At 46.3% G+C, this 144179-nt stretch overlaps 2 protein-coding genes across 3 annotated transcripts; one reads left to right on the forward strand and one right to left on the reverse strand.

Moving 5' to 3' along the window:
* Nucleotides 1–4942: 4942 nt before the first annotated feature.
* Nucleotides 4943–7150, forward strand: INAFM2 (InaF motif containing 2). Its single transcript, XM_074998839.1, has one exon. The coding sequence runs from the start codon at nt 5323–5325 to the stop codon at nt 5773–5775; it is 453 nt and encodes a 150-aa protein (XP_074854940.1). The 5' UTR covers nt 4943–5322; the 3' UTR covers nt 5776–7150.
* A 6583-nt stretch (nt 7151–13733) lies between these two features.
* On the reverse strand, nt 13734–106793 carry CCDC9B (coiled-coil domain containing 9B). Of its 2 annotated transcripts, XM_074996977.1 has the most exons (13): nt 106601–106793; nt 92294–92407; nt 88015–88119; nt 85928–86086; nt 74367–74519; nt 61631–61705; nt 51751–51935; nt 49246–49307; nt 48587–48640; nt 46951–47056; nt 35417–35474; nt 34309–35105; nt 13734–17384 (listed from the first exon to the last, which is right to left on the reverse strand). In XM_074996977.1, exons 1-12 carry the CDS (start codon nt 106610–106612, stop codon nt 34326–34328), a joined length of 1863 nt encoding a protein of 620 aa, XP_074853078.1. In that variant the 5' UTR covers nt 106613–106793; the 3' UTR covers nt 13734–17384; nt 34309–34325. The 2 variants fall into 2 exon arrangements, with proteins under 2 accessions (XP_074853078.1, XP_074853079.1); XM_074996978.1 differs by lacking the exon at nt 61631–61705.
* Between the last annotated feature and the right edge of the window lie 37386 nt (nt 106794–144179).

The following is a 144179-nucleotide window of genomic DNA, read 5'->3' on the forward strand; positions in this document are numbered from 1 at the left end:
TGACTGTTATATCTTTATATATTTTGCATGTGTTCAAGAAGAAGAATCCTGTTAATTTTTTGCACCTCTCAGATCACAGTAAAAATGCTTATTGTTTGCCAAATGGAAAAAGAAAAAAGTAATTTCCCAGTTTATAAAATGCTGCTCCTAATGATGCAAAAATGAAATTTAAAAGCAGGTACAATCTAAAATATGGCTTAATATTGTTATTTCAGTGTAACATTAGGTTGGCCTGGACTGATCTTGAGCGTACTGTTCTCATTTACACTATGATTTTTTTTGTTGTCTTTTCTAGCAGAGAGGCTGAGGTTGAACTAAAGTGAAATCTGCCATCTGGTATTTAAATTTTGTCAGTGCTGCATCTTACTACAGCTGTCTTTGACCTAAAGTACTGGTGGCTCATAGGCAGAAGGTTGATGTCCCTTGCCTTTTCTGGGACTCACTATTTGACTTGTTCAAATCACTGTTATTTCTACTGCATGGATGAAGGATCTGGGTCCAGAACTTTGCAAATCTATAAAGATACCCACTTAAAATATTCTGCTTTTGGGAAGATGGGAGCAAATTATGCTGCCAACAGGCAGACTGTTTAGAAGCTGCACCACAATCAGAACCGGGTTGACAGCTTCAGGTGCCTCCCAGATGAATTAATAGTCCCCTTTGAGGAAGAGTCTACTGGATGCCTTAACACAGATATTTTACTACCCTTTTAAGAAGAGTCTACCCCTGGACATGGGAGATTTCCCTTTTAAAATGTGTTTCTTTGCCCGCTTGCCTATCTAGGATTTGTAAGAAGGGAAGGAAAAGTCAGAGTAGAGTGTGGCTTGATAGGCAAATGAGCATGCAAATTATTAGCCAACCTGGAAGTCAAAACAAATCAACTTTTGCCAAGAATTTTGGGGAAAAAACATTAAGCATTTTCAAAACTTTTAAGTCCTTTGAGTGAAAAAGATAAGTATTTTACATCCTAAACTCTCAAATTATTTTTCCGTAATGGTAATCTTATCTGGGTGCTATTTTCTTCATGACCTGGTAGAGCATCACTTATTTCCCGAGTTCCCTTTATACCAGTGGTTCTCAATCTGTGATCCACAGACCCCTGGGAATCTGCAGACTACGTCTAAGGGGTCTGTGAAAGGTGGTTGTTATCACAGAACAGTGGTTTTCAACCTGTGGTCTGAGGACGCGTGGATGCCCACAGACTCAGATTTCAAAGGGTTCGCTACCGGTCTGCAAATGGAAGAGGCTGAGAAGCACTGTTCTATATACCATTTCACATCATTTTCATCACTTCCCTACATGCAGTATCTGTAGTCATTGTGTTTACAGCGAAAAAACACATGTGAAGGAGGTGAGATTTCAGGGGTGAGTCACCCTTAATTCCTTAGAAAATGCCTCCAGACAAAAACTCTGAGATTAGGCAAATCTTTGAGGCAGCTTTACTTAAAGCAATCTAAGCCCTCAGCTGTCTTTAGAGGACCTTATGCAACTGAGTTTGACTTTACATGAGTTTAAATGGTGACAGGTTGATCCAAAGTCTGTTGAAGTGGATGGAAAGACTCACTAAGGAGGATGCTGTTGCACGGAAGATAGAGCGTTGACTGGTCTTGCATGAAGAATGGGTTTTATTTCTGGGTCTGTCATTGGCTTGCTGGGTGACCTGGAGCAAGTCACTTCCCCTCTCTGTGCATCAGTTTGCTCGTATGAAACAGAGATTATCAGAGTGATCTCCTTAAGAGATCTTTGGGATCTAGTAATAACAAGCTTCACATTAGAATTTTATTTGGGATGAGCCCTAAGTGCTAAAATTGTCTCACGAAATTCTCACCACAGCCAGGTCAGCTAGGATTTTCTCTAGCATTTGCTAGGATTGCAAACTAGGCTACACATCCACTAGCACTGAGGCATTAGAAAGGTTCCCATCCCCTGGCACAGAAATCCCTGTGGTCAGAGGCTGCAAGTTATGCGCTCTAGTAATATTCAGAACCTGGGGGCCTGATTCCACCAATGGTCAGGGCAGGTTCAGGTCACCTGCTGTCCCCAGGCAACTTAAAAGGACCTGGGGTGACCAGCTGCTGCCAATACTACCAGCAGCGTAGCTGAGCTAAGGCTGTTGTTTCCTGTCTACCCTTGCTCCACACCACTGCTGGAAGTGGCTGGCGCATCCTTGTGGCCCCTGTGGCAATGTGTCTTTGTGATGTCCCCACCCCAAGCACTACTGGCAGGGAATTGCAGCCGATAGCAGCTGTGGCGTGGTGCCCATGGGCAGTGGAGCATGGAGGCACACCCCTCACCCGTTGCCCTGCCTAGGAGCCACTGCTAGAGCGGTATGAGGGTTGCTTTGGGGAGTCACTCAAGGTAAGCCCTGCACCCCAGCCACTCCCACACCCCACCCAAATTTTCTTACATAACCTGTACCTCTCCCTCTCAGAGGCATAGATGTGTGTTGGAAGAGGCACAATTTCAGATTGGAGGAGGGGCAATCTGTGCATGCTGTGATGGGTGGGGGAAGAGTGAGAGAATGGGGGACAATCTGAGGACAGTAGCTTCAGCAGTATTCCCATCTGCCCTCCTTCCCACACACATGACCTCTTTCTAGGGGTTACTCGGGCACTGGAAAACTCCAGGTTTTTGGCAGTAAATTTAGCAATTAGCTGACAAGAGCACTGTATCTAATTCCTGTATAAAAGACAGAAAATTAAATATTAGCCCCACTCAGCTCTACTACTAACGTATTGTAAAATCTTGTGACAAAGCACTTCAGGGACACCGGTTAGCCTTAAAATGTTAATATATATTCTTACTTTGTTAATAAATCTGTGGATGTGGAGAGGAGGATGCATGTGTGAGAGAGACAGATACTTTTAGGACTCTTGGTTTCTGTCTCAGCTCTGGAAGGGGATTGGGGTCTAGTAGGTTACAGCAGTGGGCAGATACACTTAAGCTCTATGTAAGAAAATCAGATTGGCCATACCGGGTTAGAAGCAAAGGTCCATCTAGCCCAGTATCCTATCTGTCAACAGTAGCCAGGTGCCCCTGTGGGAATGAATGGAACAGATAGTCATCAGTTGACCCATGCCCTGTTGCCCATTGCCTGATTCTGGCAAACAGAAGATGGAGACGCCGTCCCTGCCCATTCTGGCTAGTAGCCATTGATGGACCTATCCTCCTTGAACACATTTTGTTCTTATTGGAACCTCGTTATCATATGGGCCTTTCCACCATCTCCTGGCAAAGTGTTCCATCGGTTGATTGTGAAGAAAGAATTTGTTTTGTTTTAAATCTGCTGCCTATAAATCTCATTGGGTGAGCTTCTTGTGTTACGTTAGTGAAAAAATAAATAACATTTCCACAGTATTAGTAATTTTCTAGACCTCTAACATCCTTCACTCATTTATTTTCTAAACTGGAAAGTCCCAGTCTCATTAAGCTCTCATCACATGGAAGCTTTTCCTTACCCCTGATCGTTTTCCTTACCCCTTTTTCCTTATCCCTGATCAATTGCCTAGGGAGGTTGTGGAATCTCCATCTCTGGAGATAGTTAAGAACAGGTTAGATAAATGTCTATCAGCGATGGTCTAGACAGTTCTTGGTCCTGCCATGAGGGCAGGGGGCTGGACTCAGTTACCTCTCACAGTCCCTTCAAGTCCTCTCATTCTATGATTCTATGATTTTTGTACCTTTTCCAAATCCATTATATTTTTTCAGATGAGGTAACCAGATCTGCATGCAGTATTAAAGGTGTGGGCATAACATGACTTTATAATGAGGCAATATGATATTTTCTGTCTTTCTCTCTATTCCTTTCCTAATGATTCCTGATGCTCTGAAAATATAACAGATTGCCACTGCATACTGAGCAGATATTTTCAGGGAGCTATCCACAGTTATTCCAAGATCTCTTTCTTGAGTAGTAACAGCTATTTTAGATACCATTTTTGTACATGTAGTTGGGATTGTATTTTTCCATGTGCATTTCTTTGCATTTATCAGCACTGAGTTCCATCTGCTCTTATGTTGCCTAATCACTCCATTTTGTGAGATCCCTTTAGTTTTGACTTAACTATTTTAAGTCATTTTATATCATCTCCAAATGTTGCCACCTCCTTGTTTACCCCTTTTTTAATCACCTTTCAGAAAAGTTTAACGGCTCTGGTCCAAATGCAGATCCCAATAGCATACTGCTATTATTTCCTACTCTTTCCGGGTTATCCTTTATGTGGAGTCCCAACAATGTTTTCACCATGATCTAATGGGTCTCTAGTTATTTGAATGACAACCCTTTTATTATTTTAATCACCCCGCCTCTTTCTGTTTTTAAACAAATGCCTTACTCTAAAAGCAAAGCTGGAAGAGCTGCCCCTGCACCTAGAGCATGCGCTTTAAGCAGACCTCAGGCATGAAATCCAGGAATTCAAACTTTTATGGGGCGGGAGCTAATGTCCCCTCTAATCCCCCATAAACGGCACTCGTGTGTGGGCCAGGGGACTCAAACCCTTCTGAGTACCACCGAAAGTACACAGAGCTGCTGCAAGTGCCTTTGGGAGATATTTCTCTCCTTTCTCAGGTGCTGAGCAGCTGTGGCCAGCTTCTCCCTCCCCCACCTTCACTTTCCCCATGGTGTTAGAGCCCCCGCACTGCCCTTTGGGGGCGCAAGGATGGGGAAGTTGGGGGAGGGCGCTTGTTACGAATGTGACACTGCCCCACGGTTGAGCCGGCGCGCTGGAGAGCAGGGCACGTCCCGCTAGCGGCTCTAGTCCTGTTCAGGCGCCAGCCCCGCCCGTGGCCAGGCAGCCGCAGGGAGCGCAGCCACGTGGGGAGCTCCGCGCGCCGCTCCGCCTCTGGGCGAGGCTTGGACTGCTGCAGAGAGGGCTCTGGCCGCTAACAGTTCAATCCTCATTGGTCAGATTCGTGACCGAGCGGGCGGGTCGAGACAATGGCCTGCTCTGTCCGGTGCTCGCCGGTGACTGACCGCAAGGGCATTGCCCTTTTAAGGATAGTCCTTGTCTCCCTGTTGCCCCTTTAAGAGCCGTTCGCCGCTGCTTCTCCCCCACCCGCGCGTGTTCCGCGCTGCGAAGCGACCACCGGCGCTGCTGCGAAACACCTGGAGCGCGCGGGCAGCCCGGCGGAGACGGCGCCTCCTGCTTGTGGGGCCCCACACCCCGCGGGGCGGCGGTAGCCGCAGCAACAGCAGCAGGGCCGTTGGCGGCGCTTCCCCGGCAGCCGTGCCCGGGCCCCGGGCATGTCCTGAGCGGCGCGGCGCGGCGCGGAGCCCCCACCACGGAGGGGGCGGTGGAGCAGCGGGCCAAGGGCCGGGCCCCCATGAAGGAGAAGGAGCCGCCGGCGGCGGAGCGGGGCAAGCCCGCCACGTACACCGGGGACAAGAAGGCGCGGATGGCGGCCAAGACCAACAAGAAGTGGGTGCGCCTGGCCACCGTGTTGGCCTACGTGCTCTCCGTCTCGCTGGCCGCCATCGTGCTCGCCGTCTACTACAGCCTCATCTGGCAGCCGGTGCGGGGCGGCGCCCCGTCCCACACCCAGTCCCCGTCGTCGGGGCCCAGTTCCAGCAGCGCCGCCGCCGGCCGGACCACGCCGGGGTCCCGCACGGAGCCGCACTGGGGAGCCGGCCCCACGGAGCTGCCGACGCGGCCGGGCTCCGGCCCGGGGGCGGCGGGGACTGAGCGCGCTGCCACCTCGCCAGCGCCGCCGCCGGGGAGCGAGCCCGGCGCAGCCCCCGAGCCCCCAGTGCTGCAGCGGGCGCATGGGAGCCACTGATCGCCGGGAAGCGGGGGCCGATCCCGGGCACGGCGCGGCACAGGAAACCCCACCCGGACAAGGGCACGGCGGCGCCCCCAGCCAGCTCCTGCCCTCCACCCGCCCTGACTCGGCTTCGCCGCCGCCCGGGTACAACGCTGGACCGCGGACCTCGCTCCGGGTCGGCTCCTTGCGGACACGCAGCCCCATGCCCTGTCTTCGGTTTGCGCTGGCCGCGGGCAGGGCGATTCGTACTGTACCATTAGTTTTAATACGGTGTAAACGGTACTGGGAAGCCACAGAAAGTGGAACTCAGGTATGTCAGCGTAGCTGAAATGTACCCAGATGCGTTTTGTTTATATCCGTGTGTATGGATTTGTAGATATATACACTCCGAAGTTAACTGTATAGCGGTAAATATATATACACACTATGTAAACTACACAATGAGCACACCCTGAGTTGTTCTAAAGGGCTATTGCAGGATACCAGGCTTAAAGGTTGCAGTGGTCCTGCTGGCTAAAGGATGCCTAAAGCCATACTGACCCCATCAGAAGAGCGCATGTGAAACGTAGCTTTGCTAAGTTTAGTCTTCAGTAAAAACAGGTCCATTGTTATACTGGCTTTTTAGACTGGGGAGGAAAAGAATGTAGTATGTTCCTTTTACTTGCTATGCTCATCCAGGGTGATTCTAGAAGGTTGTCTTCTGATTAGTATTTCCAGAGCTATGGTTTTGGGCCTCCTTGAATGCTTCAGTAGGGCTGGTTTAGATTAGGGGACAAGGTGCTTTTCTTTTTCATTCCAGCTATGATACTTTACTTGAAAACCCTATTTTAACACAAATGTAGTCACAAGTTAATATATCTAAAACTATTTTTGATCTTGTAAAAACCATGAATTGTTCAGCATTGTCCGCATTTGTGTTAAATGGAATTTTCAATCAAAGTTTCCTAGTTTGTTGGGGTTTTTTTTTGTTGTTTAATAGCTCCTTTCTCCTTAATATAGTCATGGCTTAGGTAGCTTCAGCTCTCAAGGCAAACATGAGTGGTAGGCCATGGAAAGAAAACCCTTATACCAATAGAAGCTCAGCTAGTATTTTTAGTACTTCCTTGAAAAGAATTCCCGGTTTCTATAATTTGTCCCATCACCAAGGTACGCTTTTCCCTTTTGATTTTTCCGTTGATGCTCTGTTTTATTTATGCCACTCTGTTACTTGTGAAATAATATTGGTGTCTAAATTTTTCACCACTTACAGGATCAGCTGAGAGCAGAATGAATTCAGAAGCTGTGTTCTGTTGTTTTTTTGGAAAAATAGCTTTGTTTACTAATGAACAAACTTATTTAAAACATGTGAAAAGTAAATTGACTTGTTTACTATATTAAAATATTTTTTGCATACAAAAGTCTGTCTAGTATGGCATTTTGTTTTTGGGGGGGGGCGGAATTGGGAAGAACGTAATTGAAAGTACCTACGTGGGACTTCGGGTGGGGTTGATGAAAGTGCTCCAAATAGTGGAGATGAACTCCTTGTATCTATCCAGTGAGAGAGATGTAGCAGGTTCTCAAATGGAAACTTCTAAGGAAGCTGAAATGCTGTGCAAGTGGATGCCCCAGGGCTTGTTTTCTTTCTGGCTTGTAGATGACTAGTCCTATAGGCCAGTAATTCCAGCTCAGCCTTTTCTCTTATCTAAGGTAGCATCAGATAGCAGAACTTTCAAAGGTGAATCGTTGTAATCTAGTGACCAGGCAAGTTGAGTAGACTCTTCTTAGATCACTCTTTGTATGTCAGTAACTCTTTGTATAATTTCTCAAAATGGCCCCAGTGCCTAAATTTAGCAAATACAGATTGAACCTCTCTTGGCTGGCAACATCCATGCTCCAGCATGACTTTTATTTCGCCTGATGCCTACTTAACGTGTGTGGCCAACTTTCTTGTCAACCCCTAAAGCTTGTTTACTGCCACCAGTCCTGGCTTTCAGTGTACTGTGCTGCTCTTTGGCTCTAATTTACCCCTAAATGTCTTGTAAGAGCTCAGTAAGCAGTGGAAGTGTTGATAGCCACTATTGACTTCCTGTGGTCCAGCACCAGTCAGGTCCTGAGGATGCCGGCCTAGAGAGTTTCAATCTGTAGCAGAGAAACTTGATTTTAGTAATTCCTGGATTAACATACTGTAAATTGAAATCAGATTGCTCGTTAGCCTTTTGAGAATGCATACCAGTAGGTGTATGATATTTTATAGTCAGCTCATCACCTTGCAAACAAAGTAATTTGGCAAAATGATCTGTTGGCCTGTGAAGCAACTAAGCCCTTGTGCATCTGCCCCTGAACTGAAATTTTAGCACCTAAGTTTCATAATATAAACATGCTCTGATACGACTGTAACTCAGCCACGTAAGCTGTACCATTGTTCAAAAGTTCTGTCTGCTTAAAGAAAAAGTTAGGTTTTTGCCTAAATCTGTACACTTTAGACTGTCTTTTAATCTTGTCAAACTCTTTTGAAACGTGAGTTATTTGAGGCATACAACAATAGGACTTACTGATGGAGATTGACTTTCCTTGTGGGGGTCAGGGAAAATTGGTGCAAAAGCATATTGTTTTAGTTTACCTCTGTGGAGTGGAAGAAGGGAGACAGAGAGCTTGTGCCTTGAATCCCACTTGAGAGAAGTTAGTGAGTATATTAGAATTTGCAGGAGAGGAGACCAGGCACAGAGGTTAAATTTGCCTATGATTGGTTAAGCATCTGGGAATAGAGTTCTGTATCTGCAGATTAGTGCTATCTCAATATGTCTGATCCTGTGAATGGACAAGTAAACTAGTAGAGACGCTTCCAGTTTTGTATAAGATTGGGGGGGTTACGGAGTGGCAGAAGGTCTGGCAGGAGCATTTTCACCCATAGTCAAGAGAAACAGTTGCGAGGTGCAGCTTTTTAGTTCATGGGTTGCACAGTTTGGCTATTTTATTTTGCTTGACCACTTTAATCCATAACTGGCCATGAGAGTTGTCTGTTATCCATTTATAGTGGGCAAACTCAGATGTATGTTCCAAATCCTAGGGAAGGGAGATGCTTATTCTTCCCAGTGGTGGTTCTTGCTAACCAGGGTAGCATTTCCTAGAAATTACTGCTGTCCCTAGGGTTGGAAAATAATGATGGGTTGAAATGCCTGTGTGCTAGTTTGATCTGGAATTTGTCTTTGGTGGTCTAAGCAGGGTGGCTGTGGTAGAGAAACAGCCTCATTCTTTGTTGTCTATTGGAGTGTAGACTGTCTGTGCATTTGGCATTAGAAGCAAGCCAGTAAAGAAAGGCTGGTGCTAAGAAATCTATTTTATTTTTAAAAAGAGAGAGAAATCCAGAGGCAAAAAACAAAGTCTAGATGGACAATCTAGTCCATCAGATCAGAACTTTATTGTAGGGAGTGCCAGGCTGCTGCTCTGATTAGGAAATTGTAGTGGAGGTCTCGTGAAACAAAATGTTTCGGAGACGTGTACGATTAGTAGTACTCTTTAAAAACAATTCCTCTCTGAAAGTTGATCACTCCGAAGTGAAGTAGGCCATTTCAATCAAATCATTTTCCTTTCCTTTGTGGCCCCTTTGCAATCTGTCCTGTTACTGTGGAGAGATGCTTTTTACTCAGTGTTGACAAAATAAAGCTCTTCATCTGTTTAGAGGTGTTCGCATGAAAGTGTCTGGGGAGTGTATAGTGTGGTGGAATTTGCCATGTTGAGCCCTATTAGCGCTCTGAGATTGACCCATTCCTGACAATTGAGCTCCCCTGAACAGGTGCTGAATATGGTTAAACTGCTATCTTAATAAACAGGACAAAGCCATTTTCAGTATCTTTGCATGAAGTATGACTGCAATTTATTTTTGTAGAAAGAGTTTGTTCCAATGATGTCCTCCTTGCTGATGGAATAAGACTGAGGCAAAACAGACACATTTATTTCTGAAGCTGTTACAAATGGTTATTGGAGCATTCCATTAACTTTACTATGCTATCAAATGTACAAAAAGGAAAATGTGGCATCTGAAATTTCCAAAGCAGTTGCTCAGATTCAGCTTAGTCATAGAGGATTTCCAAGAGGGTGGTCATGATTGTCAGGGTAATTTTAGTGGCTTTAATAAATTCATTGGGCTCTTCAAAAAAAAAAAAAAAAAAAAAAAAAAAAAGGTCTGAAGCAACTTAAAAATCTGTTTCCTTTGAACAGGAGTAAGGATTCCAGATATTAGATTATAAAACTGTGATGCAATGTTTGTTTGTTTTTTCCTCTGGGACATTGCAATGTCAGCCAAGCAGGGATGAGCAAGTTCGTAAGCCTGTCTGTGCTCTTAATACTTTTGGTATCAGTGAATTAAAGAAACAGAGTATTTCTGATTAGATGCACATAAGAATGATGAAAACAACTGAAATGACTTGTCGTCTTTGGTTTCTATATGCAAGCTAGCATTGTCGTAGAAATCCATAAAATTCTCATAGGAAATGGGCTGACTGCACAAAGTGCAGTAGCTGGATTGATGATCAATTTACAGCTGCATTGTGCAGTCTTTGGGATGAGTTATCTGTATGTAGAATCTATTTTAATTTCTTAACTGCATAGCATGTGCAATAGCTTGTTCAATTTGACAGATTTTTTTTAATCCGTACTACACTGCAGAATGGTGTAATCTGCACAGCTCTGACTGGCTCATTATAATGCATTTCATCCTTTCTCTCTCCATCCCTTACAAAGAATGGGGAAAAAATGTTGTGCAAATCAGACAGAAGAATGCTGGTTAAAGGAACTCTAGCAATTCGGATTTGGCCTCAGACTTGTTTATGTTTGTGGGGGGACGTTATGATAAATCCTAAATTCCTGAGAAATAGTTTCTTCCAAGTCTTTTTTTACAATATCAGTGGAATCAGTTTCTTTAAATAGACATTTATGTGCATTATTTCTAGCCCAGCCATCTTCAAAATGGTTTAATAATCAAATATAGCATTCCTAATAGTAATTGTTCCAAATAGCTTTTCACCTTTCTCTTTTTTGTAAACTGTGGCGGTTGTAAGAATGGAACTGCTGCACCTGCTCCTGACAAATCCTATTGTGACTTTAACTTACTAAGTACACAAGTGTTGGCTGTTAATTCAATATTGCAGTGTTAAAAACAGCTCATGAGAGGAAACTGTTTTCTGTGATAAGAGTTACAGCCTATAGTTTGATTAGTTTTTTGTTTCCTCTCAAATGAGAAGATCCTAGATATTTCTAATGTGTTGCGTCACTTGAGAACAAGATGGCTGCAGTGGAGGGGTCATGTCCAAGGTGCAAAAGTAGATATGCTTATTCAGAAAGTACCTAGAGCTGAAGAAAGTGTAACATGAGGTCAGTTATGAATGAAGTTGGAAGATGCAATTTTGAGGCATTTAAAAAGCCTAAATCCTTCCATACTGACTCGTGCTGCAGAGTGAAGACATGCAAGGGACCATTAAAGGTGAAAAGCCATTATGTGTGCTACCATGGCTACAGCATAGCCATCTGACTCAGCTATTGCTGGTGGTAACCAATGACCCTGCAGTACTATTCAGCTGTCCAGATTCAAGCTATATTTTAGTCTTCCTCTTGTCTTAAGAACCTGTCAACTTTGTTCTGGATCAAAGAATGTTTTCTTGTATGGAACTGAGAGAAGAGGTTTTTCTAGTATATCAGGTTAAATCTGATACTGATGGATGCATTTTGAGATAGTTACTGCTGAGGAAGATTAAACAAATTCTCGTTGATCTCTAAATTGCAATTCCAGACTGTTAATGCTTTTTTTCTTTTTAGGGACAACATCAGACTACATTGCTTTAGCCCTGAATTCTGATGGTATTGTGTTTTATGGACTAGAGCTTTAATCCTTTAGCAGTCACCTGTTACTACTGTCACGATTTTCTTCCACGGAAAGAAATGGTGCTACCAAGACACAACTCTGTCAATGCCTGACATGGCCTACAGCCTGATGAGCTGTATCAACAGCAGCTGGAAAAATTAGTCGGCATGGGCTTGTTAAGATTCAGAAGAGTGTACCAGCCTTAACAGAAGATTCTCATGTCAGGCTGCTGCTACACTACCATTCTCCCATCAGAAGGGCCATGGTAATGAGGCATTAACATGCATATTCAGCACCTCATTAGTATAATAGCAGCCATTCAAGGAGACTTTTTGACATTCCCTTACCCCAGTCTAGTTCTGTGGGAGTAAGGGAATGTCAAAGCGGGGTGCTTATTTTGAAGCCGCCCCATCTTCACTGTCAATCTGTAATTCGAAGGCTGTTTGTGTGGCTGTCATTATGCTAATGAGGCACTGAATATGCACCTTAGCACCTCATTAGCCTGCTTCAAATTGCCTCCTTACCATAGCACCTCTGATGGGAGAATGGGAGTGTAGCAGCAGCCGCCTCAGAATATGTAATCTGGTGGGTAGAGCATTTTCCTGAGAGATAACGCCCCAGTTCAAATCCCTCTCTCCAGCAAGTAGGGAGAGAGCTTGAGTCGGGTGTCTCCTGCATTCTGCATGACTATCCTAACCACTAGGCTAAAAGTCGTGGGCTGTGGTAGCTGCTGCATCTCACCTATGGGAACTAGATTCAGTGGGTAGGGTCTGGGGACTCAGTCTGGTATTGGGTGTTGTAGGTGAGTTAGGTGCCTATTCCCGTTGGGTGCAGCAGAGTGGGGGTTAGGGTTTTGAAGTCTGAGGGGGGTCCTGGATCTGGCATTTAGGTACCTAAAGTGTCGTGGGCACCCACCTAACTCCTTTTGTGAATTTAAGCTTTCAAGATGTTAATGATGGGTTTGTGTGCAACAACTAGATGAAGGGAGATATCTCCATAGGTAAACTGTTTAACCACACATTGTTATGCAACGTGTTAATGAAGACTATTGGCATTTTAAACAGTACAGTGTTCCATACTTAGCAGTAGCGCTGTCTGTAATTAGCTCTACACAGCTTCCCCCCCTGTATAACTAAAAACACTGTTGAAATTTAATGTTTTTTTTTCACTGAACATTTTAGTTTCAGGCTTGTAAATCAATTGCAGCCAAATTATCCAGGGCAGACAACTGGTGTGGAAAATCGGTAATGCTGCTTTTATTATGAAATGCTTTCCATTTTACATAATACTCAGCAATGTGTCTGGGGCATTGTTCTAACAGACTAAGCCATGCAGTATCCCTCTGAAATAGATATTTTAATTATAGCTGGGGTACTGATCTTCAGCTGCTGTCTAGCATTCTCATTTCCTTCCTTTGCACTAACATACCTGAAGGGGTTTAAACAACCACCTGCCCATTCCATCTGAGCTGTGGAGGGGAGTGCATGTCTTCCTCTGTTAGCAATGGTGAAACAGCTACCCTAAGGCCATGTCTACACTACAGCATAAAGTTGATTTTAAGGGAGTTAGGTCGATTTTTATAATGTACATATCTTGGTTTCAAATAGTAGGTCGATTCTGAGCGGTCCTAGGTTGGCTTTTCTGTTCCAGCTTTTTCATGAGGAATAATGCCATATTGAATATACAAGATCAACGTAATGCAAGTGTAGACACAAAGTTATTTAATTTGATTTTTATTGGCATCTAGAAGTATCCCACAGTGCCCCACTGTCTGTTCTGACTAGCACTTTTACCTCCACTGCTCTCCAGGCAAGCAGAAACTAGGAAGCAGGAATTGGCCCCAGCTCTTTGGTTGCCCTCTGCACCACACAGCTGCTGGGTCAAAATGAAATGAATCAAAGTAACACTATCAAAATAAAGCATTTCAACAATACCAAAAACCGACATTTCAATAGCTACAAATTGGAACTTCTCAGGTGTTTATTTCTGCATTATTTATTTTTCAGAACTGGCCCTTGTAACAGCATGTGCCAGCAGTAGGTCGTAGAAAAGTGGAGTGAAAATGCATTTGGCAGTTTTTCAGCAGGAGCGGGGAGTGAGGGCAATGCACTCTAGGATGATGTCAGACACCCACCACTTGTGGTGCATTCTCTTCCCCCCCCCCCCCCGCCCCTCAGAACACTGACACAGAAACCCAGAATGCAGTAGGTGTGCAGAAACTGTGGGATAGGTACCCACAATGTACTGCTCACACAGTCAAACTTTAGCAAAAGTAATGAGGACACACTGTCAACTTCCTAAATGTGTGTGGACACTCACCATTGACTTTATAAAATCAAAAGGTATAAAGTTAACTTTAATAAATTTGACTTAGCCTTAGTTTTCTTCGTTAGCGGGTAGCTGAGGCAAGACTTGAGTCCACCGAAGCCTGTGAGATGCTCGTTTTAACTACAATACTACTTCGTGAGGCTGGTACTAAATCTTGAAAATGGGGAGCAACTGTTAACAAGCTGTTCTCTTTGTAGCACGACTACTCCTTCTGAAAGAGTCTCTGCTGTTTTCTGTCCAACTGGAAGTCCCAAAGTGCAATGTGAAAGGATCACTTGTGGTCACCCAGTTTTGAGAGGAAACACAAATACCTCTGAACAGATAGCTTTGAGTGAATGACTGCCCTTCGCGGGCTGCCATTATTTGTTACCATCCTTGCAAACAGAAAGAAAGGGGCTTTGTCATCAGCCTGACAAGGATCTAGTTGTGTTTACCAAGTAGGTATTAGGCTGTATAATCCCTGCAAACTTCCCATTGGACAGGTTAGCCAAGTCCACGTGATGGAGTGTGGTGGTTTGTAATATTTTTGTTTTCATATAGGGCCTTGACTTTTACAGGATGGTGCAGGATGTAACTTGTGGACATGGGCCAAATTCTTAATATTGACTTGAAGTGAAGGTGATGAGTCTGCATGATATTAGTATTGCTACTGAGAGTAGCCTGGGCTTGGGAAAACTAACGTAGAGGGCAAGAAATAAAATTCTTATCCAGCTCTACTCCTGCTTGTAGTAGAGAAGCCTAAGGTTCAGACTCCTTTTCAAAGGCCTTTCCAACCCTCCACAAGTGGAGGAAATATTGACAAATGGAACTTTCTTTTCCCTCTCACGACTTTTTATTTGACAAGAAAATAATCCCCACACTTCAATTTTTCAATCACATCAACCTTCCCCCATATATAACCATGGTACAGAATAAATAAATAGTAGTCCTGGTTCTCTAATAGTCAGAACAAACTGTTTTCAAACTGAATGAACAGCCTGTTCTTAATTAAGGAAACTGAACATTAATAGCAGGGGCCATTTTATACAGTACCTTCCGTAAAGTCTATTGTATTTCTTATTATAGCTTATCTTGAGAGAATAAGGAAATAAAGAAGCAGTTTTTCCTGATGCTGAATTAACCTTGCAAAAATGTATCACAGTTGAAACTGAACTTATCTCTTTAGCTGTAGAACTGGGGGTATGTGGCTGTGAAACCTTTGTGCGTGGTGCAAAAATTCTGACCTGGAGAAACAGCCCTTAAGAAGGGACTATTTTAGCTGTGAACTTTCTTGGGAATAAAACTAAAATTACCATTTCCTTTTTTACATAGGCTACCAAACAATGAAGCTGTTTACTTTAAAATTCCAATCTTGTTAGGAGTGAGGTCAGAATATTAAATACAAATGAGTTTGTAACTAATTAAGGGTCCCCTGGTTCAGCTGCTCTTCCAACCCAGTATCTTACGGGATTTGGAAATTCAGCCTTTAATGAGCTGGAAGAACCTCCAGGAACTGAAGCAGTTTTATAACCAATTTCCTCTGTAAGTTTAGCTCTAGACAGCAGGAAAATTGTTTCTAATAACACACCAGAATCCTGTTTTATCTTTTGCTCTGTCTCTTGCCAACAGCTTCAGGGTGGGCTAATGACCTGTCACAAATTTGGGACACAGAAGAGATTGCCTAACTGTCCTTTCTAGTGAAATCTAGCTGGGGTGCATTGGCTCTGAATTATTAGGAAAACCAGGATGTGTCTCTGTGCAAATGTTAAGTTCATTAAAAGTGTTCCAGTGCCTTTTTACCAGCCTCATCAGTAAATCAGTCTACCATTTTGGGTAACAACTTTTCTTGCAGAGAATCCAAATACAGCCCCAGGTCTGTGTGCACACATCTACATGCACGTTCATGTCCCCTTTCGGGGGGAGAGGATGCAACTGCTTCACCTCTCGGCCTGGTTTGAAAATGCCTTCTAAGTATCAGCATAAAACTGCATAATGTTAAGTCTCAACCCCTCATCTTATCTTTTCTTTATTTGTCTGACATTTTGGAGCCAAGTCCTTGATGTAAATGAGCGTGTTCTCAATGAAACTGTTCGGATTTACACTAATAGAGAATTAATCAACTCCTCCTTATGCAAAGTGTTGTCTTTTGAGGCTAAAACAAAATAAATTAATGTAGCAGGTTCCTGGGGAGTCTCTACCTTCTTATGCAAGCAGAAGGGTTTGAAAAATTAAGAAAGCACAAGTGTGGTTGGAGCTCGGAAGTCTTTCCACAAATATCCTCCTATGTACCAGCAAGTTCTTGGGTGGCTGGGGGAAAGAGAGGGGGATTACCATGTGACTGTCCCTCCTAACTCTGCCAAGTGCATGTGCCTGTAGGTGCCATTTGTTCATTTGACCAAGCATGCATGTATTGTGAGCGGATTTTGAGAAGCAGACCTGGCATTTTGCCAGGATCCCTTAAAGTTGAACTCATGCCTGTTCAATCCAGCATCTTACTCAGGCAATCTGTCTCCACAGAGTTAATGTGCTCTCCACCCCCACCCCACCCCCATTTGTGCCTGCTGAATCCAAACAGAGGGAATGGTAACCTCCTTAATACATTTCTGAGCCTTTCAATGGTAGCCTGTTGTTGCCCACCAAAGCTTATGCTCCAAAACATCTGTTAGTTTATAGGGTCCTACAGGACTTCTTGTTGTTTTTGAAGATACAGACTAACTTGGCTACCCCTCTGATACATGAACCACAGTGTAACTTCTTAACACGCTGCCAGATCAGGGCCCTGTTGTCTATAAAATGACAGTATGTCCTTGCACTCTTGCCAGGTCTTCAGCCACTTTGAAGCACTAGTATAATTAGCCTTTCCCAATGCTCTCTAACTTTTCATCCACCTACAAAACTACTCCTAAACATTCCCACCCCTAAAACCTATCTTCTCTGTCACCCTTAAGAGGAGACAGGTCTCCTGCCTTAATACCTACTAATTTGTCAGTTGCCCATTAACTACAAAGCTACAAGATAAGCTACTTCCCTTTAGCACTTCTATCACCCTTTCTTGGAGAGTGCAGTATCCTACCAAACCTTAAGCAGGAGTGGGGAGCTGAAAACCAAATCCCAAGTTGAAATAGAACTGGCTATTAAAATAAAGTGCATACAGTATACAAGTCATGGCTTGCCACACATTCACAAAGTAAGAAAAATTAGAGATGAAAGTGACTGTTTCTTCTTTCTGATGATTTGGTTTGTAGGTTTCTCTGTCATTTGACATAGAGGCAGGTACTGAGAGGTGATGCCAAAATTGTGAGTAGTCAGTTTCAGGGAGGTGAATGGCTACGGACCAGTGAGATCTAGTTTGTGATGACTGTTGATACTGGATGAATGGTGAAGGCTGGGTGCCCAAAGCTGATGCCATACAAGATCTAAGAGTGAGGAGAAAATTGAGCTCATCTTCCTTTCTCATCAACTTCCCCTTAGCATTCTGGTCCTGGAAAATAATAATTAAAAAAAGCCAGAATTATCAGCCTGTAGGGACTGCTGAGCATCAAATTAAAATGTCACTGAGTGCTAACGTGCTCTTCCTCTATCGACAGGGTGTCCACAGGATTCCACCATAATTAGGCTGGGAAGGATTAGAGATTATTAAGAAATGTCAGCTTCATCACACATATATAAAAGCCAATGAAAAAAATATTTCTATCAATGATAATAAAAATCTACAAATAGGCAAAGTGTAAAAACGTCTGCTTGAGAGCCTACTGTAGTATGATTTAAGGGTGTTTATTTTGTATAGTTTGACATGATGTTGAAAATTTGTAGCTTAATGGTTAAAAAGTTTTAGCTATTTGAATTTGTCTGTTCTCATTAAACACATATTGGCTGACCTCTGCATAATTTTCCACGACTGTGAAAATTGAAATAGATACACATAGAAAAGATGTTTAAAAATAAACATATTTTGTGTTGAAATTGTATCTAAAAATATCGAGGCTTAGCTTCAAGAGCTATTGGGAGCAGCAGCAGACGGTTAGGTGTGGGATAAATGTTTAAATAACACACCAAGACTGAACCCTCCTTTTTCTACCTTTTTTGTCTTGGTCAGCAAGCAGTAAAAATATTCAATACAGGGACTATGTTTTTGTATGTACTTGTACAGCACTTAATACTGTGGGGATTGGAGTCTCTGGGCACTACTGTAACATAAATAGTAAATAATACATTTGATCCTGTTGGATTCATGAGGGTGTTAAAGCAACAAGTGTAGATGAAGAGGACTATACTAGATGGAGAATGGCATTTCCCATATACAAGACCTTCTGCCCTGTGGCAGCTTCCAGACCTAGATACATTGATTTTTAACAAGGAAAGGCAGTTTTTCTATTCCTTTGTTTTCAGGCATCCATGTTTTCAGTCCACAGACGTACATTATGCACAAGATGGGGGAGTGGGGGCAGGCAGGAACAAAAGGAGAGAGAGAAAAAGGAGACAGGCATGAAGTGTCATGAACAAAGGAGAGAGATATAGGCTGGACCTTTCTAGTCTGGCACTCTCTTGTCCGGCGTCATCTGTAATTGGGCATGATTTTTGTTAGCTTGATGACCATTTATCATGGGTGTGGCCACGTTTCCCGTGGTCCCATAAAGTTTGTTTCCAGCCACAAGTGCTGGCTCTCGGTGTTCTGTGATGTTATTTAGCTGTAATTTACCCTTAAATGTCTTCTAAGAGCCCAGTGAAAGTGTTGGTAATGCGCTAGACAATATTGACCTCCTATGGTCTGGCAAATTCTCTCGTTTGGCACTAGTCAGATCCTGAAGGTGCCAGACAAGGGAGGTTCAACCTGTAATAACCTTTGGACAAAAAAAGGAAAGGGACTCAGAAACATATAAGAACATACTGATGGCCATTTGTTGAGAGGTGACGTGTCAGTGATTTGTAATAATGCCTTAGATACTGAAATAAACAGTAAATTAATTGGCATTTTCAAAACCGTTCTCGGCAAGACCTGTTGCTGTTCCCATATTTACATTCAGTGAGTCAGGTTGGTGTCTCCCTTGCTGTGTCTTACAGTGGCAATGCCACTTTAAACAATGCAGCAGTGTGCTTCCCAGCATGGGGCCAAGCATAAAGGTGGAGAACTTGGATCTTTTTGGAAAGGGATGGAAATCAGAGATTTTCAGAGTTGTGTTTGAGATAATGTAAGTTCTAGCTCTCACTCTTTATATTCTGTAGTAATTTAACAGGTGTGTGCATGCAATCCGTGAGTTAAAAAAACAAAAAACAGCCTCTTTGAAAGACGCTTGACTTTTTTCAGTGCTTTCAAAAACCTCTCTAATTCAGAACTCTCTCGTCCAGCAAACTCCATAATCTGGTGTGATGTTGTTAGCCAGATGACCACTTATCCTTGGTGTGGCCAAGTTTCATGTGGTCCCATAAAGTTTGTTTACAGCCACCAGTCCAGGCTCTGTTTTCTGTGGTGTTATTTAGCTGTAATTTACTCATAAATGTCTGCTAAGAGCCCAGTAAGCAATGGAGGTGTCGGTAATGTGGTAGAAACTGTTGACCTCCCGTTGTCCAGCAAATTCGCTCATCTGGCACCAGTCAGGTCCTGAAGGTGCCAGGTGAGAGAGGTTCAACCTGTGCTATCTGAATTTTCTCTTCCATTCTGCAGCATCAGCCTTTCAAAATGGCCATATTTCGCCTCTGTTAATCACTCTTTTTTTACTAAAACACTGACTTTTTAAACATTGTTTATTCCTCTTTTTAATGTGATGCAGTGGTTAGTAGAGCCCTGCAAATCTGCGGCTATCTGTGGACCACGTTTGTGGATCATGAATTGGATGCAGATACACATATATTTTCACAAAACTCTAGCAAAGAAGGCGAAGTGATGCAGTGATTAGAATCATTCTGTTTCCACCATCTTTAAAATGTGGATCATGTTACTGGCCTCCTTTGTAAAGGGTTTTGAGATCTAGAGGTGAAAAGCAGTATATGAGAGCTGGGCTATTCTTATATTACAGTGCATCTCATCGTGCCAACATCTGGCTGGTAGATGCAGCAGGTCCTATACTGTCACATACTTCTCCTGGCAGTTACTCTCTTTGGTGTGAGCATAGGCTCAGAAAGGAGAAGTGGCTGTGGGCTGTCTCTCTTTTTCTAGGAAATGCGAGTATCAGAGGTGCTAAATCTGACAAATCTCTGCATTAGTCTAATGTGACTCTTGATAGTGGATTATATTTGGATTTATGGCTGTCAATAGCACCAATGCACCTCAGATTTTCCAACCCATTTGAGTTTGGTTTAGTGTTGAGAATCACAGAGGCTTTTGGTCATGGGAAGCTCTGACAGCCATGCCAGTAAGAGATGGACTCAGGACCACATGTTTGATTATGATAAAAACTCTTACATTTGTCATAGGTAGTTTCTGGTTAAGCACGCAAAGCTGGCTGGGCTCCTTTTGAGCTGGGAGTGAAAACAAGAGTACGTGCTATTACCCTAGTCACAGTTAGATCGTTTTCTCCCTTGAGCTGAGGTCAGGGCTTATCCTCTTTTTTTGATCAGGTTGGAGACTTATTGATCCACCCATGGCAATAGTTGGACCCACAATAGTTGGTGATAGTTGAATCTCTGGGTGAAAATTTTGTTCTGAAAATGAACCATGCAGCTGATAAGTGAAACGTCACATCATGCAAAACTCGGAATCAATGTCTAAGAAGTGTAGGTTAGATACTCTTGCGCTCTGATTTCCTCCCTTCGATGGACTTTTACAAACTTTAACGACAGGTAAAGGAGGAATCTAAGGTAATGTAACTTACAAACCAGAGAGTCAGAAAAAGGTGTAAGTTAATGTACAATTGTGACTTTTTATACCTTCTGGCGGGCTTGATTGATTTAAATCAAGTTAAATCATGGATCTAAATCAGGGTTTAAACCACAAAAACCATTGATTTAAATCAAGTTACCAAAAAAGCTAATACAGACTGTGCTTAGATTGCACATAATTTTGGAGTAAGCCCCGTTGGACTCCCGGGCACGTCTGGTTTTTGAGAAAACAACTATAAAATGGGGTTCTCTTGGAAAAGCTGAGTTATGCTGCAGTAAAATAAGGAATAGACTTATGGCATCACTACTGAGGTCTGTGGCCACAGTGTTTCAAAATAAGGGGCATGTATTATGTAATATAAAATGACACTCAGTGGCAACTCTAAATTTCTCTTACTGCAGCTTTCTGTTTTGTATACTTGACTGATAGATTCTAAATGTGGTTAGCTAATCCTTATGGCTTGTTTAAGTAGTTCAGCTAAACTTATTTTCTAGCAATATCCAACAGAGGGAACAGCTTTGGAATTTACTTGTCAAATCACACTTGTACTAAAAGGCATAGAGAGAGTTTTGAAAAATGATGCATTGCAAAGTGAATTGAGTTACTAACCAGTTGATCCACATAGCCATATACACATCTTCATCCACGTCATTTGCTCCCAATAAACAGTTTCCCTTATAGTATTTCATTCTTGCAGTTAGGCCCTGCATGATCATCTTGCACTGCTTACACTTGACATGTTTTCCTTTTATATCCAGGAAATGAATTCCTTCAAAATAGTCCCAGATAGAGTCTCTCATGCCCAGAGGCCATGACAGTTTTCGTGTACCAAAAGTGTGGAGGAATATAGGAAGCTGCGTATGTGCTGAATAATGTCTTCCTTTTTTCTTTCTAGTGCGCTCCATTGTTCCTTTCTGTGCTGTCTCCATCCTTTCCTATATACTGTCTTAAAGACAGAGAGATAATGTCCTAACTAACTCCTTGGGTGGGCTTGGCCAAGGTCCACCACCACAAAAGCACAGAACAGAAGCAATCCTTTCCAACTTGTGTCTTCCTTTGTACGTTACTTCTCAGTCTGCTGAGAAACAGAAATTGAAAGCCCAGAGTTTCCAAGAAGCAAGAGCTTGTAATCAGACTGGACAGACTAGAGTCAATAATTCATTTTTCTGAGAGTGTAAGCATGTAGCATGTTTGTGATGAGATTTATTTGCAACTGTTGTTTTTAGATGAAAAATTTATTACTGATTATTTTAAAAATTCTAATTTAAAAAAAATTTTTTTTAAATCATTTATTTTTATCCACCCTGCCTTCTGGCTCTTTGGGCTCTAAGTTACATTTAAGACACTTAAGATGGCATAAGGTGGTCCAGTATCCTTATGCATTGCCTTTGAATGTAGTCCCATGTCTGTCACTATTAATGTAGTCACTCATATACATTTTTTCACTATAGTTTGCATTCATAAGTCACCATGGTGCATCAAGAAGCAATGGGGGCAGATTTTCAGAAGTGCTGAAGATACACAGGAGCACAAGTCACCTGTGCTCCTAAATCTGTTAGGTACTTTTGAAAACCTCCCCTTAAGTGACTTGTCCAGCTCTGTAGTTGATTGTTGGACTACCTAATTCTGCGGGAGCACTAAATTCTCCTACTCTGCTGTGTAGTACACTAGGGTGTACTTCTGGGATCTGTAGAACTCTGTAATACGTTGCATGATAGTGCAGATGAATTTAAGACTTGGGTGGCATTATCAGGGCCTAGCCCTGTAGTCGGCGTTAAAGGAGGAAGGGAGGACAGCCCTCATGCAGGTTGTCTGGAAAATGGGAAGATGACTGGAAAGCCCAGGAGAGGTATGCAGTGGGCTCTGCTCAGAACCAGTTACATATACCTGAACTTTTCACTCGTCTGAGGGGTAATGGACAGTTATCTCCTTTATTTCCTATGGGTCCACAAAAAACTGAAACCTTCTTTCTGCCAATGATTGTGACATTATTGAGAAGTGTCAGTTTCTGTACACATTGCTTGGTACTGTACCCTTTAGCACTGATTTGCATCAGAAAAGTGACCTCCTATGTCCTCTTCAATCCTGCAACATAAAGGCTACGTCTACACTAGCACACTACGTCGAAGTAGCCTATTTCAACATAAGAACATCGAAATAGGCTACTTTGACGCGTATCGTCTACACTTCGTCCAGGGCTGGTGCCATCAACGTTCAGTGTCGAAGTAGTGACGGAGAACGTCGAAAGGAGCCACCCTGGGAGGAAATGCGGAGCATCCACACACACAAGCACTCCCCATCGAAATAAGGGGCCAGCAAAGCCCCAAGCCACTCCCTTAAAGGGCCCCTCCCAGACACACTCGGCCTGCACAGCATGAGATCCACAGAGCTGACAACCGGTAGCAGACCCTATGCATGCAGCACAGACCCCCAGCTGCAGCAGCAGCCAGAAGCTCTGGGCCAAGGGCTGCTGCACATGGCGACCACAGAGCCCCACAGGGGGTGGACAGAGCATCTCTCAACCCCTCAGCTGATGGCCACCATGGTGGACCCCGCTATTTCGATGTAGCGGGACGCAGATCATCTACACACGCCCTACTTCGATGTTGAACGTCGAAGTAGGGCGCTATTCCCGTCTTCGGATAGGAATAGCGATTTCAATATCTCGCCGCCTAACGTCAATTTCAACATCGAAATAGTTCACAGCACATGTAGACGCAACGGGTGCTATTTCCATGTTGTGCCAGCTACTTCGAAGTAGCCGGCTAGTGTAGATGCACCCGAAGGGTCTTGGTTGCACAGCTCCTGTTGACGTCACTCAGACCTGCAAGGTAGGATCTCTACTGCTGCTTTGGAAACTCCCCTCCCAGCTGCATTTACTCTAAAGTGCTGAGCTTTATTTTTTCAAGAGAATTGAAGGAAAACTTCTGTGCATTTTTTGGGCATCATTTGTGTCTTGGGGGCTCCTCAGGGGATTCCAGGCCAGCACTTCAGGTAAATATTTTTTGCTCCCTAAAGCAGAGGATGAAACCCCTCTGCAGCCTCTCCCACTGGGCCAGCAGTATGGTTTGAAGGTGGGTGAACTTTTTTGTACTACCTGGAGCAGTGACAGACATTAGTAATGGTCATTGTGAAATCCCAGTGCCTAGCTTTGTGTCTGAATGTGAGTGCCTGAATGGAGCTGGTGTTCTGTGGTGATGTACAGATAACTAATACTATGGGAGCTTGTATGTGGCTGTTAAAAGTTAATGCCACTCCAACAAAGGGCATGTTAAGGGACAGATGGAAGTCCCATCCAGAGTTTCTACTGTCACAACGCTGTTAGTGCCTAGGGTCTGGTTGGTGGAATGGGACATCCATTCAATGGCACAGCGTTTTTCAGAAAGAAGCTTATCTTTCAGGGAACTTCCTTGCAGCTTTAGATATTCAGTGATCTTATTATGCCAACTCTGCACACCTCTTCTGGGCTAAGCTTCACGTCACAGCCACCATCTTGCTCAATGGACTGGCTGGGGCTCCTTTCAGAGACAATCAATCGCATTCCTTGGACAGCATCACTGAAGCTGGCAGGACTAGAAGTAGGTGGGAACAAGATTTTCTATTTGCTTGGAATTCTGAGAGTTTAAAATGGAATAGAAACAAATCATTTCAAAACTTTCTGTGAAATTAAATTCTGAAGAATTCCTTTGGGGTAAACTGGAATGATTCATTTCAATGCAATCAAAATATTATGTTCTGATTTTTGACTTTTAAAAATTTTATATTGGCTATATTAAAAACATTTACATGAAGTCTTTTCAAAGGAGAAAAATCAAAATGCTCCACTCCTAAAACGATGAACTCTTCCACTTGGACCTGATTGGAAAGCTCCGTTCAATTATTTTTTACCTAACTGAAATTCTGTCCATATATTTGCAACATGCTTTGCCTTTGAATAATCAGCATTTTCTGACAGAAACAGTACACCATTGGCCATTTTCTGACTTGGTCAAGACAGGACCTGCCTCTTCCACTTGTGAGCACAATACCTTCTGCAGTGTTCCCAATCAGAGGGGTGAGAGACTGGTGCTAAAAAGAATTTGAGCCTCTAATATAGCAATTTAGAGAACCGTCGTTTAGTTTATGGGGTTACGCCCTACACCATTTGTCCTCTTTAATGCTGATCATACCCCATGCTGTCTTCCCTCGTACACTGGTTACCTTCTCGCCTTATTACTGCACTCCTCTGCTTCCTTTACATTGTAGGATTCTCCCTGACTCATGCCCCTTTAGCAGCGTTCCTCTGACTTCTGTGTCCATGTGTGGAAGGAATTTTGTTTTGTGCACCAATATGGAGATACGTGACACACCACCTCCATATTGGTGCATGTAACAAAATTAATTCTGCAAAGTTAGATGCGGATTGGGGCTCAGGGTTAGAGGTGGTGAGGGCTCTGGTTGTGGGTGCAGGCTCTGTGGAGGAGGCTTCAGAGTGGGGCCAATGGGTTTGGAGTGCAGGAGTGGGCCCAGCGTGGGAGGTTGGGGAGGCAAGCCTGGATGAGAGGATGCTCAGAGGTGGAGTTGGGGGTGTGGGAGGAAACTAAGGTGGTGGAGCAGGCTCAGGGCTGGGGTTCTGGGTTGGAGTGCTGGGTCTGGGAGGGAATTATGGGGTTGGGGGCTCAGGGGTGTGGGGTCTGGTGGGGAGTTAGGGACTTAGGCTGGGGCCGGGGGTTGGGGTGCTTACCTGGGACAGCCCCTGATTGGTGGCAGAGGCTAGGCACCATGCAGGGACAGAACTTTCCAGCACTTGTGGTGACATCTCCAGCCAGAGGAGGGAGGGATGGGGGCAGGAAGGACAGTGTGCAAAGCTGCATCCCCTCCACACCAGGAACAGCTGGCCCAGAACACAAGGGCTTTGTGGGCTGTGGCCAAGAGCCCTGGGCTGCAGCCCCTAAAGTCCCTTTCTTAATCTAGTCCTGGTGCTGGGACTGGAGGAGCACATCTCTCCCCTGGCTGTGGCAGCTCCCTGCTGCTGCCGCCGCAGGACCATATCTCCCCGCAGGCTGCCAGTTCCTTAAAAAGAGAGAGGAAGCAAATAATCAAGGCTGGTGTGCCATTAAGATTTATGGTCTGCACCGGCGGTGTGCAAAGTGGGGGGGTGCCCCCCAGACAGGGCATGGCATTTTGTAGGGGGCAGCGCAGCTTGATTGACTCCCCAATCCCCATGACTTCCACTGCCTCCCCAGCCTTCTTATTCCCCCCCAGCCCGCAGCTTCCACCACTAGCCTCATCAAGGGCCAGTCGGAATATTCAGAGGCCCTGAGTCAAATGGTGGGGCCTCACGGTGTCCGCATGGGGGGGGAGGTGGTGGAGGCTGCAGCAGGAGTGACTGCTGTGTACATGCAGGGCTGGCGGTTGCCCACGCGGCAGCACCCCCCTTCCTGAGTGCCCCCCCGCCTCATCCTTTCCTGTGGTCCTCCCCCAGGTTGGGGGCCCCCAGCTGATTGCAGGGCCGAAAAGGAGGGCACAACAAAAAAACGTTTGCTCACCCCTGCTGTATGCCAGTGCTTCCAAATGGTGATCTGCAGAGCCCCAGGGCTCTGCGAAGTGCAAATAAGGGTTCCACAAGAAAACTCCATTACAATAGCTGGCTCCTCTGCAGCTCCCTGCCGTGCTGCTGCTGAGAGAGTAGAACTAAATTTGTTTCGTTTAATGGCTGGCAGGGCAGTGGGAGGGATCCAGCCATTGAACCAACTGAATTTAGTTCCCCTTGTTTCAGTGGTGGTAGGGCAGGGAGTCGCGAGGAGCCCCTTACTCACTCTGCTACCCGAGCAGCCACACCCCTCCAGTGGGCAGGGTTCAGCTCACCCCCACCAGTGGAACACCTCTGCGAGCCTTCCTTCCGCTGAGGGCACATGACTGCCCTGCACAGGTTCCCCACACAGCACCATGGATGGGTTAGTCCAGGACCTGGTGTGGGGCTGAGGCAGGTTAATCCTGGGGACAAGAGTGGCAGTGGGTGGACTTGGGGCAGAGAGAGGTTAAGCCTGGGGATGGAAGTAAAGCATGGGGATGGGGGGGTGGATTTGGGGGCTAAGGTGGGTAAGGGGCAGATGTGAGTCTGAAGGGAGCAAAGCCTGAGAAAGGGGTTCCACAAAATTCTTTTGAGTTTAAAAGGGTTCTGTGGCCAAATAAAATCGGGAAACACGGCTCTACGTACTGGAGAAGTACCTGCATGTCAAGGGGAACACAGACCCATCAGACCACTGCCACTCAGTGGTAGCTAAGCTCCTCAGCTGCTGCTGATTGCTGGCTCAGTAACAATCCAGGCATAAAAACACTGCAGATGAGAGCAGAGAGGTAGCTGAGACAAAGACTGCCATGAACAGAATGTTTCAATAGCAGACTGGTAGACGCCCCTCAGGCCTACTTGAGACAGACTGATCAAAAGTGAGTCTACGAAAGGAGCGAAGGAGATTAGGTGCAGGGAAGCAGCAAGAGATTAGAAGAAACCAGTTTGAGCAGCATAATGCAGGGTCCCTTGTCTGGAACCCAGAGGGGTGGGGTGGGGAGGCTGCTGCCTTTCTGCCAGGGCAGTAGAAATCCTGGTCTACTGAACATATTAGCTGCGTCTACACGTGCACGCTACTTCGAAGTAGCGGCACCAACTTCAAAATAGCGCCCGTCGCGTCTACACGCGTCGGGCGCTATTTCGAAGTTAACTTCGACGTTAGGCGGCGAGACGTCGAAGTCGCTAACCTCATGAGGAGATAGGAATAGTGCCCTACTTCGATGTTCAACGTCGAAGTAGGGACCGTGTAGACGATCCGCGTCCCGCAACGTCGAAATTGCTGGGTCCTCCATGGCAGCCATCAGCTGGGGGGTTGAGAGATGCTCTCTCTCCAGCCCCTGCGGGGCTCTATGGTCACCGTGGGCAGCAGCCCTTAGCCTAGGGCTTCTGGCTGCTTCTGCGGCAGCTGGGATCTATGCTGCAGGCACAGGGTCTGCAACCAGTTGTCAGCTCTGTGTATCTTGTGTTGTTTAGTGCAACTGTGTCTGGGAGGGGCCCTTTAAGGGAGCGGCTTGCTGTTGAGTCCGCCCTGTGACCCTGTCTGCAGCTGTGCCTGGCATCCCTGTTTCGATGTGTGCTACTTTGACGTGTAGACGTTCCCTCGCAGCGCCTATTTCGATGTTGGGCTGAGCAACGTCGAAGTTGAACATCGACGTTGCCGGCCCTGGAGGACGTGTAGATGTTATTCATCGAAATAGACTATTTCGATGTTGGTTGCACGTGTAGACGTAGCCATTGTCATGGAAAAGGTGAGGCCATAAACAGCCTGGCTGGAATCCTAAGAAGCGGCAGCTGCAATCTCCCACAAAGGACTGGTGGTGTGGGAGAAACTAAGCAGCTGAGTACAGCACCATGCATGGCCATGACACAGCAGTGGCTGAGAAAGGTGCTCTGGGCCTTTATTCTTCTGTAATAAACTAAGGGGAAATGCCACTCAGATGTAAATGCTGGGGTGATTGTCACTTGTTCGGTTGCTTGAACTGTTCTCTGATCCTGGCTCATGCAGAAACCCATGTCTGAGAGGTAATGCTGCATCTTCTAGCAGACTCATAGTGAGAGAGGCAAATCACTAGTAATCCAAACCTGGTGCGTTTCGTTCTAGGGGATGTGGGGATTTTTGCAGAGAAAGGAGTTTAGAGCGACTTGGAGGGAGGAGTTACCATTACTGAACTAGTCAATACTCTTGGCAGGATACCAACATTGCCCGGCCGAGCTCTCCATAAATAGGGCTGATACTTTGGCCTAAATTTTCAAAATCAGCTATTGAGTTTTGATGCCCCATTGAAGACTGCCTTAAAGAGGCCTGATTTTTTTTTCCAGAGGGTGGCTCAGCAAATCAGTCCCCTGTAAAGATGTCTCCAAGTAAGCATCCAGAATCTCTAGTTAGTCTTGAAAATCCTGGCCCGTGTTTCTATATAAAGGCAGCCCCCACGTTATCTCAGCATCTCTGTTCAATAGCATTTTAAACAGCACCGACCAAGGTACCAATGATATGTAGTCCCTAGAAGGGAGGGAAGTAACAGAAGCTGAAGATTTTATAGCTGAGTACCAATGGTGATAAAGTTTGGCATTGCTCATCCATGTGACATAAAATGCAAAAATCCTGAAGCATTTTTGCTTTTGGTTGCAAACTGGAAAGGGGCCCATTCCTTCCTGAAATTTGGACGGTGAGTATGATTGTTTGAGTAAAAGCAGGGCTGTTTTCCAACAAATAATGGGTCCATTTTCAGGCAAAACAGGGCCAGCTTTTGAGCAAAACCTGATCAGTTTGTTCACTGCAATAGGCTTTCCACTGAAAACATGCAAAAGGTCCTATTTTTCTCAAGACAAAAATAAGCCCGTTATGCAAACTGTTAGTAAGAAAAAGCCTGGAGTATGTTGTGTGAAACAACCAGCTTTGCTCAAGCTCCTGAGGAAATAAAATTGAATTTTGCAGAGCTCTGTGAAACATGGTCTGGAAAATAATTTGTGTGCAGACCACTGAAACCCTGAGACTGGGTGGGGGACAGGGAAACTACTGCAATCACCCTATGATTTGTTCTAGGGATGCCATGACTGTCGTTACACTTCACACTGTGTTGATGTAAGAAATGGAGTGACTGCTGACTGTACCATGATACGCAGAGAAGCAATTCTGCTGAGTTAGCTATTAGAAATTTAGCGTCCAGCGCATTACATCTCTCTCTGTGCAACAGATATTACTGATGCTTTAGAGTTGGATAACGGAGTTAAAGGCGGGATCTCTCTCTCTCTGTCCACCATCAGTAAACCATGGCAAAATATTACACTGCCTGTACATGGGAAATCTGTCATGCCAGGGAACCTACATTCATGGATACAGGGGCAAAGCAAGAATGAGATGGGCAGGGTCTCATTTTGGATGTGTGAGTAGTCAGGTGTCATTATCACAGGTCTCTTAAGTCAACTAAATAATTACAGTAAAGCAATTGTCAATTCCAAGCGGGCAAAATCATTTCATTAGTTAAATGCTATTTTAATTTAAAAGATAAAAACAACCTGTGCTAAAGTCAGAAGACTTTGCTGAAAGCTGGGAATGGGAGACAGGATAGATCACTTGACATGTGTTCTGTTCACTCCCTCTGGGGCACCTGGTATTGGCCACTGTTGGAAGACAGGACACTGGGCTAGATGGCCATCCTGATGTTCTTTATGTTAAGGAACACAGGAATTGCCATACTGGCTCAGACACGTGCCCCCTGAAATCAGGCATGGTGTCTCTGACAGCGTTCAGGGCCTAGAGGCCTCTTGCCATGGAGAATGTGAGACAATTCTGCACAGTGTGAAAAGGTCCCTTTACTCCTTTTACCTGTGTGGGGTGACATTCTGGCCTCCCTGAAGTAGGTTTGCAATTGAATTCACTGGAGCCAGGATTTCACCTCTTGCCTTTTGATAGTCCCCTTATTCCCTCTACTATCCAGGCTCTTTGTTCCTAGTACTGGGTGTTCCTTCTACTGTGCAGTTGAGGAGATGGGACTAGACCTGTCAGTCACCAAGCAAAATGTTTAATTCCCCATCAGGAAAACCAGACCCATACTTCCTGCCTACTGAAAAGCACAGTTTTCTCACGTATTACTTCCTCCTCCACAGTGTACGGAAAAGCCCATTTAAAACCCTCATGCTGGATGTCTGCAGAACTGTTGTGATCTGTCTGGTGAGAAGTCAGGCATGAAGGAAGTCACATGCTCTACTTGTTCTGCATCATTCAGCAGTTAAAAGCACAAAGGCATCTAAAGCATTAATGGGGTCTTGGTTAAAATATTGTTAAAAAAGGAGAAAAGACAAAAGATTAAACTCCTGCAAGTCAAATAAACTGATCCAACTAAGGTGTGATTGATTTCTCAGGCAGAGAAATTGTCTGGATCCTAAGGAAATGCACCATGTCCTGCTTATATGTGAGTCAGTCACTACAGGCTACGTGAGCTGTCCTTGGTGAAATCAGCCTTTGGGAGGAGAGAACTGTGAAACCCCAACAATAAGCCATGAAACACATTGGCTTTCCAAAACCTTGTTATGCTCAGCCATGCTCAGCCAACCTCAGTGGGGGGAGAGGCTCTCTGATGTTCAAATCCCAATTGTAAAAGGAAAGCCTGGATGAGAGAAAGAGACATATTGCAATTTGACACCTGATCTCTCTTCCATGTGTATCAAAGCTCATTCCAATGTGGCAATTACTTAGATTTATGGAGTCAGTTCAATGGCAGATTGCTTCTATTTGTATCAGATGGCTCTGATTCAGAGGAAGCCAGTTTAGTATTCTTGATCAAAAACAGATCTCTGATTTGTATAATGGCAATGTGTTGTTTTCAGTGTTATTTTTTTATCATCTTCTTTATTACCCAAGTGTTTTGCTTGCTTTTCTGACTGCACCAAGGATTTTTATAGAGCTACATGAAATGACACAGGGGGCTTTTCCTGGGTGGTGACAGTCAGTTTGGAACCTACAAATGCATAACAGTATTTCAAATTGTTGCTTCAAATGTGCAGTACTTCGACTCTGTCAACACGAGTGTCTCCTGACATTGTGCTTCCCAGTCTTCTGTCTTTGATAGGCCCCTCTGGAATTACTTAGTCTTCCTAAGCCTTGCACAGTTTCAATAACTTTCTGTCACGTGCAAATATTTACCTGTGTCCAAATCCTTAACATATTATGTATATTGTTCCAGTAAGCAAAGCGTGTAAGTATGTGATTAAACACTTAAGTCCCACTGACTTCCCATTGACTTCAGTGGGACATAAGGAGGTGCTTAACCTTAAACGTGTTTAAGTACTTTGCTGAAGGGAGCCTGCATCAAGGACATGTTTAAACGAATCTACTACCCACCAAGTGCCTTGAAGAAAATTTATTTCCCACTCTCTGATTCCTCTTTGCCAGTATCTAAGCCATGGATATACTACTTCTCACTCCATGACGATTTATGTTAATTAAACTAAGTCAGCTGTTCTCCTTTAGCTGCTATTTTGTGATCATGCTTGGAGAATTCTAGCAAACTGGGGAGGCACAGTTTTATTTTACAGAAGCCATACATACTGGTTTGTCCTGCTCATCTCATGCACATCTCATGGTTGCTAAGTCTCCTTGTAACGATTGTGTAAAGCTGATGGGACCCTGGTCATCAACAGGTGGGTTGAAACTGGATTCTAAGGGGCTACTGCATGAGCTAAAGGCCAGCTGGCTCTCAGCTAAAGCTGTGGAACAGAGACTTCACTCTCCCTTGTCAGTGGTCTCAAGTGCTTCTCAATTACATACTTCTCTCAGCTGAGGAAGCACATCCCAAGCTTCAGAGACCTCCCAGCAGTTCATCTTGGCTGAGTCCCCACTTGTAAAGCTGACAGACCTTGGTCATTGGCAGATGCAACTAAACCTGGGTGCTCAGAGGCTAAAGCCATGTGCCTCTACCACATGTTCTAAAAGCCAGCTTGCTCTCAGCTAATGCTGTAGAACCAACTTCACTCTCCCTTTCCCAGTGCCTCTGGATTACACCTGTAGCCACCAATTTGAGACCAAGTCTGACCTCGTATATAACACAGATAGCAGAGCTAAATGATTCCTTTTGAACTAGAGCACGTTATTTTAAATCTAATCTTGACTTAAAACTTGCTTGTGATGGAAAAATCCACCCTGACCCTTGGTAAACTGTGCAAAGGTTAATTACCCTCACTGTTTAAAAAGAATGGCTCTGATTTTCAAATGGAATTTGTCTAGCATCAACTTCCGGCCACTGCAGCTTGTTATACTTCTGCGAGATTGTTTTTACATATTTGTTCCCTGTGTAGGTATGCATAAGCTAACGGATTCACCCCTTAACCTTCTCTTTATTAAGCCCTTTGTGTCTATGACTATTAGGCGTGTTTCCAATTCCTAGATCATTCTTTTGGTCTTTTTCTCAGCCCTCTGCAAATTATTGATGTTCTTCTTGACTTGTGGACACAAAATCTGTGCATTACTTCCCGCAGTGGTTGCCTAACTTCAGTAGGTTTCAATTGTAATGACTGTACAATTCCCAGAACCAACTGCCTAGAAGTGTGGGGCAGGGGGGTGTCACCCCCATCCCAGTGAGTCCCTTCTTCCTCCCACCCCCAGTGCTTTTGTGTGGCCTTGAAGCATGACTATCAATTAAGTCTTATATTTGACTTAGGCAGCCCCAGTTCAGGAATCACAAGAAGAGATCCACACCTCCCTGAAGCTTGGCATTAGGTGCAGAATGTGATGGGGCTTAGCACACATCCCTCTCATCACCATCTTCTGTGGGCTAGCTAAGGAATCCCCTGCCTTGTATGCTGGCTTTGTGGGATCTCCTTGTAAGGCATCTCTCTCCCCAGGCACTGTATAGGGCGCCTACATGCTTAACCCAGACTTTGGGGATCACACTGTTCCAGTGACTTTCCAGACAGGTGAAAGTTAGGTGTGGATTGGGGCTTTAGGCTCAGGCCCTAATTTATCAATTTGTACTAGCACCTTTTCTGACACACCAATTTGTGACAATGCCTCATCCTCATTACCTGAGAAGAGCAGTTCTGGAGCAGGTATCTCCCTTGACAGTCTCTGGGCTGAACATGTGCAAAAAAAAATCATTCTGCTTGTATGCAATATCCTTATCTTCTCTATTTGCTCCCTTCACTGGCTGGTAGTCCTGGGGCAAACCAAATCTCTCAGAGACTTCCTGCTTCTGATATATGGATAGAATTTGATTATTTCACTTTATGTCTTTAGCTCATTTGCTCCTCAAACTACCTCTAAGTTCTGCTTACTCACTTCCATCTTGTGTTTTGCCTGCCATAGTTTGTACTTCTGTGATCTTCAGTTGGGCTGGATTTCCACTTATTTGAGAAGCTACATAGTTAGCTTGAATAACATATCAAGCTCTGCAATTTAACCAGAGTGGATTTTTTTTCTAAATTCTGTTTAGATTAAAACATCTGTAGAGGAGGAACTTCATCATCCTTTGTTTGTAGGCATATTAGGGTTGCCATAAAAATATATTATCCTTTTCATTTGCACTTCACAAACTGTGCAGAGAATCAGATCACCTGCTAGCCTGATTCTCAACCTATTGCAGACAAGAGGAGCCTATAATATGAAGAAAGATGTTGTTGGAATGGCACTCAATGGGCTACTAATTATTCTAGCTGGGATCACTCAGTCAGAAGTAAAAGTTCATGCAATAGGAAGTACGAACCTCTTCAATGGTTGAGCCCTCCCTACATCTCACCAGCAGGAAGGAGCCATGGGGCAATCTTCTAAGGTTTCTCTCTTACCGCATTCCAGTAGCAGGTCACTGTGATGTGGAAATACAGATTTTCACGGTAGATTTGTGTAATTTGGAACCATGGGGGTGGGACAAATTGGGTGGAGTTATTGTTTGCTCAGACTTAAAATTCATGAGCATATTTGGGCAAATATTTAGTAAATTACTAACCTAAAGAAAGCTCAGCTACGGACCTGCCTCATGTCTGCAATCAATCAAGTGCACCTGGGATTATTAAGATCTCTCCATGAGCTATGGACCATGCACTCACCTTCAGTCTCTTGCAATTCAGTGTATTCTCCTTGAGTTCTGACTATCAACACTGTTCTTGTAACTGCACTTCTCCAGCTGGTCATCTTTCCTGTTCTGTGATTTTGCCTCATCCTGCTGAGAGACCTCTGTCTTGTCTGAGATTTCTTTCCTAGGGGATGAAGGATCCCCTCTGTGTTCAAGGCACGTGGCTACTTCATCTCCTTTCATTGGAACCTTTTGCTGCTCGGTATCAGTGTGGTGGGTCACTTCTTCCTCTCTCCTAAGTGACAGTCCTTTGGCTCCATTACATCTACCGCATACTGCCTCTTCCAACTGTCTGTGGAGGCTTTCTGAAGAGTCCTCAATGGGCTCCCTTTCTGACAGATCATTTTTCTCTAAGCCGTTTCCCAGGGGAGTTGAGGTGCTGCCCCCAATCCCAGGTCCAGCAGTACTTGTAGTGAGGCTTTGGGAAGTGCTGCTGTTCATGCAGCTGTCCTGCTGGGAGAAATTGGCAGTGCCAGGCTTCCCTGTGTTAACTTCCAGAACTCCTTCCTGACTTAGCTTGGATTCTGGCTCTGAGTCACCCACACTGGACACTGCCACTTCCTTGCTGAGGCACTTCTCTGCCTGCTGCTTCTCCTTCTGATTGTCATGTGTAGACAGAACTTTCCCACCTCTCTCCCCTTTTGTTGAGAAGAAAAGGTCTTGGGGCCTTTGCTGGTCCATGTTCTCTTCCTGATGTGCCACACAATTCTGTTCTGCCAGCTCCCTGCCAGCTGGAAATGGGCTCTTCAGCGGGTCAGCGTTGGGGGATCCCTTGCATGAGAAGAGAGAGATTGAGTTGAGTTAATTTAAATACGAATATTCAGTTATATTGTACTTCTCCTCTGAAGACATACGGTTCCCAAGATAAGTATTGGCCTGATTTTCAGAGTGGGAAACTGAGCCATAGAGAAGATTAAGGACTTGTCCTAGGTCAAAAGGGGGGTCTGTGACTGAGTCAGATGCAATATCCCAGGTCTCCTGTCTCTCAGTTCTGTGCTTTAACCAATACATCCCAATTGATCTGAGACTGCAAGTTATTTGGAATTAACTGCAAAAATTGAGCAGATTTTTTTTAAACTCACCTGGTTATCAGGCTCGTCCTTTAGAAAGGGCATGTCCTCATCTTCCTTCAGATCCCATCTGTCAAAATAAAACACAGAACTTGGCCTGTCAGCTCTTCAAATGACAAAGCACCCTTCCCGTCCTGAGACAGAGACAGGAATCCCTACACAGTCATTTAAAGGTCAAAGGGATGAACTGCTGGGTGGTACAATGTATGCCTGAGCCAGGGAATTAGACACACTGACTGGAAGCTGAACAACTTAGCTCTGTGTCAGGACACAGCATTAGCCAGTTATCCAGTGGATTCATTGAATAACCAAGATGCCACAAAGTATGACTTCACAGTACTTCCTGGTTACCTTTGCTGAGTTAATACAATAGGTGTTTCAGACCCTTTCCTGGGATTGAGATGCTGACTTCCTTCTGTTGAATAGATTGCCTCTAAGATTCATAGCACAGGAGAAAACAGACTCACAACCTATGCTTCCAAGGAAAGAGTAGGGCTGGGCTTTGACTGACTACGGTACCTGGTAATCTGTTGTCCTGATAATCCCTGATCTCATGCAGAGCATGTGATACATGATCAGACAGCTCTTCAACATGACAGAATGAGCAGTGCCCTTTTGGGCCACAAGAGGGCAACATGGAGGTGAGCCTTGCCAGAACCCACAAACCTTACAGCTACAAAATACCTGAGTCCAGCTGGCCTGAGGAACAGTCCCTGGGTTTGCAGCTCTGACTCCCACTCCGTCCAAACAGCCCTACTCCCCGCTCCAGACATGCCATCTAACTCGGAGCTCTGCTATAGATTGCTAAGCCATCCCCCTGAGAGTAAAAATGTGCCTGGTCACCTGGCAAGGCTGCAGACTGGCTATGGTACAATCCCTGTGGAAAAGCCTCTCAGTAAATCAAAATTGCAACTGTGAAATACTGATTTGAAAGGTGTGGACCAGCCATTGTCTGAAGTCTTCAGCCCTGCTACTACTTTCTTTTCTAAATATGCTCAGCTTCCCCAGACTTGCTCGCCCGTACTTGTCTGTGTATTGATGACACCTTACAAAGCACTTCACCTAATGAGGAGGAACAGCTCTGTGACCACTTAATCTTAACATTCTAACCTACTGAACTCGTACAATCTAGTTCTTCATACAGGCTGTGTCTACACAAAGACAAAACTTCGAAATGGCCATGCAAATAGCCATTCTGAAAATTACTAATAAGGTGCTGAAATGCATATTCAGCGCCTCATTACCATGCCGCCAGCTGCGGCTCTTTGAAATTGCTGTGTTTCGTTCCCTCGCAGCTCGTCCAGGCAGGTCCTTTTCAAAAGGACCCTGCCAACTTCAAAATCTCCTTATTCCTATGAGCTCATTTCTGAGTTCAGCTGGCCTGAGGAACAGTACCCTGGGTTTGCAACTCTGACTCCCACTCCATCCAAACAAGTATTGGGGATCAAGTCAGGGGAAGCTGAGCATATTTAGAAGAGAAAGTAGTAGCAGGGCTGAAGACTTCAGACAATGGCTGGTCCACACCCCTCAAATCAGTATTTCACAGTTGCAATAATGATTTATTGAGTGCTCATAGGAATAAAGGGATATGATATAAGACTGTCAGGGGAGATACCTGCTCCAGAACTGCTCTTCTCAGGTGATGAGGATGAGGCATTGTCACAGATTGGTGTGTCAAAAGAGGTGCTAGTACAAGTTGATAAATGAGCGCATAGGAATAAGGGGATTTCAAAGATGATGGGGTCCTTTGGAAAAGGACACCCGTCTGAATGAGCTGCATGGGAGCGAAAGCAGCAATTTCAAAGAGCCGTGGCCGGTGGCATGCTAGTGAGGCACTGAATATGCATTTCAGCGCCTCATTTGTAATCTTCAAAATGGCCATTTGCCTTGCCATTTCGAAGTTTTGTCTTAGTGTAGACATAGCCACATGCATCTGTCGTTAGACTAATCGCATATGCCAGTTGTTTCTTCTGATGTCTGCCACTGTTTCAGCTTTTTTCTGCTGACACTGATAGGCTCCATGTGTTTCAGAACTCTCCCAGCTACTGCGTATGTGAAAGGAGATGGTGAAAGGCCAGACCGCTCATGGCTAGGCCAACAAATAAGAAGATATGCTGAGGAAGTAAACAACGTTGGTGTCTAGCATTCAAAAATGGGTACCATTTTGTGTGTGGTGAAAACCCTACTTCTGTATTTCTAGATAACACATACATACTCCCTCAATGAACCATTTCAGACTAGACTGAGTGAAGCCCTATATATATATATATATCAGAGAGAACATACCAAAGAATTATATTGCATCTGTCAGGGATGGCTGAGAAGACCTACCACATGGTCTTTTGCTTCTATTTTCCAAGGTTTTTCTGATAGCAGCTCAGCTTGCTATTTGTACAATACAGGCTTTCAATAACTGTAGAAATTAATAGCTATTACTGAAATTATTTGCTAATATAGTTTCAGTAGTTAACAGAAAAGCAGGGTCTCCTGCACCATGCCCATTTTAGATAAAAAGAGGGGATGTAGCACTGGTGTAACTCTGCTGGGGTTATTCACACCTCTAGTTGCTTCATCTCTCTTGATAAATCTGGGCCAAAATATAAAAAATTAAAGCATTTTTGAGGCTATGCAGAGTCCCATATTCTCAGAAGTGCATGTGCACAACTATAACACCTGTGTGCAGTCATGCCAACTGTGTCAGCAAATGATGCTCAGGGACTTTGACCCTCAGTGAAACAAAAGCCACTTTACAGTACTCTGGCAGCCCAAGGGGACCTTAAAGTGGCAATCAATCATATTTACACCCACTTTAAGGTACTCTTACACAATTGAGCAGTATAAAATGGCCTTAATGTAAATGACAACCAGAAGTAAGCAGTCGCACAAGTTTGAGCCTAATGTGGTAATTCCATTTCCCTCTTAGGGAGACTGCAGCAGTAAAAACAATGACAAGATTTGTGTTAGTTATGCAACCTATGCCTCTGGCTGGATGTGAGCATTCACTGACTACCTTTCTCTCCTGCATTAAACTCCATTTGCTATGCACAGCACTTACTTGTCATAATATTAATGGTCACAAAGTGACTATGGTGCAACCATGCATGGTGGCTTCTTGGCAGTTATTGAGTTATTATCCCAACTTGGATTTTGCTGAGATTAAATGTCACACACAAAGATGGCAGTTCAGGTAAAAGCACCAAGTGTGATACCTTAGATGGCCTCACATCAGACTTCTGGAACTGAGTGGGAAACATCCATCTATCCAATTTTTCATTAGAATTACATCCATCCTTTAAATACGTGATTGTATTGGATGACTCAGTTTACAACACTCGAGAGCCCGTATGATCTAGTCAGTGCTAAGTACTGGCTTCTAATGCTGGCTCTCCTACTGGCTCACTGTATGGCCCCCACATAAATCACCATGCACACATTATTAGAAGTGAGCTCTCATGTAGACAGTGGTTATCTCCTTTTTATAGATGGTAAAAATTGAGGTAGTGAGGTTAAAGGACAGATTTTCGAAGTGTGGCCTCTGGTTTTTGATGGTTGTCTTTTTGGACTCTCACGATCTGATTGTCAGAGGTGAACCCACATTGTTCTCAGCAACTCTGAAAGTGTGGCTTTAAGGTCTAAAGATGGCCACCAAAAACTGGAGGTAACTCTTGGAAACTTTGGCCTGCAAACCTCTCTGCCTTATAAGTTTCCTAATAAGACCTCCTTACTTAGTTGTCTCAGAGAGGTATCTGTGCAGAATCAGCACTGTTTGTAAGTACTCTGTGCAAATAAGGCATTATGGTCATTTTATTTTTTTGTACAAGTTGGGTCCCCAAGACTTCACAGAATAAAAAAATTTGCAAGAGCTAACTCTGTTCTTAATTGTACTCTTGTGAGACGCATTGGGCATATTATTAGAGAGGAGAGTTTGGCTCTGACAGCTGGTGGTAAATACTGAATAATAGCAGCAAAAAAGAAAAATGGAGTGAATAGTGATGGGAAAAATGACATTTTCCTGCTGTGTTTGGAAATAAAATGGATACCTGCAGGAACAGCTGGCTGGTCCTACAGAGAGGCAAAGCAGAAGAGACCAAAAGAGCCATGACTCTTTGGATGGACAGAGAACAGGCTGCTATAAAGTGAACGGATAGCAGCGGGAACAATGAAAAGGGGACTGGAATTAAGCAAGGTCCATGAGGTAAGACGAAAGGCTAAAACCAAGGAGCACAATCTGAATTGCTTCTGAAATGAACAGAGAGCCAGTGGAGCTCACTGAGGCTGTGGGGATGTTTTGACAAATCCTTGATCCCATGTCTATAGCATTCCCAGCTGGAGGGTAGGGAATTGGTATCTATGCCACGCACTCCTTGTAGGTGTTATATGGTCCCCCTTTTTTTTTCTAGCTTAAAACAAGCTCAATTTCTATATATTGTACCTGAGAAACAAGAGGTGGAGTCCAGAGTTACTAGAGCAGTAAATGAAAATGAAGAGATGTGTAGGGTGGAACTGGGGAGAAGACAATAAAGATTGTGTGGCAGACCACAAGCTGCAAGAGTCTAATAGAAGGCATGCACATGGGGAACTGGGTCTGTGCCTTCTTACTCCCTAATTATGCTTGCAGCTGGGGCTTGTTAAGGACCAGCTGCAGTCTGAGGCCAATCAGGTATCTGCTGCTGGAGTAAGCCTGCTGGCTCACTATAAAAGGCTTCCTCTCCAAGCAGGAGGGGAAAGCTGTGGAGAGATGTACAAGGAGGAAGAGGCTAGAGCAGAGCATGGTAGGGTGAAGTGGCCCAGGGAGAGGTTGCTAGGTTAGGGCAGGGGTAAGAACCCCACTAACAGCCTTGCTGTCTTAGGGACCCTGGGCCAGAGTCCCCCCCCCTTCCCTGGGAGGGTTGCCCCCCTGGGTAAACAGGGGCAGCCCAAACCCTGTAAGGGGGTCTGCTTCACCTGCCTGTGGTGAGAATAGCTCAATGAGCAGTGATCCTTGCTTTTGGAAGTATCCAGGCAGCAAAGGGGCTGCTGTGAGTCTCTGGGGCACATATGAAATCACTAAGAAGTGCAGAAACCCCCAGGGGCCTGATAGGGGCCAAATAAGGGTTCTGTCACAATAGGAAAAAGGAAAATATTGATGTAGTTGTGGGGATAGTATCATGATATCATGTAGGATCCAAATTCCTTAAGTATAGCAGTATCTCATTCAGGGATACTTATGGGAGCCTCAGTTCCTCTTGAGGAGTGTTAGCATGACAGCATGCCCCCACACCTGCCTCAGAGAAATGTTCTGAAGAAAGTATTTGTTCTCCAACTTCTGAGGAATAACAAGCCGATAAAGGCTATGAAGCTTTTCAGGAGAGGGACTGCCACTGTGTTCTCTGGATGGTACCTACCACAATGATGTCTTGACCTACGAGTAGGGCTCCCAGCTTGTACTATACTACAAAAAATAAAGGTGAAAGACAAGTCAAAACTACTCATTAAATCACATGCTTTGAACCCTCCAGCAGAGGCCTCTAAAAACTGTGCTGCATAAACTGGTTAGCTGAGGTCTAGAGACCAAAAAGATGGCTAGGGGCAAATGAACAAAGAAGGTTTTTTTGGAGAATTCTCTCTCCAAAAGCAAGAAGCCAGACCACAGATGTCCATCAGCTCACTCTAAATCTGGCCAGTTTCAGGATTGTTGCATACATGCATCACGCTGAGAATACAGAAATAAGGCCCAGAGATGGGGAACACCCTGGGTTCCATGAACTTCATCCTTAAATTGTGATACACAGCCTTGGTGTTCCAGAGCGCATGGCAGAGAAGACCCTACTGCTAAAATAAATGGTCCAGGAACCAGTTAAAGCTCTATGATTACTAACCAGCACCTTGAATTTCAAGCTCAAATTTCAGGGCTAAAGCCAGTCTCCTCCCACTATCCAAGATGAAGAGGACAGCTCTAGGCGGGCAGGCAGCAGATTACCCCACCTGTGCCTACTGCAGTATGGCAGTTGCTAAGTACCGGCCAGCACAAAGCATTGTGTAACATGCTGTGGTCAGTCTGCCCTGCCTCGAAGGGAGCCAAACTCTTCTTGCTAATTCTTATAAGCAGATCAAGAACTTGGACTGTTTTTAGTGCATACCATTTTCATGATGATTACACACAAAACTGATTATACAAAGCCTAATATATCTAAAAGTAGCTATAGGCCAAGAATACATCAATAATTAGCTCACTGCCTAGGAATCAACCAGAATTAGCCTTCATTAAAGATTAAATATTTGGAAGGGTTGAGGCTTAATGTTGTTAGGTTTTTCTAATGCCGTCATTCGTTCTAAACCAGCTCTTTATATCCCACTGATGAGGGGCAGGGAGAGAGCAGAGGGAGCGTGCATCATCACAGCCAACTCTTGGCATGTAGACCACGTGCTGATGGATTTACTTCATGGCTCCTATCATCTTGGCTGCATTTGCCTTTCCCAGAACTGCCCAGAGGCATGTCCTAGCCTTTTCTGCATGGGAAAAGCAGTGTATAGCCAAGGATGTGAAATCTAGCTTTGACCAAAATAAACCACCCCACCCTGTGTATGAAGCTGCTTGGAAAGCCATTCTACCCCTCTGTATCTCCAGGGCGTTATGAGCAGCAGCAATACAGCTGTCAGTCACCAAACAGCATTTTATTCGTGAGAAATTTGACTGTCATCCAAAGCCAAAGTGGCCCTGCAATTGTTCCCCAGCCCAGCACCCAAAACATGAGTTCCAGGGCAGTTATTAAAGGTCTTTCATATGCTGCTTTGAGGTAGTAGCACCCCAGGCCCCCTCCCCTCCCAGCTGCTGTGGCAGACAACTTTCTAGAGAATGTGGGGGAGGCCCAGGGTGAAGGAGAATTCACAGCTATTGGAGGCTCAGCAACCTTGAACTACCTCCCGCAAACCCCCCCCCCAAAGTCATGAAAACTAGCAAGCTCAGAAGGTAAGGCAGGAGAAAAGGAGACGGAAGGAAAATCATCTTTATAATGGTTCAGCTCTCATTCCCAGGGCAGCTTAGCCATGGAAAACACAATGTGTTTGCTTGGCTCAGTTTCCTAGAATAGCCACCCTTGGGGGATTTTATGTGCCTCTCCCTTAGTAAGCTACAGCATCTCCAGAGCTAGGGATTGTTAGTGTGTTTTGTTTCAAGGAATAGCTCATGGTTCATTATAAAACAAGTCTTGGACCTGAGTTGTTCAGCTTGGCATGCAGTTCTGAGCAGCAGTTCTAACTTAACTGCTGAAATGCCGGAGGGCCCAGTGATAGCGATTGTGGAAGCAGTAGTCTTGCCTCCAATTCAGGACTGAACCAAAAACTCAGGTAGGATGACCACCTTTCAAAAGGCCAAAGCAGGATGCATGCATGAGCGGTGCCCCTCCACAGCCCTGCTCCTGCCCCTCCTCTTCCCCTGAGACCCCACCCCCTGGCCAGACTTGAAGTTGGAGCTGAGCCATGGTACAAATGTCTCAGGGTGCCTGGGCTGCTGTGGGGAGTCCTAGACTCACCACCTGCCTTGGACAAGGTGCCAAAGAACAGCCCCGACCATGACCCGCTGCTCCGAGTATGTAGAAGGTTTGGGGCTCTCCACAGCAGCCTAGGCTCCCTGGGCAGTTCTTACTGTGGCCTGGCTATTGTTCCCATCCTGAGAGGGAGTGAGGAGAAAGAAACAGAGGTGGGACTTTGTGGTGAGTGGAGTTTAATACCCATCCCAGCCCTTCCCACCTGGGAAGAGGCTGGCACATCCCTGAGATTCAGGAGCCACAGGGAATCCAGACAAATGCTCTCCCAGCATCAATCAGCCCAGGCCTGAGACCTGAACTCTGCATTTCTAGACTGTCCTGCTGGGGTTACCCTAGCCCCAACATGACATGGTGCTGTGAAATGGCTGTCTTACAGGCGAGGCGGCAAACTAAGGCCCTGCCTGTCTGTGGTTCTAAGTCCACAGCACCTTCATTTTCACACCCATGAAACTCCAGCTGACCTCTAAATTTCCCCAACCGTTTCAGATGGATAGAGCATTCTCCTTGCTTTCTGCTTGTGGTGTTGGGGAGTCTACCCAGAAGGTGACTGCAGTTCATTGGGTTAAGTAATTTCTGTGCCTATATTACAGAGTGCCCCAAACCACAAATTTCAAGTTTATATCTGGGAATCTGGTTTGGCCTGGAGGGGCTGGAGCATTAGGAACTTGTAGGAGAGGGGGCATTATGCAGTTACTTCTCCTTTTGGGGGTCAAGAACTGTCCCTGTGGCAGAATTACACAGCAGTTTTTCTTCTGGAAACAGCTGCTCCTGCGGCTGCCTGGAGAATGAACCTCAATATGAAGCGAGACTTAATGCAGCTTATAAACAAAGACTATGATAACTTGATTATTTTTGCTGCTGTTATTCTTATCCAATTAATGTTTTGTAATTAAGTTAAGGTGTGATTAGCTGATTGGATTTGAGGAGACATAACAAGACCCATCTCGCTGTTATAAATATATTCCAACACAAGACATAATTAACTTAGAGTTAAGGTTGCTCAAATGTCTTTCCTCACAATGCAGAAACTAAAAAAGCAGGACTCGTACATTTCCCCAGCCATAGGCAAGGCAGTGCCTGCCCTGCACCATCCCGACCTGCCACCATACCTCACATGATAACCTATCTTACACGTGCCGTTTCAGTTAGGCAGTGCTATGACCTTCACTGCACACACTCAGAAATTAATACTCCACAGCAAGGTACCAGTTTACCAGTGTTCTGTAACATATTGCAGATGTACATAGAAAACGTATCTGTTTCTGCGTCAGTGTAGCTGAGAGTTTGTTGTGTAACTGACCCAATTATTTTAAAAACACACGCTAAACTTATAGCAGAATGTAGTTTGTGGCCTTTGTGTGTTGACTTTTGCATGTATGATCAACTTTGCCTTCTTTTGTTGGCTGGACCACAATATGTTTGTCATTTTCAGATCGGAATTGTTATTAAGAGGTTAGGTAGTGTAGCACTGGAAGGCTGGAGTTTGTCTTGAAGCACGACAAACAGGGAAGACAACCTAGATCATTAAAGTATAAAACAGAAGCAAATGGCTGGATTCTCCTCTCCCTTACATCACTGTAATCCATAGATTTTTCACTGAAGTCAATGGAATTAGACCAGTGTAAAATAGTTGTGATGGGAGAATAAGGCCAAGGGATTTTAGTTCTGCTTATCTCAATGTGATCTTAACTCTGCAGTTACAGGCAATACCTTCTTGATGGGTACAATTTTGTGTTGCACCTCTAAGAGGCTAAGGACAAACTTGCAAACCAAGCAGAGTAGAGGCTAAGATAGTTTTAAGCACCTTCAAGCCCTTTCTCATTTTGAGAATTTCTGGGGCTGGGGGCAGCGCCCAGTGAAATGCTTATGAGTAGTAGCAGTACCTGAAATCTCCGCAGTGCTACGCAGTATGGCCAACTTCCTCACGTGCCCGTCACACGGCTGGGTTCCCAGCCCTGAGAACACCCTGGCTTGTTTTACTAATGGGTTTCAGACAAGTGCACAGTGGAACTTCTAATGCAGGGAGAAGTAGCACGGTGGAGCTTCTAGTATCAGGATCATCAGATGACTTCACATAAGGCAGGCTAATGCACTGCAGGTTTACACCTTGGCTGGCTGTGCACTAAGTCTCCTTATGGACAAGACCACTGTGCCTGTGCTGGAGAGTTCAATTCTGGCTTGATCAGGGCTTTTACACAACCCCAGTAGCATAGAAGGAGTGGGGCTGAGCTGAGGGGAGAATCCCTCTCAATATTTTTTCATAAACACACATGTGCCTGTGCTTTGGGAACTGGAGGAATGGTCTCTAGAAAGCATCAGACATTCAAATGATTATGGACTCCCTTCCCTTGGAAACAATCTCAGGAGGCATGCTTCTTGGGCTAGCAAAGCCTAACAACAGGGGAGGACATATCCAGCAGGCTGGGGATTGGGAGTTGGCCAGTGTTGCCCAGTTTGCCAGGGCTCATTTATCTGACCCGTCGGGTTTTTGTGCCCACTCAATGAATCACAGAATCGTAGAACACTAGAACTGGAAGGAACCTCGACAGGTCATCGACTCCAGTCCCCTGCCCTCACGGCAGGACCAAGCACTGTCTAGACTGTCCCTGATAGGTGTCTGTCTAACCTGCTCTTAAAGGCTACGTCTACACGTGAAGCCTACATCGAAGTAGCGTATTTCAATGTGGCGACATCGAAATAGGCTATTTCGATGAATAACGTCTACACGTCCTCCAGGGCTGCCAACGTCGATGTTCAGCATCGACGTTGTGCAGCACCACATCGAAATAGGTGCAGCGAGGGAACGTCTACATGCCAAAGTAGCACACATCGAAATAAGGGTGCCAGGCACAGCTGCAGACAGGGTCACAGGGCGGACTCAACAGCCAGCCGCTCCCTTAAAGGGCCCCTCCCAGACACACTTGCACTAAACAGCACAAGATACACAGAGCCGACAACGAGTTGCAGACCCTGTGCATGCAGCATGAATCCCCCGCTGCAGCAGCAGCAGCCAGAAGCCCTGGGCTAAGGGCTGCTGCACACGGTGACCATAGAGCTCCACACGGGCTGGAGAGACAGCGTCTCTCAACCCCCCAGCTGATGGCTGCCGTGGAGGACCCCACAATTTCGACGTTGCGGGACGCGGATCGTCTACATGGTCCCTACTTCGACGTTGAACGTCGAAGTAGGGCGCTATTCCGATCCCCTCATGAGGTTAGCGACTTCGACGTCTCGCCGCCTAACGTCGAAGTTAACTTCGAAATAGCGCCTGACGCGTGTAGCCGCGACGGGCGCTATTTCGAAGTTAGTGCTGCTACTTTTATTCCAGTCTTTACTTTACTTTACTTTACTTTACTTTTATTCCAGTCTTCTGGAATCTCTTCTGCCTTCTGGGACTTTTCAAAGATGATAGTTTTCCTCTATCAGCACTTTGAGTATTCTAGGGTGCATATCATCAGGCCCTGGTGACTCGCAGACGTCTAATTTTTCCGAATAATTTTAACTTGTTCTTTTTTTATTTTATTCTCTAACTCTCCCCCCTTCCCATTAGCATCCACTGTGTTAGGCATTTCTGCGTCAGACTTCATGGTGAACACCAAAACAAGGAAGTCATTAAGCACCTCTGCTGTTTCCTGATATTGTTTCTCCCTCCTCACTGAGCAGTGGACCTACCCTGTCCTTGGTCTTCCTCTTGCTTCTAATATATTTGTATATTATTATATTATATAATATAGATAATCTACATGTATTCATATAATATATTTATGAAGGTTCTGCAGCTGGTATATGAGGAGGACACAATCTCCTCTAGGGAGCCTGAGTCTCTGACTGGATGTGCGGAAATGGAGATGCAAGACTAATGATATAATTCCTAGCCTGGAGCACTCCCCAGGTATTGTACAGGGTTGGTCATTCCAAATGAATGAAGGAATCAATTGGAAGCCCCCAGCTCTGCACAACAAGCCCTCGAGCAGCGGTTACAAAATGGTTTCCATAATGTCTTGCCCACCGTCCTCCTACCTTCTGGCTCTGCCTGTCAGTCTGTCCTTTCCTCTGGCTTTACTTCTCACAACTGGTACTGCTCTGGAAGCAGGCTCATTCGTGCTCGTAGTGGTTTGTCCTCCACCTGAAAGACAGGACGCGAAGTAGTATCCAGCTCTGCACACTGACACTGGCACAGCTCGTCTCCTCTAACAGCTCTGCCTCCTGGCACTGGGCGAAGGGACAGCAGAAGGGCAGAGCAGTAAGGCCTGGCTGGTGGTTTCATATGCTGTTCTCATGCAGATGGGGGCCAGGCTCCTTTTATCACTAGAGCTTGCGAATGTATTTCCTACAGAAGGGGACTGTGTTGGAGGGGAGGCCAAAATTCCCCCAAGCCCTAATCCCCCTGCTCTGCTTCCAATGCACCCTGACCCCGACTCCAGCACCTCTTCTAGCGGCCAGCTCCACTCCATCCCAATGTGCTCTCCAGTTGCCATTCCCACTGCACCACTTCCCACATGCTCCCTAGCTTCAATGCCCACTGCCTCTTGCTAGCTGGCACCCTGCTCCCCATTCCCAGTACAGCCCCTGGCTGCACACCCACCCTTCATCTCTTCCTGGCTGCCGCAACCCTCCAGACGCACTCTGTGATCACTACTGCCACTGAACCAGAACCGATAAGCTCCCAGGTTCCTCGCCCCTACAGTACTGCTTCCCAGCATGCTCCTCTGCTGCTGTGCCTATGGAGGTGGTCCCCAATGAAAGAGAAACCATTAGCTTTCTTCCAGTTCATTTTTACTTGGCTACCACACTGCCCCCAGGAGCCATTTGGGATCAGTCCCAACAGGGGCAGTGACTTGTGATTTTCCCTGCTCCACCCCAGCCCTGCCTCCATGCCACCCCTTCACCCAAGCTCCCTGCCCCGCTTCCACTCCCTTCCTGCCTCCTTCTGCCCCTGCTCCTTCCTTTTGTCCCCAGTGTCTCCTACACACCACTGAACAGCTGATCACAATAGGCAGGAGGCGCTGGGAGGGAGGGAGGGGAAGGAGCTGATTGGCAGGGCTACTGGTGGCCAGGAAGCTGTGGAAGAGGAGGGAAAAAAGCTGCTTGCAGGGCTGCAGTAAATGCTGAACCCCTCCACTATTTTTTCCTGTGACTGCACCAGCCCTGGCCACGTCCATGGAGATGGTGGCTGTGAGAGAGGTAAGGAACACGGCCAAAGGAGGCAGTCACAAGGCAACTGGAACCTAAAGCACAACAGCTCAATCGATCGGTCCATCAGCCTGCACAAAGAGGGCACCAAGCACACAAAATGCCATTGGCTGGGTTCTAGCCATTCCTTCAGCCACCTGCTGGCTAACCTGTCAGTGACACCAGCCACCCAAGTGGCATAGCCACTCAACCCATGAGCCCAAGCAGTCTACTAGCCTTAGCCTCCCAAGTAGCCAGGATTGCAGGGGTGTGCCATCCCCCTGCTCCTGAAGCACATATGGATCTTATATTCCCAGGCCTCCTTATAGGCACCATGTCCATTACTGAAACATTCCAGGTCCAAGTGCCACCTCCATAGGACTCCCTCACTGGTCAGTGTATGTGAGACCCCAGACCACAGCATGGTGTAACGAGAGGGAGTAGCCAGTAGTTTAGGTTAAGACCATTCACAGGCTCTACTTACCTCTCCCTTCAGAAGGAAAGGGCCTGTGTTGGAATTTCCTGGCATTTCTTCCCCCTGAAAGGACACAGAGTGCACACAAAGGTTGATGGGTTACATAAAGGCAGCACAGCAGTGAGGCTCGTGTTCATGTGACGTTTTCTAACAGCAAAGCCTCCCACAGCATCTCCCCTGGGAATGGGAACTGGGGTGGATTTGCCCTAACGAAGAAACTGAGGTGCACCCCTGTGAGCACAGACGACGAGCTGCAGGAGAGCTCTGAAAGGTGACTTCTTGTGAAACCAGCACTGGGAAGAGAAGCCAGTGCTAAGCTTCTGTGCACATTGTTACATCACACAGAACAGCGAGTTCAGGGCCTATAGGGATCCTCAAATGCATTTTGGAGCTCAAATCCCATTGAGATTCTGGGCCCAAGTTACAGAATTAGTCAAAGCTGCACTCTGGGGAACAGAGCAGTACCTCTACACACACAGTTCAGATCCCGGGACACTCTTCAAAGCAGAGAGGTGAGACCTATGTACTAATTTTAGAACCTCTTCTTTGCAGTCCTGATAGAAAGGAAAGCATCCAAGGGCTGGCGCTTTCATGCCTGACATGGACCAGTGAGTTACACGTTCATGGCTAACGGATGTCAAAATAGAACCAGTGTGTCCCTTTCTCACCTTTCTTAACGCTGAGATTATCCAAGACTGGCTCCCCATCCTTAGTAAAATCCTCCTCAAACCTGCAGATGAAAACAGGGCATTCTCAGACACAAAACCATTCGCTTCAATACTCAAGGTCAGTCCATCAAATCTAGACAGGGCTACACTCAAAAGTAAAGTTAACCCAACTACATTGCTCAGAGGTGTGAAAACTCCACACCTGAGTCATGTAGTTAAACTGCCCTCACCCCTTAATTCTTCTGTTAATCTAGCTATCTGCCAGGAAGGTGGATTAACTATACTCAGAGAACTTCAACTCTATGAGTGCACAAGTAACACCCCCTGCCCAACCCTAGTCACCAGTCACCACAGCGAGTGGCTGCACTGAAGTGCTGAAACCCAAGTAAACACTAGCACTGGCAGAGGCCAAATCCACCAGTCACACATACACGCACCACAAAGGAGATCTTTTAAAGGCACATTTTACTGGGCACACTGCCCACCACAAAGGAGACCTTCTAAAGCTTTTAAATCACAACAGACCATCTTGAATTCTGTGGGTGCCACATGTATTACAGAGAAACTGTTTTGCAAATGTTTTGGAGATTTCAAGGTTTTTTAATTGGGATTACCTTTGGTATCCATCCAGCTGTAAACCCAGATGCCCTTGTTAGTAGGAGGCCAAGTATGCAAGGTGCAGGAGGAGCCTTGTACAAACTGCTAAAAATGACCTGAAACAGCTTTTTTCTAGGAACGTGGGATTTGTCAGGTCTGATCAGAGCTGAGGCCCATTGAGTTCAGTAATCTGTCTCTGACAATAAATTTGAAAGTTCACAATATTGTTGGCTCCTCCTGGTGGTGCCTCCATTTGGGAAGCTGCGAACCTCCCTTTTCCATTGGTATGAAGTACCCAATTCTATTCCCATACAGCAGTGTGATATTGGACAATAAAGCTGTGATAACTCTATGTATATTATTGTGTGAATATTAAAGGGACCTTTGGCCAGGGTAATTTGGGAGCCAGACAGAGGAAACTAATCTTTGATAGTTTGAGGGGGTTGTTTTCAATTGTTTCATTTTTAAGCCTTACATAGGCAAGTATTGAGTCAAGACTCCAATCACATGACCATGTTACAAGACAACAACACAAGTAATATAATCACTGAAATCTCAGCAGTAAAAAGAGCCCAGTAACTCACTCAAGGGTTAAAATGTAACAAATTTACTAATTGGTTCTCTACTGCTGGCTGGCAGACTTTAAAAAAAAAGATAGGGTGACTCTGGGAAGCTGTTCAGTGGTTTGGAACGTCACAGGGAGCAAATCTCAGAGAGATGGACCAGTGAGCAGAGTAGAGGTAAGAGTCTAAGATGCACGATAAATGAACTTATCTTGATTTTCTAGATCATATATAGGGCAGCTGCTGAAGTAGTGAACAGTAAAACTTGTCAAAACTTTTCTGTGGGAAACTTTTGGCCAGTAGCTTTCTGCTCTGTGCATGTGGTTACACCCTCTGCCCTACATGTAAAAATAAAATAGTACCCTTTGTAGCACTTTCCGTTTGAGGCTCTCCAAGTACTTCATCAATGTTAATAAGTGGAGTCTCACCAACAGATAAGTATTACCCTGTTTCACAGATGGGTAAACTGATGTACAGAAAGTTTAAGAGCTGTATTTTCACATGTATTGTAAACACACAACTCCCAGTGCAGCACTGAAAAAAATTAGACTCAAGTTTGTGGTAGAGCTAAGGAGAGAACTTAGATCTTCGAGGTGTATCACTCACCTAAAAGACCATCCCAAACACCTGTCCCAAAAAACCCTCTGTACAGTGCATAAAATAAGTCAAAAGCCAGTTTAGAGCATATAATACTAAAATCCCCTCAATGCAGTGCAGATAAAGAGCCCCGCTCCAGTCCAAAGCCCTTGGGCCAGTGTGTGTGGTGTGGTCTGCTCCCAAAAGCCACCTGGCTATGGCTAGTAACATTTCAGCAGGGTGAGGGTTGCTAAGAAGGTGGAATGTAAATGAACGGAAGCTACCTCTTGACTCTGCAATGCCATGATGAGCCTTGTCCCACAGTACTGTGCATGTTGCTAGTCCTTGATCTGACCCAGGATGGCGCTGACCAAGACAGAGGGCACACTGGAATGCCTCCAGGAGGTGACTTTGTAAGGTAAGGCTTATGTAGCAGGAGAGAGCTTTTTATGGGAATGAAAAGGAGACACCATGGTGACTGGATGAAAAGATTTGAAATAGCGAAGTGGATTTGTCCAGCTTTTCCTGTCTCCATCAGTCCCAAATGCCTGAATTTGTGGCGGACCAGTGGAATCACCTGGGAGTAAATCCCTCAATAGAGGCAGAGAGAATGGTCTGTGATTCAACCCCCTCTCCAGCTCTCAGAGTCTCTTTAGAAGCCATGGTGATCAGCTCGAGGGATATAATGTCTCACAGTTTGCCATCAGAATACACACCCACTGCCAGAACCCCTAGCATTCTAGGCCCCTCAGGGGTGCAGATTACTTACATGTTCTCTGACTTTTCTACATCCCAAGCCCGTCGCCATTCCCCCTTTGCATTCTTGTGACGCGCTAGCCTCTCAAGGTCAATCTGATCCCGTTCTTTCTTCCATCGCACGTATTCTGAGCGTTCCCGTCCAGTCATGGTGAAACACAGGTCTCCTGGACTCTTCTGGAGAGATTTTCCTCCCTCCTAGTGGAAACAAATGAGCAGCATGTTAATGCATTAATACCGTATCCAACAAGGTTTCTGCACTAAGTTGGTGGGAATTCTACTATAAGCCTTGGAAACAACTTGCTTTTTGAAACTGGAAACAGCTGCTCTGATATGTCACTTTTCTGTCTGGAGACGCCTTGAATCACAGAACCATAGAATCACAGATTACTAGAACTGGAAGGTCCTTGAGAGGTCATCAGGTTCAGTCCCCTGCCTTCCTGGCTGGCCCAGGCACCATTTCAATCATCCCGTATAGCTGTTTATTTAACCTGCTCTTAAATATCTCCAATGATGGGGATTCCACAGGTTCCCTAGGCAATTTATTCCAATGCTAACCACCCTGACAGGAAGTTTTTCCTTATGTCCAAAGTTGTAACTGTTTTGAAAAGATGTTACTGTGCAAATGGCCAATGTAACTGATTCCCATGTTCAATTTACCGATTTCTGTATTCAGGCCCAGTAATTAGACACATAAATTAGACAGCAGTCATTCATGTGTCATGTCTCTGCTGCTGCTGCAGGCTTAAAAGGTTAAAAAAAATTGCATCCGTTATTCTTGGGAAAGGCAATCATCCAACGCAGCTCAGTGGCAGACTTCACCAGGCTGTGGACAATGGGGGAGAGCCCTCACCTCCAGGTCCCTAGTAGGGGCAGGGCCTTAGGTAAAAGGGGCAGGGCTAAGGGCAGCTAGCCCTCCATGCTGGTCAGACTGTGTTGTGCAGGGTTCTGAAGGCAACTCAAAGGGCCTGGGCCTCCAGCTGCTACTGCAGTAGCAGTGGCAGAGACCTGGAGCCCTTAATCCTTTAAATTGCTGAGCTCCAGGACAACTGCCCCATTTACACACATACACCCGCCACCAATGGCCTTGCCTAGTGCTGTTGAATGTACCTGGCTAGTCCTAGCAGTGCTTGGAACAGAGTTCTCCAGTGTTTTGGTTTTTTTTCTGTAGAGAGAAATTTCTGAGTAACTAAAATTTTATGTGACTTCAGAAAGCCAGGGAATAAGAGCCTCAGAAGACCCTGGAATGCTTTACTGACTCAAGATAATAGGCATGATCTTTCCTCCCCAACACTGGGGAGTAGGGAAGAGAATCACTTTGCAACCATTGGTGACTGCAGTGTAGCTCAAGATGGATTGGCTGATGCTGACACCTAGTTCAGAGTGCAGTGTACAATGAGCATCACATGAGCAGCCAGAACACTATTGTTTGAGCAAAGGCCTGTTTACTTTCAGAGCTTGTGCCCTCTCTCTCTCTCATGTTGTAACGGCTGAGTGCTGCTGCTGTTCAAGTATTTAAAATCTTAACAAAGAGCCCATGGAGAACAAAGCTGAGTGTATTAGAGGGAGATGTGTGCAACACAGTGACAGTTTAATAGACTGGAGGAGGAAACTGATGTTGGTTCTGGGGAGAAGGCTATCTCAGTGGTTTGAGCATTGGTCTGCTAAACCCAGGGTTGTGAGCTCAGTCTTTGAGGGAGCCATTTAGGAGTCTGGAGTAAATAGATTTTAAAAGAAAATCTGTCTGGGATGGTGGTTGGTCCTGCCAAGAGGGCAGGTGTGTAGACTCATTGACCTCCTGAGGTCCCTTCCAGTTCTATGAGATGCATATCTTCATACACCTTTTTATCCCCATTTCCTTACTTGTGGTACCGGCTCCTTACTCAGAGCTTCCAGCTCCATATTCAAAGGCCAAAATTATTTTTTAACCCAATGAAATGTCTAAAAATTGAATCTTATAGTAAGTACATGTGATAAAAATTAAATGACTAATTTCTTAATTACTTATTAAATAACTAATTGAAGGGGGAGCTGGGATGTGAGTGGCTGTATGTCATGAACTAAGTCTCAGTCACCCTGAGTGACACATCCCTGCAAGTATCAGAATGCTCTGAAGAACTGGGTTATGCCACTTACTGACTTGAAGTTTTGTTTACCAGCAATGTGTTGTCACCTGCTAACACCCTCACATCAGTTCCATATTGTAAATGGTGAGTGAATAAAGGACTGACAGGATGTGATAAAATAAGTCACAGATCAGCCCAATCACTGAACTCTTCCATTTTAGCTGAGACTTTGGAGCTACTTTGTTGGCAATTTCTTTGCAGAAAATTGTGGCCCATGTCACCAGCCTTCCTTCCATAGCCTGTTAGCTGTTAGCTTGGCAAAAGAACTAGTCAACGGGGGAGCCTGAGCCTGAAGTTGTGGATCATAGGCTTGCAGACAGAGTGATTTGGTGCACATTGTATTTGTTTCTTCTGATGGTGGCTGTTCTGGGGAGGGTGTTGTGGCTGGGCTGTGTGCCTCTGCACTGGCCAGGTGAGATGGGTTCATTTATGTCTCAATAAGGGCCTCCTTATTTGGGTGATTTGTGGGGCTTTGAACAGAACCAGGTTTTGAAATTTGCATGGTTATTCCCTCCCTGTTTGTGAGCAGTGAGGTTTGGTATGTGTCTCTCAGCAGAACAGGTACGGCATACAGGATGAGTTTTGGTGAGAGTTTAAAGAGGGAGTGTGAGTCCTGTTTTAGGTTTTGCTCTACAGCAGATAGCACGTGTGGCTTAGGAGGGAACAAATCCTGGGAACCATCTTGGATGTGCTGTTTTACTTTCTGCCAGAAAACAGAATAGATTTCTGATGTACAACATTCAAACTGGTGGCTATACTGGAGAAGAAGACATATTATCTGAAAGCATAATTTGCAATATTGTGCAATATCTGAGACAGCAAAAGCTTCTTGGACAGCTAGATTTGGAAGCTGTCAGATGCCACAGGGGAACAGATCAGCAATAAAGCAACTGAGAGAGTAGAAACCAAAGTGGACAGGTGGATTGTCACCCAGGGGGGAAAGAGCCAAGAGTCATTCATAAATGCTAAAAGTACCAAAGATTTTGATACTCAGCCAGTTAACTACAGAAGACCTGTCGCTATAGGAGGTGGAAAAAACTTCTGTAAAGTCTGGGTCAATCTTCCCAGAAGTATAAACATGCCCTTAGGAGCAAGTTAGAGCTAAATAACAAAACAGAACACTGAGAGCCAGGAGTAGTAACTGTAAACAAACTTTATGGGACCACAGGAAACTTGGCCACACCCCTGATAAGTGGTCGTCTGGCTAACTAAAATCATGCTGGATTACAGATGTTGCCAGATGAGAGAGTTCTGGATTAGAGAGGTTCAACCTATAGGTTGTACTTTTCTTTACTTAATTTCATCTTCGTGATTTCAAACCAATTTTCCACTTTGTCAAGGTCATTCTGAATTGTAATCCTTTCCTTCAAAGTGTTTGTATAGCCTACCACCTTGGTGTCATCTGCAGATTTTATATGCATACTCTCCATTCCATTATCCAAATCATTAATGGATGAGAACAAGCAGTTGAACGTGAGCTCACAGTGCAGTGCTGTGGCAAAAGAAGCTAATGTGATCCTTGGATGTATAAATGGAAGTGAGCAGGAGGTGATTTTTACTTCTGTTTATGGAGCTTAATAGTAGATTATTGCATCCAGTTCTGGTGCCCACATCTTAAAAGGGCATTGAAAAATTGTAGAGGGCAAAGAAAAGAGCCACAGAAATGATGGAGGGAAGGGGCTGGAGAAAAGGTCTTACACGAGAAAGTGAAAGAGTGCAATCTGTTTAGTTTATCCAAAAAAAAAAAAAAGTGGGGATATGACTGGATTACAGTTCATAAGTACCTTTCTGTGGACAAAATACTGGGCTGTGAAGGGCTCTTTAATCTAGCAGAGAAAGAAATGAATTAAAAAATGGCTGGTAGCTGAAGCCAGACAAACTGACATTAGAAATTAGGCATACAATTTTAACAGTGAGTGTGATCAACCATTGGAATAAATTATCAGGTGAAGTGATGGATTCCTCAGCTTTTGATGTTTCCAAATTAAGCATGCATATCATTCCAGAAAACATCATTTTACTCCAGCACAAATTGTTACTTGGCTGAATGCCAGGGCAGCTGCATGAAATTCTCTGGTGTTTGAGAGGAGGTCAGACGAGACAACCAGATGCTCCCCTCTGAGCTGAAAATCTCTGCATCTGTGAAATGCTGATATTAGTCCTTTTGCACACACACACACCTCTATCAAAGTTTCCCCCTCCATGTGGATCTTTGATGAAATAGTTGTGTGGGGTGTGTGTAGGGGGGAAGGTTGTGTCAGGATTACAGACCGTAAAATCCACCTTATGGAGAAGCATAATTTGGTGATGGCTGCAGCAATTTTGTGCAGAAATTAATGAAGAAATTTCCCCTCTCTAAAAAAATCCTAATGTTTAGGATTACCTTAGCATACAAATCCGTAGGCATGTTTAAATACAGGAGTCACCTGTGATCTGAACTATCAGCAGCACCAATTGCTCAAGCAAAGTATTTTATTATAATAATTTGCAACTTCTTTACTCATTTTACAGTTGTCGAGTCAAAGCAAGCGAATACCATGTCAACTGAGTCTAATCACAGAAATAATCAAAACTTTAACATTTAGCTATTTCTGTCAGGGATTTCTGTGTGTAATAGCAAAAAAGTTGAAAGAAAACAAGATGTGCTTTTTGTGACAGCATCTCAAAATAGTTACTCAAGTCTTCTCAAATACAGGTTGAACCTCTCTAATCTGGAACCCTCTCGTCCAGCAAGATCCATTATCCTGCATGATTTTATGTAGCTAGAGGACCACATCGTGGGTGTGGCCAAGTTTCCTGTGGTCCCATAAAGTTTGTTTCCAGCCACCAGATCTGGCTCTCAGTGTTCTGTGCCGTTGATTAGCTGTAATTTACCCCTAAATGTCTTGTAAGAGCCCAGTAAACAATGAAAATTTTGGTAACGTGCTAGACAATACTGACCTCCTGTGGTTTGACAAATTCTCTTATTGGGAACCAGTCAGGTCCTGAGGGTACCAGATGAGAGAGGTTCAACCTGTACCATTCACAGCGAAAACTGAAATGTCCCTAACTCTGAAAATCCTGCCTCAGCTTCTTTATGGTACTTTCCATATAACTTGAATATAACAATATTTAAACAATGTTTATCAATTATATACAAGTCAGCAGCATTATCTGCATAAACATTAGAGTTTTAAATAAAGGTGTTTCCCTTATAGATACTAAGTTGCTGTTATACAACGTTCTGTGAGATGTCTGGCACTTCTGTGCGGGGGTTTTTGAACTAAAAAGGAAAAGATATTCTAGCCACAGATAGACCAAACCACACTGCTTTTGTACAAGTCTCATCGCAACTCTGAAGACTGGATTGGCTAGTGGCAGTATATAGGGATAGGGCAGTATTCCTGTAAGTCTTTTGTGAGCACTCTAATGGTGTTTACCATTTTGTGTGGTTTACAAGCAATCAGTAACCACTCAGAGCAGCAGTGGGCACTAAAGCTAGGCCTTGAATGTTTGCATATAGTTAGTATACGCAATTATTTGGGAGCTCACTGAGCTCAAGCTTTGCATCCATTTTATGTTTGTTGCGTAATGAGTACAACAACAATAAATGCTTTTATATCTGTAACACGGGTAAACAAATGTGGATAAATTTAACCACTTCCCTCCTCTTAATTCATCTAACAAACGACCGTTCTTATGAATTCCTCATCTTTAGCTATCATATAATTGCTGGGAAAATTTTATAGCTCGATTTGTGACAGTGATTGCTGGTTGGTTTTTATTGACTTGTACATGCACGTTCTATGTTAAATATATTCCCCCCAGGATTTCTTGTTAGTTATCAGACCAGAAGGAGAGTGGCATAGCATCTCTTCATAATGAACTAATGGTCACAAGGGGATGGATGGCACATGGGTGACCTGAGATGCACTACATCATGTACAGTCTGTCAAAACCCTCTTCCATATATAAGCTTAGGTACAATATGGAGGTGGGACAGGACCTAGCAGTGGGCAGCATAGTGTGCAAGAACAAAGCTTTGGATTGGTGAGCGGTATGTCCCAGATGTGTCATTTGGGGTGACCCAAGCCTTGTTTTGTCATGTACAGACACTCAAATCTCAGCTCCTTATTTGATTATTTAAATAAGAATTAATTAAGTAGTCCATAATTTAATTCTTTGTTGCAAACACATTAATTTGATGACATTTCTAAAAACTGAGTCTTATGTTGATAGATTTTAATAGCTCTGGCCTTTAAATAAGGAATGGGAACCCAGAAATAAGGAACAGGAACTGCTGGTACTACAGAACTGGGAATAAGGAAGCAATTTCAGCTTGGTAGTGGCGGCACGAGCCAACTGACCTTGGCCTGCTCTCAAGTAGAGTCATATAATGACTAGCTTAGCACAAAGCGAGTCTAGGGATGTTAATTTTTGGTGAATAATTCACTACTATACATTTCCCACCTTCAAAGCCCACCCTGTCCCTCCCCACTTCTCCAAAACAGGAATTAATCTCCCTGCCATTTTACTGAAGATCAAAATAGACTGGAGGAAAAGAAGTGATTGAAAAAACGGTTGCCAAGGAGACCCACCTGTGTGGGAGGGAAGACGGGGGCAGGGAGCAACAGCTCATTAGTTCATCACCAAAGGGAGTCGGGGACCCAGGAGCAGGAGGAGAGAAAAGATGCTCAGCCCTTCATTCTTAGGCAAAGGAGTGGCACGCTGTGGTCCTGGGAAGCCTGTTCTTTGACTGTGAAGAAGGTGGTTCTGAAACACTCACTGCAGCCTCTCCTTCCCCTAACTGCTCAGTGTACCTAAGAAGGAGCGTGACCTAGCTGGTGAGCGAGTTCAGTGCTCAGGAAAGCAGGGAGCAGCAGCATGAGTCACAAATGGTGCAGGCAGGCTCTGCCCAAGCATCCCTATCTGCCAAGGCCCCTTCCACCTGATCCATGACTTCAACACCTCTCCTGAGCAGAGCCTGACAGTCCTGCCACCTGACGCACACAAACGAAGATTGGGTAAGATCTGGGACATTCATTTCTCACGAGGCCAAAGAGAAGTCTTGGTCCCAGCTGTGCAGAGGCGAAAGGCCAGAGCCCTGGAATGTTTTGCCACTGCGTTCTCTAGCAAAGTTGCTGGTGGCTCCAGAGCAGTGAGGGACGGAGGTGTTGTGGCTGTCAGATGGTGTGTTTCTCACTGAGGGTCTGTGCGGTTTATAAGGTAAACAAAGAGGAGATGTATGTCTGCAGCCTGCCAGGTACAAGGGTGAGGTGCTGTTTACCAGCTTTGGGTTCTGCTCAGCTTGGACGCAGCTGTGGCTGCTGGACCAAGAGGGAGTCCAACCAGGAAGCCCCCTGCCGCACTGCTGGGTGCAGCTGGGATTAATGCTTAGGAGCCCATCTGTGTTCTCCTAATGAATCGCCTGGGGGTAGGGGCAATTCAATTTGTGCTCCATTAATTAAGAGTGTCTGCTACCAGGGGAGCCAGAGCTTCCTCCAGGGTCTGTATTAAACAGCCAGCGGGAAGGCACAAGCTTTAATTTACTGCAACCCTGGCCAGCTCCCGCTAAAGCAATGAGCTCTGGCGAATGCAGCCTGAAACCTGCAACCCACTGGGAAAAGGTAGCTGCAGAGAGAAGAGCTCATGCAATGGCGCTCGTCCTGTGGCTGGGCAAGCGTTCTGGCAACAGCACTGGCATGCCAGGAGCCTCGGCTTAGACAGCCATCACTGTCGCCCCTGCCAACAGAGGATGTTCAGGTGAGCCCGCCTGTTTCTGGTCATGCTGTTCTTAGACTACCCTCTGCTGGCCCTTCTCCTGAACAGCACTGGGATCGGATTCCACCCTCACCAGATTTCCATTTCACAGCCTGGCTGTGGGGCTACATCTACACTATGAGATACATTCGAATTGAAGGCAGTTAGCTCGATATTACAACACAACTGTCTTTACTGTAAATACCATTAGCTTGATTTAGGGAGCAATAATATTGATATCATAATGCCATCGGAACTGGGTGGGTGCAGCGTCAAGTTTGAGTTTAACGGTTCGAGTGAAGGCCAGCGCGGAAGCACTGTGACTTTTAATTGAATTCATTAGCCTCCAGAGGCTGACTGGTGCTCCTGCACCTGGCTCCTGGCTCCCTGCCACTCGCAGGAGCTGGGAAGCTGACCAGCACAGCGCCTGGCTCCCCGCTGCACCTAGCTCCTGGATCCCACAAGTCAGGCTCAGCAGCACTGGTCAATTTCCCAGCTCCCCCAAGCTGCGGGGACCCAGGAACCAGGCAGCAGGCTGAGCCCCGCCAGTGGTGGCGATGCAGCAGGGCCCGGGGAGAGGGTGCAGAATGTGGCGCTGAGGGAACTGTGGGATAGGTTCCCATAATGTGCTGCTGCAACAGTCAATGTTTGGCCCCTCTAGTGTAGCAGCACTAACTCGACATCCTGTGGACTTTGTGGGTAGTGGGAATACTCAAAATAGAGTTTATAAAACCCAGAGTTATAAAATTGAATTTGTCTCATAGTGTAGACATAGTCTGAGTGTGATCACAAACAATATCTCACCCCCATCGTGCAGGGCAGGGGGACGGGCAGTAGGAGGGAAGTGGGGCAAAGGCCTCCCAGAAAGTGGCAAAAGGACCTTCTAGCCATCAGCAGGAAAATTAGGAAGTGTTGATTTATTTCTGGGTACAACGCTTTTTGGAGGAATCTTAGGTCATGGAGCTCCCATTGAACTGACGGTTGCAGGAAGAATATGTAGTCTGGCTGGTTCCTAGGGAATAGGACACCAGCATGCATCACAGATTCTTTATAAAAGTCCACCTTATGTCACCTGGGAGGCAGTCCCTCCTGGAGTGGCCATCTCCAAGCTGCAGGCTTCATGACCTTTCTCTCAGCCTAGGTATTTGTGCTTTGCTCATTGTCACAAAGAACTGGGTGCAAAAGAGGGACAAAGGCAAGGGGAGCCTTTTGTGACTGGAGAAGGCACAATGGTTCTGGCATAGCAAGCCAATAACTGCACTGCCACTAATGCCCCCAAACAACCCACACAGTTAAAAGGCATGTTAGTTCTTCAGTCATTCACATTTTCCACCTGAACATATCATTTACAGCCAGCCCTGGATAATTCTCTGGGGGCACAACCCTGCATCGGTGGAGGGATGGGGTCAGTCTGTCTTTTTCATCTCCAGGATCTATGAACAAGCATGTCCAGCCCTTTGGCCCTGGCTGTTCTGTTCCACACAATGGGGTGGGTGGTGAAGTCGGCAGTCAGGGAGAGGAATCCCTGTACCAATCTGTGCTTAAGGTAACCTGAGCAGCCACTACTGTAGTGAAGACAGGCACTACCAAGCATGCTTTGAGGGCTGATTTCCAGCTCGCTTGAGCACCCACAGCTCCCATTATCTTCAAGGGAAGCTGTGGATGGCCAGGCTACATCTATATTACCATGGAAGATCAACCTGCTTAGGGTTAATCCTCCGGGATTCCATTTCATATGTCTAGTTTGGATGCACAAAATCGACCTCTCGGGGTCAGAGTTGACCCCTGTGCTCCTCGTGAGCCGCAAGTAGTAAGAGAGATCGATGGGAGAGTTTCTCCCATCGACCTTCCCCTGTATAGACAGGCGAGTTAGCTGAGCGCAGGTACGTTGATTTTAGCAACACAACTGGCATAGCTAAAATTGTGCACCTGCAGTTGACTTTCTTAGTCTAGTGTAGACATAGCCTCAGTCTCTCTAACAAGCACCCTCTGTAGATAAACATCAGTCAGCACCAAAGCCCCTCTGACCTTTATGTTGTGCTCACTCTCCGAATACTTGGCCACATCTGATCGTCTCCTCTCCACTGTTCTCCTTTCACCCCCCTGTAGGTATACAGAAGAGACACCATTCACAATTGTGCACAGACCCTCGAGTGATGAATTAATGCCAGGCCTTTGAGCAACTGTGCAAAATCAGAAGGGATTTTTTGGGAGACAAAAGGCAACCGGAAGAGTCTGGGGCAGGAGTTAGCTCCTGATTCACTGAGTCAGACTAGCTCTAGCAAGGGAAAAGAAGAGATCCCAAAATGCACCGACGACAGCAGCAAAAGGGGACATATCTCTCTGCTCCACAGTTCAGCCAAACAGGAAACCTGACCTAAAGAAAGCATAAGGCACCACAGACCAAATCCTCAAAGGTACTTCAGTTGGCGTTAGGTGCCCAAATAGCCTTGAGGGTCTGGGTCTACACCCTTGTCTATAATACAGTGTAGTGGAGTTAGGCAACTAGTTACAATCTGGTTAACTGTTGCTATGGTAAAGTTGGGGTTTTACCCAGGTCCCTGTATTCAGGCGAAAGCCTCCACAGACCAGCTCCCTAACACACATGTAGGGAGACACGTAGTTCCCATCTATATGACATGAACTACATTGTAACAGATCCCCAGCCCGAGGGGCACTGGAGTATTTTTGCAGTGAAGGTACTGAAAGCCAGTGGTCCCCACGCTTTTTACTTTGCATCCACCTCACTCCTGTCTGCAGCCCCTCTCCCCAGAGTTGGGCCAGGACTGGCTTATGGCCAGGGGAGGGGCAGGAGAGGAAGCAGACAAGGGTAGGGGGCTGAGGCAGGGACCACAGCTTGGGGTGGGAGCAGAGCCATGGCATGGGTCCTGCAGCTGAGATCCCAGGCACAGAGCCAGGAGCAGAGCCTAGGGGGCAAGGGTGGCAATGGCCAGGAGCAGAGTTCTGGGCACAAGATTGGTGGCAGCCAGTACCACAAGTGCAGGCCCAGGAGCAGAGCCCCAGGTGTTGGGCTGGCAGTATCTGGGACCCTGTGCATGGGGTAGGCAGCCAGGATCCTCTCCTGAAACCTGGGGGGTGTAGCAGCACCCTCACATCTCTAGTTCCCACACTTGTGCCCGGATTGTTGCAGTGGAGCTGGTGCCTTGGAATTACCAACCCACCCTCTTACTGAACCATGGACAAAGCACTCAAAGGTTCAGAAAAAAGGATTAGAAGGTACAGAACAGCTCCTTAATGAGGGAAGGCTATTAAGACTGGGACTTCTCAGCTTGGAAAAGAGACAACTGAGGGGGATCTGAAAGAGCTCTATAAAATCATGACTGGTGGAGAGAAGGTGAATAAAGAAGAGTTATTTATTGCTCGTAACTAGGGGTCACCAAGGCTACGTCTACACGTGCAGCCAACATCGAAATAGCTTATTTCGATGTTGCAACATCGAAATAGTCTATTTCGATGAATAACGTCTACACATCCTCCAGGGCCGGCAACGTCGATGTTCAACTTCGACGTTGCTCAGCCCAACATCGAAATAGGCGCAGCGAGGGAACGTCTACACGTCAAAGTAGCACACATCGAAATAGGGATGCCAGGCACAGCTGCAGACAGGGTCACAGGGCGGACTCAACAGCCAGCCGCTCCCTTAAAGGGCCCCTCCCAGACACAGTTGCACGAAACAACACAAGATACACAGAGCTGACAACTGGTTGCAGACCCTGTGCCTGCAGCATAGATCCCCAGCTGCAGCAGAAGCAGCCAGAAGCCCTGGGCTAAGGGCTGCTGCCCACGGTGACCATAGAGCCCCGCAGGGGCTGGAGAGAGAGCATCTCTCAACCCCCCAGCTGATGGCCGCCATGGAGGACCCAGCAATTTCGACGTTGCGGGACGCGGATCGTCTACACAGTCCCTACTTCGACGTTGAACGTCGAAGTAGGGCGCTATTCCTATCTCCTCATGAGGTTAGCGACTTCGACGTCTCGCCGCCTAACGTCGAAGTTGGTGCCGCTACTTCGAAGTAGCGTGCACGTGTAGACGCAGCTCAAATGAAATTAAGAGGCAGCAGGTTTAAAAGAAGAAAAGGGAGTATTTCTTCACACAACGCACCATCAACCTGTGGAACTCCCTGCCAGAGGATGTGGTGAAGTCCAAGACTATAACAGGGTTAAAGAAAAGAACTGACTAAATTCATGGAGGATAGGTCCATTGATGGCTATTCGCCAGGATGGGTGGGGACCATGTCCCTAGCCTCTGTTTGCCAGAAGATGGAAACTGGTGACAGGGCAGGGATCACTTGATGATTACTGGTTCTGTTCATACCCTCTGGCATAAGCCACTATCAGAAGAAAGGATACTGGGCTAGATAGACCTTTGGTCTGACCCAGTATGCTCGGTCTTACGTTCTTATGTTCATTAACCTCACAAAGCAGGCAGTTCTCTGGCCCATTGCAAGACTGATACCATGTTCTGGCAAGTAGTCAGCTATGGACAGAGCTGGCAGAGATAAGAAGGGATTCCCCAGGAACAGTGGAACAGGAACCTTTGCGTCATTCCTTCGATCATGAAAACGCCATCCAGTTGAAGCCTTTCTTCCATGAAGGGCCTGAAGTCAGCTCCACCCTGGGATCCCTTTCGTATTAACTTGATTTCCTGCAATGAGCACTATTCTCTATTGCATTGCCTCCACTGTGCATCTTGGGTGATTACAGATCACCTCTATGGGGCTATCCATCGCATGGTGTCAAAGCACTTGTGGCTAAATAAAACTAGCTTCACAGTCTCCCTGTAAAATCACTGATCATAAACGTAAGAAACCAGGGAGCTGATGCAGGGATAGGTTAAGTGACTTGCCCAAGGGCACAGAGAAAGACGTAAAAGCAGAACTGGAACTGAATTCATGGTTGTGGCTCTCTGATTGTATTTCTGGGGATGCAGTTCCTGCTGGCTCTTTTCAGGGTGACATTTTGTTTGCTTTATTTTTCTGTTTTGGTTCCCTTCTACCCCCTCCTTGTTGTTGTTAATCATTGGTTGTTACTTGTTCCATCTGACCACAGCACAGTCCTGAGACTCCCCTGCCCCTTTCTTCTGGAGACCTCCTTTCCTTCCCAGTACACCCTTGTCTTTTGCTTGCAGACAGCAGTGCCTGTGCTTTATTTTTAAGTAGGAAGGCAGAAATGTGCCCTTCTCCAAAGCAAATACTTGTGTGATTTGGTGCAATGTAACTTGCAAGTGACACCAATGCAGCAGCTGGTAATCTCTGCAAAGAACACAAGCGTCTCTGTATTTCTCCTGCACAACTCCAGCTTGGGAGTGAGAACCAGTGTTGTTTCCTGAAACCTCTTGCAGAAGATGTCATGAAGTAGAAACATACTGCTAGGGCTACTGAGAGAGTAGCTTTGGTGGGGCAGCAGGAAGGCAGAGAACTGCATGACGTGCTTACTGTCTCCTGGCAGTGGCAGGGACGTACAGTATGGATGGCTGTGGGATGCGGTGTAGATATAGCCTCAGAAAAAAACCAAGTACAATCAGAGGACCACAGAGTGAACAGGTGTGTGCGTTTGTGTTGCACTCCCAGAAGCTCATGACAGAAGCAGAGAATACAGCAGAGAGAGGCTAACATAGTACCCACATCACAGCGGAGCAGGGAGTGTGAAAACCATCACACTCACGTGTGTCCATTTCTTTCAGTGTTAATCTCTTGCACCTTTCAATTAAAGCAGGAAGGGCAGGCAGGAAAGAGTTTGTGCTTATGGGATGTATCGCCCTTATTCTCCCTACTCTTCGACTCCTCAGATGGCTGGGACAGGCCAAGGGCTTGTCTACATGGGGGGTTATTACAGAATAAGGTAAAGTGTGAATTTAAAGCACTGGAGCTATTCCAGAGCAGGAGTGTCCACATGGGGAGCTACTGTGGAACAACTCTGCTGCTTTAACCAAGCCCTGCTTTACTCCGGTATAACTTCCCCAGGTAGACAGGCCCTTAACCCTTGTGGCTCAGGAAGGTAAAGGCTCCTCACCTGGAGCTCTTCTTTGCTAGGAGAGCCTTGCTACCTAATGGGGAATGGTCCCTGCATCCCTGCCCTGGAGAAGCAGACAGATCCCTGCATCACAGCCTCATTCTGACCAACCAGGGTTTGGAGTAGAGAACTGCCAATGAGAAGAAAAAGGAGCTGTAGTAGGTGAGCCGCTCACTGGAGAAGCTACAGCAAACCCCACAGGCCTGATGACGATGACCCAGCCACCGCAGCCTGCTCTGTGTACTGCCCAAGGGGGGCTGTTGTACCCCACCAGAGCTGCCTCTGCTGCCTGCCGGTTGCTGTTGCATCACATGATCTTCTGCACATTTGCAGCCAAATGACATAGCATTTATCATTGCTGTCTCCCCCAGTTTTTTAACCATACATGGCTGCGTAGGGGCTGACAGCACAAATTCCATGTGGATCCAGCAATTCATCATTTTGCAGCAGGGAGATCAACAACCCCAAGAAAGGGGCACAGCATCTGAAAGGCGGAATCATAATGAGGGGGTTGCCAAAACTGCATCCAGTTCTTCCCCTACCAGAGTGTTACTGGAAAGCCGTGTGTGGGTTTGAGGCCATCAGCTCACTGGAGCTTTGCACAGCAAAGGAAAACAGAAATACACGGAACAAATTAACAGCGCAAACTGCTCATTCAGCTGTTCATGGAAATGACAAGTCTGTGATGTCAGCTCTTAGCTGAAAACAGGACTCTGACTGCAGCTAGTTGCTTAGTGTTATTTTTAGCCAAACACCAAAACTCTTTGATGCCCTAAAGAATATTACTGAAACAAAGCAAAGGGTGACGAGGAATTAATGAGACTGCTGAAACTGCAGGGCCTGGTTTTGCTTTCAATACTCTGGTGAAAATCAAGGGCATTCCGGTGGATCTATCTAGCCAACAGACTCAAGCTGCGTCTACACGTGCACGCTACTTTGAAGTAGCGGCACCAACTTCGAAATAGCGCCCGTCGCGTCTACACGCGTCGGGCACTATTTCGAAGTTAACTTCGACGTTAGGCGGCGAGACGTCGAAGTCGCTAACCTCATGAGGAGATAGGAATAGCGCCCTACTTTGACGTTCAACGTTGAAGTAGGGACCGTGTAGACGATCCGCGTCCCGCAACGTCGAAATTGCTGGGTCCTCCATGGCGGCCATCAGCTGGGGGGTTGAGAGATGCTCTCTCTCCAGCCCCTGCGGGGCTCTATGGTCACCGTGGGCAGCAGCCCTTAGCCCAGGGCTTCTGGCTGCTTCTGCGGCAGCTGGGGATCTATGCTGCAGGCACAGGGTCTGCAACCAGTTGTCAGCTCTGTGTATCTTGTGTTGTTTCGTGCAACTGTGTCTGGGAGGGGCCCTTTAAGGGAGCGGCTGGCTGTTGAGTCCGCCCTGTGACCCTGTCTGCAGCTGTGCCTGGCATCCCTATTTCGATGTGTGCTACTTTGACGTGTAGACGTTCCCTCACTGCGCCTATTTCGATGTTGGGCTGAGCAACGTCGAAGTTGAACATCGACGTTGCCGGCCCTGGAGGACGTGTAGACGTTATTCATCGAAATAGTCCGCAACATCGAAATAAGCTATTTCGATGTTGGCTGCACGTGTAGACGTAGCCTCAGAGAGGTAGCCATGTTAGTCTGTAGCTTCACAAGTAACAAGCAGTCCCATAGCACCTTAAAGACTAAAAATTTTATGAGGTAATGAGCTTTCATGGGTAAGATCCACTTCCTCATATTTGGAATAGACAATCAGAATCCTGGATTTATATAGCTGGGGTAGGGAGGAGAGGAAGGAGGAAAAAAGGTGTGTGTGTGTGAGACCTGTCACTGATAGGACTGGTAGAAGAAGCAAATTAACTGAAGTGGGATGTGTGCCATCTATCTAGCTATCTGTCTAGTCAAGTTTCTATAGCACATAGCATTGGGAGGACCTTAATTGAAATTACTTGGAGTAACATGGCACAATCAGGGCGTGTGGGAACAGCATTGGGCTCACTGAGTTTAAAAGGATGCTCAGAAATAACATTAAGAAGCTGTTGCATGTGCTTTTGTGGCAAAGACTGCTCCCAGAGAATGCATCCCAGGGAGTGTGTGGTGAGAGAGGAGATTAACTAGTTAGTGTACTGTCTGAATGCTCACACAGTACTGACATGATCAATAAAGCTCAGAGTTATTTAAGTACCTGATTCAAGAAGCCCTCACCATCTGAGTACACAGGAATGATCTGCAGTCTACTTTTCAGATGTTGCATGGAATCTACCACCCATGGCCAGATCAAGACATAGGCACTCACTGGGCTTTCTTCTGAGCCCACCGGTTCCCAAACTCATGTGACGGGATCAGAATCTGCTTTCACGTTTTTAAATGATGTTTCTGTCTGCCTGAGGTACAGGAACCTTGAAAATATTCCCTAGGTGTTACTGATGCCTATTGCTGTCTGAAGACAGCTTGTACCTATAGCTCCAAGAGGGGTGAACTGTCCTGCTCATCTTAACTAAAACATGCTTCCGAGCCTCTCCTTTTGACTTAGCACCAGACATGGTCATTCAAGTCCAGCCACAGAAAGGGCATTTGCATGTCCCTTGGGTGCAATAAAAACTCTGGCCAGCCTCTTGTATGTGCTATCAACACTCAGCACTGACAGAGAACTTTTGCAGCAATACAAGAGCAAGTGACCAGGACTGTGGCAGCTGGGGCAGGTGAATGAGAACATCATGCAGCAGAGAAGCATGAGCAAGGGAGAAAGAAGGGAGAGAGAAATATAATAGGCGGGGGCAGGGGTAATAGCATGTGTGATATTTTTCAAGAAGTACAAACCACAGAATCTAAGAAATGTAGGGACTGCCCAGCAGCCAGTTACAAATCCCTGTGTGTGTGGGTGGTGCGGAGCTCCATCAGAATTTCACTGCAAAGGCACAACTATGGTGTTGTGCATTCAGGAGTGGGATCCAGACTGAACAAGTCTGGCAGGGAGCTGGCTGCATGTGATGAGAGCCCTGGAAATCTGCAGAGATCCCTTTTATATCCACGGTTATCCACCCCATCAGATGTGGATATCTGCAGCTCAGTGTGCAGAAACAAATGCAATACAGATTTTGTACCCGGGCAGGGCTCTACATGTGATTGCCAGTAAGCGGGAAGCTAGCTCTGTGTTAAGGCTGGTATTGGTGACATGGATCCATATGACATAAATGGGACAGGAGAGGGCGACCTTGTGATTGGAGGAGAAGGCACACTGTACCATGGCACGGAAGGTTGTCTATATGGTCCTAAATGGGAGAAGGAGGCTCTGTGAGACAATTTCTCTGCTAATGCTAAGGATCAAGGACTCCTGCTCCATTAGGAATTGTTCAGCTTCAAGCTAAGAAGCCTTTTCAGAGCGTCAAGGAGCCCCCTGAGTAACTCAATACAGCACATTTCTTTGCCACTTTTGCTAGAGCAGTGCTGCCCAATGTGAGCTTAGGAATGCCAGAAGCTCTCAGATGCCAGCAGCAGCTGGGTCAGGCCTTAAACAGAAAGAGGTGTCACAGATTGTGGGTAGTTAGCATGAGTGAATAGTGTAAGTGATTAGCATGCATGAAGTTAACAGTAAATTGGCTGAACAGAGGCCCTCAGCCTGTGCCCCAGTGAATTATGGACTTGTTTACCATGTTGAGAACAAAACCACGTGTGCTGAGAAAAGAATTGGACAAAAGAAGGCCAGTTTCCAAACAAAAAGTTAACAAGGAAGAAACGAACAGCAAAGACACTCTGTTGTTCATCACTCATGGCTGAAGCAAGCAGAACTGGGGTGATGTAAGCACAACATCCCAAAATTGATCGTGGGCAAACACCCCACCCAGATTGAGGGGTATGACCAATGGACTGAGCAGCATCCCACCCGGATTGAGGGATACAACCAATGAACTGAGCATCACTCCCTCCAAACTGCTGGCTACCAAGAAGACAGAAATGACCTCAGTTTGCCACACACGGCAGAGTCCATCAATCAGGCATAATGGGGAGATGTACACGTCGGATTCTCACCTCAATCAATCTACCAACCAATATTACCCGGGGTCTGGCCAGCCCCAGAGGGTGTGTGCGCGTGTGGGTGTGGGTGTTTGGGGGGGCGGTTTATAAGAATGTATGGACTTAATCTGGTTAAGAATTAAGCTGTTAAATTGTGATAAAAATTTGACCATTAACCGCTCAAGCTGCACATTACTTTTGATTTGCTTTCTAATTGTTAACTATTCAATTTAAACACAGTTTTTAAACTGTTACCATAGTTGCATGCGATAAAGTAGCTTTTACTGTGAAAATCAACCATTCTCTGAGTTCTTATAGTTCTTATGGGACTGCTGCCAGCCTGATCAACTGTGCAGTAGCACCATATAGTGACTGGGGTCCTCCTTCTTTACCACCCCCTCGCTCCGGCCACCCCCCTTTTTATATGAACAATTCCCCCTTGTGTGTGAAGTGGGGAAGTTGGAGGCTCTGTTACACTCAAGCAAAAACAAAGGCTCTTTACAGCAAACCAGTTCTGTTTAAAATGCTTCAACAAGCCCAACATCTAGTTCTCAGTGTGAGCAGCTCCCAGGCTTGAGGACAAATGGCGCAGTGTTAGGGAAACGCAAAGGCAGGCACTGCCCATGAGAGCCAAGCGACTCTGCCAGCAGTGCTTACCAACTCTCCCAGCATGATTTACAATCTCCATTTCATTGTTTCTTTGTGCTCCCTGCTGTCCTGTCAACCATTCTACACCCAGAGCCGTGGAGGTAAAAAGGAACAGCCTGGCCCATCTTACTGTGCAAAAGCCTCCCATGCTCCCGCTCATTGCATGCACCACAGTGTCAACAGCCCAGAGACAAGCTTTCTTCCTGTTGATACCATGCTGGGAAGAGGGCAGAGTGCAAGAGCTGCTGCTGAATCAGAGCCGCCTGAAAAGGCAGACTGAATGGTACTGTGCTTGAGTTAATTGCACCTCCCCCCCTGCATCAGCAGAATGTGGCTATGGCTCTGTCAATCGCCGGCTGCTAGAGCTCAGCTCAAAGCTACATTTAATCTCCACTGGAGAACACAAAAATGCAGCTGCCCCTTCAAGCACAGAGCCAGCCCTGTGCCTCCCCCACTGGGCTGCGGGGTACAGGAGGAGTCAGTGTTTCTAGAGGCTAGAACCAGGGACTGCCAATCAGGATTCTCTTCTCTCTCTGAGGTAATTACACCACCCCATGGCTATCGGAGCTGAGCACCACACAGCCTGTGATGTGTTTATCACAGTGCTCCTGGGCGGTAGGGAAGTGCCATTGTCCACAGCGTAGACAGAGACTAGGACACGGGAGGAGCTTAACTTGCTGCAGATCACCAAGGAGTCTGTTGCAGGATTAGGGAATTGAAAGCAAATCTCCTGTGCCCCAGACTTGCACCTTACTCTTTGGACCCTTATTACACCACAGACTTCCTCTGTGATTTCGGACAAGTCACTGAACCGCGTCCCCCCACTGTGTTTTAGTTTCCCCAGCTGTAAAATGGGTTAAGTCAATGTACAGTCAAACCAAAATATTAGTAAGTATCAGAGAGGTAGCCATGTTAGTCTGTAGCTTTGAGAACAACAAGAAGTCTTGTGGCACCTTATAAACTAACAGATATTTTGGAACATAAACTCTCATGGGCAAAGACCCGCTTCATGCATCTGACGAAGCGGGTCTTTGCCCACGAAAGCTTATGCTCCAAAATATCTGTTAGTTTATTAGGTGCCGCAGGACTTCTTGTTGTTCTCAAAATATTAATGAATCTATTCATAGGTTCTTACTGTTAATTAATCTGATGCCCACCAGGGACTCTCAGCAGGATGACTACGTAGAGGCAGAGAGGGAGAGACAAACATATGAGTCTTTGGCTTTCCTGAGTCCGAGCAGCAGGAGTGAATGGATGAATTGCAGACAACGCTCCCTCCCAAATCTGTATAGGAAATGGCTGAAGCGACAATGTGGGCCAGCCAAACTATTTTGGCAATGTTTCTACGCGCAATGGATGCAAGCTGAACTGAAGCGGGGGGAGGGTAGCTATCACCCGGGCTCCATAGGCACTGCATCTCTAGCTGAGTCTGGTTACCGCAAGTTTAACACCTGTAAGCTGCGTCTACACGTGCACGCTACTTCGAAGTAGCGGCACCAACTTCGAAATAGCGCCCGTCACGTCTACACGCGTCGGGCGCTATTTCGAAGTTAACTTCGACGTTAGGCGGCGAGACGTCGAAGTCACTAACCTCATGAGGAGATAGGAATAGCGCCCTACTTCGACGTTCAACGTCGAAGTAGGGACTGTGTAGACGATCCGCGTCCCGCAACGTCGAAATTGCTGGGTCCTCCATGGCGGCCATCAGCTGGGGGGTTGAGAGATGCTCTCTCTCCAGCCCCTGCGGGGCTCTATGGTTACCGTGGGCAGCAGCCCTTAGCCCAGGGCTTCTGGCTGCTTCTGCGGCAGCTGGGGATCTATGCTGCAGGCACAGGGTCTGCAACCAGTTGTCAGCTCTGTGTATCTCGTGTTGTTTAGTGCAACTGTGTCTGGGAGGGGCCCTTTAAGGGAGCGGCTTGCTGTTGAGTCCGCCCTGTGACCCTGTCTGCAGCTGTGCCTGGCATCCCTATTTCGATGTGTGCTACTTTGACGTGTAGACGTACCCTCGCTGCGCCTATTTCGATGTTGGGCTGAGCAACGTCGAAGTTGAACATCGACGTTGCTGGCCCTGGAGGACGTGTAGACGTTATTCATCGAAATAGACTATTTCGATGTCGCAACATCGAAATAAGCTATTTCGATGTTGGCTGCACGTGTAGACGTAGCCCTAGTGTCGTGGGGAACCTACACATATTCCACAGACCGGGCTTGGGGAGGTCCCATCGACACTATATACTTGAACCATGTTGGATCCAAGTCCAGTGACTCACTGGTTGTAGGCTGTTTGTGGCTATGAGTACTGCTCACCATGGAGTTGCCTCAGTAGTACAGGATGAACCTCTCTAGTCTGGAATTCCTTTGGCCGGCAACATCCATAATCCGGCATGATTTTAGTTAGCCAGGTGACCACTTACCATGGGTGTGGCCAAGTTTTCTATGATGAGATAAGGTTTATTTATAGCCATCAGCCCTGGCTCGCAGTGTTCTGTGCTGTTATTTAGCTGTAATTTATCCCAAGTGTCTTCTAAGAGCCCAGGAAGCAGTGGAAGTGTAGGTAATGCAGCTAGACATTATTGAGTTCCCATGGTCTGGCAAATTCTCTCATTGAGCACTGGTCAGGTCCTGAGGGTGCTGGACTAGGGAGGTACAACCTGTACCTCGTGTTCTCTTTGCTGGGCTGGGAAATGGAGGGGGAGAAGATTCAGCTCTGGGAGTCCCAGAAGGGGTGGGGCATTGGGTGGAAGAGGTGGGGGTAGGATCTAGTCTCCCCCAGCCAGTCCTCAGAGTCGCCTGGGGTTCTGGCCACTGCTGCAGCTGCAGTGGTGGTGGCGGTGGCAACCCAGAGCCATGGGTCTTTTTAAATTTCTAGGCCCTGGAGCAATTGTGCCCTTTGTCCCCCTTGCCCCCATCAGCAGGCCCATATCAACAGGCCAGTTCAGTGAACTTTCCATTCCTCCCTAGGCTAGACAGAGATGCTCCTTTTGAAATGTACATCTCTGTACCTCAGTACAAACAATCTAGCCCTGCCCCCGACGTGGCTAGTTATTGCTCGTCACCCTATACGTGTTGATTCAATTAAAACATTTCTATTGCGTACTCTCATCCAAACCTTATTGTTTAAAAGGGATCAGTGTGTTCCTGTGATCTGTGGAGAATGTTTTTGTAGTGGCTTTGATATCTGATTGTTCTGGTGCCACGTGGTATTGCGATGTGTATGAGTAAGTTCTCTGTGTCTGGCAGGTCTTAGGAACGAGCATTTTTGCAGTATCAGCCCGGTTTTGCCAAATTCTCCTGGCAGGTCATGCCTCACACCAGGCCTCTGATTGTGTCTCAGGCTCTCTTACTCCCACATCAAGAATATGTTAATTCCAGCTTCTCATCCTGTTCTACCCAAAGAACAGGTCGACCATATCTCCCTGTCCCAAATACAGGACAGGGAAATATGGTGGGGAGGGGCACCGCCACCAAGCCCCAGGGAGCTGGGAAGAAGGTGGCAAACGTCGGCGCTCCCCAAGCCCCAGGGAAGCGACAGTTCCCAGTGCTCCCCGGTGAAATGGCAGCCCCCGCAACGCTTCCACAGCTCCAGGGTAGCGGCAGCCACCCATGCTCCCCCAACTTCTCCCAGGCTTGGGGAAGTGACCTGGTCAGCGAGGAAGGGCCCAAATATGGGACAATTAGTCCCTTTTAAAAAATAAGTAGGGACTCATTTTTTGGTGTCCCAAATATGGCATCGTCCCACCTACTACAGCATAAATGGTCACCCTACCAAAGAAGCATCTTAAGAAATGCCCACTGGAAGCATGAATCTGCTGGGGTCAAAACTAAGCAAGTCTGGAGACAACTAGAGCAAGGATTATGGAAAAGGGGAAGTGGATAGGGACCTATTGCCTTGTCTCTTTCTGAACTAGCGTAGTCAGACAGCTTTAGCAGTGGTAACTCCCACACTATTAAGTAACATGATTTCAAAGTGATCTGCTGCCAGAATGCTTTCACAGATAGAACCTTTAACCTTTGTTCCACTTGCCCAATAGCATTGGTGGTACACCAGTCCTTATCACACAGTCTGGGGGTGCACTCACTTTTTCCTTGTTGTCCATGGTGATGGCGATCCCAATCCGTCTCCCTCTGCGGAAAGCCACCAGGTGGTCCGCTTCTTCCTCACTCAGGTCTGGGTCCCCGCCTGGGCTCACAAGGCCATCTGAGCGCCGTTTCTCACTGACAATTCGCTTCCCCTGGAAACGTCAGAGAGAGAGGAACAGACGCTGAGCATTCCATCACATCTGCAGTGCAGCGGGTTGCCAACTTCATTGTAGCACCACCCCCTTCTGACAACAAAAAGGGGGACTGAAGTTTGAGCCTATCCAGTTCCTGCCACCTCAGGTCAGGGTCAAAGCCCAAAGGCTTCAGCCTTTCATAAAGGCCTGTAAAATGAGCCCCACCACCCAGGGTTGAAACCCTTGGGCTTGGGCTTTGGCCCCGGGTCCCAGAGACTCTAAGTTAGCCCAGAGAGCCAGTTTTATCTCTAATTTTTTATGTCTGTGTGCAGAAGGACTTCTGGTACGCGCAGCAACATGGAGCTGATATATCACGAAACAAAAATTCTGCACAGCCTGGGGTGGGTGGAGCTAAGGAGTTCTGGTGAGGGCTCTAAATGGGGGTTCATCTTAAATGGAGGCTCTGGACTAGAGCAGCTAATTGGGGTAAATGAAGGAGAGAGGACTCCGGCAGTGTGTGTGGTGCTCTGAGTGGGGCTAAGGATGAGGAGTTTCGGGTGCAGGAAGAGGCTCCAGCCTGAGGGGTGGGCCTGAGGCATCACAATGCAGGAGGAGGCTGCAGGTTGAAGCAGGGGTTGGGGTGCAGGATGGGGTGAGTGCGCTGGGGTAGGCCCAGGGAGGTAGGGTTGGGAACGCAAGATGGGGCTCCAAGTTTTGAGAGGGGCTCAGGATGGGGGTGCAGGCTCTGGACTGTGTGTGGGCTTTGCAGTGGGGCCTGGGGTGAGGCGTTTGGTGTGCAGCAGGTGGCTCTGGGGTGCGGGTGGTTCAGAGGGGTCAGGCTTATCTGGGCAGCAGCACTAAAGCAGGCTGGCTGGTGCCTCCCTGTCCTGGGGACCATGCTGTGCCCCAGAGAGAGCCAGCAGGTCTGGCCCCTGGGAGGCAGGGCACGAGGCTCCACAGTGTGCTATGCCTTCTGCTCTCCCCCTGCAAACACCACCCTGCCCAGCCCCCTGTGGCCAAAGGGAGTGTGCAGCCAGCGCTCACAGGGGGGGCGATGTGTGGAGCCCCATGGCCTGTGCAGGGTTCGGGGCTGCTTAGGAGCCTGTTTGCTGGCCACCTCCCCACTAGCCCCTGCACAGAGCTGCCCTAGCTGTGGCAGCTCCATGTTGGGGCTGGCAGAAGTGCAGAGAGGCCCCTCTCCTTTGGCTGCAGCTGTGTGCTGGGGCTGAGGGAGGCACCACCATCCATGGGATGTGGAAAGTTTGGGGTTTGAAGGAGTGATATCTCTCCCCATTGCAGCCCTGAGCCTAGCACCAAGCTTATTGGGAAGCTGTGTGACCTTGCAGCTTAGAGGGAACTTGGTGACCCTGTTGGAATGGGGTTGTGACCCATTTCAGAGGTTGCAATCCACAGCTTGTGAACCACTGACACAGTGCGATTTACAGTCCTGGTTTTCAGTACAGGAGAACCTTGGTTATCCAAACTTCACTCAACCAAGCCTCCACATTATCTGATGTAAGAGTCACGAGTGATGTCATGTGCACAGGTGACATATTTGTGAAGGCGCATCTGTGGAATTGGAGGCAGGGTGTGTTTGGGTTAGCGTGGCAACAGGTGTCCTGTATCCTCATGAAGAGTCCTGTACGTTTTTTATCCGCATGACACATGAAAAGAGAAAGTTGCTGTTTACATGGAACAAAAACTTGAAGCCTCACAAAGGCTAGATAAAGGTAAAACTGTCACAAAAGAAGAAAGACAGTGAAAAAATGCGAGTGTAAAAAGCCGAGCAAAGCTTTATTTTTGTGGTTCACACAACAAAGGGAGAAAGGCACGCCAGTAACTGGAAGTCTTCTGCAACAAAAGGCGCTGGCTTTTCACAAGCAATTTAATGAAGGAGAATCCACTTTTACTGCTAGATCAGGCTAGTTAGATCGCTGGAAAAGACATTATGGAGTTAGGCAGCTCTACATCTGTGGAGAAAAATTATCAGCAGATTCAGAATCATTTATAAAATTCAGAGAACAATTTCAGACTCTTATAAAAAATGAACAGTATACAACTATGATGAAACTGGCCTAAATTTTACCATTCTTCCATCAAAAACTCTGGCTTCCCATGCAGAAGCTTCAGCTCCTGGCTTTAAAATAAGCAAAGAAAGAATGACAATTCTTGTCTGCAGTAATGCCTCAGGTAACCATAAACTCAAACTTGTTTTAAATGGAAAACCAAAACAAATATGGGCCTTCAAAAATATAGCTCCTGCAGCACTGCCAATTTGGTGTAACAACCAAAACAATGCCAGGGTGAGCTCTGAAATTTTAAAAGTTGTTTTTTTGTAGATTCATTCCTTTGGTAGAAAGCCTTTTAAACTAAAAATGTGCAAAGGAAAGCAATTCTTCATATTGACAATGCACCACTGCATCCTAATGAAGGTGAACTGAAGAGGAGAGAAATAAGGGTTTGTCAATCGATGGACCAGGATGTCACTGAAGCATTAAAGAAAATGTATTGGTGTAGATGTCTTAAATCACTTATAGAAATTACTGGTGATGGAAATAGCTTGGTAGAAAAATTGAAAAAATAATTATAAAAGATGTTGTCTTTTAGATTCCACAATCTTGGGAAGAAATTGAAAAAAAATCACTGATAAAATCATGGAGAAAACTATTTCCAGAAGATGAAAACAATAAATGAAGCTCAGCCTATTGAAGAAACAGTACAAGAAAACTGCGAAAAATCTTTTGCCTTTATTGAGAATGATACCAGGCTGTGAAAATGTGAGTAATGGCGACATACAGGAATGGATGGGTAACAATGAACAACTACAACTGACTGATAATGACATAATAGAACTTGTGAATCACGGTGATGATGCCCATGCGGATGATGATAACACCGGGCTAGAGAAAGCGGATGGAATGAGTCATCATGAGGGATTGTAGGCTCTGGAGGCTGCACTTGTTTACATTTAACAACAAAGGGAAGCAACCCCTACAGATGTACTGGTCTTCAGATGTTGGCGTGACCTTGCCGCAAAGAAAAGAAGGGAAGCTCAAAACCAAATCCCAAGCACTCCCTATTTTAAGTAATGAATTGTTTTATTCACAAAATTATTGCAAACTGGCATTACTTTTTCTCAGGTAATGTGCACTTTATTTTGTTCTTTGCTTGTTTGCTGGCTTGGATGCAATGTTCCCACTTCATTTCTGACAGCCATGATTTAGATAATGAACCCTTTAACATGACAGTAATGTTAAATATCAGGTGCTACAACTATAAATGCTATGTTTGTTTGTGAGGTTTGTTTGTGGGAGGTTCTTTTCTATTTGATGGCCACGTCCTGTTTTCATTGGAATTAGTAATACAGTACGTTCAGTTTATAGACACAGTATGTGTGTCTGTTCTTTCATTAGTACTCCATATTAACCGAGAATCCCGGTATCTGACAAACCTGCGATCCCGGTTAGGTTGGCTAACTGGGGTTCTCCTATATTTGTACAATGTTGCCCTCTAATGGGCTGGCCCACAGGGGCTATTTGATGGGACATGCTCCCTCTTTTTGATAAGTAAGGCTACATTTTGGTCCTGGATATTTTTAATAAAAATCATGGAGAGGTCATAGGGAGTAAACACAAAGTCACAGCCCATGACCTGTCCATGACTTCTGTTGTATATAGATTTCATGACTTTTTGGAACTTCTGTGACTTGGCTTGTCATGGTGGCCCCTCGGGCAGTCACACTGGTTGCTGCTGGGGTAGATTTGGGCTGCCCTCCAAAGCAGCAGGAAGAGTTTGAGTGTGGGCTCAGGGCTAGAAATTGGGACATGGGAAGGGGGTGATGGCTCTGGCCAGTGCTTACTTTGGGGGAAGCTCCATGGAAGCAGTGACATGTCCCTCCCTCAGATCCTAGCTTCGTGCCCTGCCTTGGCCCACAGTCACTGCCCCTCCTGCCACAACTCCCATTGTCTGTGGTTCCCACACAATTATGGAGCTGGCACTTGGGGCAGCGCATGGAGATAGGGAGGGAGATGGCCTCAATTACGGGGAGTCACAAGGAGCCAGGTGGGGAGCCTGCCAGCCCTGCCAACCATCCCCCCAGCACCAGAAGCCACCACTTGAGCCACTCCCACCATGAGAGCCTCCCTGAGCACCCACGGCACTCACAGGCAGTAAACAGAAGAACTGTAGTTTGCTGACCATGACCTGTCCACAAATTTTACTATAAATACCCTTGACTAAAAGGTAATCTTAACAATAGACCCTGGACTAAATCTGGGGGTGGGGGGTAGCATAGGGGTTCCACAGATGCTTGAAGGGCACCATGGGTGTTAATGGGGAGCAACCTGGGAAGTCCACAGGTTCTGAAGGGAGGTGGTAGGGAGGGCAAACAGGTTCCCTATCTGGCTCCTTGTGATTCCCCAGAAGTGGTGACATGTCCCTCCCTCAGCAACAAGCTCCATGTGTTCCCCCCACCCCAAGCACCAAAACTGGCCAATGGGAGCTGCAGGGCCAGTGCCTGAGGGTAGAGGTAATGTGTGGGGCTTGCAGCAGAGGGAACTTACCCCCCCAAGGTAAGTGCCACCCCGAGCCTTCACCCTCTCCCACACATCAACCACCCAGCCCCCTTCCACAACCCAAATTCCTGCTGCTTGAGTACAACTGGCCCAGGAGCTACCTGAATCACTACCTTCCACGAGAGCTGCTGCAAGTGGTTCAAAGGGTTGCAAAGAACCAGACTAAAAGGGACCCAGGCCAGGTTCATTTGTCATGGTTGAGGATACAGCCTGTCAGGTGACCTACGACTAGTTTGGGGGAAAAAAAAGCCATCAAACACGGACGTTACAGAAAACTGTTTCCCTCCCAGCAAACTAATTCACAATACCCTCATTCCAGCCACTCGATTTAATGTTCGCGTGTTTCCTTTCAGTCTTTTTGCTGGCATAATAGTATTGGCTGCTCCACTAATTTCTTGTTTCTAATCTTAAGTGTCTGGAGGGATTCTTTACTCACAGCAAGCACCTGTCCCAGGGGAAATCCCTATGTTCCCCACAGGGTTCTGCCTCTCCGTCTCTGGCTGAACCCCACCCAGGACAATATGCATAACGCATTTCTAGCTGCTATTTCCAGCTTAAATACAGCGGTGCCGATGCAGAGCTGGAGCTTGCTCAGCAAATCTCCGCAGGTTGTGGAGAGCCAGTTGGGGTCTGCTGCATTTCAGCAGCATTGAGCCTCCCAGGAGCTAGTCGCCAGTTTTGGCCATGCTTTCACTTGCTCGCAAGGAGATACGGTGTCTGATCCAAAGCCTGTTGAAGTCAGTGGAAAGGCTCCTATTGATTTCAATGGGTGTTGTAAATGCATCATCTGCAGTGACAAATCACTAAATAAATAAGCATGAATCAGAATATGATCTCTCTGGCCATAACTAAGGCCCCCTTAAAATCTGTGGTCCGAAGCCTCACACCTCGCAGCCCTCCATGTGCTGAATTCTCACTGAAATCAATGGGAAGCTCACAGATAGAAAGCCTGCAGGAGCTGGCCCTGCATGGACGCTGGAAGTGAAGAGGCTGTCACAGCAGGAAGAAAGCCAGCTGAAGCTGAAGCTCCAAATGGAATAATGAACCACTAATATACGCCTGATACTCCTTTGCAGAGGTCTCTTGGCCCTACATGCCCTTTCCTGACTTCGCATCTTTCTCTGTAACACCTGACTTAAAACTGACAACATGTGGTTAGAGGCTCTGTCATTAGATATTTAGACGTAGTCAGAGAAGCTGCAGTCACATCATTTATACTGATTAACTGCTCTATTGTAACTTGTGATGTACACACCGCGCTATCTGAAACCCATATGTTTTAACACCAACAAAAATCACAGGTTAAAAACTTACCGGTTTAGAAGGAAATTTCATAGTGGAGCAAGCTTAGAGAAACAAAAGCACCACAACTCTGAGTCGTCATCATCATCAATAACCGTGGGCTCAGCGCCCGTTGGTGTCTGATGCCTCTCTCACTGTTGCCTTCCATCTTTCCCTATCCAGTGTGGAGTGGCTTAGTTTCTGTAGACTAGCTCCGCACCAATCTACTACATCATCTATCCATTCTCTGCCTCTCCTATTCGAACCGTCCATTATGCTGAATACCAGGGTCTTGATTTTTTGTTTGTCGTTCATTCTGCAAATATACCTGAATAGTTGTAGCTTACTTTTTATAACCTCCTGCGGCAGGTTCTCGTTCGGTTGCATCTTTCTATATGATTCATCATTGGTGACCTTCTGTATCCATCCTATTCTCAGAATGTTTCTATAACAACTCCTTTTGAATGCCAATATTCTTCTTTTCGAATCTTTCGTTATCAACAACTCTGAGTGCTGTATAGTTTCTGTACTCTGCTAAACCAGTCTTTCCTAGTGTGCGCTCTCTCTCTCTCTCTATATATATATACACACACACATATACATAGTTACTTAAGACACTTACATTTTAATGAAAATATTCTCCCTGGCAAGGTCCCTGGCATTTGCCATGGGAAGGAAGGTGCTATCACATATGTTGTGCTTTAATATAACAACTTCATTTATCTCAGTGCCATCAACCGAAACAAAATAGAGATTTCCATTCCACCGTTTGATTCCCAGGCAGTGGAGCCTAATTGCCACCTAACAACTTCTCAGGTCTTCAGACAAGGGAAAAGTATCTGTAAATTTCTTACAGGTCCTATCCTATCACCCCCCACATCCCTGCCAGCACTTTAAATAGCTCCCTGCTGGCTTTTGCCACAGCTCAGCCAGTTCATGCCAGAGCTGCGCACCTGGGCACAGCCGCTTACTTTCACCTCTGCGGTCAAAGTTCCAGTGAATGCCTGAAGAGGACAGCAGTAGTAGAGAAGTCCACAGTGGATCTGCAATGTACAACTTAGCCCAAGAGTCTACACGCTTGTTTTGCCTCCTCTACTACACATGCTCCTCCTGTTCCCAGTTTAATAATTACACAGAATGTAACTAAATAAGGGTTCTGCGGGGGTAGCCCTGAAACACAAAATAATAAACTGATTTTCCTGTGGCACCAATCCAGGCCACTCACCAGTGCTTCACATGAATGGGAGAGACTGGGATGAGGACTTGTATTTTATATTGCAGGGCATGCTCTGGGCTTTGGGGATTATAGCCCATCCGGAGAGCCACAAAGAAAATGTTATTAATCCACCTCTGTGATCATAAGTGGAACGATGTAGCCAACAGAGGCACTGATGGAGAATTAACTGTTTCATTTGCAATGCTCAGTAAATAATACAGGATATAATGATTTTGCTGCATAGTCCAAAACCAAAAGCATCTTTTTTTCATCTCATGGGGGTCTTTGGTTGTGACAGAATGTGGTTTCAAGTGAAGGGGAGCAATATATTTAATACAACTGTCAATCTCTTTGGAAAGAATGAAATGGGGAGGCTGAATCTTTTTGAAAGCCCTTGAAAGATAGCTTTGAAAGCCATCTTATTTCCTAAATGAGTCAGTTAATTTAAAGTAACATTTAATTGCAGTACAATTGCATAGTGACTGCAGCCACATGTCCCTTGTCGAGAAGGGCAAACACCACAGGAAGAGATGGAATTCAAAGGGCTACAGAGGGACAAACCCAGGAGAGCTTTTCCAAACCAACTCATAAAGGAGTAGTGAGTACCTACTTTTAGGCTAGGCACAAGGTTTTCTTCAACTCTGGGGAGCGGCAGTTGTGAGTATTAGTCTCATATACTTGGAAAATGTTTTTGGCCATTGTGATTCTATCAGCCAAATTTATCTCTGTACTAGCACTGAGCTTGAGCCAGGCACCAGGAAATCTTAACGAGGCAAACCTTTGTCACCTATGCACCTTCACCCTGCTGGCTTGTCAGAGAGGCTGCACTCTCTTGCACCTGGCTGCCCATAGCCCTTATGGGCCATTCCCTCAGCCAGTAGCAGCTGAAGCATAGGAAAGCCCTGACCATGATTCCTTTGTTCTGCCATGCCCCTGACCCCAGAGGGGCTCTGCAAAAGCCTGGCACCGGGTTAGGTTTGCCAATCCCATGTCAGCTAAGGACAACGTTCACACTTGGGACATTTCTTGAGGGCCGTTAGGGCAGCTCCGACTCTGCTTACATTAGGGTCATGATGCGAAGTTGGTGTCAGTCCCTGGAAAAATTAGACCTTACATGCTAGTTGTCTAAGAAATGTTTCATTATTTATAATAAACCCGAGGACACGCACCATTCTGAATGGGTTAAATGCCCATCTTCACAGGACATCTTAACACCTCTCTGTTGTATGGCTTTAAAAACTGAAAAGGCAGTGATTTAAAACTCAAAGTAATTATTTAGTGACTCCTTTCAGGGGGTTTACTCTTGCTTCCACTGAAGTCTATAGCAAAATCAGTGACTTCAGTTAGGACAGGATCAGACCCACAGGGTACAAACACTTCTGGGCAAATAACTGCTGACAAAGCAGATGATAAAGCTGGATTTTTTTAAAAATCTTTGCACATGGACACACAGCCTTCACAAGTGTTCAAAAATGATGAGGTGCCTTTTTGGGTGACTGCTGTCTTTTCCAGCAGTCTCTGATCAAGCTTGAATATGCAATACTTTTTACAGTGGACGTCTCAGAGACAGCATTTGGGGGGGAAGAGGAGGGCATTTCAGAGCCCTGCATCTGGGATTAGCTGGTTAGTTTTGCATACCCAGCTCTTCTGGTCCGATTGGGAGCCATTAGACAACCCAGCACTATATTTTTGTGATCAGTTTTAGTTCTTCACTAAAAGGAAGATTCTGTAGAAATGTTTTTAGGCTATTTGACATGTCTGGCTATTATGAATTTACTGCTCTGGAAGTTGGCTATTGAAACAAACAAGCAGACAAATGAAAATTTTCATCTTCTTACAATCATCTGGCGCAATTGTTGGAGAGGAGACCAATTCCCAAGAGAAATTAACAATACGTATCCCTGAGACACAAACTTCCATTACAGCACTCTTGCTGCCCCAGGACTAGACTTAGCATCTTCTTCATTCCTGGAAACCATCTTGATCCCTGAGACATACAGTATGCTAGAGAAGCTGTATTGTCCATCTATATCATCCTATAAACACCCAGGAGTTTTGAAAACTATATAACTCCAGAATACGGGGCCAGAACCTGAGATCCTTGCACTCTTTTTTTTTCACTCTTTGGTCAGGTAGACTCCCTGACTTCAGTAGCAACTGTAGCCACTTTAATGTTTTACCAATGACGTGAGGTTGTTTGAGTAAGAAACTAGTAGAATGTGAGTAAAGAGACAGGGATTTCTTCCCAGAAACATGATTCCATCCTCTCACAACAAGATCATTTACTCCAGAACAAGATAAAAAACTTCCTGGTAAGACCCACCATTCTGAAGGTTTCACTTCTGTGTTCAGGTTTACCATTCCAAAGTCACAAAGCAGTGATCCTACTTCATAGATTGCCTCTTTCAGCCAGCACAATCAATGAACTCAACATTCACTGGAAGAAGACTTTCTCCCTAGAGTACTTTTGGGTGTCAGTCTATACATGGGTCTTGAGTGAAGATGGCCCCAAGGAACCAGTGGCACGCAAGATAGCACCAGCCCATCAGTTGATACCTTTCCCTGTGACTGTACATCTACAGCACTTGGTGGAGGTTTACTTCATTTTCATCTGAAGAAAAGCCATTTACTGCCTCTGTGATCAGTCATACATCCAAATGATTTATACTCTGAGATTGCCATGGCTAGCTGTGACTGATGACTAGGGGTTGTAGAGAAACAACATCTTAATCTTAACTCTAATGTCTCACTACCAATGCGATAATGTGGAGATAATTGTGGAAGAGATGAGGGCCCAGCTTTGTCATCCTTGACATTGGGTGGTGGCTGTTGCACTTTCAAGTGCGTGGTATGCAAGGGGCATCCACGTATCTAGTCTCCTCTTTGTTCTTAGAACTTTGTGGAACTGCATTAGGGTCTGGTATCATAGCAGACTAAGAAGTGGTACCACTTCCATATATTGGACATAATGTGCCTGGAGAGCACAATATTGTTTCACCAGAGCTGGTGCACTTGTGTCCTCATTTTATTTACAGTGTTTCTTTTTCATTTCCATAGCAAATGTATTGAATTTGGCACCTCTTCTCAGCTGTGACTGATCGCTTCAGAGGCAGAAGAAAGGGACTGACTCTGTGGAGCTGGAGGCAGTAGCTGGACCTCCCGAGGGTACAGAAAGTTCAGGCTTGGTGACTTCTGCCTGTTAATCAGACACGGAAAGGAAAACCAATAGTGTCTGGCTTGGCAGCAACCTGAAACAAAGAATAAGCATTCACCGCAGGATTAAATAACAAGAAAAGCTGGATTGGGAAGGGGCCAATTCTTTTTGAAACACAGTTATCTTGAATAATCAGCAAAGGTAGAAAAACCTACTGCGAAAAACACTCTAATGGTGAATGTGATTCAAATGTAAATTGCGTCTCTTGCTTTTAAATATATTTTAGTGGGGGGAGCAGGCGTTGAACTGACAGCGATGCACACAGACAGGGCTGTCATAGTGTAACCCTCCTCACGTCTCAACTGTGATCTGGAGGGACCACATTTAAAATTGACACAAACAGTTAGTCTCTATGTCCAGTCAATCTGCAGAGAGTTCTAGCAAGAGTGCCAATTAGTTCTGCTTGTGATGATGACTACTGATGTGGACATCTGTCCATTGGGAACTGGACTGAGATTGCCAGCTGTTGTAGTTTGAATGTATGTCTGCAGGACACGCTGAGTGCATTTTGTAAACAGTATAATAAACTCATTTCAGATAGGCCTCAGCCAGTTATCAGATGCAATAATTTCTGGTTCCACCCAGGTGGGTGGGTTTCTAACTAGAAATGAGCCCAAGCCACGAATTGCAGATCCATATTCAAACTGGAACTTTCCTGAAGTGTGAGGTTCAGGTCTGTTTCTAGTTCAAGCCAGTGATCTAAAAGCAAAAGTCTAAGTCTGACACACTTTAAAAGTTTCTCTTTTTAAGGCACCAGTTCCTGTTTCAAGTTAGCACGTGAGGGTTGTTTTAGCCTCTCTTAGCGGTAATTGACTACTAATGGTATCTCATATCTGAGAGTATGCCACAAATGTAAAATGGGGACATCACTGTGAGGTTTAGGCTTGGAAATGGGCTGCCTTTGGCAGGAGGAATCCAGAGTGTCTTACCAGGAGTGTATTTAAATAGGGAGTCCTCTTGTATTAATCCTAGGCTTGGTAGCAGTATGAACGCTGAGGACGTAATTGCAGGCATCAGTGCAGTAAGGAACAGGAAGGCACTGAACAAAGCTCCAAGTTGAGAGAATGGGAACAGGCGCCCCCTACAGCACAGAGAAAGCAGTGCATCCAGGCTCCAGTGATGCATCATTTTAAAGACCCACCTTAGCTTTGTTGTCCATAGTAACAGCCAGCTGCATCCTCTTCCCCATCCTGAATGTAAACATATGATCTGCTTCCTCCTCCTCCTCCTCAATGCTGACTCCAAACCCGGGGCTGGTGGGGCAGCTGCTTCCCCGTTTCTCGCTCACCACCCTTTTCTCCTGAAAATTCAATCCATCTGGTTAGAACACAGGTCCTTTGGGGATTACCAGTGTGTTCCCATTTTAGGAACACCTTTACCCCGGCAGCTGGGAGAAGGCAGCTGTGGAAATGTCAGGACTTGCTCCATGGGATGCTATTCGCTCCCATTACAATACCGTAACGTTCTTCCAAACAGCAAAACAATGGGCACTTTGTCTGATTAGCCGTGAAACCCACAAATCTAAGTCTGGGTGTGGAAAAAGCACTGCATTTACAAATCTGACATTTCAGATGAAAATGTCAAAGGTTTAAGAAACAGATGTCATCATGTTTTTGTTAACACTTACAGCTACATTGCACAACCCTACATCCCGGTGGTGATCACTTATTGCGGACTCCAGCCTGTCCCCAGTGCAAGAAGTGCTCACCATCAGAAAGGCTGGACAGGATAAAATCTTTCATCTCCTGGAGGAGAAGGGGAAAACTGTGCAACAGTGCAAGCCCACAGTAAAGCAAGTGCCAGTGAGTTGCTGGAAAGAAGGGAAAACTGTCTACAAATGGACCTAATAAAGTAACTGTGTGAACAACCCAACCAAGGAAAGAGGCAAAAGTGTGTCTGAGCTACTTATTACATAAGCTCTGCTGTCATTGCGTTTATTTCGATGTAGGGCTGCTGACAGAATTTCAAGGAGGACTGACCTGGTGATGTACTGGGCCCTAAAATGCTGATAGAGATGAGCCATGCCACAGATTAACTCCTCTTTAATTCTGTTGCTGGTGAATGGGGAAGACTGACTGTTGAGGAGTTGTTTAATACCGCCCGAGACCCACAGATACAAAAATAGGATGGAACAGACCACGAGTTGCACAGTTTGCAAGAGAAACCCTTTTGGAAGCCATGTGTGGGAATGCCTAAAGGTCACTTGTTTCACTTGTTCTTACAGCTGACCCTTCTTTAAAGGGAGGTGGGAAAATTCCCTGTTTGAACCTAGGATACTTGCTTCTTTGTATTTGGCAGTTAAATCCACCCCTTGATGCATAGCTGCAGCTCCTGATTTGCACCCTACAGCAGAGATAAAGCAAGTCCATTTTGGACATATGTCTGCAACCACCTGCCTAGGGTTTCACGCACACGAGAGTGTGTATGTGCATGCTCACATATCTTCTTGCTTATATTTTTCTAACAGGCTCGCATCTGTGAGAACAGATGCGTGTGTGCAGGCTTAAATCTAGTCTGAGCAGTTAAGTCTTTTGGGAAGTGGTTACATTCCTGTGATCCCTGATACTCTGAATGCCTGTTGCACGTGCTGCCTAATCCAGAGACAGCAGCTCTGAGCTCATAAGGAGGGAATTCTTTAGTGCAGCATTTCTCAAAGTGTTGGGTGGGGCCCACAGACCAGGGGTACAGCAGGCTCCCTATCTGCCCGGGTTCTACATGGCTCCTAGGTCCCCATGATGGCCCACAGACATGAGGCAACCAGGGAGGCTCCACGCACTGCCCTCAGCTGAGTGCCAGCTCCTTGACTCCCATTGTCCAGGAGCTTCAACCAATGGGATCTGTGGGGTCAGCATCTGAAGGCACAAGAGGTGCACGTGGAACCTGCCTGGCCACCCATACACCTAGGTGCCGCAGGGACTTGGATATGGCTGCTTCTGATATGGGCCACCAAGACTCTGCACTCCCTCCCACACCCCACCCCTCTACCCAGCCTACAGCTGCCTCCTGCACCTCTAATCCCTCATCTGTGACCCCACCCCAGAGCTTGCACCCCCAATCAGAACCTTCAACCCCTGGTGTCCTCCCAGTGAAAGCAAGTAAGGGTGGGGGGGAATGAACAATTGAGGGGGCACAGGAGGGTGTCCCCAAGAATTTTTAAATCAAACCGGGGTCCTTGGTTTGTTAAAGTTTGAGAACTGTTGCTTTATTGAAAAGTTCACTTGTACTTACATTATGGCCCTTGGTGATAGTAATAGTCAGGCCATCCTGCCTGGGTCTTCTTGAGGTGACAGCCATCCCCTCCTGCTCTGCTCGCTTTCTGTCCTCTTCTATTTCCTAAAACAGTCAAGTCCATATCCAACATCAGCTCTTCCAGAGGCCTGTGACAAATCAAACCCACTGAGCCAGGAAGAGGAAAGAACCGTAAACTCTGCATGTGCACCAGGAGGACAGAGCCAATATAATGAACCCCGGAAGCAAAGCCAGGTGATTTCTGTGCTCACCAGGACCTCAGGCTATGTAGAGATATGGCCCACTTTCCTATTTTGCATTCCTACTGGGGAACACATGGGCCCACCTGGACTTTTGAAAGATGGTTGACTTGGTGTGTGTTTCCTGTCAAGACACCCCCCGCACTGCTTGTTCTCCAAGAAAGCTGTACGAGAGTGCTGTTTCTTAACTACATGTGATCCTGTTATCAGCCCTAGCTCCATAGCACTGGGAGCTGTAGTCCCAGGGTACAGGACAAGGAACAAGCGTGTGATCTATAGGATACAAGGCTTCCTGTCTCTCTGGTTATGTCTAAACTGGCCAAAGAGCATGCTTGCCGGCTCACTGAAAGCAGCAGTGTAGCAGGGCAGCTTGGGTCAGCTACCAGGGCATGTTCGCTGACAGTCCAGGCAGTTTTGTATTTAGGCAGCTAGCCTATGCTACCCCTGACCACGCTGCTGATTTCAGTTCACTAGCATAGGCAGCACTAGTGGGTGTCTCTTCAGGGTAGCGGTACCTTCAGGCAGGAAAGACAGAGAGGAAAGTTCCAAGCTTGGAGAATGTTCAGGGAAGGGTGGTCCACATGGCCCAGGTGGATAGCCTGGAAGAGAAACCTGTGCCAGCAGAAGTGTGGGGCTTCCCAGAGCAGCCAGGCAGAGAGGCCGATGTTTAGATCAGGGTTTCTTATACTGTGTTCTACGGAACACTGGTGTTCCGTGAACAACTGGCAGGTACGCCGTGAGCGTTTGGAAAAATACACAGGTGGTATATACGTTCTGTTATTCAAACCAGATACAATGTTACTTCTTCACTGCTATGATACCTGATTAAATTACTTCATTTTGTTTTGGATGTCTGTGTCGCTGTTTGGCTTTTTTGGTATGACGACAATTTTTTTGGAAGAAAATTGTCAGGGTTGTTCCACATAAAAATATTGTTTGTGGTCTGTGGCCTCAAAAAGTTTACGAAACACTGATTTGGAAAACTAGGGGGAGGAGAGAGGGCTGAGCTGCAGAGAATCCTGCACCAGAGGAAGAGACTGTATGAACCAAGCGGAGGGCTTACAGAGCCTGGAGGACACTGGGAGCGCTGGCTCCATGGGAAGAGAGAAGAGACGGTTTACAGTTAATGGGGTACTTGTATAAGCTCTGAGGCCAAGGGGGCAGAAGTGACTCTGTGCAGCTAGCAAAGCCCTGCTGCTCAGGAGAGGAATTACTGTTACTAATGGTATTGTGTCTCATGAATCATGTCCCTAGGATGGGAATGTAACTTGAAATATATGGGGAGGAGGAGGAGGCATCTTTTGTATACCTAGAGAGGGGGAACAGAGGTGTGGTGGCTTATTCAGCAAGCCAAGTGATGGAGGCTAGAGAGTTATTTGACAGTCAGCTATTTTCCCACATGTGACACGTAAGCCTTCCCACAGCCTTTTGTTATGCCCCTTTTTCTTGCAGTCAACAGGATGGGGGAGTCTCTGCAGGCTTTATATGGAAAGAGCTAAAGCTTTGATGTCTGCTAAGTAGAAGCACAGCACTTCAGTCAGTCTGATCTGGATCCAAATGTCAAGAAAACCCAAAGTTTAATCTGAGCCTCTAACCCACTTGCCAAATTTGTATTAGGGTCTGGTTAAATTTAAGCTATGCTCAAGCTCCAAGCTATTTGGCCCTTGGTTGCAGACCATCTCTAGTGCTGAGAGATCATCTTCAGCCAAGAAGAGGAAGCTCCTGCCATGATGAGCAATAATACTTTTTCTGGCACCGGACATATTTATCCAAGGAGAAAAATAGAATTTCCAGCCATGCCTTTTCTCCTAGGTGGCCAGAGCTGAAATAACCAACAGGCTACCGAAGCCTATGTTGAGTATACAGCCTGGCACAGGGCTCCAGCCACTCTGCAGTATTATTAGCAGAGGCTGACTGCACCATAGTTGGAGCTCATTTTTAAAAGATACGCCTCCTTCCTTCCTGGCCTCCTGGCACTTCTACTTTGTGTGTCAGTGCTCTGCATGAATACTTGGATCATCTAATGCAGGGCACAGTAAAGCAAAGCAAGAATGCAAGGAAAAACAACAAAATATGGGGGTAATCTATTGGCCCATCTAGCAACAATGTAAAGGATAAGGGATCCCCTTCGGAGGAGACTGCAAGAGATTATTTTTAGGGGTGTGGGCCTCAAAAGAGTCTAGCATCTAGGTATACAAGAAAATGAGATTGGGGCAACAGGGAAAGCTAGGGGGCAAAAGGACAGTAGCCAAGATAGATGGGAGAAGGAGGTATAAGGATAAGACTTTCTTCTGTATCTAGATTGTAAGGCTTGTAGCCATATTGGAAGGCCTCAAGTCTTTATCTGCAGCCAGACTGAAATAGCAGCAGCCATGAGCTGAAAAGCAGGAAGTCATAGTCTCTCATTCTATCTAAATTACCTTTAAATAGTGTAATCCCAGGCTGTTAAGAAGATGACCTTGTTCTAATGACAACCAATGTCACCAGATAAAGAAACTGATCTTAAGATAAGTATCAGAGAGGTAGCCCTGTTAGCCTGTATCTTTGAGAACAACAAAAAGTCCTGTGGCACCTTATAACCTAACAGATATTTTGCAACGTAAGCTTTCATGGGCAGAGACCTGCTTCATCAGATGCATGAAATCTTAAAATAGTTAAAGAATACTTAGCTGGATAGCATTCTGTCTGCCAAGAAACTCCTTATCAATCCTTATTGCTTTAGTGTTCTATCATTATGGCTCCCACTTCCCCATTGTTTGTCTGTTTGAGCTCTGTTTTTAACTGTTATCTGCCATTTAATTAATTTTGATAGGTGTAAATCAATGAAGGAGGTGGGGTATGATTGGTTAGATAATTCTCCATGCATCTGATGAAGTGTTCCTTACCCATGGAAGCTTATGGCCAAATAAATCTGTTAGGCTTTAAGGTGCCACAAGACTGCTTGTTAATTTAGCAGATATAGACTAATACAACTACCCCACTGAGACGAGATAATTCTGTGAGAGAATGTTAGGGTTGGTTTGTAAAATCATTGGTTAAGGTAAAGCTCAGCAGCACTCAAGTTTCACCATATAAACTGGGGTCCAAAAGGAAGTTATTTGGGGACCAACTTTGGGAGTTCTTTGGGGATCAACTCCAGGATACATCTCCAAGATCAAAGTTGCCAGACCTTAACCCTGTGCCAATGACACCATGCAGAAACAAGTCCCCCAGATGGACCTGATCCTGGCTGGCCATCAGGAAAAGTTCATCTGTCTTTTTGGGAGTAGTGCGCATTGTATGCTTAGCATGTGTATTCTGGTTTTGTGATTCCTAATAAATAATGGTTAAACAGGATATTAGTGTGAAAGGTTCTTTCACTGGTAAACAACCCTGCAAAGCCCCAGAGTGAGAAAGTCACCCTGAGCCCACAGACTTTAAGGTGTGCAAATGACAGAATTTTGTAGGGATTACAGCAGGGGGAATACAAAGCCAGTGAGAAGCCCCAAGTGGGGATGAGTGGAGAATGCAAGTTATATGTAGGAGGACATGGCAGGAGGAGCAAAGCCAGACAGGGGCAGAGGTGGAAAGGAAAGAAATAGAAAGATGGCAAGAGAGATGGGAGCTGAATGGTGAGAGAGAGATGGGGGATTGAGGAAGAAATGGTCTGTCTGGTAACGAAAAACCAGTTCCAATAAAGGGCCAAATCCTCAACTGCTGTACACTGGCAAAACTTCTCCACAGTCAGTCTAATCCAATGAGATCATGCATATTTCTAGATGTGGTCTTCCTAAACACATGCCCTTGGGTAGCCATGCACAACTTCCTCCAAGTGAATTGTCATTAAGCAGCCCTGCCCAAAGGCAGAACCTGAGCACTTTCTTATGGGATGGATCTGATCTAGCTAGGTTCCACATCCCTGGCAAAATTGTACAACTTATTAAAATGGGCGAAATTCAGGAGACACACTGGTTAGTAGAGATGGCTCCACCACGGGGCTGAAGATGATAAAAACCAGGCAGGCAGTGGGGCAGACCTACCTGGTACCTTCGTACGAGAGCTTCATTCTTCTTCCGCAAAGCCAGGATCTTCTTATCCAGTTCAACATCTTTCTGCTCTTTCTTCCGCAGCACGGCATCATCCACCACGGCAGCCTGATGATACAAGAACAGGAGTTTTTTTAAGCCACCTATAGTCCACCGGACCCATGCCCTTTCGCTCCGTTTGTATCAGCAAGGGGCACAGGAGGGAGAAAAAAAGGGATGGTCCTGTACCCAGCTCTGTCCACAACCAAGCTCTGTCTCCTGGAAACACCTAAACAAGAGGCTACTCATAGAGGGCTGAATTCATCATAACAGAGTTGTCCCTCTTTTGTTATATGTTTTGACCAGGAATGAAAGAATTAATTGTGTTGACATTTAAATCATGATTGTTAAGTTTCAGGGCTAACACCTTATTCAGATGAACAGGATAGTTCACAACTCTTTGAAATTTTTATGATGACCTCTGAGGTACCCTCCCCATCCTGTTCAGATTTTGATGGTTCTTTTGGCAACCATTGGGCTTACAGATACACACTTTTAAAACTCTGGAGGACAAGATAGCAACCTCTGGAACACAGTGCTGACTCAGGCCAGGTCTACACTATACCTTAAAGTCAATCATAGATACTCAGTTCCACTACGGCAATTGCGTAGTTGGAATCAACTTATCTATGATTGACTTCCTTGGTTGACCTCCCTTACTCCTCAAGAGATTGAGGAGTAGAGTGGTCAACTGACGACCCCTGATGGTTCCATTTCACATGTCCCCACTAGGCGCGTGAAATCAAACCCTGGAAGATCGAGCCTGACTGGGTCGATCTACCGGGTAGTGTGGCTGCACCCTTAGCTCAGCCAGCAACCGCTAGTTATGGATACACACCAATTCAGCACATTGGTACATTTTTCTAGACTTGGCTCTAGTCTGTGTCTGACTGAAGCAGCCAGACAAAATTGCTAAGATTTCTGAAGAGCCACATATTTGTTTGCTTTTTAAAAAGGTACTTTTATATTGCTTATCAGTTACCAGAGTTTTTCTGAATCACATCAGATTAATTGTTTTGCTCATACACACACAACTACATAACAAGTGCTGGGGGTTGGGGGGGCAGCAGAGAGGGAAGTAAATACTGGTTTTGTAGCCATGGCAAGTTGACCGTGTTGGGTTTGTGAGCACTGCACGCATGAAAATGTACAGAGCCACCACTTTACTGCCTTGGCATCAACCCATTTTTAAGAGGCAAGTCTCAGTCTATGCCCTTTGATCATCTTCTGTAGATCTGCCTTGTACATCATCAGAGATATTTTGGTGTCTGAATTCTGTTGTGTAACAGTAAAACAAAAGGCAGAATTAGAAAAAAAAAGTTTTATGGGAAATTATCACCAACTTCTCAATAATACCCCCTAGGTGTTAGCATAGGGGCAGCATTTCACATCTGCTTTCTAAAATAAAAGAAAGGCAGGCTGTAGCAGAGACCAAGACCCCCTTGCCTCAAGCTGATGAAGGTTTCACATTTAATATTCACTGCAGAGAAGGTATAGAAATAAACTCCTACTTCCTGTTGTCACAACCTCTCTCTTCCCAACCCCAAGACACAGAAAGGATCCTGGGAACTACAGACCACAACATGGATGGTTTTCCCAGCCTGTTAAGATGCTAATCACCACCTTGGCTCACTATTACCCTGGAGTTTAGAGTGCCCTATAGAATGGTAACAGTCATTTTGTGTTTGAGAAGCACCTCCAGCACCAACACTAAATCACGTTAGTTCTGGCAATGCTGCCCCTCAGAAACACTCTAGTTTAGGTTGGAGCTGAAAGTGCTTTCTGCGAATCACATCTATGCACAACCCTTGAGAGGAACCTTCCAAAAGCTGAAGGCACAAAATCTCTCTGAAGACAAAGTAACATGTAGGGAGGAATCTGATATAAAGCTAGATTGTTTATAGCTCCGGGAATATAATTACACTAGTGGCATCTATCTGACTAATGGCCACACAAACAGTGTAAGACTGAGGTCTGAAATGCCCAGTTTCCTTGGAATACAGATTCAACTCTCAGCTGAGCTGGCTCAGCCCTGTGTCCTTCAGAAGAGAAGATGAGTTTGACATTTTACTGTGCAGGAGTCTTTCAGAGACGACCTGCAAAACTTCAGGTCCTATCTGTTTTAAATAGACATGACCAGTCCCATGACAGTTAAGAGGCAGTGTTTATCTAAGTGTCCTAGCCAAACATGGCCACTTCCTTCACCCATCACTGCTGTGCAATACAGTATGCTCGAATTGCCTGCCACACTTCTAAGCACATAAACATTTGAACATCAGGGCAGCTGGGCCCAGCTCAGAACTCTTGGGCCATGCAGCGGCATCCTTTAGTTGCTAGATTCTGCTCTGAGGTACACTCTGCCCAAATCCTCTCTTTTCAAGGTTGTGACAAAATTTCACCCAAAAGGAGATGCCATAGGGAACCAGGACCTGCTGGGACAGGTCACAGAGAGGGACAGAACCCAATGGCTGTTGGAGGTGTGGGTAAGGAGCTATGGACCACACTGGGAGTCAGGAAAGGAGACACAGTGGGAGGAGGCAGAGGGGGTGAGGGAGTTGTACCATACCAAGCTGATCTCAGACAGAAAAGGATTTGGATTCAGATCTGGGAATAGGTAAAACTCAGGTTGCTCAGTAAATATTTTTGGATATCCATGGCTGTGTGGAAGCAACTGTTGAAAGCATTTTGGTGGCTCTGGGTCCTGCCTCTATGGTGACCAGCTGCAAGTTTCTAAGTGACACTGCTGTGTACAATGCTTTTGAGAGACTGGTAGAATGCAAGGCCCAATAAAAGAACATTCTCCCCTATGCTTTTGGTATCAGAAAGGGCACTGACCTTCCACAGATTTGAATAGAAGTCTCCCGTAGTAAGTACTGCTTTTCTTTGAAGGTAATGAATTGTGTATTCATTTCCATTCAGCAAATAAAGTCTCATGCCCACGTTAGGTAGCTGTCAAAGGCCAAGTGCGAAGCATGTATTTTTTGCATGAGATCCTTATGTTGCCAGGAGGAACAAGAGGTCCCTTTCCTTAAGATGATTCTATCCCACAAACTCAGCTCATCTTTAATTTGAAAATATGCTTCTGCTCCTGTTGGTAGGTGGGGTTCTTTTCTTCTTGTCATCCTACTTTCTCCTGACTGCCAGTAACTGGATGTTCTTTTACATTGCCTTTTTATTTCCAACAGCTTCATTATTGAAGCTTGAAGATAGTGCTGCATGTTAATGGATTCAGTGTCCTGCTGCCCTTCCCCCATGTTGCACCTAGGCATTGCTCAGGGTCTTAGCTAACACCAGTAATCAATCAGCTTGGACAACATCTGGGAATGCTGGAGGTGCAGCAACACGCATCGGCATCTTTTCTGGCGTACTAAGAAGGGGCTTTGCTACAGAATCAGAGAAGCATAGGGCTGGAACTGACCTCAAGAGTCAAAAGTTCAGTTCCTTGTTTTGAGTCAGGATCAATAACATACCTAGCTCATCTAGGTGTGTGTCTCAAGGGTGTGTGGTCTGGCTCAATGGTTACAGAAAAGGTATCGTTCCTATGAAGCACTGTCCACACCCACTAGAACTCAAATGTCTGACTGCTTTAATCTTATTGGGATCTGCTTTCAATCCCATTGCTGAGATCAGATGTCCACGGTGGGCACCTCACGCTGTCTGAATCACACTTTTTAGGGCTGACGTTTATGTTCTTGTCCCTCTGTAGTTTTCTGTCCAAATTTTGTTTCACTTTTACATCATTGCCCACCACACTGGGGAGATCATCTGCAGTTCCTTCCACCACAGGCAGTCCTTCCAGTGCCCAGGGAGTCTTCACAAGAACATGGCTGAGCTGGGATTTTACCAGTCATGTGAAGCCACCCACAGCAACCAAATGGCGTTGGGAAGGCTGTCAGCATACTGGGCCTCTTTGGCCAAGTGTATATGCCAAAACCCATGTCTCACATCCTAGACCATGATTCTCTGTCAAATATTCTAGATTTGGAAAGTTCTGACAAGATGTCATCAGCTATGGGCAGTGGCATCTTTTCAATGCCTTGTTCCGTGGCCTTAGATCTAGGGAGATGTTTGATTTACCTGGCGGCTTCTTGGCCACAGCATGCTGCTTGTTCAGGCATATTGGCATTCTGCCTAGTTCTGAACCCCTTGCAAACTGGATTACACAGAGTCTTCGGAAAGTTCCTTTGTCGTAAGCACACAGGTTCCAGTGTGGGGCCTGCTTCCTGTCATAGCTTTCCTTGGAGGCAGCCATTGCCACATTCCCAGATGCTTTTGAAACTATCTCTATTGCCCATGGGAATCTTGCATTTTCTTCTTGCACTGGAGCAACTGAATTTTGCTGTTTCTGAATAAGCTCCATGGCTTGTGTGGGTCCGTTCCCCAGGAGGGGTCTGTCCACCATCAGAAGCTACAGTTGGTGCCTTATGTAACTTTTCAGGTTGCTTACTCTGAGGTCACTGTGACACTTTGGCAGCTCACCCAGACCAGTGAGGGGTTGAGTCACTACCTGCCAGGTAACCTTGGTAGCCCTTGGCTCTGTAGCTGTGGCTTAGAGCCCTGATACTAGCAAACTGCCCGCAGCAGCTTCCTCCAGACCAGTTATGCCTTAAGGAGGGGAGGGGCACAATCAGACATCCAGTGCCGCATCACCCCAAAACGATCTCCCCTACAGTATCCAGTCCCCCTTACCAGACATTCACACAGATCACACCCAGTACACTGCTTCAGAGAACTAGTACACTTAACAGCTTGTTAGCTCACCTGGGGTGATACATTCCACCATAACACTCCACCATAATACACAGCACTTTGAGATAGTTTGCAATAAATCTATAAATTTAACACTAAAGAACAGATTTAAATGCTTTTAAGAAAGAGTGGAAAATATAGGAAAGGATTACAATTACAAACAAAAAACAACCCATTTCTTAGCGTCTGCCACTTAATTACAGCTTTAGCTAACCTAGTTTTCTACTCACATCCAATTATCTGCATTCTCCACCCTGTTTTAGCAGGTGGCACCATCTTTCCTAGATACAAAGTATTGGCTTCTTTGTTTTCTCAGGCAGTAGATCCCCAAATTTTTCCAGCAGTTCCTTACATCTCCCAAAAGTATTGATCTTTAAAATCAAAAAGCCCTCCTGGGGGCTCAGCTTTCAGTGTCAACCAAGGATCCCACAACACATTAACTTTACAGTCTTCTGTGATTTACAAAGCAAGTGATCTACCTGCAATATCTGATACCAATGAATAGTCCATTGTCCCTGCTCCTGGTTACTCCAGGCTCCATGTGGAACTGAGCCAAGGAGGTGTTTGCCTTTCTCCTTTGTCTGGGAAAAAATAAACCAAAACACATTTTGCCTCATCTGTTTACAGATTCCAAAATATAATATTAGACAGAATCTGTCATTTCACATACAGTGTTGTTACAGTACCTATGTTTCACAGTGATGTTAATGACCAGTGTGGTGTTAGTTTTCAAGCAATGAATTACATGACACTTTTTATGAGGCTATCATGACAAATGCAGTGAGGTGTATTGAGCTAGTCAGACCATCTGAGAGTTACTGTTACGTACCAGGGTAAGCTCTTTGCTGTCTGGCAGTGTGGTTCTCTTCAGTTCACAGAGGTATTTTCCTACAGCTTTCCTTATGATCTCATTATACACCATTAGATTCTTTGTAATGGTGTATTTGAGTTTAATGTCCCCAGAAGGAATCACAATGCAGGAGGCTTGGCTGTACAGCTGAACTCACACAGGGCAAGTCCCTGCTCACCCTGTTTCCTGCACAAAAGTTAGTTTTGTCCCTTGTTGATTTTCTTTCTCGAGGACTGAACTAGATATGCTCTTGGGCTCATGGAAGATCATCGCTCTCTGATGTGCCATCCCTCTCTTGTGCATGTCTGACTCTCTCTGGGCCTTCCCTCTGCTTGGGCACACTCTGCTAAAATGGTTCAACTTGCCACACTCCTTGTAGTACCGCCATGGCCTGCTGCAAGTGTCTTTTATTTGCTCCTGTTACCTCTGGCCGTAAATGCACCCCATTATGGGCATGGAATGCTGGCCATGGACTCTCCTTCACTGTTGTCTCCCTGCACACATTTGTGGGGGTAGTGTGCCTCCTCGGGCTTTCATGCTGTCTCTTGATGCTTCCCCTGCGTTCCTATGTCTAAGCAAGAGTCATGAGATACTGCCTTGTTGATGCAGCCACTCCCACAGGCAGTGATCCGAAATGCCACAGATTATCCTATCTTGAATTAGGAAGTCAGTCGTGTCCCCAAAGTAGCTTGTAGCAGCCAGTGTGCGTAAGGCAGTAATAGAAGGGGTCTTTCACATCCCACTTCTGGTCTCCAGTGAAAAACCTATGTCATTCCACGGTTCCATTCTGCTTTGTGGAGCAAAATGCCCTCTGGACTGGACTGCTGTGAGGCTCAAGACAGGAGAGTTTCAGAGCCCTGCAGACTCCTCTGCCTTGTTCCCCAGTGAGGTCAAATAACAGTTTTACTTTCCTGCTGCGTCATCTGGCACAGCCAGGCCTGTGAACAGCTCGCTGTCCTCCTTCCAATAGGTCCATTGCAGTCCTGAGTTTGTCACAGGTCCGGCTGTCAACAAGGAGGATGTGAGGCATGCAACAGGGGGAAATCAAGCTGTGCTGCGCTGTGCTGCAAGCCAGAAGCGCTTTGAGATTCCCCTGCAGGCTAGTCAGTCAAGCACAGGTGAGCCTGATGAAGGGGGACGAACGTCCAGTAAGTATGTAAATGTAATTCCTATGATGCTGTACTGATGGTGCCCCCAACCTAACTCGACACAGCTAATCAACTTTTAATTAACTCGTACTCGCAGAGGTGTAAGTACAAACGAAGAGAGGTAGAGTTGTCTGCTTGTCGTTCCCCCTGTAGAATTAGAGTGGCAGGGTGGGATGTGGAGCAATTTGCTTATAAGCACAGTGATGTCCCTTGAATCCTCCTGCAACAGCTTGATGAAACTAACACGGAGGTCCTCTGCAATCTTCTGCCAAAGGTTCCTAAGGATAGCAGCCTTATTTCTCCCTCTGTGGTAGGCAGTTTCCCACGCCAGTCAGTGATTACTGCCACAGTGCCTGCTGAAGTTGACAGGCTAGCAGTATTTGGGCCTGGGCAGTTTCAGGGCAGCAGCAGCAGCTTAGCTGGTTTTGTTTGTGGTAAACTCAGGCATGAGATTTCAGCTAAAAATCACCACTGCCTGTGGAAAATGGTGCACCCTTCAGGGCCACTGCTCCGTCGTATTTGCATGTAATTGAGCAGTTCCCTCACCTGGCTGGTGCTAAGCACGTCACTGTGCACCAACATTCCAAAGCAGAAGTTTCAATAAGTGTGTTGTGTTAAAAGTTTTAGGAGAGCAAGGGAAGGGAGTGCTGAACACTAACTGCCACTGGTGACTATACCAACTGTGGTCCCTCTGGTGTTTTACCTGTAGCTACTGCTGTTGTGGCTTTGAGATTTCCCCTCTACATCCAGGGAATTCCTGAGCCATGAAGGAGGAGAAAGAAGAGGGCTAAGGCTGACATGTTTAGTAAGTTCCTGCAATTCAATGCTGCTTCAGACTGAGCAGAAGGCTTGAATGCTGACCATTGCAGACTGTATGGAGAAGGAAATACCGGACAGGAGACAAGCCCAGCCATCACAGCAGGAGATGCACAGGATGTAATGGGTCTTCTCTGGCAGCAAACACATGCTGCAAACTCAGGGAATTCCAATGCAGTATATCTCTGCTGAATCACCTACCTTCTCCCACCACAGTGATGTCAGTGAATACCCCTGATAGTCTACCAATATTTGCATAACCATAGAAAAGTAGCTTCTTCTGTTTGATGTACTCTGTGGCAAGGCGGTCTGATGCCAAAACAGGGATGTGCCTGCCCTCCCACTTTCCCGGTGGATATTCCAACTCCAGAATGTTTTTCCCACTGATTTATAGCAATCTGGTGTTATATGTTTCCACAGTATGATCACTACTCACTTCTCCACTGCCAGTGCAGTTCCCATTTCAATGTTCCTGAAGTGGGGCAAGCTTGGCACACACATCTTGGAATGTGGCCTTAAGCTCCCTAAAATTCTTCAGCTGGAGCATGTCCTCACATACCTGCATTATGGTGCAATCCCATCAGTGAGTGCTCTTCTCTCAGACATGGAAGCAGGTTCCACCATCTGCAGTCACTCCATGAAGGCCAACAATAACCCTGAATCCATTCTCATTATGTCCCACAGCAACCTGACCGCCAGGAAATCATCACATTCCTGCAGCTCTTCTGATTCTGCAAATACCAGAGGATTGCACATCCTGCGCTTGCAACTCTCAAGACAGAAGTGCAGAGCTGAGCAGATTCCCGGCTTCTATCAGAAATGGTGGCCAACAACACCTCTCAAATGAGTTTGTGGGATTTTCAAAACAGGTGCAACAATTATGAGTCAGTGATGGCTTTATGGGGTGAAGAAAACTGAATGATGGGAACTTGGTCTCACAGTTCCAGTCACCGCTGCGTGACTCACTTCTGCTTCATTATGCGCCACCAGAGCTTCCCAAAAGACAAGGCCCTCAGCGGCAGCAAGATGCACGCTGGGATACCAACCCATGGTGACCAAAACAAACAGTCTGCAGAGTAGTTGCAGTGCTGATACAAGGAACCAATTATGCATGCAGGCAAGATATGCTCACTGCAGCAGCTTGATACCAACATAAGTCAACCAAAGTTTGTCGTGTAGACAGGCCCTTAGACATAGGGTTGTGAATTCCCTCTCTACCTTACTAGCCATGAACCAATGGGATACATCAGTAAGCAAAGCAATCAGCTCACAGACAGAGGGTTGACTTCATATGCATTGTAAAATTGCAACAGGAAACTGTCACATGGGAACTCACCATGAGAGGACACTTTGATCTTCCCCCTAACTCCCTGCCCCGCTGCAGTTCCCCAGAGCAGCCAGGACACTGAATCCTCCAGGAGACCTTCCTGGTTCTTGATACCAAAACAATTAACTTTGGGAAATTAATGGCACTGGAAAAGGACTTTGGATTGTCCTTCACCCAAGGAGACAGAGAAACTAAGTGATGTAAGCTCTGTGTTGAATATCAGCTAACGACTGACCACCGTGCTGGAAGAATGATGGTGGTTAGAATGTGACTTTGAACAAAAGACTCTAGTTTGCATGACTGACACGTAATAAAGGCTGGATAACGTTAAGCCAAATCATGTTCAGCCCTGATCCTGCAATGAGCACCATGCAGGCAGACCACAAATCAAATGCACAGCCTCACTGACATTAATGGCCTCCTCGGTGGGCACAGAGATCCAACTGTCTAGAGCTCATTACATGATCGGAAACTAGACACTAAAATGCAGTGGGATCAAGGAATAGCAGTCAGCAACCAGTAAGGGAAAAGATCACTAAACTGGTTTGCTAAGGTGCAACTCCCACTCTATTTCAATATATTTTAATTTAGGTCATTATTGAGCATGAAGTCCATCGACAACACAGTTGTACTTTTTCAGTGGTGCTGCATCAGTCCTTCATAAAGCCCCACAATTTGCAAGCCTGTCTTGCAAAGTTCTCCAGATGGGACTGTTATGGAGTGCGTTCCCCATCAAGAACAACCCCAACTCCATGTGTGTGCCTGCACGCCCTCTCTGCCTGTGGTGGGTTTTTGGTGACTCAGTCCTCTGGCCAAGTCACACACTCTGTATGTGAGATAAAAATCAACCCCCTTCCAGGATATACATCCAACAAGGCCCTATCTAAACTCCTTCTGTAAGATCTCTCAGCCTGCAGTCCTGCCTCTGGGCTCACTTCTCCATCAGTCCAGCAGTTCAAACCAAGATATTGTGGTAAGCCCTATCTCAGCACTCCTGAGTTATCTCATATTTTCCCTCCTCTTCAAGCAACCCCAGACTTGATATTGGGCTATGTACCTCTGAGGGCTCCCTCCCTGGAGGTTCTTTGCCTCTCTAGGCCTTTCTTGTCACAACTCTTCATCCTTCTGGGATGTATGGCTAAATCAGGGGTCTGCAACCTGCAGCTCTGGAGCCACATGCAACTCTTTAAGGACTTCTTTGTGGCTCCTGATGCTATAATTGCAAAATTAAAAAAAAAAAAACAAAAAAAAACACCTCACAATTATTTTCGATAAATGGTGACTGTCTAAAAACCCAGCAATGAACAACTCATATCTAAATAGCAAACAATAGGTGAGCTCGAAATATTGGATAACTTCTCCATTTAGTATGTGCAGATATAATACTATATCTGTGTTTTGATTGCGTTGCTAATAAAGTCTTGATTTTTGAGAAGGAAAAGGAACTTTGCAGCATTCCTGCCACAAAGGGCAATGAGTATTTTAAGAAATTGAAATTAAATGTGAAGTAAAGTGGGTGCGTGAGTGAAAGTCCGGAAGACAGTAGTACAAACACATACGTAAAGTGTGAGGAAATAGAATACGTAAAAAGTTTGTGAACATCCTGCAGTAAACGTGTGCGCTGTTCTTAAAATAGGGGCTACAAAAGTATGGTTTGACATTATTTATTAAGGACCATCTTGTAGTCATATGCATTGTGGCTCTTGAATAATTGAGTTTTTACCAACTTTGAAAAAAATGTCTCTTCCTGCTATTTTGGTTGCTGACCTCTGAACTAGATATTTCCCAGTGATTGATGAAGGGACCCAAACCTACCTTCTATTCCAGGTTGCAGCTCAAGGACCCTACAGAGAGCAGTCATTTGCCATGTCCCTGTAAATAAACTGTCTTACTGTTACAACTCCGTGGATCACTTCTCTGTGATCCAACATTCTTCACCCTTACCTCAGGACCATATCCTAGGAGAGTCAGAGCAACTGGCTCAGAGCACAGAATCATAGGGCTGGAAGGGACCTCAGGAGGTCATCTAGTCCAGCCTGCTGCTTCAAGCAGGATCAACCCCCACTAAGTCATCCCAGCCAGGACCTCGTCAAGCTGGGACTTAAAAACCTCGAAGGATGGAGAATCCACCACCTATATAGGCAACACATTCCAATGCTTCACCACCCTCCCGGTGAAGTAGTTTTTCCTAATATCTAACCTACACCTCTCCCTCTTCAACTTCAGACCATTCCTCCTTGTTCTGCTGTCTGACTCCACTGAGAACAGTTTCTCACCCTCCTCTTTAGAGCTCCCCTTCAGGAAGTTGAAGGCTGCTATTAAATCACCGCTAAGTCCTCTCTTCTGTAAACGAAACAAGCCCAAATCCCTTAGCCAATCCTCATAGGTCTTGTGCTCCAGCCCCTTAATCATATTTGTTGCCCTCCGCTGAACCTGGTCCAGCACATCCACATCCTTTTTATACTGAGGGGCCCAAAACTGGACACAATATTCCACATGCGGCCTCCCAAGTGCCAGAGTGGAATAACTACTTCTCTAGATCTTCTTTGAAATGCTCCTCCTAAGGCTCCTCCTTCTTGGCTACAAGGGCACACTGTTTACTCATATCCAGCCTTTCATCCACCATAACCCCTAGGTCCATTTCCGTTGCACTGCTGCTGAGCCAGTCAGTCCCCAGGCTATAACAATGCTTGGGATTCTTCTGCCCCAGATGCAGGACTCTACACTTCTCCTTGTTCAACCACATCAACTTTCTTTTGGCCCAGTCCTCCAATTTATCCAGGTCACTCTCTCTACCCTCCATCATATCTACCTCTCCCCCTAGTTTTGCATGATCCGCAAACTTGCTGAGGGTGCAATCCAGTCCCTAATCCAGGTCATTAATAAAGATATTGAACAACACCGGCCCCAGAACTGAGCCTTGCGGCACTCCGCTTGAAACTGACTGCCATCCAGATACTAAGCCATTGATCACTACCCGTTGGGCCCGACCTTCAAGCCAGCTTTCTATCCATCTTATAGTCCAAGGATCCAGTCCATATTTCCTTAACTTATGGACTAGAATTTTGTGGGAGACCGTATCAGAAGCTTTGCTGAAGTCAAAGTATATCACATCCACTGACTTCCCCATGTCCACAGAGCCTGTTAACTCGTCATAGAAGCTAATTAGATTGGGCAGGTAGGACCTGTCCCTGGTGAATCCATGTTGGCTACTTTTGATTACTTTCCCCTCTTCCAAGTGCTCCAAAATGGATTCCTTGAGGGACTGAGGTAAGGCTGACGGCTCTATAGTTCCCTGGATTGTCCTTCTTTCCTTTTTTAAAGATGGGCACTACGTTCGCCTTTTTCCAGTCATCTGGTATCTCCCCCGATCTCCAAAAGTCTTCAAAGATAATGGCCAAAGGTTCAGCAATGACATCTGCCAATTCCCTCAGTACCATCCATTCTGCCCCAGCCATAACAAGCAACTGAACTTGATCTGGCCCTTCGCTCTTCTTATACTAGGCTGCTGGGCCCTGACTGGTGGTGTCCCACACAGCCACTCTAGGCATATTGAAGGACCATTCTACTGCATTTTTCTAAGCAGTGTAGGGCTACAAAGCCTCCAGCAGGGGGCCTCAGTGCCTCATTCACCCCATCACTGGGCCATTTTGTATTGTTTTTTATTTTTGCAGGAAAGTAAAATATTCTTTCCTCGTTATCATCAATCATCCAATGACAGGTGAGCAGATTTTGTATCTAGAAAAGTATGTTTTATGACAATTTTGCAAGATTGGTTTAATCTGAGTTCAGTGTCCCTTCAACAGCCTGTTCTGAGCATGCTGAGTTGGCAGGCTATGTATTTGCAGAACAATAGGCATTGTGCCTTCTTCAGGGCGGGATCAGAGCATTGTGTGCCTAGAAATAAACATGGTTAACTTTTAAATTCATGTAAATGGAGAATGGCAGAGCCACATTCCAGGAAAGCCTTTGCAAAACCAGATTTTGTTTAGAAGGCAAGTCAGAAATGCAAAAGGCCTGTCAGGCCACCTAATTCCTGCCCTGTTTGTGCAACATTGTTCCCTATTGTATATTTGTCACTGTTTTGTAGAGTTAGAAATGACTATAGCAATGGGGCTTTCACCCTTTCCCTAGGGAGATTATTCCAGTCTGACAGATGGCCCTGCTAGAAGTTTTGCTGCTTTTCAGCCTATTTTTGGGTGGTGGGGAGGAGTGGGGGTGGCTCAGTTTCATCAAAATATTTGGGGAAAGCAAATGGAAATCTATACCCACCCCACTCTGAAAAACATAGGAACCAAACAAAAACAACTTGTTCACAGAAATGCAGAGCAGCATTTTGAGCCCTGGCGTTGATTCTCTGGGGAGCACTGACTGTATGTCCAACCGTGGTCAGAGCTGTCTTACTATCTGCTGCTTTAAGCCGGTGGATCACAAGGGGATGTGCCCATTCCTGAGCTGCTGGAAAGAATGATGGCTGTGCTGCCACTGAGGATGAACAGTGCTACACTTCACGCTACCTGGCATTAAGCTCTTCCGGGGAACCAAAGCGCCCGTATGTCACAGTAACTAGGAGCAGAGAGTTATAAATGGCTTTAGCAGAACAAATGTGCAGCGTACTCGGAATCAGAAAGCAGAGCCCGACGCCTCAGAGACAAGAACACGAGCGCGGTACAGAAAGACATCTTTCTGTTAAAAATGTAACAAAAGGAGGTGAGGGAAGCAAAAGGCAGTGAGGTTCAGTGACAAGGCCATGTCTCCTTCTCTCCCCCTACTCCTCACACCCCCTTACGTGCCCCTTCAATGCTTGAGAGCACCTCTTGTCTCAGGAATCACCTTCCTGTTTGCATCTTTCCCTGCAGAAGCTCACAATCTGCTGTTTCTGAAGTGAGAGACCTCAGAAGGGAGTGAGGCAGAGAGTGAGAGAGAAAGAGGCAGGCAGGAGAGAGGAGCAAGGCCCTAAACTGGCACTTCTCTATGAAATCCAATGCACATGCTTGCTAAGAAATATTCTGTGCTGCTTATCTGATAGCTGTAGCTGAAAGCCCCTGGACTCCCAGATGAGTAATGTCCAGCATTACTTGGCTTTATGGGTTTTTGCCTCTCAATGCCCCCAACCTTCTGGATAAGAACACCAACCCGAGCCAGTGACTGCAAAGTGCCCCAGTGATCAGTACATAAAATCCAGCATATGAAATCCACCCCCCCCGCCCTCCCATTCCTCTAGCTCATTGTGGATACACAGCTGCCGGCAACGACCAACCCCCCAAAATAACACCAACCAAGAGAGAGCAAGCACAAGCCACTTGTCGGCTTTTTAAAAAGAGAAATGAATCCCCCACTCCCCTGCCAGTAACAACAAAGGCAGCACTCACAGATCGCTGCATTTTGGACCTCAGCGTTGAAGCCTGGTGGATTCCAAAGCAGAGCTAAAAGAGGAGAGCCATCAGACGGCCTCTCTCCGCACTGGTTGCACAGCATACAAGATCATGTTTTGATTACAAAAGCCTCGTCTGGGCTCCCAGCCAAGAGCACGGGCTGCCTAATATACTCAGCACAGACAGGGTATTTGAGAGCCTGTGTCCTCCTCTCAATCTCACTCACTTTTTTTAAAAAAGAAACACTCCCCTTTCCCTCCCGTTTCCCCCCTCCTCCCCCAGCCACGGTAAGACTTTAACTCGCTGAAGCCAGAACCCCACATGGGAAAGTATAAACTGTGGTGAGTAGTGAAACATGGATTTGGAAACAAACAACCTGACCTCACTCTGTGGCAGTTCAGAGTGGTCGTGTTGGTTGGTTCGTGTGGCTATTTGGGTGGCAGGTGTTAATGAAAGCGTTCTTGGTTCATGACCATTTCACCAGTTCTAGCATGAACGCGCCTTCATCAGTGAAGATGGTTATCCAGTGTGCATTATTTTGTATTTCCTTTTTCACATTTTCCTGTTTAAAATGTTGCATTCATTTGATCGGGTAGCAGAGACAAAACCATGTGGAGTAAGTGATCAAACATACAGCATGAATAACGAAACAGCTAAGGAAACAGATAAGCTGAATGGTTCTTGAGCAAATCACAGGGTGAAAACTGCTGGCCAAATAATCCAGCTAAGAGTCATAAATAACAAATGTGTTTGCTGAAATCCAGGTTGAGTCCTAAATGATTGGCAAGCCGCAAAAGGCCTACGTTTGCTATGCATATTCTTGGCAATGAATAATTTTGACTATCTCTAAAGATATACTACTAAGAAGTTAGAAGAAATAGGGGAGAGCAGAGGCAGGAGCCTTTCCTGATTGTATTTTCCCTTTTATAGGCATCTTCAGTGTGACCTCTCAGGGAGATAGGGAGATAAGGTCAGAGGCACTGTGATAATGATCGAAAACGTTTGCTACTTCCCAGCTTACATATTGGCAGTAGCAGGTGGATGGACACGATGCACTTGGGCTCTGACCCAGCTCTTCCATTACAGGCACCCTCATGTCAATACTTAGAAAATCTCTCTCTCTCACACACACAGACACATCTTCCTGTTTGCCTCAACTGAAAATATTATTTCCGTTTCTAGTCCTGGTCTTGTTCTGGTCTCCATCAGTACAGCCAGCCTGCCCTCCTTCTGCTGATCATGTCCTGGCTGAAGTTCTTGCAGGCTAACAGGAGAAAGAAGCCCAGCTAGAGATTATTTTGGTGTCCGTGGTATCACCACATGACACGTCATGGCCAAAAGGGGCCAAAAGGGGCTTAGGTCCTTTGATAGTGAGGGTCCGGTCCTAACGTCCTATTCCTCTCCAGCAACTTCCTCTCACACAGGTAGCTGAGTGGTTTCCTGCGTCACAAAGACGCAGACATGATTAGGTGAGTGTGTGTCATTGTCTTATGCTCATCCAGAGTGTGGTCCAAAACACACTGAAATCAGTGGAAAGTCTCTGATTGCATTCACTAGCCATTGGACCAGGTTTGTAGCTTGTGCAGAGTCACAACTAGCTTGGATCAGAGCCTAGGCCAGAGTGGAGCTGGCAGAGGGACTCAGTGACAGTGCTTTGGGGGAAGGAGTGTCTCACAAGTGCCTGGCCGCAAATCTTATAGATGATACAGGGAATCCTCTACAGACCTCAGCAGAGAGGGTGCTGCCTGGGAAATGAGGGCTCATGAAACAGGAGAGCAAATGAAAGGATCTGCAAGGGTTGCACAAGACACTGTTGAAACCATGGGTAACCTGGAAGCCATCTGGCTGGAGACGCTGAGAAGGCTGACAGAGAGAAACTAAAGACGATGCAAATATGCATGTTTATGCAAAGAACTGACTTAATAATTGCAGGCATTTCATCCCAAAGGAGCCCCAGAACTGACTGCAAATTGTTCACAAGGGCCTTCACTCACCAAGGACTGAAGTGCAGCCATCTCTAAAGCAAAATGTGGCAGTTGATTAATGGCACATAGCAACTCCACATAGCACTTTAAGCCTGGAAGTGAACCTTATATCTTTGGGAAACAGCAAGAGTGTTTTCAGGAGGCAAAATCTAATTTTCGAAACTGAGATTTGGCAGAGACATCCAAGTTAACAAACCTGCTCTTATAAAAAGTGTTAGGGAATCTTCAATGAACATGAATGGCCAAGATGCTAGTTTCGTGAGTTAAGTCTGGTCCTGAGCTGTCTGGGCCATGGGATGAGGTGGGGTAAATACCCCAAGACCCGCACATTTGGGGGCTCCGCAGCAGCCGCCCAAGCTGTTTTATGGACAGGAGGAGAGATTACTTTGGGCAAGGCATGGGTGCTGGGCACAGCCAGAGACAGCAGTAGCTGTAGGGGCACAGCAGAGCTCCTTGTGGTGAGTGCAGGGGAGTGGAGGCCTGGGGGAGGCAACCCCCTGTGGCTGCTGTTGCTTGCCACTGCCCACCTGCTGCCCCAGGTAATCCAGGCCAGGGGTCACAGAGAGAAAGGGATGGGGCATGTGTCGCAGGCGGGGAGATGCCCAGAGGTCTGCGCTTAATAGACTGGGGAGTTGCCCCATGTCCAGCCCCTCCCTTCTGTGGAGGCCCCTTTATGATGGCTGAGGTTCAGAACACTGGTTTAACCAATTCTTGAAGAGTTAAGGAGCAGTGTGAGGCTGGAATAGCTGAAGGCACGTCCCCCACAGTTCTGCGAAAGAGGGCTGGTTCCCTTTCACAGCAAAGCACAGCACCTATGGAATCATCAATGATGCTTCACACAGCACCTGTCTTGGTTGGAGCTTTCAGCTGCTGGATGGCAATGAGATACCCATGGGGAGCAGTTGAGTGTGAGAGACAGGGACTGCACTAGCTAGGGAAGGAAGAGAGGGTTTGGCATTAATATATTGTCCTCACTACTGCCAAACAGCACCTTTCTCTAACCCTGGGTAACCCAGACACACAGAGACCACTGAAAGGGAGAGTGAAATGTCTGCTCTACAGCCTGAGCTAACAGGCATCTGGTTTTCAACTAATCCCACAGAGGATCATGGCTTTAGCCCTTTTAGTCCCAATTTCAATCCTGCCTGCTGATGACCCATGTCCATTGGCATTATACATGCAATGGATTTTGCTTGCTAATGCTTTGAGCTGGGATGCAACAGGTGCACACGGCTGACCCATGCTTTGAAAACAAAGTGGCCGCGTCTACACTAGCAAGTTCTATTGGAAAACCGGGCCCTTTTCCAAAAGAACAGGTGGAGCATCCACACGCAAAATGTGCTCTTTCGACCTGAAATCAAAAGAACGCGGCTCTTCTTCCAGAAACCCTCTTCCACTCCAGGATCAGGACGACCGCCCCCTTTCAAAAGCTTCTCTCAAAAAAAGCATGTGTAGATACTCCACGGGCCCCTTTTTGCAAAGAGCAGCCCTCATGGTGCTGGATTTTTTGATCCCTGGAAAAAGAGCAGGGGCTGTGTGGGTGCTCTCTTTTGAAAGAGTGGATCGATCTTTCAGTCTGCTTTTTTGTGTGTGGATGCGCTCTTTCGGAAAAAGCTTTTTTTGGACGAGATCTTCCGGAAGGCCTTCTTTCAAAAGATTGCTGTAGTGTAGACATAGACAGTGTGCTCGGCACCTGTGAAGAAACACAGGCTTTAACCTGAAGTTTTTTGCTGAACGGCAAGTAGCATACTGTGCACAAGTCACACCAATAATGTGCACACAGGGCAATTCACACTGAGCCTACACAGAATGCCAGCTTGCTCTGGGCGCAGCGTTCTTGGAGGGTATCCCAGGCTCCGTTGTGCACTCTGGGAGGTTTTGCATTATGAACTGTGGGAAGCCGGCAGATTAAAAAAAATTTTTTTTAATTCCACATCTGCACTGTCACCATGCTGTACCTCCTTTCTGGACACGCCAGCACTATTTTTACACCACTGCTGGCCAGCATGGCTCTAACAGTGATCTATGTGGCTATGCTGACAGCCGCAAATACACTGAGACTGCTTGAATCCAGCTTTGGACTTCACCCACCACACCCCTCAACGTACATAGGCGTAGTTTGACTTCTGTAGTTGAAAAGGTGCAGCTCTAGCCAGGCCAATAGGGCTGCATGGGGGCAGGGAGGGGGAATTCCACACTTGCCCTAGGCTTGCACTTGGGTGGGGGCAATGCCCCCATCCCTCTCCTCAATTACCCCCATGAGGGCAGGTGACATAGCAGCTATAGCCACTCATCTGGTATCTAGACGAGATTCAGCAGTGGGAGAAGTGGGATGGGGAAATGCAATAGGACAGTACATGTAAGAAATTTAAGTTACTTTCACCCCTGGAAATTGCTGAACAAATGGGTAAAACCTGTCCCAGCACCAGCTATTAAATGGAGGGAGGGACATCCTGGTAATTTGATAGCATGGTAGGTCAGGCACAAACATACACAGACAGGTCAGTAATGGCTGTCTGCAAAGCAGTGTGGGATAGCCATCGGAGGCATGCCAAAGTGGTACACAGCATCCATGTGTACACACAAACAATGTACCAGATTAATATGATATACAGCAAATGTAGTCCACTTTGCAAGAGGACTCCAGAGTTTATGATAAATGCAGTTAGTGCACTGTGATGGACGGCCTTCTGCAGATGCAAGCTTTTTCAAGCCAGGTAAACTTGACTTAATGCAGATTAAACCCCATGTGTAGACAATCCCTGACTCTGTTCCACGTTTGACAGCACGTAACACAGCCTCCCTCAACTTCCTCTCTCTTTAGCACATGCAAAGATGACTGGCTGAAAGGAGCCTGAATCTTTATTATACTGACTTCAAACTACATAACCTTTTCTATTTCCGACATATAGGCGTATTATTAGCTTTTTATCAACTCTTCGTTATGTTAACACACTGAGGCTGCTGAGGGCCACTTCCAACTGTGTGGGCACTGACAAGCCCTTAGGTTGTTCCCCATCCACATTAGTCTCTGTGACACAAATTATGTTCATGACTTTTGAGGTTGATAGAGATGGGGCTTTTGGCTCCTACTGGGCCTGATCCCAGAATGTCTAATCCTGAGAGGAGCAGAAGGTAGCACCATCATCCACCTAAACAGGGTTTGCCAAGCTTATCCTACCGAATCACCGCAGCAGGGTCACGGTCTCCTTGTAAGCACAGGGTGGCTGGTAAATAGCCTTCCTGAGTGTGGTTCTTTTGTGGGCTTCCAAGCATCTCCACTGGTAGGTGAAGAGCCACCATTGGCTCTCTCCCAGAGAAAATGCCTGGTTTTAAGTCCTTATTCCACCCATGATATGACTGAGAAGTGTGGAGGGATGAGGCCACCCTTGCCCACAGCTGCTTTTTAAGACCTTCACCACCAGTGCAGGGTCTATACACACAGCCTTAGCTTGAAATTCTCCATCCTTTTTCTGTTCCCTTCAGTGAAGGCCCTTAAAAGCTTCTTATTTTAACATATCCTCCTTTCTAGACACCAGTCTGCCAGCAGGTCTTGCTTCCATTTCCTGTATGACCACTTTTTAATCACCCCAGGATAACAAGCTTTCCATAGCAGACGTAAACTAGAAACTAGACTCTCTGTTCTGCGTGAGCTACATTTGGCTCAGAAATGGAAGCAGTGAATGAAGGTGGCTTTAATTGGTCTTTGTGCTTCCTATTTTCTCAGTCCTGCCTGGCTCGACACTGGCTGGGGAAGTCTGTGATGCTGGAAAAAGTCACTGGTGACAAGTTCTGCCTGTCACAGTGGGGTACAGGAGCTGCAGTGCGATGAAAAATCGGGCCCTGGTGTGCTGTAACTGATAACACATACCTCAGGGCTTGGTGAGTTTGTGTACTGTATACCCTTAAGCCAGAAAATCATCAAAAGGTTTTCACAGAAAGTCCAGAATGTCTTGCCCCAGTTATCCACTGACTCAGGGAATAGCAGGTATTAGAGCCAGAACGACCTGCTCCTCTAAAAGAGTTCTAGTTTTGTTGAAAAATATTTTCAATAATCTAAGGCCAGGTCTACACAAAGCCAAAAAGTTGAGCTTAGATACGCAATTCCAGCTACCACAATTGCATAGCTGGAATCGATGTATCCTAGATCGATTTTTCTGGCTGGCCACACAGCAGGAGGTCGACAGGAGAACGCCTGTCAACCTTTCTTATTCCTCACAGCAATGAGGAGTGCATGCAAGGGCCAACTGAAGAGGCCTGATGGTTCAATTTAGCACGTCCCCACTAGGCATGCTAAATCAAAACCCACAAGATCAACCCTGAACGAGTCGATCTTCCACTAAGTATATACACAACCTAAGTTCTACTGTGTTTAAATATTTCCCAGAGGAGCCCTTTGCTGTTTTATTGCCTCAAACACAAACACACTACCCCCAGACTGGAACATCCACAACTGGACTAAATTCCTCAGTAAATGTTCCTCTCCTGCACAAGCTCCAGCACACCTCTTAGTGATGCTCTTTGATGTACTTATATCAAAGGACAGTACTCAATGGTGCCATCTACTGGTAGAAATGGACTAAACCAACTAGGAAACCTCTATTCTACATTCACTTCTAGGTCAAAAATAAAGCTGTTTTAACAGTCTGGAAACCATTTAAACTATTAGCAACCCTTTCTAGGATGCTCACATCCTCCGGTAGTTGAAATAAGCACTGTCACCTCATTCAACAATTATCAGCTCAGCAGTTACCATAATCATAGCAATCCAGCTCCTTAGTTCAGCAGTAACATGTTTACATGCGTGGGTGGGTGTTTTCTACATTTAACCCTGAGGCATGGGGGTTGTCCATTTCTGTAAAGGCTGTAAGTAAAATAGGCAAAGGGAATAGATGCATAAAAAGCAAAGACACAAAAAAGAAGTTTTTAAAAAAATAGATTTGTGCCTAGAAGAGCTGAAAGGTTGTCTGGTTTTGTTTATTTCAGTGGGTTTCCACTCTACTTGTGTTTTACATTAAACATTTAGGTCTTCCCACTTGGGAAACTCTATGGTTACTGGAGAACTGTTAAGATTGTGACATCAGTGATAACTTAATAGGAGAAGTACTTTCTATGGACTAGAGAAACTGTGCGCTCTTTGTTTTGGTTCACACTTTTCAACTCAAGAACTTGAGAGAGGAAAAAAAAAACTTTCTTAAAGATTCAGCATCCTAGTCCATTCAGGTCCAGGCTGAGAAAGCTCACCCTCAGCATCTCAGCAACCTCCACTGAATCATCTAGTACAACTAGGGAAGGCCAGATTTAACAGAACTGACATTTCTAAGGTAAAACACAAGCATTGTTTTCCCCCACCTCATGAAAACAAGACAAAACAACCGGCCTTTCCTGCTTCCTTTACACACGAAGGAGAATCAAAAGAAAAATGTGATGGGGTGTATATACCCCACACAGGGTATGATGGCATTAATAACAGCCTGTGAGTATAATCAGCCCTGCCCTTCTATGCCTGCAAGTTGGAAGGAGGCTCAAAAAAGGCTAAACCTGACTCAGTTGAAGACTGACTGGGGATGGAGGGCAGATTTCTGGCTCTGGTTCAAGAAAGGAAGGCTAGCTGAGTTGGGTTGCTGGTGGACAGTGCCTCCCTGAAGGAACAACAAGAAGTCCTGTGGCACCTCATACACCATTATCAGCAGTATGGGGAGTTGTGAATGTCAAGAGAGGAGAAAATCAGGTCAATTCAGTCAGGGAGGATGTGGCGCATTATCAGTAGCTAATGTGGAGGTGTGAACATCAAGAGGTGGAAAAACTGCTTTTGTAATTGGCCAACCACTCCCAGTCTCTGTTAAATCCTTGGTTGATGGTGTCAGATTTCCAAATAAATTGCAGCTCTGCAGTTTCTCTTTGGAGTCTGTTTTTGTAATTTTTTTTGTTGTAGGACTGCTACTTCTAAATTTGTTACTGAGTGTTCAGGGAGATTAAAGTGTTCTCTTACAGGTTTACCTGCTTCAATTAACTACTCCACGTTAGCTACTGAAAACAGGCCACATCCTCCATGACTCAATTGACCTGCTTTCTCCTCTCTTGATATTCACAACTCCAGGTACTGCTAATAATGGGCCACATCCTCCTTGACAGAACTGACCTTGTCAACTCTGGCCCTCCTCCTGACTGGGACTCCCTCCTTTTCATAAGCCCATATATTTAAACCCTCCTCTGGAGCCCCCCACTCATGCATCTGATGAAGCAGATCTTTGCCCACGAAAGCTTATGCTCCAAAGTATCTGTTAGTGTACAAGGTGCCACAGGACTTCTTGTTGTTTTTGAAGATACAGACTAACTCTGCTACCCCTCTGATATTTGTCTCACTGAAGGAACTTTTCACTAGCAGAGTGCAGCTGTGTGCAGGTGAAATGGATGACTGTAACCGTGTTAAACCCTAAGCACAGCCTAACTTGGCACACTCCTGGTTTCCTCTGGTGCCCTATCAATAACAGCCATGCCAGGGCACAGGGCTCCTTGACTCTAATTCCAGTTGTCATGGCATAAGTACAGTTGTAACCAGGAACCCAAGAGAGTGGTGAAAGAAAGCTGGAGGAAATGAATTGGCCCAGGATTTCCTGTGCTGATGGACAGGCCCGTGGGGGCCAGGGAAACTCCTTATGGGTCAGGGACTGCCCTGGAAAAGCAGCAGAAAAAACTCTCCTGCAGCAGAACTACCTGGGCAGTGGCGAGTGCTAAGAGGCCATGCAGTGAGCATGAGGAGAGGCTTAGAGACAGAGGTGTTGAAACACAGTGAGCTGGACAAGGCTAAAACCAGTGAAGGTAGCAGTGGTCCACAAAGGCAGGAACAGGTGGCATTTGTTGGCCTTGACTGAGTATTAAAGAGGTCCTGAATCACAACTCAGAGAAGGAGGTCCAGGGCTCCCCACTGTCCCAGTGAAGAAAATGGCTTTGCAATCCCCCTGATCCAAGGGATGGGGACTAGCGTGTCTGGAGTGAGGCTGAAGAGCCAATATGAGGCTTACAGCAGAAGGGCCAAGTCACAGGAAGAGGTAGACAATCAGCAGCCGTACATTGCTCTTTGGACTGAGGAGAAGGCTTTGTGATTCTTACATAACCAGAAAGGTGCATTCTGGTCGTTTAAATTGTGCTCTTACAAAAACAAACCCAAATGAGGCACAAAACCCCTTTTCCCCACTCAGAGGATGCCTTTTTGTGACACTGTCACTAAACAATCCTACTCTGCAATTTATAAACATAGGTTGTCAAGTGCTGGGCCATTTAAGGTTCCATTACAGTTCTGTGAGGGGGCACACCTCTTCTCTAGAAGACAGGAACCTAACAATCTCTTATGGGCTCAGAAAGACAGCACTAACCAGACACACCTGTGAGGCTTGCTCTGCTGAAAGGGAGGAGGCTTGAAAAGAAAAGCCTGCCACAGAAAGGTGTGGTGTTTAGGGAGAGGACTGCTTTATCGTGGAGACTGCTGACCAGAGGGACAAATCCTCATAGAGTAAGACAGTTGCAGGCCCTGTTTCCCTTAGGACTGTATGTCCCAGGTATAAAGTAGTGTAGTCTAAAGGAGTGGGTGGAGGCAGACCTTAAACCAGATCAAAGACACTAGAAACAGCAGATAAGCTAAACATCAAAGAAGTGATCAAAAAATCTGCCAGAGACTGAGCCCTTTTGTCTTTTACTCTTGCTCTCTTTTTGCCTAAGAATGTTTTTGTGTCTTTGTTTTTGTCTGGAGAATCCCTGGTATGCCCCAAAGAGGGGAAGGACTCTGTAAGCCTCCCAGATCACCATCTGAGGGGGACTCACACCCAGCCACCAAAAGTCTCCATGGTTCAGGATATATGAACTTTCCCATCTGAGCTGTTTTCACATCGTGTGTACTGCCCTCACAATCAGCTTATCATAACACCAGTTTGCCACATAATCTTTGGCCCACAGTGAACAGTATCTCATTAACATAGTCAATATTGACTTATACCACTCTTTCCTGGATAATACTGAGACAAACATTAAGATAGTTAAAAAGTTGATAGTACCATTCTTTCCTACCTGTGTGCAGGGGCTCCTAGGTGATGTGACTAGATCAAAAGGAATTGCTTTCCATACAACAAAAGCTGTTTGTGGCACATTCTCCAGGCACACTGGGGTGGGGCTAGAAGGAGCGCACTGACAGTAATGAAAGCTATTGCAGTCATTGTGTTAAACTAGGTTAGGGCTTGCCCATGCTGAGGGTTGCCCCTATCAGTAGCTAGCCATGGTGTAGCTGTATTAGTGCAAAGAGGCAAACCAGGATTTTGTACCAGTGCAGCTTACCCCATTTGAAACCACTGAAGATCATAGCTTATTATGTCTTTGTCTGGGTACAGTGGGCACTTGCATTGGGACAGCTACACCAGTCCCATTATACTAGGAGCAAATCTCTTGTGTGGACAGAGCATTAGTCTCTGCACAGAAATTCTGTGCCCAGGGTGGGAGGATTCAACTTCTCCCCTTCACCTCCTTGTGAAGCCTCAGAGGGTCCAGCTTCCTGGGGACTGGCTTTTCCCTCAGGTGTGTCTCAGCTGACTGCTGTGCTTATATTCCTCATGTCTATTGAAATGTGTCACTGCAGTAACATGTTTCAATGGAGTGTTAATAAAACTGCTAGTAGCACAACTCCCTTGACTCATCAGATTCCCAGACATGCAGCAGGGCCAAATGCAGACAAAGTGATCACATGGAATAGTTAAGCCTATGCATTAAGCTCATAGCCCAATATCCAGCTGCCAGAAGGACTCCACGTTGTGGTAATTACATCTGGACTCACCAGCTGGGGCACCTGCCCAGGCAGGTTCATTCTCTCTTTTGTATAACTAGCTCTTGGCTTGACAGCCTAGGTCACTGGGCTTTGCATACAGGCACACAGTGCAGGTAGCAGCAACCGAGGCTGCCCATCTGCCTAAGGCCCTGAGGGCTGACACAGGAGGGAGAAAATAGCCCATTCACCATTGCCTACAGCTCAGCCTTTCTGCTTAGACTTGTCTATTAGTACCATTCATGGTAGTGGTTTTGTGCCCTGGTTACTTGTCCATAGGAAGCTGGTAAGAGACCAGCTCATTTCACATGAGCCCCCGAGAACCGAACTGGCCTTCTCTGTGATGTCATCTGTTAACTGCCACTCCCACCCAGTGCCATCTGTGACTAGCGGTTTTTACTCTCTCCCACGAATCTAGTGAGCTAGCCATAAAAGAACTGATGGTGGTGGGGTCCCTCAGTGGAAAGCAAGAACTTCACAGCTACAGCCTTTACACACTGTGTTACCTTCCTGTGGACTGCACCATGCCTGCCTGAAGCACAGGTGAGAGGAACACAAGGAATGCATCCACTCTGTGCCCCTAGCGTGTAAACCATCCTAAACCTCGCACACACAACCTAGCATGACCTACTGTAACTGGATTGCAAATACATATACACAATGGAACTCTGCTGCGGCAGCCCTCTGTCCATAATGGGTTTGAATGAAGCTTCCAAATGCCTGTGCCTTATCGGCACTAAAGTTTCCTCAACTTGTACCACTGCTGGAATGTGACTTACGTGTCTGATTTTGTTCCTTGTTAGGCAAGGTCATGGACGTTCCAAGTTACTTTCTTTGTAGCTCATTAGGACTGACATATTCTAACCACTAGAGGGAGGTAAAGGAAAAGGAAATACGACTGCACTACAGCTCCTAAAAGGCCATTAACTAATCTGCATGCCAGGTATACTCTGCAGGTCAGAGGGTGCAGGGGAGCCCCTGCCTAGTGTAATGGAATGGTATCTGATGTTGCCTATAAAGTAGAGGGTGAGAGAAAGACAGGCTGCAAAGCATTTGTTGCAGAATAGCAACATCTAGGTCTGCGCTCTAGACCAGTGTTCCCTCTATTCTTTTCCACCCAGGGGCAGAATAAATGGTGTTACGTGCACAAAGGCAGGTTGGGACAGAGTGCCTGCAGGTTGCTACCCTCTGTGACTCACAGGCTGCAGTTGCCCTTTGATAGGGGAAACACAATCAAAGAATCTGGGGAAAAAAATTAAACGTAAATGTTTCTGGAGGGGATGTTCGGGAATGGAGCAGTGGAGAAGTAGAGGGAGGGGTGGTTGTGGCTACAGTGAGGGAGAGAGTAGGAGATGAGTGGCAGAGAAGACAGACTAGGTAGGGGATTCAAATGTGGAACTCGTGGCACTCCCAGCTCTGCCAGTGCTCCCCAACTTCCCATATTCGCAGTTCTGTCAGTGCATGACAACCACCAGGCAGCCTCAGCGCTGCCAATGCACCCTAATCTTCCTGCCCCCTTCTGACCCAGGATCCTCTTGATGGCAGAGGCGCTGAGCATGCCTGGGAGTTTACAGGCACCCTGTAGTTCAGATGAATGCATACTAAGCATTGGCGCTGACTTCTACTCTAGCCAGAGAGTGCTTGACCCCTCCTTCCCTACACCCCAGCCCTGCCCCCACTCCACTCCTTGCCCCAAGCCTCTGCTCCACCTCTTCCTGCCCCTGTTCTGCCCCATTCTACCCCTTCCCCCAAGCAAGATGTGGGCATACCATGGATTTATATAGAGGCAATATGGTATTCTGCATCTTATTCTGTATCCCTTCCTTAATGATTCCCAACATTCTGTTTACTCTTTGGACTGCTGCTGCACATTGAGTGGATGTCTTCAGAGAACTATTCACAGAGACTCCAAGGTCTCTCTTGAGTGGTGACAGCTAATTTGGACAGCACCATTTAATAGGTATAGTTCAGGTTATGTATTGTTTTCTAATCTGCATTACTTTGCATCTGTCAACATTGAATTTCATCTGCAATTTTGTTGTAAGGCCGCTATTACTCTGTGGGACAGCAGTGGGAAGAACTACAAGTGGACATGGTTCAAGTTGGTGTCTACACTGATTTAAAAAAGATTTGTGCTGAACTGCTTCAGACTCTTTAATCCTAAAAAATCATAGATTGTGGTGTTTGGTTAGTATCATGCTTGTAAACTAACTGGAGGACTTTGCAAAGGGTGCAAGTGGATTACAAAGGTGCTTGGAAGTTAGAATGGTTCTTGGAACAGTAAATTTCTCCAGTATGGGTAGGCCATTGATGGGTTATAGGATAATCTCTGGTGGCTATGGTCCAGTGTGTCATTCCTCTCCATCTGAGTATACAGTACTAGAGTTGTTTCATTAAAATGTTTCTATATGGAAAAATGCTGGTTTGTTGAACCCAAGACTCTCTGAAACTGACATTTTCTGGCAATAAATGCCTCATTCTGGGAAGAAAATGGGGAAAAGTTTCAAAATTTTCAGTGTCTCCTTCTGACACTTTCAAAATGAAAAGTTTCTTCTTTTTCTGCATCTATGTGACTTTTTATTTCAGAACTTAAGCCCATTTATAGGGGAGAAACATTAAAATGTCAGAATCCAAACAAAATGTTTCAATAGACCTGATCTGAAATTGTTGAGATTGTACTTCTTTTCATCTTGATTCAGGAAGGGGAAATTAAAAAAAAACAACAACAACAAAAAAAAAACCCTCTCAAATTCACAAGGGACAGAAAAACATTTTCTACCTAGCTCTAGAGAATACAAATATTTAGCTCTTTCCGTATTCAACATGCTTCACAAAATGAAAAAAAAAACAAATCTCACCAGACCCCTGCAAAGCAGGCCAGGCCAATGGTCCTAATGTGTTGTACTGAAAGCAAGCATGTGGCACATAACCTGGAATGATGCAGCATTGGTCCTACAAACCCTCTCCCCCTCACTGACCCTCCTCCAATCAGTATGGCACTTTTACCTATTTTTATAATAAACTCTATTCTGTACCTCCACATTTCCAGCATTCAGGGTGCTCCAGAGACTTCTGTTAGCCCCTCAGACACAGTAACAGGTGGTGGCATCCTTTTGTCCAAGGAGACCAAAATAGAAGGCCAACATAGAAGAGCCCAAGCAACTAACAACTGAAGTGAGTGAGGAGGAGCCCAAGCAACTAACAGCTGAAGTGAGTGAGGAGGAGAGAGCTGTGGATAGGACTGGACAGCCAGGTGTGTCCAACCATCAACCAATCAGAAACAGGCAGCTAGACAATCATTTGGGAGGTGAGTTGCGAGTGAGTAGTGAGTAACTGATAGTAGCCCCACAGATGCCAGGGACGAGGTGAGTTCTGTGACATTTATTAGATTATGATGCCTTTGCATGAACGTTATCAGACCAGAGAGTGACATCACCATGTGCTTAGTAAGACATGGGGGCAGGGAGGAGAGGCTGTTTTTTTTTTTTTTTGGATAGTTGTCTAACATTGCCACTGTGTTGAGGCATATTGACAGTGACAGATGCAGAACAATCAGGCTGTTCTCCTACAGAAGGCAGGACTCCTGACAGAAGTCTGCCACTCCAGGAGCCTTCTGCCTACACCTCAGTCATCCTCATTCCACGAGGAAGAAGAGATGTGTCAGCAGAGGGGGTTTTCCCAACATTTGGCCCTGTGTAGACAGGCCAAATGTTGGGAAAGCCTCTCCCAACAGAACTATTGGCGGCTTTGCACAATTTGCTTATCTTTTGCCAACAGTTCTCTTCAGTCAAGACAAAGCCTAATTGATGCATGTAATGTATCACTTTAACACTTTTTCTCTCACCCTTTTCTTTTTCTTTCTTTCTTGCTTTCCTTCTTTCTTAATAAACCTTCAGATATTAGATTCTAAAGCATCGGCACAGCGTGCTATTTTGTGTGAGATCTAAGTATATATTGACCTAGGAATGTGGCTAGACCCTTTGGAGCCTGGAAGAACCTGTGTATATTTGGGGAAAGAGGTTTTCATAACCTCTCACCTGAATAAGGAGACTGGATTCATCATTAAGGAGCAACTGGAGAATCTGTGGGTTTGCTTGTGTAGCTTCTGGCTAGCCAGTGGGGCTGGCAGAGGTATTTTTGTGGCTGGCTTGGTTTGCCTTATTGAGAAGGAAATTCCAGCCCGGGCTGTAAGTGGCCCCATTTTAAGCAATTTTCCCAGGATTGGTTCTCTCAGCGTGGCCAGGAACCCCTCAAAATATTACATTAGGGGAGTGAGCTTTCTGAACAGACTTAAGAGGAGCGGGAAAAGCAGGGGATGTTGATGGAAAGGCACCTCTTGTTTCCTTTGGTGGGCAAGTCATTACTGAGTTTGGTTTAGGTTCTGCCCACTGGCTACCTAGCCACTCATCTCCCTGCTGTCGCATGTTATCCCCAACTGCTGTGCTTATTCTGTTTTCAAGACAGTGACTTCAGAAAAGAGGAGTGGGTGAGACAACATTTATAACTGGAAGAGCCATCCCACCCATAGGATCATTTAGAGTGGCCATCTCAGGCTGCACCCTGTGAGCAGGCACCCCGATGGCTGCCCCAACTGTCCCATGGACGGGACAATCCCCCATATCAAGATTAGCCTACAGGACCCAGGGTGGGCTTTGGGATTACCTGGGTGCACGGTCTGGCACAGGGAAGCAGCAAGAGTTGAATCCCCCTGAACTCACTGCAGTGGCAGGAGCCAGAAGAAGTGGAGTGACCCAACAGCCTGCTCTGCTCTGCTGTCATCTCCCAGCCAGGTTGCTCCACTTCGCTGTGAACGTGGCTAACTCTGCTTTACTCCTCCAAACTGATGCAGGAGTGGGCCAAGGGGCAGGCACTGAAAGGGAGTGACTCTGCTGGGAGATGGCAGAGCACAGCAGGCTGCTGGGTCACTCCACTGCCAGTGGCTCTCACTGCCGCAGTGAGTCGGGGGGACGACCAACCCCTACTGTCCCATGCCAGGCCCTCATTAATCCATGGTGTTGTATCTCTCAGGGAAGAGGGCTTCAGGGAGGAGGTGCAATTGAGGCAGGAAGAGTCAGGGAAAGGGTGGAGTTTGGGGAAAGAACTGTAGAGGGGGTGGGTTGAGGGAAGGCAGGCTGAGGCAGGGTGGGGTCTGGGGCAGATTCAGGGTTTGCATGAGCCCCACACCCTCACAGGGATGGTCTTGATTATTGGGCCAGCTTCTGATGATGAAAGAGACATGGTTTCAAGCTTTACACAGAACAGTTCTTCACAAAAATTGGCCCAATAAATTTACCTCACGCACCATGTCTCTCTAATATCCGGAGACCATCACAACTACAACAACATGCCAAGTAACCTCAGAACTGACAGCTGTTTAGACACAAAATTACGTGATTATGGACTGTTTCTTTACCTGCCTTTTTCAAAGAAAGCATTGGTGAATTAATTATCCCCATAGCCCATAATGGGGTGTACTGACCCTTTAAGATTAAAGGGAGCTAGAAGACTCCATTTTGGATCTTGGAATAAACAAAGGCGAAGAAAATGGCCTGGTAATTGAAAAAAGGAAGCAGCCCTGGAGAATCTGGACTTATACAGCAAGCCTTCCTTTCTGAGATATACAGTTTAACCCAGGAGAGTTGATATTCTTCCCTTCTTCCCAGACAGAAGCATTCTATATCTTGCCCTTTTACAGAGAGCTCCTTTCAAGTTCTTGCAAGAAAGGGGAGGCCCCATCTTATCTTACATTATCAAGCTACTGATCTCAGGTCCTTAAGGGAATTTCTGGAAACAGAAATACCAAAAATCATGTGGAGTAGGGAGTTTGATAGCTGTCATATTAGATATTCAAAGGGCATATGACATACTATGAAAGGAAGGCCTGCTGTATAAATGAGCTGCAACTGAAATAGTCATAAAAACAGAACTGTAGGACTGGAAGGCACTGGTGTAGCCTATCAGGCTAACTTGCTTGCTTGTCTGTAGATATATTTTCTTTTCCATTTCTTATTTCCTTATGGTTTGAATATATAATTATTACAATAGGCTACAATATGTTAATATCAAAGTAGTTTGGCTGTAATATGAGAGATCTAAAGGCCACATCTTGTATGTTCAACTAAGGCAAAGTTGGCTTACATATTCTGGACCTTTCACCTAGCCAGCAAAGTCAATGTGCATATATTTGGGACCTTTCACCTACAGAGATAGAGAGAAGATAAATCAACCTTTAGTGGCATGGGGGGCTTCCAAGAACATGCTCAAACTTAACAGATGCACCATAATTTCTATAAATCCAAAATAACCTGGTAAGATCAGACCGAATAACTGGATAGGACAGACATAAAAATGTGATACATAACCACAAAAGGGACCATGGTAACAAATTGACCTATATGATGATAAGCTGATATTACGATATCCTGATCTATAGGAAGAAGACACTTCATCTTTCGTAAGGAGAGAAAATACAAATAAGAAGAAAGGGAAACATTCCCTACTGAATATGTATCAAACATAATATTATGAGACATATTATAAAAGTGGCATCCCAGCCTATGGGAAGTAGGAGATGTATTCCTTGGGAGGTGCCAGAATGATAGCCACTGGTGACAAAGGGGAAGGTGATGATGATGAGGAAGACGATGGATAACATTTCAGATTCCAGGCAGAATGGTGTGAGTATATGGACATTTTAGACGTACGTTCCTTATATATCTTGTTAAATTGAGGTGTTTATGACTGCTAAATATATTAATAAACTATATTTGTAAATATGCAAGAGTTCCTATACTGTGAGTGTTGCAACTGGGCACATCAGGGTTTTCAACTACAGAATAATTTAAATTCTGGGCCAGATCCTGGGACAAAGACCTGTCAGTTCTCATAGTGATAACTGGAAATTCATAAGTGACACACAGACAGACACACAATCGAAAGATCAGGCATCATATCAAGAGGTCACCAAAGCCAGTTCTCTACACTCATGGCAAGACTAAGCATTAACTAGACCATTCTTGACAGGTATTTGTCTAACCAGCTCTTAAAAGTCTCCAGTGGTGGAGATTCCACAATCTCACTAGGCAACTTATTCCATTGCTTAACTGCCCTGCCACCTAGGAAGCTTTTTTTCCTCCTAATGTCCAACCTAAAACTCCCTTACTGCAGTATAAGTCCATGGAATCTTGTCCTATTCTCAGAGGATAAGGAGAATAATTTTTCCCCTCCTTTATATAACAACCTTTTTATGTATTTGAAAAGTTATGTTCCCTCTCAGTCCTCTCTTTTCCAGACTAAACAAATCCAGTTTTTAGATAAGATAAATAATGCTCCAGATAAGAGTCTTCTTAAAGTGACAGAACCATACCAGTGAAGGTGAGGGGGAACTAGTTTATAAATTTACTCACAGCACTCCTATGGAGTGCCATGAGCCTGACCTCGTTTAACATACTGATTAATGATCTCCTGGAGTGTGTACAGGCAGGAACAGGTATTAGGCTATTTGCAGACAACTGTGCTAGATAAGCTAGACATAGAAGATTTAAGGTAGCTGTTGAAAATACTAATGAATAACTCAAGGGGATTTCAGAAAGGGAAAATATTTGCTAAAACCAGGGAATGATCTTCACTAAAAGAAAGACTGATGAAGAATGGAATGTATAGCTCTATGCAAAAAAAATAAAAAAGAAAAAAAAACACAAAATCAGGTAATTCAAGGGAACACTTGGGGTACAGAGAAAGCTATGCTGATGGCATGTATTGGGCACTAATAAAACCAGCTCTAGTTTATGGATGTCAAATTATCAATTCAGCTTCTAAATTGACATTTAAAATAGTAGGTCCAATCCAAACCCAAGCTCTGCCATATGGCATGGGTAGTAAAACAAATGGTTTCCCGGGTGAGGAGTGTCTTTGGTGCCCCTCTCCATTTTTAAAATTTTTTAATACCTTATTTTTATTGCATTTGTAGTACGTCATAATTTAATGCATGAGTTGCATGCATGAACCTGTCATATAAGGTGATAAATTTGCATGCTAGTATCTGTAAATCTGTATTTATTTGGGCTATAAATAAGCAAATAAAATTCACATCCTCTAAGCTCACAGAAACTTTTAATTTTAAGAATAATTAAAACATACTAACATAAGACATTCAACTATGCATCAACATTGGGTGGACCAGTATTAAACATCCTAGGAGGTTCAAGAGAAATGTAGTTCTCGAAGTCTGGAAGGTTCCACAAGATTCTACAAAGGTCCACAACAATCTACAGGTTGAACCTCTCTCATCCAGCACCATTGGGACGTGACCGGTGCAGGATTTTCCAGACCATGGGAGGTCAATATTGTCTAGCATATTACCAACGCTTCCACTGCTTACTGGGCTTTTAAAAGACATTTGGAAGTAAATTAGAGCTAAGAAAGAGCACAGAACACTGAGAGCCGGGACTGGTGGCTGTAAAAAAACGTCGTGATCATGGGAAACTTGGGCACGCCCACGAAAAGTGATCATCCAGCTAACTAAAATCATGCCAGACTGTGGATGTTGCTGGACAAGAGAGCTCCAGATTAGAGATTCAACCTGTATGAGGAAAAGGACGGAGAATTGTCTAGTTTTCCTGGCAATGTAAAAAGAGAGTAGTGATAAAGAAGAATGTGGCTCTTGTGAAAAGAAGAGTATTAACACAAAAGAACGAGCCCTTCATGATAACCAAAACAGTAGTGAGAAATTGCACTCTACAAATCGATACATCTGATCCTGCTTTATGGCTAGAGATCCTAAACTCCTCCAGGTTTTATTGAACAATTTTGAACAGGTTGAGAAAAATTGAGGCTATAATGTTTCCACTAAATAAGCTGAAGTGACACTTCTCAAAGTCACTGTGCGAAACAGTGCTCAAGAATGGTGAGAAAATGAATCAGTGTTATCTAGGTTACTCAAAATCATGTGGCAAAGCATTCTGGTTTTGTTGGAAAATATTGGACAAGAATGCCAACTTGTTGCTTGAACTTTCTGAATACAATTACTGGCATAACTCAGTTGATGCTCTGAAGCAACATGAGGAGTTATTCAGCCATTTTACAGCCTACTCCACATGGATGGAGTCCAGGCTCAAGCTGAATAAATGCATACATGCAGAACATCAGAGCATTACTAATGAAAAAATCCAGCACTGGAAGAACATATCTGAGCATCTGAACTCAATTACCCTCTTCCTTGCAAAGAATAATTTGGCTTTCTGTGGTTCCTTGGATAAGTTGTTCACGGAACATAAAAGTAATTTCCTTCATTTGGTAGGGCTGCTTGGGAAATATAGTAATGTAAAGGATGAGCACCGAAAGAAAGTAGTTTATAAAGAAGATACAGACCATTACTGCAGCAAAACCATTTGAAACAAATTGACTGACCTTATGGCAAGGAAAGTACTTGATAACATACTGATGCAGCTTGGCACAGCAAAGTCTTATGCTGTAATAACGGACTGCATTCCTGGCTTTAGTCACAGTGAAAAAATGTCATTTACATCTATGTCTTGCTGAAGATGAGGACAGCTGTATCCAAGTAAAGGAACATATGATCAGTTTCCAATCTATGGACAACTCTGCTGGAAGAGGCTTAACATAACAGTTTATGAATGCTTTGAATGAGAAGAAAATAAAGCTTCAGGACTTCCAAAGCTATGACAATGACATGAACATGAAGGGACAAAATAGTGGCAACCAGCCAAGGATCTTTATGCTGAATCCAAGGACTTTATTCCTGCATTTTGTCTGACATTTCCTCAGCCTGGCTCTGTTAGATGCAGTGTTATCGTCCTTAGATTCACACTCTCTCTTTGGAGTACTACAGAGAACATACGTCTCATTTTCAGCATCCACTATCAGATGGAAGCTCCTCACAGACAATATTACAGATCTGACTGTGGAACCACGAAGTCACATTCTCTGGGAGAGCTGTACTCACAGCATTAGGCCACTGAAGTACCAAATAACTGAGGTGTACAACACCCTGGTGGAACTAGCATAATTGAGCCAAGACAAGACCAGAATGCAACACAAGGCACAAAGCCTGGCAAGCAAGAGGACTGACTTCAAATTTCTGATCTTAATGAATTGTGGTTTGGCACATTAATCTGTTCCAAGTAAACACTGGAAGCCTGGCATTACAAACTCAGTCAACGGACACCACAACTGCTACTGCTTTAATGAGAACCTACCTTGATTATGTTTTAGTCTACAGAGACAACAGATTTGAAGATGCCATCACTGCTTCCAAAGAAACCATGGAAAACTTAAGGAGTTGAGCCTGTCTTCAAGGAAAATGATGTTCGTTGGAAAAAGAGACAGAGATGACGTGTTTTTGTATGACCTTAGCAAGCTGCCAGTGAACAGGAAAACAGTTGAACAACTGTACAGAATTTTACCAGATGCTGACAGATGAGGAATGTTTGGGTATCAATGATAAAGACCTCAGTCAACTTAGAAAATGCCCATCACGTTTTGCTATGCAGAAAGCGCTCTCTACCCCAAGGTCTCCAAATCATTCCTGATACCGAGCTGAAGGGCACTTTTTTCCTTGTGTGGTTAGCATTAAGGGTTCTTCTGCTCATGCTGCTGGTCACAGTCACAAGTGGGGAGCACAGCTTATTGATGATCTGAGTCATTAAAATATATCTTCAGTCAATGATGGTCACTGAGAGACTGGCTGCTATTTTATTACTTTGAAAATGCCATTGACCAGCGTTTAGATTTCTCTGACAGTGTGCTTCAGTTTATGAGGGCAAAGACAAGATAACCAACTTTTGAACTGTAGGGCTAGGGTTACCATTGTCAGGCTGTAACAGCAACGAAGGGTCCTGTGGCACCTTATAGACTAACAGAAAAGTTTTGAGCGTGAGCTTTCGTGAGCACAGACTCACTTTATCAGATGCATCAGATCTGTTACAGATCCAGACTAACACAGCTACCCCTCCGATCATTGTCAGGCTGTCACTTACTGTAACACTGGTCCACCTAATGTTGGTGCACTGTTCAATTTCTTTATCATAGAACCTTTGTTATTGTTAAAATTAAAAGGTTTCTATGGCCTTAGATTCAAAAAATTTACTTGCTTATGTATGGCATGAATAAATGCAGATTTACAGTTCATGTTATGCAAATGTATTATCTTACATGACCGGGATAAATCATATGTGCAGTCATGCAAGGTGGCGAAATGGGCTACAAATGCAATAAAAATTAAGGTAGTTGAAAGTTTAACACATGGTGGAGGTGGAGTATTTGGTCTAGGACTGGCCCCGATTGCAGCCTCCTGAAAGGCCTTAGTGCCTGAGCACACAGAAGCTGTGTCTACACGTGCACGCTACTTCGAAGTAGCGGCACTAACTTCGAAATAGCGCCCGTCGCGGCTACACGCATCGTGCGCTATTTCGAAGTTAACTTCGACGTTAGGCAGCGAGACGTCGAAGTCGCTAACCTCATGAGGGGATCGGAATAGCGCCCTACTTCGACGTTGAACGTCGAAGTAGGGACTGTGTAGACGATCCGCGTCCCGCAACGTCGAAATTGTGGGGTCCTCCATGGCAGCCATCAGCTGGGGGGTTGAGAGATGCTGTCTCTCCAGCCCGTGCGGGGCTCTATGGTCACCATGTGCAGCAGCCCTTAGCCCAGGGCTTCTGGCTGCTGCTGCTGCAGCGGGGGATTCATGCTGCATGCACAGGGTCTGCAACTCGTTGTCGGCTCTGTGTATCTTGTGCTGTTTAGTGCAAGTGTGTCTGGGAGGGGCCCTTTAAGGGAGCGGCTGGCTGTTGAGTCCGCCCTGTGACCCTGTCTGCAGCTGTGCCTGGCACCCTTATTTCGATGTGTGCTACTGTGGCGTGTAGACGTTCCCTCGCTGCGCCTATTTCGATGTGGTGCTGCGCAACGTCGATGTTGAACATCGACGTTGCCAGCCCTGGAGGACGTGTAGACGTTATTCATCGAAATAGCCTATTTTGATGTCGCCACATCGAAATAGGCTACTTCGATGTAGGCTTCACGTGTAGACGTAGCCAGAGAGACTCAAGATGCCTGAGCTGCATGAGTGCCTGGAATAGGAGTTGAATTGACAGACCTTTTCACTACCCAGGCTGCATCTACACTAGCAAGTTCTTTCAAAAAAAAAGGGAGGGGGCCTTTTCCGAAAGAACCTGCAGCGTGTCTACACACAAAATGTGCTCTTTCAGTATGAAATCAAAAGAACACAGCACTTTTCCCGGCAGCCCTCTTCTTCTCCCAGACGAGGAAGAATGCCTTTGTCTGAAAGATTATTTCAGAAAAAAACATGTGTAGACATCCCAGGGGCCCTTTTTTCAGAAGAGCAGCCCTCACAGTGCCAGATTTTTTGATCCCCAGCCTGTTCTTTCAAAAAAGCAGGGGCTGTGCGGATGCTCTCTATCGAAAGAGCGGATCATTTTTTGCATCCGCTTTTTTGCGTGTGGACACACTCTTTGGAAAGAAGTTTTTTCTTAAGAGATCTTCTGGAAGAACTTCTTTTGAAAGATCACTGTCGTGTCGTGTAGTGTAGATGTAGCCCTACTCTTAACATTTCAGATTCTCTCAGGATTACAGAGTATCCAGATTTGAATGTTCACATTCCTCATCTTGCCTAAGGCAGAGCCTGGGACACAATCCAGGAACTTTTCAGTGATGAACAGAGGACAAGGCAGATACAAAATTTGTATACACAGTTGTAAAAATGAGCTGTGCATATTAGCATCCATATCCCCATGGGCAGATACTCATGGCTATCTAGTGGATATCTGCAGATTTGCAGGACTTCAGTGATTAAGTCCCACTGGGAGCTGGAGTCTGATTGTGATGGCTAATCAGAACATGGCTTTACACAATCAGTGTCCCTCAAATACACTGAAAAAAATCACCTTGCCTTGTTCAGTTTGAGCTTGGCTCTGCAGCCTTTACTCATTTTGAGTAGTACTGACTTCATCAGGACTACTCATGTAAGTGCTAATCAGTATGAGTATGGGTTACAGAACAAGGCCTTCTGTATTCCAGCAGGATTTGGATTATGTATGACACATATTTAACAAGTAAACACGTTCCTTGTTGACTGATATTGCATTGAACACACTGAACTCTATTCCTGGCACAGACTGCTGAGATCGTGGTTTATAGTCGTGTTTTCCGTTTTTGTTTGCAGTAGCCATCTTAGTCCTAGGAATTTATAGAGAAGGAGGATGAGATAATATCTTTTATTGGACCAACTTCTGTTGGTGGCCTGAAGATGACCTCGACATAACTTAAAAGCTTGTCTCTTTCACCAACAGAAGGTGGTCCAATAAAAGAAATTGCCTCACCCACCTTGTCTGCCTAGGGGTTTCTTTGGCATTTGTAGGTGGATCAGGTCAAGTGAAGGACAGCTCTTCTCATCTGTTCTTAACACTTCTAGTTCACGTTGACACAACTCTGCACATTTCAGTATTAGTCATCTCAGATCATCTCATCTTCATTTGGCTACCTTCAACACAGTTTATTTTAGTTTAATTCAAATCTACTAATATCCTCCTCAGCCCGGAAGGTTCAATTCATTCTGTCCTGGCTCAGATTAGCACAACTCAACAAATTATGTTCCAGATAAAACTGGCTCAACTAAACACATCCAATGCCAAAGCAGGATAACATAATCCAGTGAAAACACCACTGGTATGAAAACTCAACAGCAAGTAAGCACACATGCATAATAACTGGGATCTGTGATACACTTTACCCGATGCTCCCTATGTCCTGTCCCGGGGAGCCAGGCCATGTGGATTCAAAGGAGAAGGCGGCAGTCTGGTACAACCTAACTCCCAATTGAAGGATAAAGAGACTTTTTCAGTTTGCAGTATATTTCAATCCTGCCCTTACCTCTCAGCATCTACCATGTCCCTTATCCCATCCATCCATCCTAAATTATTTCTCTTCTCTGATTTCTCAATTGTATTTTTCCCTTACTCTGTTCCTTACTTTCTCTTTTTCGCTTTTTGCATTATCTCCATTTCTTTCTTTCTCTCTTTCATTTCTGCATATCTTTATTTTTATTCTTTTTCTCTCCACTCTTAAAAGTTAACATCTTTCAGATTGGAAGGACGAGAGGGAACTGCTGGACCTGTCTAACTTACTGACAAACATTGGACGTGTGGTTTGGCTGTGATCCCGTAGCACACAGCCAACTATCAAAATGGCAAAGAGCAAAGGAAGAACTGTGTGTGCCTTCATGCACAACTGTTCCAGTATTGCCTGTGTTATAACTGTTGTAATAGAGACTTTGATATACAGATGAACTGGTTAGTAGAGGGAGTAATATGGTCATGCCTCTATGCCCCAACCTAGACCAGGGCCCCATTATAGGTGGCATACAAACACATAGTTGGAAACCATTCCTGGCCAAGACGGTATAGTGTAAATAGACAAGATTGATAGAGTGGGAAAAGGTAACACTTCCCCCATTATACCTCAGGGTGAACTGAGGTACAGAGATTTTAAGTGACTTCTCTAAAATCACACAGTCTGGAAACTGAGCTCAGGTCTCCTGAAGCCCAATCCACTCCCTTAACCCAAGCCTTTACTTCATCTCAAAGAGATACTACATATGCGACTGTGCTGCCCACGCTACATTGCACAAATCGAGTGCTTAGAACAAAGAGAGATGAAGTTGCAATGTCACTATCCTGGCCTCTAAAAACAAAGCCACAGCAATAGATTATAGCCTGTATGAAATTGCTAGCTATAACAATAGTAGCATATTTATAATGGGGTCTGAGGATTCCATCTCTTAATCTTTAATATTCTATTGCTTGTTTTTTATTTTATATCATCAGGAGACAGGAAAAAGGAAAGGAAATTGTAAGAAGAGTATTTATAATCAACTAAGCCACTCCGCACTGGACACGGAAAGATGGAAGGAAATAGTAAGGGAGGTATCAGACACCAACGGGCGCTGAGCCCATGGTGGTTGTTGATGATGGTGAATCTTTTTAGCTGATATGAGGTTTTAATTTTTTTTTTAGCTGAGCCACATAAACTATTCTAGAAATAACAATTGCAATGCATTTGTTGCTGATTAGCAAGCCTCTTGTTTGATTGTATCAGGGAAACATTTCACAACTGATACTCAGTAAAGGTGACTCCTTCCCCACTGTGCAACCAGTACATCTCAACTTGGTCAGGAAATGTCTTATTAGGGATGCTGGTGGTCTCCATACTCAGTCCCTAGGATTCCACTTCCACTGTACTATAAAAACACTTCATCCTACCACAAGTGAGCATCTTCCATTCTAGTATCCAGAGCTACATCTACACGTGTATGCTACATCGAAATAGCTTATTTTGATGTAGCGACATCGAAATAAGCTATTTCGATGAATAGCGTCTACACGTCCTCCAGGGCTGGTGCCATCGACGTTGAACATCGACGTTGGGCAGCACCACATCTAAGTAGGTGCTGCAGGGGAGCGTCTACGCACCAAAGTGGCCCACATCGAAATAAGGGTACCAGGAACAGCTGCAGACAGGATCACAGGGTGGACTAGCACTTCCGGGGCAACAGCAAGCCGCTTCCTTAAAGGGCCCCTCCCAGACACACTCAGCCTGCACAGCATGCGGTCTGCAGAGACACAGGCACGCACACCCCGTCGAGGCAGTATGGACCCCCAGCAGCAGCAGCAGCAGCAGCAGCCAGAGGTCCACCCACCCGCCCCTGCAGGAGCAGTGCTTGTCCTGCTCAATGCTATGCAGGAGGCAGCTGACCACCTTCTATTCGCAGAAGAGGAGCTGCCCCCAGGAGAGGAAGAAGCAGCCCCAGACCTTGCTGCCCTCCACCCCCCCCCGCCCCCCGCCGCACACGCTGCCGGCTGTGGAGCTACCCCACGAGCACAGACTGGTGGGAGCGGCTGGTGCTCTGTGAGTGGGACAATGAGCACTGGCTCCAGAAATTTCGCATGAGCCGGCAGACATTCCTGGAGCTCTGCCAGTGGCTCACCCCTGCACTGAGGCACCAGGACACCTCCATGTGGCGTGCCCTCACGGTCGAGAAACAGGTCGGCATCGCTGTCTGGAAGCTGGACACTCCAGACAGCTACAGATCCGTGGGGCAGCAGTTTGGCGTGGGCAAGGCCACCGTTGGGGCTGTCCTCATGGAGGTAAGAGGACACGGGCGGGCGGGGGGGGGGGCTGGGGTGGAGGGCAGCCCTGGGTTGGAGGGCGGCCCTGGGGTGGAGGGCCAGACACACCCTGCACACCCCTCACTGGTGCTCTCCCATGTCCTTCCCCTGCAGGTCATCCGCGCCATCAATGCCCTGCTCCTCCACAGGCTCGTGCGGCTTGGGGGCCCAGATGCCGCCATTGCGGGGTTTGCCAGCCTGGGCTTCCCAAATTGCTTTGGGGCTCTGGATGGGACCCATATCCCCATCTGTGCTCCGGAGCACAGCGGAGGATGCTTCCTGAACAGGAAGGGCTACCATTTGGTGGTCCTCCAGGCCTTGGTTGACAGCCGGGGCCGCTTCCTGGACATTTATGTTGGGTGTCCTGGCAGCACCCATGACACCCGGGTGTTCAGGAATTTGGGCCTGTGCTGCCAGCTGGAGGCGGGGACCTACATCCCCCAGTGGGAGATCCCTGTGGGGGACACCACCATGCCTCTCTGCGTTGTCGCAGACGCGGCATACCCCCTCCGGCCCTGGCTCATACACCCTTACACGGGCCATCTCTCAGCCAGCCAGGAGCGCTTCAACACGTGCTTGAACCATACGTGCCAGGTGGTTGAGCGCACTTTTGGACGCCTCAAAGGGTGCTGGAGGTGTCTCCTCACCCGATTGGATGCAGGCCCCACCAACATCCCCCAGGTCGTGGATGCGTGCAGCGCACTCCACAACCTGGTCGAGAGCAAGGGGGAGGCATTCTTCCAGGGCTGGGCTGTGGAGGCTGGCAGGGCTGATGTGCAGCCACCCACTGTCCCCAGTCGCCAGGTGGCCCCTGAGGAGATCCGGGTCCGGGAGGCCCTGCGGGCCCATTTCAACCAGGCCACGGGGTGAACACTGGCAGGCCCCCCCACTGCACCCCCCCATCCTCCACAACACTCCCTGCCCCCACGCCCACACCACAGAGCACCCAAGAGCACACACCCCCCACTTCTCTTGCAAATAAAAATGGACCTGTTGTTTTTGAAACCAAAAAACAGTGATTTCTCTTATTAATAATACAATATATATATATATATATAGTAGAACAAAAGGGGGGAACTATTTACATGGAGGGGCAGGTACCATAAAAGAACAGGGGTCTAACACAAACTATATACAAATATATGATGGGGGATATGTACAAGGGGGGGGGGGCACGTCCTCAGCCCCGCACCCCTCTACTGTCCGGCGCCCGGGGTTGGAGGGCGCGACTCTCGCCTCGGCCTGAGCCCTGGCCGAGGCTGGGTGCAGGCCGGGTGAACCAGCAGGTACGGCCGGCAGGTGTCAGCAGGCTCCAGGTCCCCATTGGTGGAAGGCCCCAGGGTGGTGGACAGCGGTGGGACAGCGGTTGGAGTGGCGGTCGGAGTGGCGGTCAGAGCGGCGGGCAGAGTGGCATGGGGGGCCAGGTATTCCGCTATGCGCTTGAACGTGCGCATGAAGGCCCCCCATGCCTCCTGGCGCCAGGCCAGCGCATGCTCCTGGAGCTCCAGCCGCTGCTCCTCCACCCGCAAGCGCCACTCTGACACCTCCAGCTGACACCGGAGGGTCGCGAGCAGCTGGGGGTCCGTCGCCATCCTCTGGCGGCTCCTCCTCTGGCGGCCTCGTCCTGGGGCTGGTGGGTGCTCCGCCGAGGGGCTGGCCTGCTGGGATGGCCCTGGTGGGCTCTCCGGGACCACTGAGACCTCACCGGCGCTCTCCGGGCCCTCCGATGGTGCAGCTGCGGAACACGGGGGAAGAAGAGTGGAGACAGCCGTTAGTGTGGGCCCCGACCCGTGGCCCTTGTCCCCCAACCCCTCTGCTGCTGGTTCCCCATCTCCATCCCCGGGAGATGCTGCTGCTGCTGATGGGTGTGTCCCCCCCCGGGGGGACCCTAGGTTCCACTCCCCCCATCCCCAGGGATGGGGCAGGGGCCGATGCACTCTTCTGAGGGACATGCCACTGCTGTCCTTGAGGCCATGGTCATCTGGGCATGTGGAGGGCCCTGGTCATGTCTGTTGTCCCCGCCCCTTAACCCCGGGGGTGTGCACTGGGGGCGGGTACATACCTGACGGTCCGCTCCCATGGTCGGGGGACACCCTCTGGGTGGACGCCCTGCTGGAGCTCCAGGACGGCAGGGCAATGTGGAGCCCCCCATCACTGGAGGAGGATTCCCCCTCCTCCTCCTCCGGCATCCCAGGGGTGGGCTCCTGGGGTGCGGGGCTTGCCTCCGGGGCGGACTTCATCTCTGGGGCCTTCTGGGGCTCATCAGCCGAGGTGTCAAGAGTGGCCGGCAGGGAGGAGGTGTACCGGGGGCCCAGGATGGACCTGAGCTCCCTGTAAAAGGGGCAAGTGGCAGGGGCGGCCCCAGATTGGCTGGCTGCATCCCAGGCCTGGGCGTAACCCTGCCGCAGCTCCTTAACCTTACTTCCGACGTGGTCAGGAGTGCAGGCAGGGTGACCCCGGGCAGCCAGGCCCTCGGCCAGCCGAGCGAACACATCCGCGTTCCGCCTCTTGCTCCCCATTACCCGGAGCACCTCCTCCTCACTCCAGAGCCCCAGCAGGTCCCGGATCTCGGCCTCTGTTCAGGAGGCGCCCCGCTGCCTTTTCCCAGGCTGGCTGGCTGCCTGGGAGCCCTGGGGACACTTGGGGGGCTGGCAGGCGGCCATCGCTGCGGGGGTGGTGGACTGCAGCTGCAGAAGGGCAAGCAGGCTGGCTGCGTGGCAGTGCTGCCACCTGCACGCGCTCTCAGCTTCCTGCACAGGAACGCAGGGGGCGGGGAGCTTTAAGGGACTGGTGCATGCGGTGACCATAGAGCTCAGGGGCTGGAGAGAGCATCTCTCAACCCCTCAGCTGATGGCCGCCATGGCGGACCCCGCTCTTTCAATGTTGCGGGACGGGGATCAGCTACACGTGCCCTACTTCAACGTTCAACGTCAAAGTAGGGCACTATTCCCATCCCCTGATGGGGATAGCAACTTCGACGTCTCACCGCCTTACGTCGATTTCAACTTCCAAATAGCGCTCGCCACGTCTAGACGTGGCAGGCGCTATTTCGAAGTTGGTGTGGCTACTTCGAAATAGCCGGCACGTGTAGACGCAGCTCAGGAAATGCAAATGTATGTCTTTTTACGCCCTCTAAAACATTTAGGGCATCAAGGCAGGAAGGAGTATGGTCTATGGCACCCATCTGACATCCTGGAATACAAATACAATCAATTTTATTTCTACCCATAAATAAACATGCTTAGCAATACACTTTTGGGAAAGGAAAGCCTCCTCGTTGTTCATAGGTTTTGTGATACAAGTTACTATTGTGAATCCAGTCCAGTAACTGTTTTAAAAATAGCCTCCATTTTCAGCAATTTTTTTTTAAACAGCACTGACCCTCCTCATGCATCTGACCAAGCAGGTCTTTGCCCACGAAAGCCTATGCGCCAAAATATCTGTTAGTCTATAAGGTGCCACAGGGCTTCTTGTTGTTTTTGCTGATACAGACTAACTGAGCTATCCCTCTGATAACAGAACAAAGCAGCAGAAATGGAGAAAAATACCCCAAGTGGGTCTGTCCCACGAAAACTCATCACTGAATAAATCATTTTGTTAGTCTTTAAAGTGCTACATTTCTGCTGCTTTGTTTTGGTGGGATACAGACTAACACAAGTACCTCTCTGATACGGGTTAACACAGATACTCCAAACTTACAAGGTCACTGTGACTGAACTTCACAAGCCTCTGGGAGGGCTGCCACTCTGCTCTCGCTCTGAAAATCAGGGACCCCTTCCCCCCACCCACGCACCACCACCTGCGGCAGGACACGCTACTAGGATACATGATCGCAGGTCAGCTCCAGCCCCGGATGCCCTGGGCACCCGCCTCCCAAGCCCGGTGTCTCCCCAGAGGTGGAACGCGAGGTCCACCCCCTTGCTAAGGGCCCGCCGGCCAGAGGGTAGCGCTGCTAACAGCGCGGGGAGGCAGGCCCGGAGCCCGGCTGCAGGCGAGCGGGAGTGAGCAGACTGGCGCTGAAGTGCAAGCGCCGGGCATCCGGCCGAGCGCGGGGCGGGCCGTGTCCGGAGCAGCCCGCTCACCGCCTGGGCACAGGGAAGGGCTCCATGCTGGGCTCGCTGCCCCGCCCCGTGCTGCCGCGGGCGCCTTGTCACTCACTGCCTCCCGCCCTCCTCCCGGGCCGCGCGTTCCAGTCTCCCCGCCCCAGCCTGGCCTGGGGGCCCCGCCCCGCTCCCAGCCCGGCGCCGCCATTGGACGCCGGCCGGGCCCTGACGCAGGCGCTCTGCCCACCTGCGGGGAGGGGGCGGGGCGCGACGGGGGCGTTCAGCACCGCTGCGGGGACAGCTCCTTCCCGGCGGCCGGAGCCAGAAGCGCGCCGCAGCCATGGAGGCAGCGCCGGCCCCGCAGGCGCAGCAGGAGCCGGCGGCCGCCGAGAAGCGGGCGGAGGGGAGACGCCGAGAGCAGGGAAGCTGCTCTCCCAGGTATGGCCCTACCCGGCCCCCAGCCTCGCCCGCGGGTCCCCGCCCCCGCCCTTGCCCTGTGGCTGCCTCCCCGGCCTCCGCTCCCAGCCCCTCCGGCTCCCGCCAGCTGTGCCGCCTCCCTAGGGGCCGGCCCCCGCTCCCCTTCCGCGGCGGGCGTCCTAGTGCCCCCGCCGAGCGCGCCCTGGGTCTGCCCGTGTGAACCAGGCGATCGGGATGGGCGAGGGCTCTCCCCACGGGGCTGCCGGCCTCCAAGCCCCAGCTGCCCCTCTAGTGGCAACGGGTGGCGAGCGAGAGTCCTGTACCGCCAGCCTCCAGCTGCGCCAGGCTATGGCTATGGCCCGAGGAGCCCCGCCTCTAAACACGGGTTTTCCCGTTCCCTGGGGATGGGCCCGACCCCTGAGTGTGTTCCACTGGTGGTATCGGGCACAGCCCTCTGCACATCTGTCCCCACATTGGGATGGTTTCTCTCCTCGAATTAAAGCCACACGCACTCCCCTAAGAAGCCAGAGTGAACCGCTCCCGCCAGGATTTTCTCAAACAGGGTAAAATACCTGATTTAGCTGCCTGGTGATTACAAGAACAGGGAGAATGTAGGTGCAGATTTTGCACCTATTTCCAGTTCCAAAATAACAATGAGCAGGGCTATTCAGGTGTCTGGCAGAAGGACAGCTGCACCCTGTGTGATTCTGGGGATGTCCTATCCCCACAATAACTGCCACATTGACAACCAGTAAGAGGGAAACCATTCATAATAGCTACGGATCTGGGAATGGTATTTTTCTCTTGCAGAACACCATGGGTAAACTGTAAACCAGATATTATCAAAATAAGGAGGCTGAAAGATAGTCATAAGAGAAGACAGTGAGGTAGCATTAGGATGTAAGACCTGAAAGCATTGGGAATACCTCACCATTTGATTAGACTGTTCCTGCCTTTAAATGTGGAGACAGACACACACTACAAATTTATGTGGGTTTAGATATGGAGATAATCTGTACCAGAGTGAGGGGGACCTCATCAGATAGCTGTCAAATGCTATTTGCACACACACATTCCGATTTCTCTGTTTCCAAATGATTGTGCATGCAAAGCTGTGAGTCCTGTGTATTATTAGGATCTGTATTTGCCCAGCCACATTATTTAGCCTCATGAATTATAAGTTCTGTAATAAAATTTGATATATTGTTAAAGAACCTTGCATGGTGGCAGGTTTCAAAGGGGTTAGCTGCGTCAGTCAGTTTCAGCAGAAACAGGGAGAAGTCTGGTGGCACTTTAAAAACTCGCAAATTTATTAAGGTATTGGAGCATACTTTTGGGAGATACACCTCAATTCCTCAGTTGCTGAAGAGAAGATACAGAGATGGGGTGTGCTAATTTGCACTGATGTCACAGTCCCATCTCTGTATCCCTTCCTTCTTCTTTTCTTTTCAATGCCTTTGGAAGTGAGGCTTATCTTATAAAAGCTTATGTCCTAATACCCTAATAAATTTGTTAGTCTTTAAAGTGCCACCAGGCTCCCTGTTGTTATTATTAAATAAGTTATTCTTAGTATTTGTGTGCTTCTCTTAGACTCTACAACGTGCTAGTTGCTGTACAAACAGAAAAGAGGGCACATTCCTTTCCCCCAAGGACTTTAACTGCAGTCTAAACAAAACTCTGCAGGCTTGGTTATTCTTTTATACTATACATCCCAATGCATAGCTTGCACAATCAGTTACTATGCATATATGCACTGTCAGGGGAGCTGACAACCTCAGCAGGCCCCTGGACAAGGTGGGGTGGCAGACCCATGGTTCCAGAAGAGGTGGGGTTCTTCTAGACTTCAGTGAAATTTAAAGGGCCTTGGGCTCCAGGCACCATGATTGCTAGGGCAGTTGCCTCCTTTGTTCCCACTTGTTGGTGGGCCTGTGCGCTGTTACAAGCAATTTTCCTAAGAAGCACAACAGGCCTGTTATTATAAGGTAAACACAGCCTTGAACTGTTAAACAGATTTTCATTTGTTATTCAGGATAATCACCTAAATTCTCTAGTTGATCAGACCACAGCAGAAGGTCAAACTAAAGTAAATCTATTCATAAAGGCAAAGAGTTTCACTTTTGCCTAATACAAATAAAGAATGGTTACTTACCTCTGCAGCTGTTCTTCTTGAAGATGTGTTGCTCAGATCCATTCTAATATGTGTGTGCACGCTGCATGCACAATTGCTGGAAGGCTTTACCCTAGCAGTACCTGTTGGGTCAGCTGTAGCACCCATGAGATAATGCCTCTGAGCATTGCACTTTACCCCTGCTGACCTGGCTCTCACTTGCATTCCTTCAGTTCCTCTTACCATGAGGCTGACGGAGGGGAAGCAGGGAGGTCTGGAATGGAAATGAGCAACACAGCTCATCGAACAACACCTACAGGAGTAAGTAATCTTTCTCTTTGAGTGGTTGCTCATGTGCCTTCCAATATGTGACTTACCGGCAGTTTGGTCAGAAGAGGAGTCAGACTTCAACTCGCTGCTGAGCACAGCACAGCTCTGATAAATGCAGCATCATCCCAGGACTGCTGGCTGAGGGTGTAATGAGTCGTGAAGGCATGTACAGAGGAACACATAGCCACCCCACCAATATCCTGAATCAGGACTTGTGCCAGAAAAGCTGCCAGTGAGGTTTGTGCCCTGGTGGATTGTGCTGTGATAGGCAGTGAAGCCCTTTGGCCAAGTGATAGTGTAGCTTCATGCACCTGGTGATCAAGGATGACAGGCTCTGTGAGGTAATCAGGAGGCCTTTCATGCGGTCTGCAATAGAGATGAAGAGCTGCGATGACCAACAGAATGGTTTGGTGCACTTGATATAAAAAGCAAGGATGTGCCACACATCCAAGACGTGTAGTGTCCTGTCCTTATGTGAGGCATGTGATTTGAGAAAGAACACCAGGAGGAAAATGTCCTGATTGGTGTGAAAGTGTAATATCTCCTTTGGTAGGATGGCAGGATAGGACCGCAACTGCACTTTATCCTTATAAAAAACAGTATACACAGGCTAAGAGGTAAGGGCTCACAGCTCTGACACCTGCCTGGCTGATGTAATAGCAAGCAGAAAGGTCACTTTGTTTGATAAGTATTCTAGGGAGCAGCTTGTAAGGGGCTCGAATGGGGGGCCATGAGCTGGGAGACCACCAAATTTAAGTCCCATGGGGGAAACAGCTGCCTCACCTGAGGGTATAGCCTATGTAACTCCTTAAGGAAGAGACCCACGACCAGATCTCCAAGAGGGGCTTCACCCCAGAACCCGGGTGGGAAGCTGAACTAGCTGTCAGGTGTACTTTGAGGGATGAAACCATCAGACTACACTGTTTTAGGTGAAGGAGACAGCTGTACGCCACAGGAAGAATCTCTTCCATTTGGCAATGTAACTTGCCCTTGTAGATGGCCTGTGGTTGCCCAATAAAACCTCCCTGGCCCCAACTGAGCAGTGGACTTGAGGTCATTCAGCCATGGAGTTTCCATACTGTAAAAGTGGAGTGGCTCCAGGTTTGGGTGGCACAGCCTGCCAAACTCTTGTATCAACAGGTTTGGAAGCAGGGAAAACTTTATGGGCCTGGCCACTGACAGGAACAGCAATGTGGTGAACCAAGACTGCCTTGGCCATGCCGGCAAATCAGTATTACTGCCACTTTGTCCTGTCAAACTTTGAGAAGGACCTTGGGAATTAGCAGCACTAACAGGAAAGTATACAGGTACTGTTCCATCCACAACGGATGGAACAAATCTGACACCCGTGGATGTGGCTTTGAAAGGAGCAGAATTGTGGGCATTTCCTGTTCAGGTGGGTTGCAAACAGGTCTATGTGGTGATGACCCCACTCTTGGAAGGTGGAAAGAACATGTCTGCTGGGAAACACCACTCATGAGAGTGAAAAGAGCAGCTAAGGTAATCCACAAAGTTGTTCCTGTTCCTGGGAGGTACAAGGCTTGCAAGTGAATATTGTGAGAGAAGCAAAGGTCTGTTAGTGATGACCTTCCTGCACAGGGGAGAGGAGTGAGCACCACCCTGTCGATTGATAAAAACATCACATTGTGTTCTGTCATTAGCAGGACACACCTGTCTTGAAGTTGAGGCAGAAATGCCTGGCGGCAAGTCTGACCACTCAGAACTCCCAAATATTTATATGCAACCACATGTCCAAGTGAGACCAGAGGACCTGTGTACAGATGTCATCCAGGTGTGCTCCCTGTAGTTATGCATTTGTTTTTTCTTTTTGAAGCGTAGCATCTTACATTTGTCTTTGTTGAATTTCATTTTGTTGTTTATAAGCCAGTTCTCCAATTTATCAAGATCCCGCTGAATTTTATCTCTGTCCTCCAAAGTGTTGGCAACCCTCCCTTGTTTTGCCTTAGCTGCAGAGATGATTACTGTACTCTCTAGTCCTACATTTAGGTAATTAATAATGATGTTAAATAACAACAGACCCAGAACAGATCCCTGTGGAACCCCACTTGAGACTTGCCTCCAATCTGACATCATATCATTAATAGTTTCAGAAAGACAGCCATGTTAGTCTGTTTCAGCAAAAACGAAAAGGCGTCTCATATGCAAATTTGACACAACCAGAATGGGTCTAAATAGGGACTGAGAATAGCTATTTCATTACAATAAGCTTCCTCTTTAGGTATGCTCACTTGCTCGTCACTGTCAGAAGTAGGCCACATCTATCCTGAATGAGTTAGCTTCATTAACATGGATGTAACACACCCATCTCTGTATGTATTTATATATTCCTGCCATCTGACTCTCACTTCATGCATCTGACGAATTGAGCTGCAGCCCACAAAAGCTTATAACTTAATAAATGTATTAATTTTTTCAGTGCTACAGGACTCCATATCATTAATAGTTATTCTTGATTTGTGGTTGTTTAACCAATTATGTATCCACTTAATGGTAGTTCTGCCAAGTCTGCGTTTTTCCAGTTTACTTATCAAAATGCCATGTGGGACTGTGTCAAAAGCCGTGCTGATATCCAGGTATATTATGCCCATCAGATTCCCCCATCCACAAAACCAGTTACCCTGTCAAAGAAGGAAATCAGATTGATTTGGCTTGCTGTGTTCTTGGTAAATCCATGCTGGGGCTGTTAGTGATTACTCCCTCCATACTCCAGGTGTTTGCAAATTGAATGTTTTATACATTATTTTAGCAGTTTTCCAGGTATTGAAGTCAGGCGGACTAGTCTGTAGTTCCCCAGCTCTTCCTTTTCTCCATTTTTAAAGATGAGTACTACAGTAGCCTGTCTCCATTCTTCTGGGACATCTCCTGCTATCCATGAGTTTATAAATATTCTAGCCAATGACTCAAAGATTTGTTCAGCTAATTCCTGTGGTAGTCTCCTTCTTGGATGAACAGCATCCATCCCTGGATTTCATGTCTTTTGTTTATTATGTGTATATGCATAGAGGGTTAGCATGAATACAATTGCAGTAATAGCTATTTGGTAATTAGGTAGGAATAGTACGAATACAATTTGGTAGCTATTTGGTAGGGATAGTATGAATACAATTGCAGTAATAGCTATTTGATAATAAATTCAATATCCTTTTCAGTAACATCAAATGATAGAAATGGTAAAGCTACACATTTCTTGTCAGTGGAAAGTATAAAGGTGGAAGGCAGGCTTTTGCCATCTCATTAATTCTTCATATTGCTGAACACACTCAAGAGTGCCATTAAAAAGACTGCAGGTTTCCTCAAGCGTAGATTTGGCTGCTATCGTGAAAGATGCTTGCAGATTTTTTTTCAGTGCATAAAGTACTGAGTATGCAAAATATTGGCCAATGGAAAAAGTGAAAGTAATCGGTCCCCCCTCTAAAATTATGATATGAATTTTTAGTCAGAAGAATTAATAACAGAATTCTTAGATCTTTTCTTTCCCACAGCTTCCAATTTTATGGTCCAGTCAAGAAAGATGTTGATGTCTATACGTCATTGACTTCTGTGTTATTCTTGGGATGAATTTGGTCCATTTTCAGAGCATAAGAGGAAGCAGGAATTGGGCCTAATACTGCTGGGTCAGAAGTCAGTGGGAACAGAGGATGCTCAATGTCTCACAAGAGAGCTTC

This window comes from Carettochelys insculpta, chromosome 6, assembly GCF_033958435.1.
Source record: "Carettochelys insculpta isolate YL-2023 chromosome 6, ASM3395843v1, whole genome shotgun sequence".
Classification (NCBI taxonomy): domain Eukaryota; kingdom Metazoa; phylum Chordata; order Testudines; family Carettochelyidae; genus Carettochelys; species Carettochelys insculpta.

Excerpts from the sequence above, each read along its gene's own strand:
- INAFM2 (XM_074998839.1), top strand. The coding sequence starts at position 5,323 with ATGAAGGAGAAGGAGCCGCCGGCGGCGGAGCGGGGCAAGCCCGCCACG.
- CCDC9B (XM_074996977.1), bottom strand. Across the intron at positions 74,520-85,927 it reads CTATGGACAACAAAGCTAAG|GGGAAGCGAATTGTCAGTGA; the intron begins GTGGGTCTTTAA and ends TGACGTTTCCAG. Across the intron at positions 49,308-51,750 it reads GTAGAAAAGTCAGAGAACAT|GTTTGAGGAGGATTTTACTA; the intron begins GTAAGTAATCTG and ends TTTCATCTGCAG.